Source organism: Medicago sativa, chromosome 6 (genome assembly GCF_051527215.1).
Source record: "Medicago sativa cultivar Bolivia chromosome 6, Bolivia_mono, whole genome shotgun sequence".
NCBI classification, from domain to species: Eukaryota; Viridiplantae; Streptophyta; class Magnoliopsida; order Fabales; family Fabaceae; genus Medicago; species Medicago sativa.
In genome coordinates, this window is record NC_140754.1 from 19,848,739 (window position 1) to 19,992,917 (window position 144,179).

Consider the following 144,179-nt stretch of genomic DNA (forward strand, 5'->3'; position numbering starts at 1 on the left):
TGATATTCATTAATAATATTAGGGAGAATCTGCTTTATTCTATTAGCCAGTGTCTTAGTGACAGTTTTTAAAATAACATTGCACAAGCTAATAGGCCTAAAGTCAGAAGGTAAGTTGGGGGAATTAAGCTTAGGGATAAGGCTTATGTAAGTGTGATTAATCTGAGATATATCCCCTACATTGTTAAGAATATTCAGGGTAAAATCTATAATATCAGGGCCAAGAATGTCCCAATATTGGTGGTAAAAAAGGGTAGTGAGACCATCTGGTCCAGGGGCAGAATTTCCTTTAAGAGATTTGATGGCTTCTGCCACTTCTTGAGCTGTAAATTCATTATTTAAAAAGTCAAAATCAAGAGGTGCAATTCTGTCCTTAACCACCTGATAGACATCAGAACTGATATTATGTGCTTTACTAGTGAATATGTCCTCGAAATAGTCTAAGAAAATAGAATGGATATGGTTACTATCCTTCCAAACATTCCCCAAAGTATCATGGATGCTATGAATGTAGTTTTTCCTTCTCCTTTGACTTGCCCTGTAGTGGAAATACTTAGTATTGCTGTCCCCCTGTTGTAGCCAATGCACTTTGGCTCTCTGGGCCCACCAAACCTCTTCTTTCTTAAGGAGATCCTCAAGAGACTGCTCTGTGGCTTTGATTTTTAGGATATCAAGCTGACTTGGAACAATATTCTTAAGTCTCTCTAAGTCATCTTGTAAATTTTTAATGTTAGTGGAAAGTTCACCATATTTAGTCTTCCCCCACCTAGCTAGTTGATCAAAAACTGTTTGAAGTTTCAGATGGCTAGACCCTCTGCAGCTACCCCACACCTTTTCCACTAAAAGAAAACTCTCCTGGTCCTGAATCCATATGTGCTCTATTCTCTGAATTCTGGGTCTGATCAGATAATTCCCAGTAAAATTTTCCTCATCGAACTCCAGGAGAATAGGATTGTGGTCAGATGTGAATCTGAGGAGGTGTTTGTTAACATGTCTGGGGAAAGAATTAAGCCAGTTAGAAGAAGCAAAAAATCTATCTAATCTTTCTTTGATATGAGTATTATCCGGCTGATTATTAACCCAAGTATATTTATTGCCTACATAGCCTAGGTCATTAAGGTCACAAGCATTGATAGTGTCATTGAAAAGCTTAGTAAGATTGAAATCAAGCATAGTACCACCCAATTTCTCTGAGTTATTGAGAATGAGATTAAAATCCCCAAAGAGGAGCCATTTTTCAGAAATTCTATTTTGATATAACTTGCTAATAGCTTCACAAGTTAAATGTTTTTTAGGAGTATAAGGATAACCATACATCCCTGTAGCAAACCAAGACATATTCAAATTACAGGAGGTAATGTACATGTCAATGAAATTTTTATTAGTATCAAGAAAATCAATGTTTACAGAGTCATTCCAAAGAATGGCAAGACCTCCTGACCTATGACCTTTGATTATGTTACAATCAATTATTAACACATTTGAAAGAGGGCCACACACTAAATTGCACTTAGCTTTTTTATCAAGATTTTGGAGCCTAGTTTCCATCAGGAAAACAACATCTGGACACTGCTTGTTTAGGAGCTTCCTAAGAGCCCTGACTGCAGATGGGTTCCCAAGCCCTCTGCAGTTCCAGGATAGAATCTTCATGCTTGTTGGCTGGCCTTGTTAACAAGGCCTGCCATATCTTCTGCCTGATTGCCAACTGGGGAATCCTTGATTTCTGAAAACTCCTGCTTTCTTTTCATAGTTTTTGGGATCTGGTCTTGAATCATCTCTAGAGAATTATGTGCAGAACCAGAATCTGATCCTTTATGAACCACCACTTGAGTTGTTTGTTGAGTAAAGCCATAGACCCTTGTTGAGGTTTGCTGAGGACTATGTTTACAGCTGTTCTGTCCTGCATTATTAGCTCCTTGCTTGTGAAGTTTCATAGCTGCCATTTTCTCTATTAGTCCCTTTGGGATAGGGCTAAATTGCCCTCCACTCAAGGACCTGATAGGGTTGCTGCAGAATGTTTTATCAGGTCTTTCGATAATCCTTCTTCCATAGTTTTTAGATCTAAGCCAGGCCCCTCCTGGGTTAGTTCCTCCTTCAAAAGGTAGATGGTGATTCTTGCAATTATCTATATTGTGTCCCACTAAGCCACACCCAAAACAAAACATTGGCAGATTTTCAAAATGAAAGTCAACCCAAGTAATACCATCATTGTCATTTCCAATGAACATTCAAGCCCTGATAGGATTATTAATGTTAAACCAAATTTTGATCTTGACAGTTTTGGCTTTCTCTGGAAAATCATATAAGCCCACATCTAAGACTTCACCCAGCTGCATCCCCATTTCTCTTCCCATGCCAATAGACTTGCAGTGAAGAGGGAGTCCCCAAAATTGGATCCATAAGGGAACATGTGCAAAATCCAAACACTGAATCTCTACATTACGGTCCCATTTGTGCACAATCAACCAACAATTTCTAATAGTCCAAGGGTTACCTTTAAGGATTCTTTGCATGTCATCTTCCTTTTCCAGTTGGATCTGATATAATTTTCCTTCCAATTCATTGATCTTGAGGCCCAAAGGGTTACAACATATGCCATTGAGGGTGTTGTAGAGGATTTGTGTAGAAATAGGTTTCTCAGACAAAATTTTTCCAATAAGACTGTTGTTACATTGCTGAATGCTATCTTGAACATGAGAATCTTGATAGTAAAAGAAAGGATCACTAGTAGAATCATCTATACCATTTTCTGATTGATGGAATTCTTGATTTTGCACAGGTTCTTGATTTTCTTGAGGAGATTGGTGTCTGCTGTGGCTGGGTCCAGGTTCATCATATTGATGAAAATCTGGGTGAAATTCTGAGGAGGCAGAACCAATTTGCAGTTTTTGGATCTTGAAGGGACGCGCAATGGAAGGGGAAGGAGAGGATTGAGAATCCATGTGATTGGTGTTGGAGAGAACACCTTTGTCTCTGGATTGTGTCATGGTTGAAGAAGAAATATGGAATGAAAAGCACAGAAACCGAAAGGTTGCAGAAAGGATAAAAGAGAAATAGGGTAGGATTAACCCAGAGGAATAAGATTCAACCACAAAGGTGAAAGAAAACACAACCAGGAGGGTGACAACAAGGGTACAACTACCTTCTATCTGATATAGAATTGAAGGAGGAAAACAAATTGGAGGAGATGATGGGAAAGAAAGAAAAACCAAAACCTCATACTTCTATTTATCTTTATTATATATATATATATATATATATATAATGAGAATATGGTATTTTTCGGGGATTTTGGGCTGATTTTTTTTGTTATTTCAATAATACCCGTGCGCAGACCCACCGGTCACGCATTGCGCTTCAGTTTTGGATAAGACATAATCATATTAAAATGAACAAATCAAGAATACTATAATTAAAGATGAATATAAAGATAAACTTTAGATCCTTTAAAAAAAAGACAAATTAAAGATGAATATAAAGATAAACTTTAGATCCTTTAAAAAAAATACAAACTTTTGATAATATCTACTCTCTTCATTGCTTTTCAAGTGTCGTTTAAGTGCGGATTTAGCGTTTCTATTTAACTGTCGTTTTGATATTTTAAAGGTACGATTTGTCAATTATACCCTTTGTCAATTACTCTTATTTTTTTTTCAATAAAACTAATTAATGTTATATATTGGAAAAACTAAAGTTTGTTTTTTTTAAACAAAATTTGTTTGTTTCTTTTAAAACAAAGTTTGTTTCTTGTTATCTTACAATTTAAACAAATTTTTGTTACATATAAATTCTACAAATAAGATGAGTAGTAATTGTTAAAAATTTCAAGTGCAAAGTAAAAGAACATATCTGAGAGGAAAAAATATGAATTTGTTGGAGAAAAAATAGTAACGTCCCCTCGGGTGGGATTCAGGGCACAGTTTGGTTCTTTGTGTTACCTCAGACTTTGCACACTGACTCCTTTATGTACCGTAGTGGGATACCTCATTCTAGGTTCCCATAGTCGGCTGATTTGATATTTCTATTTCTTTCTTGCTTTTTTGCTTTTCTTTTGAGGGTTTTGGCCTAGTCCCCCCCTCTTGTGCATCTTTTCCCTTTTTTTAATAAAATTTTATCTGAGATTGGCGGTATAGGATGTGGGTTCTTTGGGGTGCCAACCTAGTTGGGATGTCGTCGCTTCCCCTTGATGCCTTACCAATCTCCTGGCTTAGCAAAAATAAAATTAAAAAATAGTAACTAACAATTGTTTGTTACAAGAGAAAAATAATATATTAAATTTATTAGAAAGAGAAAGTGTGTGAAAAAAATAGGAATATATTGCTGGATTAAAATTAGGGTATAATGGAAAGAAGAGGTGCAAAAATTAACTTTGCTAATTTGGTGTTAATATTCCAAAACGACACTTTAAAAGCAACGGAGAGAGTAATAAAGGATTGAAAATATACATTTTTTTCCAAAGGGAGATTGGATATAAATATGTGTGTAATAAGAAAGGAGAATATACATTAACCCATATCCCAGAGAGTTGTCAATTAAAGATGGCCAAATACCAAATTTGGTCCATTTAGTTTGACAGAATTCCCAAGTTAGTCCTTTAAGTTTCGAAAGTTTCAATTAGGTCCTTTTAATTAGTTTGACAAAATTTTCAAGTTAGTCCTTTAAGTTTCAAAAGTTTCAAATAGGCCATATTAGTTGATAAACTATTTCACCGTTACCCTTGTTGTCAGTTACTTCCTCTGTTCCTTTTTAAGTGTCTTTTTAGGGTGAATTTTTTGTTCCTATTAACTGTCTTTTTGGTATTTTAACGGTACGATTTGTCAATTATGCTCTTTGTCAATTACTTTTATCTTTTTCAGTAAAACTAATTAATGCTATCTATTTGGAAAATTAAAGTTTGTTTTTTTAAAACAGTTTATTTTTTTTTTAAAACAAAATTTGTTTCTCGTTATCTTCAAATCTAAACAAAATTTTGTTCCATACAATGGTATTTTTTGGTGGTGGCCGAGTTTGAACTCCAGACCTTGCATATATTATGTATTCTCCATTCCAACTGAGCTAAGCTCACGATGACAACTAAACAATTGTTTCAAAAAGAGTTACAATTCTATAAATAAGGTGAGTAACACATGTTAAAAATTTCAAGTGTGACTCTAGCATTAGTTGAAGCCTTAACTTTGATTAAAGAAGTTGGAAAAAAGTTAATTTTTTCCTAACTTTTATTAAATGTGAAGTTGAAATAATTTTTATATTGACTTACAATAATTAAAAAGATGTGCACAATATTTAGAAAATTGACAATTGTTCGTTATGAGAGAGTGTGCGCAAAAAAATAGGAATTTGTTTGAGAAAAAGATAATAATTGTTTGTTACGGGAGAAACATAACAGATTAAATTTTTTGGAAAGATAAAGTGAGTGAAATAGAAATTTATTGGTGAATTAAAATAAGGGTATAATAGGAAGAAAATGTGCAAAAATACACATTGCTATTTTGGTGTTAATTTTCTATAAAGACACTTAAAAAGGAACAGAGAGAGTAATAATTAACTGATGCTGATGTAGCCGTTAAGTTGTTGACTTGGATCAAAACGTTGCCTTTTAAAAGATCAGGGTGTCAAAACATGTTACGTTTAATTGTCACAAATGATCATTTTAGCACTATAAATGTCGTTTAATAGTGCGAGAAAGGCATTTGTTGTTGTAAATAGTTGTCTTTCTAGCACTATAAATAATCATGTGTGACCATTAAACGTAGCATTTTGACACCCTCAATCTTTTAAAAGGCAACATTTTGATCGAAGTTAACAACTTAACGGCTATATCAGCATAAGTTAAATGGAAACTGACAGCTGGGGTAACGATGAAATAGTTTATCAAATAATATCTTTTATAAGTTGGTTGACATTAAAGCTTTGAAATACTTTTTGGTTTTTGTTATTAATAAATTGGATTCATGTGGTACTAATTGTTCTTTCTATGTTAAATATGTTTGGTCACATTTGGGTTGATCAAACATGCTTTGATCACAAATAAGATTTAAAAAATTGTTACTCTCCTTTCACTCTTTTTATTTCGCCATTGCTTTGTAAATTATGAACGGGTTTTCTATGAAATATTGACGTTGATGAGAAGTATATAAACTATATGTTGGTAAATTGCAAATATCATAATTCCAATAGAATATATCAAATAGAATATAAATTCTTATCTTTATTAATGACACCAATAATATATGAGTAATGATATCTGTACCACTATTTTGTGACAACTTTTGTGACAACCTTCTTTCTCTCTCTTCTTATTGGTCAAAAAGTTTTTGGTAAAATTCTTTTGAGAAGTTATTGACTATGGAATTTTGTGCCATCAAATAATAGTGTTAAAAGCAATCAAATATTATTTCATTCAATAATCCACAAATCTAAACACCGTCTCGGTGAGAGTGAGAGAGAAATTTGTTTGTTGAATCAATGTCAGGCTCCAAAACTCCAACTTCTTCTAGCAAGGTATTGTTACTCACTATTATTTTCAACATTCGGTTCCTCTTTATTTTTTTTTTAGGGTCTATAGTTACTTGTTAATTGAATCGCAGGGATTTAGATCCTCTAATTATAGGTGCTTTTGAATTTAATTTCGAACCCTAGGGGCATAAGAAAAATAAGTTTTTTTTTCTTGTGTGTGCAGTTTTGTCTTTCAACTGGATCTTGTGAGAAACTAGAAAGATTATGTGTTAATTTTCAGTTTTGAATGGGTTGAATTGTTTTGTTAAACCAAGATAGAGTGGAATTTGCTCTATCAATCAACCCTTGTTTGTGTTTAAATTGTTATGTTGTTGTTAAGTGTGAGTGGTTAATATCAGATATGCAATAAATGTTGAATTGAATGAAAGTTTTCATATTTGTTGTGAAATTGTTTCTCTTTGCACATTTGATTTGTCTAGATTTCAAAATTATACGCGTAAAAAAGGTTTTTTTTGCACGTCCGGATTATCCGGACAAATCAGAGGGCTTTTAAAGGGCAGGAGTTGGAAGAGGAATTACCATATTTAAGTCTTGCACGGATAATTTGGTAGGTGACCTAACTGGATAGACTCTGATATCATATTAGGTTTTTATATTGAGTCTAACTCATCCCAAAACCAGCTTATAAGGTGTATTGTGTCATTCTTAATAAACCTTATTCAAAGCTTATCACTTTTTAACACGGGACTTGGTTTTTTATCAATAGTATGGATTATTAAGTCTTTATTGGGTTTAATCAAAGAATTGAACTTCTGCTGCTTTATAAATTGATGGTGAATTATTGTGACAGCGACTGATGATGACCCAGGATGATATATATGCGGCACAATGTAAACTTTGCATGAAATGGAGAGTGATTGATACACAGGAGGAGTTTGAGGAGATCCGTCACAAAATTAGTCGCGAGCCTTTTGATTGTAGCAAAAAGGCTAATTGTAGTTGTGATGATCCTGCTGATATCGAATATGATTCTTCTCGGACATAGGCCATTTACAAGCCTAACATTCCAAAGACTCCAAAAGGTTTCAAGAGAACCTTGGTGCTTATAAAGGATTACTCTAAATTGGACTCTTACTACATCACACATACCGGTAAAAAAATGAGTACCCGCAATGAGATAGCAGCATATCTTAAAGATCATCCACAACCAAGTGGTGTATCTGCTTCAGATTTTGAATTTGTATCCCCAATGGTTATGCAAGACACCGTCCCACAATATATTGTGCAACAGAAGGATTCTGCGAACAAAAAAGATAAGATAGCTAAAGATGAAGTTTTAGAAATATCATCACAGGTTGTTGCATGTTGTTGTTGTTGTAATTTATTATTTCTAGATATTGTGCTAGGGAACACCAATTCAGTGTTATTGAAACAAATTAAACTTTAGTTCTGGTGGTCCATTGTAATTGTAACCTAAACATATATTTGCAGGCTCTTTATGTTGTATCCGAAATACATGTTGTACTCTATCTTTACATGTTGTATCCGAAATACATGTTGTACTCTATCTTTTTTTTTCATTGTTCCAAATACATGTGCTTACTAGTTGACCTAGTATGGTGATAATGTAACACCCCGTTTTCCCAACATGTAAAATAATACTTAAAAATCAGAGTAAAATTACTATTTATTTAAACATCTCTTATTAATAATTCAAATTACATCGCAACAGAAAAACATTTCATTATTCAACAAAATGACACTACGACTTCAACATAAACAACTTAAAAATTCCATTTCAAATGGTTCATCAACATAATTCATAGTAATACGTAACAAATGGAAAACAATGCGAATATCCCCATCCCATTACGTATCAGAGCGACCCGAAGACGACGCGTGAGAGAGTCAACTCACATCAGAAGCTAATCCTGGCTATCTGCACGTTACCCACGTAGAGGCAACATTCAAACAGAGGGGTGAGATTCACATTTAATAATAATAAGCATATAATTCATCAACAGAATTTAACAACATAAACAACAACAATTAAACAATGTTAATGCTTCTCATAATTTCTCAATAACAACTCATTAATTATTTCAACAACTTGACGACACAACGACAACACTGATAACTCGACATCAACGACAATGTAACGACAACAAAATCAATTTGACAATGTACTATGCATGTGGTACCAATCAGGGCATCAAACCCCCAACTTATAGAGCATAGGCTCTCAACTTATAGAGCATAAGCTCTCAACATGGTATGCATGGACTCAGCAACAAATGCAACAACAAACAACAACTTCAATGACATCGACAACAACTTACAACTTTAACGACATTGACAACAACAGCGGCAACGACAACAACAACGACTTCGCATCATAATATCATAATTCATCAATCAAAGATATTCACGTCAAACCAAATTAGATTCATCACAACATAGGTTAAATACTCTTAAACACCTTAATTGAACTTATAGTACACAAGCCTTGAAGTTTGGAGACAATCCATAAGTTTTGTTTTAACTTAGAAATAGTTATGCTGAATTTTCATAAAGTTGTAGTAAGACCCACTTGGAGTATTTTCATCATAACTCAAAATCAAAAAATCAATTTTGAGAGCCAAACCAAAGCCATTGGAAAGCTAACAAAATTATCTAAAACTTTCATGTTTACATCAAAGGCCAATTCAAAACAGAAATGAGTGAAAAAGCACGAAAACGCCGCGAAAACTGAAGTCCTGACAGCACGCAGACGAAGGCACAACAAAGAAGTCACCCATGAGGGGCTGTCTTGCTGCGCCCAGGCGCTGGCAATCTGCACCCAGGCGTGGGCAAGCAGTAGCCAGTGACCTGCGCTGCAGTTCTGTGCATGCCCTTTTTTTTTTTTACCGTTTCGTCCGTAAAAATCCAACTGTTAACCCGATGCCAATTCCGTTTTCGCCTACGCGCTCTATTCAATAAATCCTATCATATTTTACTGAAAAATCATATTTTCAAATCTCCAAAACAGCTTATCCCAGAATCACTTATTTTCCAAAAACACTTAAAATCACTTTTACTCAAAATCCCAATTTTGAATCCCCTAAGCCCAAATTTGGTCCCAAAGTTTGTTTAAACGTTTCTAAACATGAAAAGACACTCAATCCATATGAAACTTGAACCAAAACATCCTTTCAACAAAAATCACCATTTGACCCATTTTTCATGAAAACCTTCAAGAACAACACAAATTCATAGCAAGCTCTATGATTATGATTACCGATGGCATCAATCATCAACAACAACATCTCATAACAGCAACAGCATCAGTTAATCACGACTTCGTTGAATTATCTACTTTTTCAACAATCAATTCCAAATCAAAACCTAATTCCCAAATTCACAAATTCACAAACAACAACATGCTAAACTCAATTTCAGAATTATACAACCTAAAATTAGAGAAAGTTAATCTCACTCTTACCTTAAATTGGTTGATTACAAGGTTCTATAAGCTTTCTCTTCTCTGACTCTTCTCTTCTCTTTGTTCCTCCCTTTTCTCCCAAAAACTTGTTTTACGTGAAAAACTCTCTGACTCTTAGTTTTTCCTATTCTTATTTCCTTAACCAATTCTCTTAATACTACTTAATTCCACTAAACTCCTCTAAATTCTAATTCAGTCCTATTCTTATTTCCTTAACCAATTCTCTTAATACTACTTAATTCCACTAAACTCCTCTAAATTCTAATTCAGCCCTTCAAGTCTAATTATTCTATTTTTAATCATATTCTACTAAATAATAAAATAAAGCCATTTAACAAAATAACAACATACCACATAATCAATTAAATCATATAATTAGACTCTAAACCCAATAAAATAATTAAATAGATAAATAGGGCGTTACAGCTAACAATGTTGATTTCTTAAAGATATGGATGTCTCATCCTTATCAATTAATTATCACTCTGCTTGTGGATATCTTTGATGTATTTAGACAACATATATTTTTTTTTTTTGTGGTGGCCGAGTTTGAACCCCGGAACTTGTAAATATTATGCATTGTCCCTACCAACTGAGCTAAGTTCACGAGGACTTTTAGACAATGTATTGCTTAGTTCTTTTATTTTCCCCTTGATAAAAAAAAAAGAATTCGATTGTGACAATGAAAATAACATAAACTGCTAGATAGCTGTGTAAATATTAGTATAGTAAAAAAAAGTGTAAACATTGACATCAATTAATTTTCTAATAGATATCCATGGATAAAATAAACGGATTTTTTAACTACCCGCTAATTAATGGATACAGATGCGGATTTAATGGTATCCACACCCGCGAATATCCATACCCGCTATTAAACCGAGTAAATTACATAGATAACATCAATATCATTCAACTTCCTAAGAAAACACCCTAGGTATTGTGAGTTTTATCAATTATTACGCTCCTTTAAAAGGAAGTGAAAGAGGTTGGGATTGTTGAAGCAAAAAGTTTGTGTTATGTTGAATATGATGAGCTTAATTATGTTTTTGTTAAATCAAAGAACTTTATTTTTAATAAATGGAAGGGACTTTATTTATGTTTTTGTCGAGTCAATGATCTTTGTTGTTATTGTAATGTATGAATATTATGTTTTGCTTAAAAGAAAAGAAAATGCATGTGAAGAACCTTTGTTTCTAAATTTTAGCTAAAAAAAAATTAAACAAATTTTTTATTTTATTTTTACAAATGTTATCCATGGATATCTGTATAAACCCGCGGATACGTAAAAATTCGCGGATTACCTGCTAAATGGATATATGCACGAATATGGATATGGTCCGGATTTCATATTTATCTAATGAAGCAGACATGGATATCACACTATCCACATCCAGATATCCAATTACATCCCTAGGCTGGCCTACAGGGGCATACAGACTGCCCTGTTTAAGCCTGGCCTCCCCTGGCCTGTTTATAAAAAAGGCTAGGCTTAGGCTTTTGAAAAAGACTATTTAAGTAAATAGATCAGGCTTAGGCTATCAAAAAAAAGCCTACAAACCCTGATAGGTCGGCCTATTTATACATATTATTAAAATTTATTTTTTATTTATATTAAAATATAATTTATATTAGAATATAAATCAAGAAAAGAAACTCATATTGTTGTGAATTCGATGAAAAATCACACCAAAAATAAACTTGATGTGTGGAGCAAGTAATAATCAAGCAACCAAAACAAAGTGTATGGAAGTTATAATCAGAAACCAAAAGTAGAAAACAACAAGAGAAAGAATGAGAGAACACATGAAAATTTGTTTACCCAGTTCGGTCCAAATTGACCTAGTCTGTGGGAGAGAGCAGCCATCCGTTTCACTATAATGATGAGTAACTTTACAAAAGAGATATCAATGAGTTACAAGAATAAATCTCCCGCCTAATTCTACCTAAAGCCCCAATCTCTTCCCGTGACCAAAAGACTCAATCCTAATAGTGTTTCCCAAGGTGAATCAATCCAACCCAAGTGTTTGTTGCCAAGAGAAAACACTATACAAACCCTAGTTTGATTTCTAAACCCTTGTTTCAGCCCTCTCTATCTCAAAGTTTACTCTGATACAAGGTCTATATTTATAGAGAAATATAACTCATAAATTTGGAACGAATATCACACTGAAGGTCTATGAATTTTATGTAGCTCCACAAGTGCACTCCTTAACCCCTTCAGCCATCGGAATATCTTTCGCCTTCTCGAAGGTCCTTGCAGTCCAACTACACTAGGAATTTTAGTTAGTTCCTAGAGCTGTCAAAACGGGCCGGGCCTTACGGGCCGGCCCGAAAGCCCGAATTAAATGCAGGGTCTGGGCCGAAAATTTGGAGCCCGAATCGATTCAGGGCTTTTTGGCCCGGCACGATAAAGCCCGGAGCCCGGTAGGGCTAGCCCGGTTGGGCCGCGGGCGGCCCGCAAGCCCTTCAAAAAATACAATTTTTTTTTTGTCTTTGTGTGTATATGAAATTCAGTTCTTAGTTCTCACACAGGCGCCAGACAATACCATCTTCGCAAGCTCACTCACGTCTTAGAATTAATATAAAATAATATCCAGTCAATTGAGAACCCTTTTTTTTCGTATTAATGTTAGTTTTTGTTTTGGTGACATTAGATGTGCAAAAGTGCAACACTTATAAACTTCAACTGTTCAACATCACACCCATGTTAACTACATCCAAGTGATTGCCTCGATATTTCATTTTCAACTTATTTTAATAAAATTATTTTTTGATTTTTGAAAGGAAATAAAAAAGATACGGGCCAGGGCCGGCCCGTTAGCCCGGGAGCCCGTGCAGGGCCGGGCTTGGGCCCCAATTTTCCAGCCCATATTCGAACCGGGCTTTTTAGCCCGGCACTAAAAAGCCTGTTGCCCGACCGGGCCGGGCCTAAACGGGCCGGGCCGCCCGTTTTGACAGCTCTATTAGTTCCACAAGTATCCACCATAACCTCTTTAATACACGACATCTCCCGCTTCCTTGAAGATCTACTTGCATCCAATCACCTTTGGATTTTTACGGTAATCCAGAAGTACACACCTTAACCCCTTCAACCATCGGAATGTCTTCCGCCTTCTCGAAGGTCCTTGCCATCCAACTACGATAGGAATTTTAGGTAGTTCCACAAGTATCCCCATAACATATTCAACACAGGACATCTCTCGCTTCCTTGAAGATCTCCTTGCATCCAATCACCCTTGGCTTTTTATGGTAATCTAGTAAGCCGTGCTATACATTCTTCAACCTCCAAAATGCCTTCCGTCTTCATGAAGAAATCCTTTGCTCACCACTAGAGCATAGCACACAAGGTCATCCATAGTCGTACCATTTCCGGTGTGTTCAACTCCACCTAAAGTTGAGCTTCCAGCCTCTCAACTAGCAAATGCGTACATCCCACTATGTCTTCCACCTTGAAACTCCACCTCAACAGGTAGATCATGAGTATTGTTACCTCCGTCTCTCAAGACTGACCATGAGTATAATTACCAAGCAACCTAACAAAGTGTATGGAAGTTATAATCACAAACCAAAAGTAGAAGACAGCGAGAGAAAGAAAGAGAGAACACACGAAAATTTGCTTACCCAGTTCGGTCCAAATTGACCTAGCCTTGGGGAGAGAGCAGCCCTCCGTTTCACTATAACGATGAGTAACTTTACAAAAGAGATATCAATGGGATACAAGAATAATTCTCCCGCCTAATTCTACACAAAGCCCCAATCTCTTCCCGTGACCAAGAGACTCAATCATAATAGTGTTTCCCAAGGTGAATCAACCCAACCCTAGTGTTTGTTGCCAAGAGCAAACTCTATACAAACCCTAGTTTGATTTCTAAACCGTTGTTTCAACCCCCTCTATCTCAAAGTTTACTCTGATACAAGTTCTATTTATAGAGAAATATAACTCATAAATTTGGAACAAATATCACATTGAAGATACGTTTCTTTCTTCTTTTTTTTTCAGTGAAAGAATATTTGCATCAAAAATATAATATTCGCTTTCAAAATATATTTGCATGAAATCTTCCTTCATACAGTACAAAAATATATTTATTGTCCATAAATATATTTTCAGCACAAAATATATTTGAAACAAATCTTTTATATTTTTTGCAACAATATTCTCCATCCATCAAATTTCGAGTCATACTACAACACAAATAATGGACTTTTTAAAAAGGCTTTTAGGCCTTATTGTGAAATAGGCTTTTAAGACCTAGTAGCAATAGATGGGTCTTACGACGAAATAGACTTTAAGGCCAATTTGGCCTATTTAGAAGTAGACAAAATTATACCAAAAAAAAAAAAAGAAGTAGACAAAATTGAATAGGCCTATGAAAGACCATATGCCAAGCTCAGGCTTAAAAAAATCGTAGGTCAGGCTCAGGCCTATCAAAGCCTGGCCTGGTCTGGCCTATTCCCATCCCTATATGCATTAAATAATGAAGTCGTGAAAATTCATCACGTCAGAGAACAACATGTATTTCATAAACATGTCAAAGAATATTTTCATATCATAACTATAATTCTAACAACTCTATTTAGAAGAAAAATAAGATTGTTGTGGTGTGAGGCAAATTGATTCTATGATGTGTCACAATCGAATTATATTCTAAGTACGCAAATCCATCTTAAAAAAAATAAACGTAGATCTAATAGTTATGAACTGGTCATACCTGCTATTAACCTTTAACGATAAAAAGTATAAAATTTACCCACAAACCAACTTATTTAACTTCTTTTTAATAAATATAGAGTACAACATGTATTTAGGTTACAACATAAAGAGCCTGCAAATATATGTTAAGGTTACAATTTCAATGGGCCACCAAAACAAAAGTTAAATTTGTTTCAATACCATTGAATTGGTGTTCCCTAACACAATATCTAGAAATAACATATTACAACAACAACAACATCAACAACAACATCATGCAAAGAGTAAGACCCCGCACGCGTAATGATCACCGTGCGAAAATACATATGTTTTCAATCACTTGGTACCACATTAATTAATGAGTTAAAAGTACATATGTTTTTATCATCGTCATGTTTTACGTACGAAAGTTTTATCAGGGTTAACAACGATTAATTTTCATCAAAGAACCTACACAGTAAATTCTCCACGCTCAATAAAAAACCTTCTATACACAAAAAGTCAAGCAACGAACCTTTGACCTGTAACACCCACGTCGTGGCTTTCGATATCCCGCCAGTTGGATACGAAAGGTTCCCGCCAGTTGGAACGGGCACTATCCGTAAGGATGACCCCACGATAATAGGAGGAACCGGATCACATCAGAATGAGAGGGATCCGGAGGCCGTGTAGGTATGGGACTACATGGTTGAAGGAAGGCTTATAAGAATTGTTAGGTACTACTCATATCAACAAGATGCATCTTCTCTTCGGTAGCTCAATCCATAGGAACTCCACAGTTAAGCGTGCTTGGCTTGGAGTAGTACTAGGATGGGTGACCTACCGGGAAGTTTCCCGGTAAGCATGTGAGTGAGGACAAAGCATGCTGAAAAGACTCGTGTTGGTTTGTGGGGTTAGTCGGCAATCCTGAAAGCAGTCTGGGATGTTACAAATGGTATCAGAGCAGACCTCTCCCAGTACGGTGCGGTTCGGGGACGAACCAGGAGGAAGCTGGTGGGCATGTAACACCCACGTCGTGGCTTTCGATATCCCGCCATTTGGATACGAAAGGTTCCCGCCAGTTGGAACAGGCACTATCCGTAAGGATGACCCCACGATAATAGGAGGAACCGAATCACATCAGAATGAGAGGGATCCGGAGGCCGTGTAGGTATGGGACTACATGGTTGAAGGAAGGCTTATAAGAATTGTTAGGTACTACCCATATCAAATAGATGCATCTTCTTTTCGGTAGCTCAATCCATAGGAACTCCACAGTTAAGCGTGCTTGGCTTGGAGTAGTACTAGGATGGGTGACCTACCGGGAAGTTTCCCGGTAAGCATGTGAGTGAGGACAAAGCATGCTGAAAAGACTCGTGTTGGTTTGTGGGGTTAGTCGGCAATCCTGAAAGCAGTCTATGATGTTACATGACCAATTTACCATACATATATAAAACCATACATATATAAAACTTTGTAAAATTACCATGTATATAATCTAAACTTTTGATATCTAAACTTTATTTCATCAAAAATAAAACTTTCATTAAAAAATATATAAACTTTCAAAAAATAAGAATTTTTTTTAAAAAAAAGAAAAACAAAATGCGATAGAGCGGAAATAGGAGTGTAAATGCAAAATGCAAACGTGTCTATTCAAAAAAAAATTATAGAAAGATGCAACCTTAGGTAATAAACCAATCAAAGGAAATAATTCAACAGCCAAAAGAATTAGAAGGAAAGACCATTAGAATTGTCAAACTTATAAAGAAAAAAATAGAATCCAAAATAATTTATTAATTTTACAATCATAGTAAATTCTTCAAAATTATTACAAAAAACAAAAAGACCAATTAAAATAATAACTAATAATTTTTAATTTCCTTCAAAATAACTAATAATTTTTAATTTAAAATTTCAGAACATGCCAGCCATGTTACCGTTGTTAAGACAAAAACAGAAAAAAAAAAAAAAAAATCCTTTGTTTCACACATGCCAGCCATGTTACCGTTGTTAAGACAAAAACAGAAAGAAAAAAAAAAGTTATTTTATTTCTAACAAGAGTCAATGATCCAACGGTCATAAAATACTTCTTCTTCATATTTTGCTAGATTTGCAATTTCAAAGGGAAATCTTCATCGGGGAAAATTTATGGCATAATGTTTCTCCCATCCCCTTAAATAATAATATTTTCCCACCTCTTTTGGAAGAAAAAAAAATCAACTAAAATTAAATTATAATGTATGCATTAAATAATGAAGTCATGAAAATTCATCACGTCAGAGAACAACATGTATTTCATAAACACGTTAGAGAATATTCTCATATCATCACTATAATTCTATCAATTCAGTTTAGAAGAAAAAGAAGACTGTTGTGGTGTGAGGTAAATTGATTCAATGATGTGTCACAATTGAATTCTATTAACTGGTCATACCTGCTATTAACCTTATTTTGTTTTGAGAAAATACCTGCTATTAACCTATAACAACAAAAAGTATAAAATTGACCCAAAAAACAATTTATTTAACTTTTTTTTTTATAAAGATAGAGTACAACATGTATTTAGGTTACTTGCTCAAAAAAACATGTATTTAGGTTACAACATAAAGTGCTTGCAAATATCTGTTTAGGTTACAATTACAATGAACCACCAGAACAAAAGTTAAATTTGTTTCGATATCACTGAATTGACATTCCCAAACACAATATCTAGAAATAATATATTACAACAACAACAACAACAACAACAACAACAACAACATCAACAACAACATCATGCAGCAACCTTATGATGACATTTCTCAAACTTCATCTTTAGCTATCTTAGCTTTTTTGTTTGCATAATCCTTCTGTTGCTCAATAAATTCCAGGATGGTCTCTTTCATAACCTTTGGGGATGAAAAATCAAAGTCCGAAGCCGATACACCACTTGGTTGTGGATGATCTTCAAGATATGTTGCTATCTCATTGCGGGATCTCAGTTTTTCACCTGTAGGTGTGATGTAGTAAGTGTCCAATTTAGAGTAGTCATTTCTGAGCACCATTATTCTCTTGAAATCTTCTGGTGTCTTTGGATTGTTAGGCTTGTATTTGACCCATGTCTGAGAAGAATCATATTCAATATCAGAAGGATCATCACAGCTAAGATTAGCCTTTTTGCTACAATCAAAAGGCTCTTGTTTGATTTTATGAGTGATCTCCTCAAACTCCTTCTGTGTATCAATCACTCTAAATTTCAAACAAAGTTTGCATTGTGCCGTATATATATCATTCTGGGTGATCACCGGTCGCTGTCACAATAATTCACCATCAGTTTATAAAGCAGCAGAAGTTCAGCTCTTAGATTAAACCTAATAAAGACTTAATAATCCATAAAATTGATAAACCGGACGTGCAAAAAAAACCCTTTTTTACTCGTAAAATTTTAAAATCTAGACAAATCAAAGGTTGGACGAGAAACAATTTCAATTCAACATTGATTCTATAAGCTTGCATGTTTCTTCTTGTTATGAAAGACAAATCTATGGTGAAAGACAAATCTATAAGCTTTCATTCAATTCGACATCTATAAACTTTCATTCAATTCAACATTGATTATAAAAATTAAGACATAATCTTTTCTAGTTTCTCACAAGATCCTGTGAAAGAAAAATTTGCACACAAAAAAAAAACTTTTTTTTTCCTAATACCCCCAGGGTTCGGAATTAAATTTAAAAGCACCTATAATTAGAGGATCTAAACCCTCCGATTCAATTAACAAGTAACTATAAACCTTAAAACTAAAAAAGAACATCATCCCAAGAGAGTTAACAAGTATGGATCAAGAAAAATAGTTGAAAAATTAAGGGATGACAAAACCCTAAAAAAAAATAAAAATAAAGAGGAATCGATTGTTGAAAATAATAGTTAGTAATAGTACCTTGCTTGAAGAAGTTGTAGCTTTGGAGCCCGACATTGATTCAGCAAACAAATCACTCTATTCTCTCACTAGCCACCTTTTAAAAGTTTGTGAAATGAATTGAACCCTAATTTCTTACAAATGCTATCCATATATAGCCTGACTAAATGGGCTTTGTTTCCCTCATCTTGATGGGCCTAAAAACATTCTCATATGATTACAATGTTGCTACAAAATTACTTCATTAAACCCTCAATATTACTCATACACGGATATTCTATTAATTATCCCAAGTTACTACCAATTGTCATAAATTAACTCTCCATACCCAAAAGTACCAAAATACCCTTAATATCTCCAATATCCAAATAATCAACAAATATAACACACCAAATAATTAAATAAATAAAATCCTAAAATCGGATCATTACATTTTGCAATGCTCAAGATATAACTAATGGATGAAGGAGGGGGATGCTAACACCAAATTTTGTTATCATTGTATTAAAGGAAGAGCAAAAAGGAATAACATAAAGGCCCTTAAAGTGGGAGGAGTTTGGGTCCAAAAGCCTTTTGAGGTGAGGGAGGCGGTGGTGGATTATTTTTGAAGGCATTTAGCGTCGTAGGATAGGGACCGCCCAAGGTTGGTTGGGATCCCATTTAAAAGACTATTCGGGGGAAGAGAAGAATGGATTGGTGTTGCCTTTCTCTTTAATCAAAATTGAGAAGGTACTGAAAGAAAGTGATGGGAATAAAAGTCCGGAGCCGAATGGTTTTAATTTTGCTTTCATTAAGGAGTTTTGGTATCTTATGAAGGATGAGGTGAGGATTATGTTTCATCAATTTTATGGGAACTCGGTGTTACCTAGGAGTTTTTTGTCCTGTTTTGTAGTTTTGATTCCCAAAGTAGATGAACCTTTTGCTTTGAAGGACCATCGCCCTATATCTCTTTTGGGATGCCTTTACAAGCTTATCTCAAAGGTGTTGGCGGCACATCTTGCTATAGTGTTGAATTCGGTCATATCCACGTCTCAATCGACTTTCTTGTGGATGGGGTGATGGTAATAAATGAGGTGGTGGACTGAGTTAAGAAATTGAGGAAAGAATGTTTGATCTTCAAAGTGGATTTTGAAAAGGCGTATGATTCCGTGGATTGGGTTTTTTTGGAGTGTATGTTGGTTAAAGTTGGTGTTTGTTCAAAGTGGATTGGTTGGATGAAGGCTTGTGTGTGTGTGTGTGTGTGTGTGTGGGGGGGGGGGGGGGGGGGGGGGGGCCTGCCAATTTTATTCAGTGGGAGCCCTACAGAGGAGGTGAGTATCCAAAGAGGTTTAAAACAAGGTGGTCCCTTATCACCGTTCTTATTCCTCTTGGTTGTCGAAGGTTTTAGTGGGATAATCCGGCGGTGGCGTTAAACCTATTTAGAGGTTTTAAAGTGGGTAGAGATGAGATGGAGATTTTACATTTATAATATACGGATGAAACGTTTTTGTGTCGGAGAGGCAACAGTGGAGAACTTATGGACCTTGAAGGCTTTGCTTAGAGGCTTTGAGATGGCATCCGGTTTGAAGGTAAACTTTTTTAAAAGTTTTTTGATAGGTGTTAATATAGATGGTGAGTTTATGTACATTGCGTGTAATTTCGTCAATTGTATGAAAGGAGAGATACCCTTTATTTATTTGTGTAACACCCTATTTCTAATAAGCGGTAAAACGCGCGAATATATAAACATATTCTAGAAATAGATGCTACGTCTTCATTCATCCATAAAACATGCATGTATAAATTGTCAAGTCTCATAAACATAGCAGCGGAAAATATATAATCATGTGAATAACATCTCCAAATCTCATGACAATAAATACATCTCTCAGATACAACAAAATCTCAACTCCAAATTACATAATCAAAACTAAATCCAACATGCAAATCCTAGATCAGAGCCCTAATCTAGACACTTGCACATAAAAAATAAGAACTCCGCTCCTCGGCAACATCAAGCACACAATCTAAGCATCCTGCACTCCATCTACCCGTCCATACAGAAAGGTAGGTGGTAAACCACTGAGGGTTAGCATTACATCATCATAATCCATATGAAAACATAGCATTCAAGGATTCATACATATCACATATACATAACCATCCCTCCTAGAATACTAGCATCACATGATTATCCCCCATCACTTGCACTTCAAGCTATCACATTATTATCATAGCATAACATACATATTTAATCAAGTCATCAACAAAAGCTCATCATTTATCAAGATCAATCAATGAAAACATTACTCACCTCATTACTCATCTAGCATGCTTGATTCAACAAGTACAATTCATCATTTCAAGTTATAAGCAAGCAATCATCATTATCAAAGGAATCACCACATCATATATATATATATATATATATATATATATATATATATATATATATATATATATATATATATATACACACACACATATACAATTCTCATCTCATTAGTATTACCAAAGTAATTATCATCAAATAGATTCACCAAGTGTAAGCAAGTAAAACATGCAATTAGAGCATAGTTCGATTATTCACAATCATCAATAAAATTCACAAATGTACATATACACTAATCCACACAATCACAACATTCATCTAAATCCACCAATGCACAAATTCACCAAGTCACATATTCAATTATGACACAACTCATCAATTATTCAAATGCATGCAATGTTCTAGACTCTTCTAGATGCATGCGGTACCAGATCACCTCAAGGTCGTCACCATCGATGAAACAAAAACATCGTACGTAAGAGTACATCTCCTTTCTTACAATTCACCTCAATTGGATATAAAATCCGCCACCATCAGTCATGAATGCATGAACATATGACTCGACTCAATGCATATGTTCACACAAACAATAATCACCTCACCATCACCATCATTTTGCATACATGCATTCACCAACAAGATCACCATCAATATTAGCATGTATGAATTCACCACCAACAATCAACATTTAACATGTTCAACGAACAACATAACATAAACATGTTCGTCACCATTCAATTAGTATATATGCATCGACAACAATTCACCACCACTTGACATATATACAATCACCAATAACATGCACAATTCAATCAACATATAGTTGTCACATATATACATCAACAATCATCTCCACATAAATCAACATATAGTTGCCACATTTCCACATAATTCCTTACAATCCAAATAAAGGAACAAATACAACATATGATCACAAACATCATATTCATCACTCAACAACCATTCATACATCATCTCATAATCATATTAATCTTTTCATAAAGGGTTCTTAAGCAATTGACTTCCAAAAATCATTTTCCATCAAGTTCGTCTCACATTTCACAACTTTGAAAATATTAGAAGTTATGAACCAAAACCAATTTAACAAGTTCAATTGCCTATGCCATGTATTCTCACAAGTCACATATGTGTGCAGTAGAGGTTACAAAAGCATTTCATCGGCCACACATGAAGAATTCCCAAAAATCACGAAGTTCGTCTCTTGGTATCATTTTGCAAAACCAATTCGTTTCCAAAACAAAACCAAGTTAGACCCAAGCTATGATACTCTTAGAAGCTTAATTATAAATTGATTGAATAAGGTTAGGTGTTTGGAATCCATTGGTATGCTTAAAAGTACACAAAAATACAAAAAAATAAGGTTTTGGGATTCTGCAGAACTGACACGGTCGCGTCATCAGGACACACGGTCGTGTCATTCCACCAGTACAGCAAAATGCATTTTTTACGTTTTCGTGCATAAAATCTTGTTTTTGAATCCGATTTCAGTTCCGTTTTCGCCAATGCATTCCTAACACTTAGACCATACAAACCACACTTGAAAACTTGACATTTCAACATTAAAACAACTTAATCAAACTCATCCAAAAATGACTTATTTTGCAAAAGCTCTTAAAATGACTTTTACTCAGAAACCCATTTTCTTCCCAAAATGATTTCTCTCCAAAACCAAGTGATTAAAACAGAAAATCATACCATTCTAACCATTCTAACAATCTTCTTAATTCATTCAACATCATCAAAATTAAACTTCTTCATTATCATGAAAACCTCAAGAAACAACACAAATTCATAACAACATCAAAGATTATGATTACCCAAGGTTTCTAACATCAAGAACAACACCTCACAACTTCAACAACAACAACCAATCATGAATTCATCACAATTCATCAACAACAACATCTCATATCATCAATTTTGATACCCAAAGCATCAATCCAACAACCACATTTTCCAAATCAATAACAACAACTAATGAACATGCATTCATGCACAATTTAACACCACAACTTCATTTTTCAACAAATTTGCTCAAGAACACAATATACCCATATTTTTACATTTCAACATGTTAATCCACATACTAACACACAATTATCCCACAAATCATGTTCTCAAACATAACAACAACAATTATGCACGAATTTACAACAATTAGATTCAATTCATCAATTTAACAAAATGGGTAAAAAGGAAAAATTATGAATTATGGTTGAATTCTAACCCTCTTACCTCTAGCACCAAGAATCTCTAACCCAAGCCTCAATTTAGCTCCTAGATGATGGATTCCTCTTCTAGCTCTAACGTCCAACCCTTTTCTCTTGTTCTTTCTCTTCAAACCCTTTTCTCCTCCCTATCTCTATCTCTATCAATTGCAAATGTTGGTGAAAACCTATTTTTCTCCACTAACAAGAGTATATATAGGTCCTATGTAGTTGGGCTTAACCCACAACACCTTAATGGGCCTAACCCATTTCTATCCCAACCCCAAAATGTTACTACTCATTTAACGGTAAAATATAACACTAACGGTCACTTAACGGTAAACTAAATAATTACTCCACTCTCCAACACTTAGTAAAAATAATAACTCTCACTAAGCACTAAAAATAATCCTCGACCAATTACAAAATTACCCCTACTCTTAAAATGACCAAAATGCCCCTAAGTCCAAAATGACTAAAATACCCTTCTAACACCGAATTCCACAATTCCCGACCAAAAATACACACAGAGGCAAATAATCAAATAGGAGCACGTATAACACACATAAATAAATAATAAAATAAATCTAGCGAAAATCGGGTTGTTACAATTTGGGGTTACCGGTGGATGCTAATGTGAGGAAATTCTCAACGTAGGATCCTTTGGTGCAAAAAGTGGATATAAGGTTCATAAATTGGGGTAACAAATATGTTAGTTTTGGTGTGAGGGTCGTCCTTATGAATTTAGAAAGTGTAAAGGAGGTTAGTGAAGATCCAATGAAACTTCCTATCAGGGGGGGGGGGGTACTTTAGGGGAGCGAAAGGTGTGTTGGGTGAAGTGGAAGAAGGCTTTGAGAATGACACACTACACCTTATAAGCCGGTTTTGGGATGAGTTAGACTTAATATAAAAAAACCTAATATGGTATCACAGTCTATCCTGTCAGGTCACTTAAATATGGTAGTTCCTCTTCCAACTCCTGCGCTTTTCAAAGCCCTCTGATTTGTCCCGATGTCCGAATAATTCGGACGTGCAAAAAAACCCTTTTTCACTCGTACAATTTTGAAATCCAGACAAATCAAAGGGTTGGAATAGAAACAATTTCACAACAAATATGAAAACATTCCATTCAATTACACATTGATTCTATAATCTTGCATTTTTTCTTCTTGTTATGAAAGACAAATCTATGGTGAAAGACAAATCTATAAGCTTTCATTCACTTCAATATTGATTCTATAAAATTTAATTCCATTCAACATTGATTATGAAAATTAACACAGAATCTTTTCTAGTTTCTCACAAGATCCAGGTAAAAGACAAATTTGCACACAAAAAAAATCTTACACCCCTAGGGTTCGGAATTAAATTCAAAAGGACCTATAATTAGAGGATTTAAATCCATCCAATTCAATAAACAAGTAACTATAAACCCTAAAACGAAAAAAGAACATCATCCCAGATGAGTTAACAAGAATAGATCAAGAAAAATAGTTGAAAATTAAGGGATGACAAAACCCAAAAAAAAAATAAAAAAAGAGGAATCGAGTGTTGAAAATAATAGTTAGTAACAATAATAGTTAGCAACACTGTCTCTCGCTCTGACTAAGACAGTGTTTAGAGTTCTGAGAAGATACCACCGAACATAAAAGATGTTTATTTCTTTCGTTATCGGTAGTTTGGTGTTTTACATATAAAAGAGGAAAATGTAACTCTTTAGGATTAAATATCTTTGTCCCTGGCAAATTTTTATCCAATCTTTGAGAGAAATTAAATATAAACACTTTCATATGGTCTTTCGGTAATCTGAATCTTGGTTATTGAATCGTATCAATGTTCTTTTAAATTGATTCATTGTTCATCTGAAATTGCTTTGAATCGATTCAAAGTTCTTGACATTCATCTCAATCTTAGTAGCATTCAGGTGTTATCATGGAAGAGACGTTTTCTTCTACGAATCTACAAATAGAGGATATACCTTAGCAAGAACGAAAAAAGGGAATCTATGTTGATATATGATTAGTATAATTACCTTGCGATTGTGATTTTTCTAAAACCTAATTTTCGTCGGTCTTTGTTAAGATCAATTCATTTTTAAGTCAGTCACCTTGCACCTAAGAAATTAATTTGTAATAATCATATATCAAATTTGTTAGTTTCTTGTGGTAGTGATTTCTTGCTAAATATTAGGTTTGGTTTGAAATAGTTTGTGGATTTGTGGATTATTGAGTGTAATAATATTTGATTGCTTTAACGCTATTCAAGTGAATTTATGGTTCGATTTAAATTGTTTGTACACATTGTTTAGCTTGTTTTCAATGACATTCGTTGCAAAGAATTTCATAGTCGATAACTTTTCAAAAGAATTTTAAAACCACACTTTGAATAAGAAGAGAGAAAAAGAAAGTTGTCACAAAAGTTGTCACCAAATATTGTTACAAATATCATTACTCTTATATTATTGGTGTCACTAACAAAGATATAAATTTATATTTTATTTGATTTATTTTGTTGGATTTATTATATTTGCAATTCACAAACATCTAAATATATATTTTTCATCCACACCAACATTTCATAGAAACACGTTCATAATTTACGAGTATTAGCGAAATAAAAATAGTGAAAAGGAGAGTACTATTTTTTTTTTATCAATGAAAGGTATTTGTATAAGAGAATTTTAACTTAAATCTAATAAATATAAGAAAAAGAATATTTATAGATATCACGCAGCAACATTCATTTAGATTGGGAGAATTTTCATTTAGCTTGTCATTTAGTAGAACACACAATAAAACCTAAAAGGAGAATGTCTATTCTTGTTGAATCTTGATCCTTGATTGCAACATTCATTGATTTAGCATCACTTGGAGCATATATAATATATGATCCAACAGTTGATGTGAAACTTTCTTGAAGAATCGCAGTATTCTTCTCACTGCCAGGGATGAGTGGCTGGATCACATGAAAATGAGATCAATTTATTCGAGTTTAATTTGGTTATGTCTCGTAATTTCAGCATAAATGATAAAATGTTGAAGAAATATTTGATACGTTAGTATTTAGGTTATGTTTGGATTGATGGAACATAACGGAGCGGGAGGAATCGAACGGAATGGAATGGAGTGGAATGGCATAGAGATTCCTTTCCACTGTTTGGTATTTTATGACTGAGCGGAACACATTTTTGCTTCCATTGTTTAAAAAATAAATAGAATAGATTGAATTATACTTTTAAATTCCAATTTCACCCTTATTAGAAAACACTTATTATAGCTATTTTTATAAGTTGCAACAGATTTCAAAAGTATTTTGTTAAGTTTTCGTTAAAAATGTTAAAGTATGTTTCAGAAGAGTGATTCAATCATACCTGAGTTATGGCCACTTATCTATTGTAATAGCAAGACATTAAAAAGAAAAGAGTTGGAAAAAGCTAGTGCCACGGGCCTTCGATGAGACATAAATAATTAGAGTTTTGTAAAAAGTTGATGCAAGATTAAAGTTTATCTACCAAAGGTAGGTCAACCTATTTGTGCCATCTTTTGGTCATAAATGTTACTGGCATGAATGCCAACATATGAAGTTTATACGAGCTTTACAACATGTTTGGTGCGGTGTTCAATATGGATTATGATGAATCATTTCTCTGGCAAGGGTAGTATCGTGATTCATCATTGTGTAATTATACATGCACGACGGAAAGTTTGTAGTAATTGCTATTTTTTGGGAAGATCATGTATACAATGTAAAATGTAGTCAGTGACCTAGTTTTTTTTTTTTTTTTTTAACGATAAAACTTATTGATGACCAAGTCTTTGTACAAGATGAACAGAGACCGGTAAGATAAAACAAGTAAAGAGCATCGTATATAGGCGGAATACGCAAAAGGTGCTCCTTGAATCTTCGAATCCTTGATTACCCGTGCACCCCTTCAAACTCTTCACTCAAGCCTTCAATGCTACGTCCGGTAAACGAATCCCCTTCGACTTCAAGAACGGTTAGAAAGACCCCCAAGACCTTTGGAGGTGGAATGAGATTATTCACTTCACTTTGGAGCCTTGATTAAGCCCAATAAATCTTCTTGAGAGAACCAACTTACAATCTCTACTAACACCCTAACAAATCAATGTGACTCAATGTACAAAGTGATTCTAAGGAAAAGTGTTTAATCTTGAAGAATTTATGAACAATGAGTTTTTGAGACCTAGAGAAAATAGTTGCAAATGATTCAATCATCACAAAGAAGGATACTGACACACAAAGATGAAGTTTCCTATACAAGACACCACACAAGACATTAAGGGATCGCATGACACAATGAGACAAGGTTTGCTAGGTGCTTTAACAAATTTCTAAGCTAGAACTAATCAACATAATGAACAACAATAAACAACCAAGCAATCTAAACAAAGTGTATGGAAGTTATAATCACAAACCAAAAGTAGAAAACAGTGAGAGAAAGAAAGAGAGAACACACGAAAATTTGTTTACCTAGTTTGGTCCAAATTGACCTAGTCTTGGGGAGAGAGCAGCCATCCGTTTCACTATAATGATGAGTAACTTTACAAAAGAGATATCAATGGGATACAAGAATAAGTCTCCCGCCTAATTCTACCTAAAGCCCCAATCTCTTCCCATGACCAAGAGACTCAATCCTAATAGTGTTTCCCAAGGTGAATCAACCCAACCCTACTGTTTGTTGCCAAGAGAAAACTCTATACAAACCCTAGTTTGATTTCTAAACCCTTGTTTCAGCCCCCTCTATCTAAAAGTTTACTCTGATACAAGGTCTATATTTATAGATAAATATAACTCATAAATTTGGAACGAATATCACACTGAAGAAATGTTTCTTTTTTTTTTTCTCCTTCAATGAAAGAATATTTGCATCAAAAATATAATATTTCTATTCAAAATATATTTGCATGAGATCTTCCTTCATACGATACAAAAATATATTTATTGTCCATAAATATATTTTCAGCACAAAATATATTTGGAACAAATCTTTTATATTTTTAGCAACAATATTCTCCATCCATCAAATATTGAGTCATACTACAACATTCTCCACGTTGACCCTAAATTAGTGATGATGTCAATTTAACATCAACCACCATGCTGCTCTTTCCCTTGCTTCCCATTACATCATTGATAGACGTTTGGCAAGTGCACCAAATACTATCGAAGTAGTAAAAATATCGATCCCACGAGGACTGTTTTTAACTTCAATAATTCAATTGCGTTATAAAAATAGGATGTATAAAATTTATTTTGTTTTGCCACTAGGCAGTAGATTTGGTTTGATTTTAATTAAATCAAGAAACAGAAAATAAAGATTTGTTAAGAAAATATGGAGAGAGATGAGATCAGATCCGTCGAATCCTCTAAGTTCCCCTAATTGGTCTACTGCACCTATTTGTTATGAATCCTCTTCTAATTTACGATGATTAACAAAATAGCCCTAATCAATCCCTTGAGTTAGGACCCTCTTCTTAAACTACAGCCCCTAATTCCTTAGGTGGTCTAATAATTCTTGAAGGTTTTACCGAACGTTAACCTATTATCACTAACAAACGATTATCTATTCCTAGACTAACCCTGTTTATTAGAACAATTCAATTAGGTCTAAGTTGAAAGCCATGGGCAGTGGTCATTCATTCTCATGAAATCAAGTTATATGTGATCAAGATATAAAAAGCATTAAGAACGATTGAATTGAATAAACTAGAATTGAATTCATAAACAAAATAGAGTTTCACAACAACATGTGTCAATTAGGGTTACAAAGATTCATCTCGGATCTAATCTCTAAGAGATTTAGCTACTCATAATCGAGTTTACAAATAGCATAATCAATGAAATAATTAAAACATACATGAATTGGTAAAAGGTTGAAGAAATCGCCCTTCTAGCCGTCTCCGATGTCTCAAAATCGCACTTTGCTCTCCAAAATCGTAACCCTTGTTCTTCAGGATTAGTGCAGTATTTATAGAAGTCATGGGCCTGACCCATCAAAATCGCGCCGCGCCATGTATATAGGCGTGCCGCGATTTCCCTCAAACAGGGAGGTTGTAATTTCGCTTCAAAAATCGCATCACGGCTTGAAATTGGCGTGGCGCGATTTGCTTCAAACAGACTTCAATATTTCAGCTTTTTGCACTCCAGAACAGTATAAATTGCATGAGAACTCTATCAAAATGTCACAATAAGTCCTAAAAATTACGTAATGACAGCATGTCATCACAACCCCAAACTTAAACCATTCCTTGTCCTCAAGGAATTTGCTTGCAACAGTGACAAACGATAGTAAAATGACAGTTACCTGACAAAACGATAGTACCCAAAAGTTCATTCTCCTTCTAGCTAAAGATGAGCTAGTTTGACTTGTTCGCATCCACCAATTCACAACTCCACGCATTCAAATTGAAATAGGGTTCTACCAGTCGACATGCAGGTCTACATATTACCATACGCTTGAAACGTTTCTAAACATCAATCAAAGTCAATATCATTACACACTTTTGAGGTCTTTAGGGTTATAACGGGGCTTAGGTGAAAGATGGGATATATTTGGATAAGTAGGCTACACAAAATTTGAGTTAGGCATTCCTACGGAAGTTAAAGCACAAAATTCAATCCTTCAATCATTCACCTTGTGGAATAACAATCAATGCAAAGGTACTAGAGAATATTTTAACATTTAGGGACAATCGAGTTTGAAGTTACTCAGATTTTCAATGTTTTGTCCCTTTTTCAGCATTCAATTTCATTTTTTTTGATACACCATTTTTGTGTATATTTTGCATGACTTTAATACACCATTTTTGTTCTCTTATTCTCTAGTACCCCCACCCCAAACTTAGTTGGTTGCAAATTCCAATAGCAACCCCAAACTTAATCTTTAGCAACATTCTACAATGCCTTAACTCAGAAAATACATTAAGGGACAAGTCCTAAAAGTCTCTAGGCTTGTAATGTAGTTTGTCACCGAACAAAAAGTTCTAATCCTACCGGCTCACAATTGGTTAAGAAAGGATAATTTCAACAAATTAAAACAGGGTAGGCTTCAAAAAGGCTCACAGGACCAAACACTTTTGCCTCAGTGTGTAATTAACAAAGACCAATCAATAATAGAGAAACAATGCAAGTTCTAGAAATGTAGTTGCATGGAAAACTAATCTAAATATAAGTAAATTGAAAAACAAAATTTGGCAATGAACCTTATGGCTGAGATTTCTGGGAGTATGTGACTACCTAGCAACGCCGTACACTTCGGCTTTGAATCAAGTCACCCCTCCTTTAGAACTTTTGGAATACCGTTTCATCAAACAACTGTTACTAAACTGTAAAGAGTCAACTAACAAACAAATTCGTCAATAATAAACAAGTGCAGATTCATCACAATACGGGGAATAACAAGTTCAACGGACTTTGACAATACAAGAATATAAAAATAGTACGAAACAGAAACAAAGTACCAAAAAGAAAAGTACAACGAAAACACTAAAACAAGCAAAGCTGAACCCTCAGTGGTCCAGTCCCATGTCCCCATCCTCATCACCACCAGTCTCAGGTAACCCATCAAAGAAGGCTGGCGGGATTTGTCAAATCTCTCGAAAGAGCCAGTGATCGGCCTCCTATGCATCTGTGCCTCTGCAGCAAACTCAGTGGAAAACCTTCTCCTCTCTCCATTTGAGGTGGCTGCTGCTGTGGGGGTGCTTCAGGTGCACCACCTCTCTTCCTCATAAACTCCTCATACTTCTTCATAAAGACATCCATGGTCTTGTCGGTGATAGGCTGAACAGTAGGAGTATGCAAATCACCCTCAAACTCTTGCAATAATCGAACCATTCTCTTGCGTCATCAGAAATAAACCGGTTAACATTTGATGGTGGGACAACATTTCTTTTGCGTTTGTTTTGGCTAGATGAAGGTTGGGTGGTAGTTGTCTTAGGCTTGGTTTGTTGTCTAGTTTTTGGTTTTGAAACATTTTGTGGTTTGGGTGCCACTTGTGTGAAAGTTTGAGAGTGTGTGAAAAAGGGTAGGTTGTTTTGGTTAATTGAAATGGATGAAGATGAAGAATGTTGGATGAATTGGTGTTGGGATATGCTAAGGAGATGAAAAATTGATGAAAAGGGTTGTTTTTCGTGGGTTAGGGTTCCAGGAGAAAATTGGGCAGAGTAACTAGGAAAATGGAAAGAGGTTTATGATGAAACTGCTGGTTCTTTAATAGGCTCTTGCAAAATCGCGTTACGATTGGGAAATCGTGGTGCGATGGCAGTTTGTAACGGTTACCTTTTTCAAATTATCACAAGGATCGTATCACGATTGTCACCACCATGATGCAATTTGGCTGAGGCAGAAAGGGGTGCAAAATTTTTCTGAAATCGTACCACGATCCCCCAATCGTAATACAATTTAAGCGGTCAAGTCCAGGCAGTTTTACTTCAAAATCGTATTATGATTTAACAATCGTAACGCGACTTTGAAGACATAATAAAAAAAATTTAAAGTTTGCAATTTTTTCCTGGACTTCCACTTTTAAGAAACAAGAGTTTTTGAAGAGGAGATTGTGATACAACATCAGTATTGTATCACAATCTTCTTGGCAGGGCTTGCACACTAAAACTTTGAAAGAAAAATTCCTGCCTGTTTTGTGTTTCGTTGTTGAAAATTTTTTTTTATATTGAAAACAATAAAAATAAATACTACCTGAAATTAAATCTAGTGGGTTGCCTCCCACCAAGTGCTTTCTTTTACGTCATTGAGCTTGACGCTTCAACCACTGTTAGGGTGGCAAATATGTCAGAAAGAACACATCACCCTTCTTCTTCCTCTTGTTAGGCAGGAAATCCATGAACTTGGCATAAAGAAGTAGATGCTCCCATGTGCTCACAGTTAAACCTTTGGAATTTAAGCTCTCCCACCTTAGAGAAGGACATGCATCCATTTGCACACGAGTGATTTCCTTAACCCCTGTTTGTTCAGACTTCGGGAAAATGTCAGCACTCCTCACTTTTGGATTTTCTTCCACCACAACCTTGTGACACTCAATCTCCATCTGAACCAGCTTCCTTTGAGCCTCATGTGCTTTCTCAACAAGATCACCACACTGAACATCAAACTTTTCAAATAAAACTTGATTTGACACCAAGAAATCATCTAAAATATTCTGAAGTTGAGTATTGTAATCGATGTTGATCACCTCTTTCTTCCCTTCACCATCACTACCTGGTTGATTCGCCTCATGATGACCACAGCTCGAGATTTTGTTGTCCAAAATTTTGATCTTAAAAGATAGCATATATTTTTCATACTGCAACTTAGCAATCTCTTCTGTGTCATAGAGGAGTACCCTGTCTATCATAGCTGCAAAACTTGGATAAACTTTTCAGTAGTACAGTACAATGAGAAGAAAACAAAGAGCATAATATATTTTTTTTAATATATATACAAAAATATAAAAGACAGAAATCCTAAATTATAACGTAATTGCCTTGTTGAAATAATTCAACAGTCCCCGACAACGGCGCCAAAAACTTGATAGACGTTTGGCAAGTGCACCAAATACTATCGAAGTAGTAAAAATATCGATCCCACGAGGACTGTTTTTAACTTCAATAATTCAATTGCGTTATAAAAATAGGATGTATAAAATTTATTTTGTTTTGCCACTAGGCAGTAGATTTGGTTTGATTTTAATTAAATCAAGAAACAGAAAATAAAGATTTGTTAAGAAAATATGGAGAGAGATGAGATCAGATCCGTCGAATCCTCTAAGTTCCCCTAATTGGTCTACTGCACCTATTTGTTATGAATCCTCTTCTAATTTACGATGATTAACAAAATATCCCTAATCAATCCCTTGAGTTAGGACCCTCTTCTTAAACTACAGCCCCTAATTCCTTAGGTGGTCTAATAATTCTTGAAGGTTTTACCGAACGTTAACCTATTATCACTAACAAACGATTATCTATTCCTAGACTAACCCTGTTTATTAGAACAATTCAATTAGGTCTAAGTTGAAAGCCATGTTCAGTGGTCATTCATTCTCACGAAATCAAGTTATATGTGATCAAGATATAAAAAGCATTAAGAACGATTGAATTGAATAAACTAGAATTGAATTCATAAACAAAATAGAGTTTCACAGCAACATGTGTCAATTAGGGTTACAAAGATTCATCTCGGATCTAATCTCTAAGAGATTTAGCTACTCATAATCTAGTTTACAAATAGCATAATCAATGAAATAATTAAAACATACATGAATTGGTAAAAGGTTGAAGAAATCGCCCTTCTAGCCGTCTCCGATGTCTCAAAATCGCACTTTGCTCTCCAAAATCGTAACCCTTGTTCTTCAGGATTAGTGCAGTATTTATAGAAGTCATGGGCCTGACCCATCAAAATTGCACCGCGCCATGTATATAGGCGTGCCGCGATTTCCCTCAAATAGGGAGGTTGTAATTTCGCTTCAAAAATCGCAGCACGGCTTGAAATTGGCGTGGCGCGATTTGCTTCAAACAGACTTCAATATTTCAGCTTTTTGCACTCCAGAACAGTATAAATTGCATGAGAACTCTATCAAAATGTCACAATAAGTCCTAAAAATTACGTAATGACAGCATGTCATCAATCATGTAGCTCCATAAGTTTACACCTTACCTCTTCAACCGTCGGAATGCTTTCCGCCGCTTGAAGGCTCTTGCTTCCCACTACGCTAGGAATTTTATGTAGCTCCACAATTGCACACCTTAACCCCTTCAGCCATCAGAATGTCTTCCGCCTTCTCGAAGGTCCTTGCAGTCCAACTACGCTAGGAATTTTAGGTAGTTCCACAAGTATCCACCATATCATCTTTAACACAGGACATCTCTCGCTTCCTTGAAGATCTCCTTGCATCCAATCATCCTTGGCTTTTTAGGGTAATCTAGCAAGCCGTGCTACACATTCTTCAACCTCTGAAATGCCTTCCGTCTTCATGAAGAAATCCGTTGCTCACCACTAGAGCATAGCACCCAAGGTCATCCATAGTCGTACCGTTTCCGGTGTGTTCAACTCCACCTAAAGTTGAGCTTCCAGCCTCTCAACTAGCAAATGCGTACATCCCACTATGTCTTCCACCTTGAAACTCCACCTCAACAGGTAGATCATGAGTATTGTTACCTCAGCCTCTCAAGACTAACCATGAGTATTCTTACCAAGCAACCTAAACAAAGTGTATGGAAGTTATAATCACAAACCAAAAGTAGAAAACAGAGAGAGAAAGAAAGAGAGAACACACGAAAATTTGTTTACTTAGTTCGGTCCAAATTGACCTAGTCTTAGGGAGAGAGCAGCCCTCCGTTTCACTATAATGATGAGTAACTTTACAAAAGAGATATCAATGGGATACAAGAATAAGTCTCCTGCCTAATTCTACCTAAATCCCCAATCTCTTCCCATGACCAAGAGACTCAATTCCTAATAGTGTTTCCCAAGGTGAATCAACCCAACCCTAGTGTTTGTTGCCAAGAGAAAACTCTATACAAACCCTAGTTTGATTTCTAAACCCTTGTTTCAGTCCCCTCTATCTCAAAGTTTACTTTGATACAAGGTCTATATTTATAGAGAAATATAACTTATAAATTTGGAACGAATATCACACTGAAGAAACGTTTCTTTTTTTTTTCTCCTTCAATGAAAGAATATTTGCATCAAAAATATAATATTTCTATTCAAAATATATTTGCATGAGATCTTCCTTCATACAGTACAAAAATATATTGATTGTCCATAAATATATTTTCAGCATAAAATATATATTGGAACAAATCTTTTATATTTTTAGCAACCATATTCTCCATCCATCAAATATTGAGTCATACTACAACATTCTCCACCTTGACTCTAAATTAGTGATGATGTCAATTTAACATCAACCACCATGCTGCTCTTTCCCTTGCTTCCCATTACACCATGTAGCTCCATAAGTTTACACCTAACCTCTTCAACCGTCGGAGTGCTTTCCGCCTCTTGAAGGTTCTTGCTTCCCACTACGCTAGTAATTTTATGTAGCTCCACAATTGCACACCTTAACCCCTTCAGCCATCAGAATGTCTTTCGCCTTCTCGAAGGTCCTTGCAGTCCAACTACGCTAGGAAATTCAGGTAATTCCACAAGTATCCACCATAACATCTTCAACACAGGACATCTCTTGCTTCCTTGAAGATCTCCTTGCATTCAATCATCCTTGGCTTTTTAGGGTAATCTAGCAAGCAGTGCTACACATTCTTCAACCTCTGAAATGCCTTCTGTCTTCATGAAGAAATCCCTTGCTCACCACTAGAGCATAGCACCCAAGGTCATCCATAGTCGTACCATTTCCGGTGTGTTCAACTCCACCTAAAGTTGAGCTTTCAGCCTCTCAACTAGCAAATGCGTACATCCCACTATGTCTTCCACCTTGAAACTCCACGTCAACAGGTAGATTATGAGTATTGTTACCTCCGCCTCTCAAGACTGACCATGGGTGTTCTTACCAAGCAACCTAAATAAAGTGTATGGATGTTATAATCACAAACCAAAAGTAGAAAACAGAGAGAGAAGGAAAGAAAGAACACACGAAAATTTGTTTACTTAGTTCGGTCCAAATTGACCTAGTCTAGGGGAGAGAGCAGCCCTCCGTTTCACTATAATGATGAGTAACTTTACAAAAGAGATATCAATGGGATACAAGAATAAGTCTCCTGCCTAATTCTACCTAAATCCCCAATCTCTTCCCATGACCAAGAGACTCAATCCTAATAGTGTTTCCCAAGGTGAATCAACCCAACCCTAGTGTTTGTTGCCAAGAGAAAACTTTATACAAACCCTAGTTTGATTTCTAAACCCTAGTTTGATTTTTAAAGTCGTTTATCCAATTATTTTCTGTTCGTTATTTAGTTTTATTGTAGTGCGTAAAATTTGTCTCCATTGAAGCATAACCCTGGTTTAGGCACTTAGGTATTAACTAGTGAAACAAACCGAAAGCGAGCGTAACCCTAATAGTAAGTACTAAAGGAGGTGACATACCTAATATTGATAAACTTCTACAGAAATCAGGTAGTAACTAGTTGGTAATTAAGGAAACAAGTGACTTCATGACTTAAATCATCCCATTAACTCCATTTTCCTCACACCTTAGCAAGAAAGACGCTGGTAGGGATGCCTGTTTATAGAACTACCGAGAGGGAGAGTGTGCATTCATAGATGAGAGAACCTTCAGGAACACTGGCCACCATACCTTTGGATATCAAGGAACTCTAATTTAAGTTTATGTTTCAATTACCCCTGAGGGAGTAAGACCCCATACGTACAGATCACCGTGTGACCAGCAGGTGCAACTCAGCAGGCAGAGTGATATACCGAAATCAACCAAGAGAGTAAGACCCCGCACGTAAGGATCACCGTTCGACCAGCATGTACAACTTGACAAAGTGATTAGGTGATCACGTCCTGACGAATTCATCACTTTGATAGTCTACATAGAATAATTGAACGCAACTTGACTGTTAATTAATTAAACAAATAAATAGAGGGGATTCAAAGAATCCTAATCGCCGCTAACATTCCACGATCCTAACCGTGCATCAGACACCATACACGTGTCCTTTATTCGTCTCCTAATCACGCGCCCCATCTCACATAAGCAATTATTCTCTCACGTGCCTATCACTACAAGAAAATCAGCATTTTGCGACATTTCATCTGCGACCCTTACCTTGTAACTGCCTCAAAGTGCATTTTTGAAACAGATGTTGCGACTGTTTGGTCAACCGCCGCAGGTTTTCTTTGTAAAATTTATTACTCGGTGCTTTGTACTTATTCAATTACAGCTTTCTCACTCTTACTTTCCCAAAGTTTTCATTTCACATCTCTCATCTCCCCCGATTTCTCCATGTCACTTTCCCCAAATCTCCAATCAGTCTAAACCTAATCCCCAAATTTTTCATCTCACACTCAATCCTCTCAATTGTTATGACTAACCTAACCTAACCTAATTTCATCTCAATCGCTTCCGTCACTGCCGGATTCAGTTTCCGCCACCTCCAAATTCAATTTCCGCCGCTTCGACACCACTTTACTCCTCCGACGTCTCCTCCATCACAGATCTAAAGGTTTGATAATTCCTCATCATCGCTCGCTGTTGTTGATAATTCCTTTACGAAGTTTGTATATCAATTTTATACGAAATCGATGGTAACAGTTCTAGAGGTTGTTATAACACGTAAGTCTTATCTAGGGTTTCTGATAGTAGTTACTCTTTATTGAATTTCTATAACCTTTCAATTCTTCATCACAACCATAGTGATTCTAATGATTGTTTCTCTGTGCTTTTTTCTATTGAAAATTTATTTTATTTTATTCTATCATGTACCCTATGAATCACTAATACCGAACACGACATTCAGGGGATTTTTGGATCATTTAGATGTTGAAGGTCTTGGGCTGTATGACTATTATGAGGTATTTTATTTATATTTTTAAGAATTTTTGTTGAATTGGACTATGATTATCTTATTTACATTACATAAATGACGTTAGAAGCTAGTGTCATCAAATAGTGGCTATATTAGTTTGAAACTTGTACACTTTTGAGAAATGGTTTAGATATTTGCCTGGTTAGCGTTTCTAGTACTGAATTTATTTGTGGTTATTGATCATTGCTTAGCTTTATCAATGATTCTGGAATTGGTTTCGATTGGATTTATTCTATGATTTGTTTGTAGGTTAATTGGGGATCATAAGGCTGGTTGTGACAGTTTCTCAATTGTTTCACACCTTCTGCATAGTTCTATCTTCTTCCTTGAAAAGTTCTAAGGATTTGGTGAAAAATATGAAGCTAATGCTTATTAAAGGTTTGATAACACTCTATCTTCTATGTGTCACTGTCGTGTCTGTGTCAATGGTACATAGCGTATGAATTCCTCCATAATGAATTAACGATAGTAGTGTCATACACATACTCAGAAATGTACAGCTTATGTATAGGCATTTTAGACTCAGTGTCACATTTGCATATTTGTTGGAACAGATTCTAAGACACTGAAAGAAGAGAAGAGGGAAGAATTGTTTGAAACTTTGTAAGCCAATGATTCTATTGGATGAGTTGTTGATGTCATTGACCCAAAGGAACTCCCCGCCAAAATGCTCAAGAAATAAACAAACAAACCTTAGTCCTTTTTTTTTTGCTGTTTTTTTCGTGTGTTTCTTTTCAATTTAATGATGGTTTTTCCTTGCTGTAATCACTGTTCTCTATGCTTTCTCACTTGCATTTAATCACTGTTCCCTGAACCCTTCTTACTCTCAATCGTGTTTTTTCTCCATCCTCAATTGTGTTCGCTAATTTCCACCCTCTCTTAATCGTGTTTTTGCCACTCTCAATCGTTCCCTCTCACTCTCAATCATTCACTGAATCCTTCTCACCGTGACTCTAGCCCTCAATCTAACCCTTTCATTGCGACACAGCTGCAACCTAATAACAACCCAGGTGTTCGACCCAATCTTTGCAGATTAATTTCTTGTTTTTTTGGTTTTTCAAGAATTCTGAGTATTTTTTTGTTGATTCAGTGATTTTTTTGTTAATCTCTTGATTTTTTTTAATTTTTCAGTTTAGTGCAATTTGGTTTCGCAACTGTGTTTCGCCATGGTTCACACTTCGCTGCTACTTCACTTTCTCAAGGTAATGACTTTGTTTTTCTCTAACCTTTATTCATGTCAAATTTGATTGATCTCTGCCATGAAATTAAGCTTAATTTTAGTCTATGGACAGCCGCAAAAACAATAGATATTTAAGTGTAATGTTGCCTCCCTAAAGGAATTGTTTGTTGTTGTGCTTTATGTTGTTAATGATTGCTAATTGAAATAGATACTCGCTTAATAAGGTTGATAGAAGTTGAGGGATTTTTGGTAAGTTTCTGAGAGTTTTGTCACCGTAAAAGGAATGTAAGGGCGAGTGATTTTTATAAGTTTTATGAGATTTGTCACCGTAGAAGGAATATAAGGGGGAGGGATTTTGTTAAGTTTTCTTTGATTTGTCAACCTTTTAATACAAAGGTTATAATAATGTTATGGATTGAAAGCCATAATCAACAATTTGGACTATTCACAATGACTTCTAGTAAAGAATACGAAAATATAATCCAATAATCTCATGCTGGTTGGGATTCACAAAAATAAAGAAAAAATATAGGTTCTTACCATGTACTCTTTCTTGACATCGGAGGTAGTATAAGTGATTAGTCTGAACAAAACATAGTTTAGTACTCATAATCAATGGTAATGAACAAAGTTATAAATTCCAACTATATCCTCAAGATTTGTGGGATTGAAAAGACTGAAGATAACCAAATTGTGATTGTCGTGTATTTTCTATTGATGTTGTTGGTATATATTATCTATTTGGTGTGACTTCATCATTATTATCTGTTTGTTGATGTCATTGAGACCTAAAGTTTTTGCATCAAGGATCATGTTTGTCCATCAAATATGTTCTCTTGTTGGATACAAGTAGAGTTTATGCCTTGTAGAGTTTATGTCCATCAACTTTTAACACTACTAACATAATGCTTACAACAGATTCACAACAGTTTTGATCTGTTATGTGCATATTGTGACGCTTTGCCATCTGCTCTGTTTGTTCATACTTCCTTTTGTGTCTCCCTCTGTTCTGTGCGCTTAGGTTCCTATTCCATTTTGTGCCTATTTCCTTTTTTGTCTCCCTCTGTTCTGTGCGCTTAGGTTCCTATTCCATTGACATCAACAAGTTTGAATAAAGGTAAAAGTTGTGTTCTGCATTCAACACTTGTTGTGTTATGCGTTTTGCGTTATGCGGTTTGCAATATAGGTTTTACATTTGTTAATGAAGATTCTGAGATGTTGTTGTTGTTGTTTGATACTTTTACTTTGTTAATGATTTTTTTGGTGGATTTAGTTTTGGTACTAAGCTGTTTCAATTTAGTTTTGGTTCTAAGTTGCTTCAAGGTTAGAACAATGATTCATATTTTTTCTATTTGATTGCATAATTTGAATATACTTACATTTATGCAGTACTGTGTTCTTTGTATCACTGTTGTTGTTGTTACTTGTCACGTTTAGAATTCCAACTTAAATTTATCTATTTTGTGAATCGAAACTTATGATTGTATCCCTCATGGTAGTTGGCTGACCTATTATTCAGTACACTAAATTTAGCTTTTAAATTTAAACTTTTAGTTGAGCTATATTTATGCAACTCAGTACTGCTTTTTCAGAAACCTTATAGAATTGCAATTAACACCTTTTCTTTGTTTTACGCAGCATCTTTACCTATTTGAAGTTTGCTATCTTTGGTTGATTTAATAGCATTCATTTTCATCAAGTACACTTGTCTCTGAAAAGGTGAGATAATACGTTATACGTGTGATGCATTCGTCATTACTTAAAACTACTAATCTTTATTTCGGTAGTCCAGCAAATAGAGTCACTCATGATTCCCTTACCCTCAAGCAAATTATAAGCTATTATTTGGCTAAGTAGAAATAACTGTGTCTTCAATTGCACAAAGTTTGATCCGGCTGAGGTTGCTTATTCTGCCGCGCTGTTCGTAGAGGAGTTTAATAGAGCAAATGATATGCATGCGGTCCCAATAGTTGCATCAGCAACCTCTGTTAAATGGCAGACCCCTCCTATCGGATTTTTGAAGCTCAATGTGGATGCTGGTTGTTTTCCAAATGATAAGACAGGCTGGGGTATGGTGGTGAGAGACCACACTGGTTCAGTTTCATTTTCTGCTACAAAGTGTGAGGATATTCTTGTCTCTCCTCTAGTGGCTGAAGCCATGGGACTGAGATGGAGCCTTATTTGGGCTGATGTGCATTGCTGCAAGAACCTCATCATTGAGACAGATGCAGAAACTGTTGTTAAGAGTTTGTATGGTGATGTGCGGCCTGTCGTAATTGATAATTTAATCATTGACTGTTTAGAAATTTTAGCTAGATTAGATAATGCTAGTGTTGTCTTTGCTAGTAGGAATTGTAACAATGTTGCCCATAGCCTAGCTTGCCTAGCTAAAGATATTGGTTGTAATTCTTGGTTAGGTTCTGTTCCTGATCAGATTTTAACCTCTCTGTGTAAGGATTCATCTTTCATTTAATGGAAATCCTTTTTATGTCAAAAAAAAAAAGTATTTATTAATATATTTATTTAAATTGTCAACAAAAATTGCCCCATTCAATTTTTTTTTTAAAAAAACTAAACATTTGCGACTGTTGTGAAGGGTCGCAATTGCACCATTCAATTTTTTTAAAAAAAAACTAAACATTTGCGACTGTTGTGAAGGGTCGCAATTGCACCATTCAATTTTTTTTTATAAAAAAACTAAACATCTGCGACTGTTAGGAACTGTCGCAATAACATTTGCGACGGTTGGAGCTGCTGTTCTACGAAGGGTCGCAAATGACTGTTGCGACCCCAACATTAGCGCCTGTTGGGGAACAGTCGCAAATGTACATTTGCGACCCTTCTAACAGTCGCAATCGTCAATTTTAAAGGTCGCAAAACGCGTTTTTTCTTGTAGTGTATCTAAGGGTGAGTTAGTTTCACCCACAAGGTATGATTCACTTTTCCCACACTTTTTACACACTCTTTCTCAGTTCCAATACTGACTTGAGCGTTAGAGTGCTAACGTACCTGCAGGCACCTTTCGTTCAACCGCAAAGACTCCTCGCCACCGTACCAGAGCACTTTCTGTCACCGTTTCCTACATCAGTTCCTCACTAGACATATCAGAGAACACTTGATTATGATCGACATACAACAAAAAATTCATATATAAAACTTTCCTAGTTATTCAAAATCACAAGCACATTTGATTATGATCGACATACAACAAAAAAATTTCTAGACAATGCATTAAAATCAAATTTATTTACAATGTCAATGTCAAAAAGTTTTTACATGTTTTCAATCACGTGATATCACATCAATTGATGAGTTAAAAATACAAGTTTTTATCGTCGTCATGTTTTATGTACGAATGTTTTACCAGAGTTAACAACGATTAATTTTCATCAAAGAACCTTCACAGTAAATTCTCCACGCTCAATAAAAAACCTTCTATACACAAAAAGTCAAGCAACGAACCTTGACCGATTTGCCATACATATATCAAATTTTGTAAAATTACCGTGTACATAAATTAAACTTTTTTTTTTGAAGGAATGTACATAAATTAAACTTTATTTCACCAAAAATAGAACTTTCATTAAAAAATATATAAACTTTCAAAAAATTAGAATTTTTTTTTAAAAAAAAAAAACAAACTGCGGTAGGGCGGAAATAGGAGCGTAATGCAAGGTGCAAACGTGTCTATTCACAAAAAAAATTATAGAAAGATGCATCCTTAGGTAATAAACCAATAATAGGAAATAATTCAACAGCCAAAAGAATTAGAAGGAAAGACCATAGGAATCGTCAAACTTAGAAAAAAATAGAATCCAAAATAATTATTAATTTTTACAATCATAGTAAACTCTTCAAAACTATTACAAAAAACAAAAAGACCAATTAAAATAATAACTAATAATTTTTGATATAAAATTTCAGATTTATTTTTTCTTTTTCTTTTTCTTTTTTTCCTATGTTTCACACATGCCAGCCATGTTACCGTTGTTAAGACAAAAACAGAAAAAAGAAAGAAAAAAAAAGTTATGATATGAGTGTTAGTATGACTGCCTAGATTTGCAATTACAAAGGGAAATCTTCATCGGGGAAAATTTATGGTTTAGTGCTTAATAAAATAATAATATTTTCCCTTCTCTTTTGGATAAAAAATAGAAAATCCGCCAAAAGTAAATTATAATGTATGCATTAAATAATAAAATCATGAAAATTCATCACGTCAGAGAACAACATATATTTCATAAACACCTCAGAGAATATTCTCATATCATTACTATAATTACAGCAATTCAGTTTAGAAGAAAAAGAAGACTGTTGTGCTGTGAGGCAAATTGATTCAATAATGTGTCATAATCGAATTCTATTAACCGGTCATACCTGCTATTTACCTATAACAATAAAAAGTATAAAATTGACCCACAAACCAACTTATTTAACTTTTTTTTATTTTATAAAGATACAATACACCATGTATTTTAGGTTACAACATAAAGAGCCTGCAAATATCTGTTTAGGTTACAATTACAATGAACCACCAAAACAAAGGTTAAATTTGTTTCAATACCACTGAATTGGCGTTCCCAAACACAATATCTAGAAATAATATATTACAACAAGAACAACAACAACAACTTCGACAACAACAACATGCAACAACCTTATGATGACATTTCTCAAACTTCATCTTTAGCTATCTTAGCTTTTTTGTTTGCAGAATCCTTTTGTTGCTCAATAAATTCTGGGATGGTCTCTTGTATAACCTTTGGGGATGAAAAATCAAAATCCGAAGCAGATACACCACTTGGTTGTGGATGATCTTCAAGATATGATGCTATCTCATTGCGGGATCTCAGTACTTCACCTGTAGGTGTGATGTAGTAAGAGTCCAATTTAGAATAATCATTTCTAAGCAACAAGGTTCTCTTGAAACCTTTTGGTGTCTTTGGATTGTTAGGCTTGTATTTGACCCATATCCGAGAAGAATCGTATTCGATATCAGCAGGAACATCACAGCTAAGATTAGCCTTTTTGCTACAATCAAAAGGCTCTTGTTTGAATTTATGAGTGATCTCCTCAAACTCCTCCTGTGTATCAATCACTCTAAATTTCTTGCAAAGTTCGCATTGTGCCGTATATATATCCTTCAGGTTGATCACATGTCGCTGTCACAATAATTCACCATTAGTTTATAAAGCAGCATAAGTTTAGCTCTTAGATTAAACCCAATAAAGACTTAATAATCCATACTATTGATAATCCAGACAAATCAAAGGTTGGAGGATAAACAATTTCCTAACAAATATAAAAACTTTCATTCAATTCAACATTAATTCTATAAGCTTGCATTTTTTCTTCTTGTTATGAAAGACAAATCTATGGTGAAAGACAAATCTATAAGCTTTCATTCAATTCAACATTGATTCTATAAACTTTCATTCAATTCAACATTGATTCAACATTTATTATGAAAATTAACAGATAATCTTTTCTAATTTCTCACAAGATCTAGTGAAAGACAAATCAGCACACAAAAAAAAAAGTTTTTTTTTTCTTATGCCCTAGGTTTGGAATTAAATTCAAAATCACTTATAATTAAAGGATCTAAATCCCTCCAATTCAATTAACAAGTAACTATAAACAATAAAACGAAAAAAGAACATCTTCCCTGAAGAGTTAACAAGTAAGGGTCAAGAAAATTAAAGAAAAATAGTTGAAAATTAAGGGATGACAAAACCCTAAAAAAAAAAAGATGAATCGAGTGTTGAAAATAATAGTTGGTAATAGTACCTTGCTAGAAGAAGTTGGAGTTTTGGAGCCCGACATTGATTCAGCAAACAAATCTCTCTATTTTCTCACCAGCCACCTTTTGTGAAGTTTTTGTGAAATGAATGTTGAACCCTAATTTTCACTAGTGTTATCCATATATAGTCTGACTAAATGGGCTAGGTTTCTCTCATCTTAATGGGCCTAGTAACTTTCCCATCTCATTAAAATGTTACTACAAAATTACTTCATTAAAACCCTCAATATTACTCATACACGACCATTCTATTAATTATCCCAAGTTACTACCAATTTTCATAAATTAATTTTCCATACTCCAAAGTACCAAAATACCCTTAATGTCTCTAACATCCAAATAATCAACAAATATAACACACCAAACATTTAAATAAATAAAATCCTAAAATTGGGTCGTTACGTTTTGCAACGCTCTCAAGATATAAATGGATGAAGGAGGGGGATACTAACACCAAATTGTTTTATCATTGTATTACAGGAAGAGCAAAGATGAAATAATAAAGGCCCTTAAAGTGGGAGGAGTTTGGGTCCAAAAGCCTTTTGAGGTGAGGCATGTAACATCCCAGACTGCTTTCAGGATTGCCGACTAACCCCACAAACCAACACGAGTCTTTTCAGCATGCTTTGTCCTCACTCACATGCTTACCGGGAAACTTCCCGGTAGGTCACCCATCCTAGTACTACTCCAAGTCAAGCACGCTTAACTATGGAGTTCTTATGGAATGGGCTACCGAAAAGAAGATGCATCTTGTTGATATGGGTAGTACCTAACAATTCTTATAAGCCTTCCTTCAACCATGTAGTCCCATACCTACACGGCCTCCGGATCCCTCTCATTCCAATGCGATTCGGTTCCTCTTATTAACGTGGGGTCATCCTTACGGATAGTGCCCGTTCCAACTGGCGGGAACCTTTCGTATCCAACTGGCGGGATATCGAAAGCCACGTCGTGGGTGTTACATGCCCACCAGCTTCCGCCTGGTTCGTCCCCGAACCACACCGTACTGGGAGAGGTCTGCTCTGATACCAACTTGTAACACCCTATTTCTAATAAGCGGTAAAACGCGCGAATATACTAACATATTCTAGAAATAGATGCTACGTCTTCGAATAAACCACAAATCATACATGCATAAATATCATGCTACACAACATAGCAGCGGAACGACATATAATTCATAAACATATCTGGATCTTCAAACTAAATACAACTGTATCCTTCAAATCTCAAATAACAGAATATCTCAACAACTCCAAAATACAAAGTCAAATAAACAACATGCAAAGACTATCCTAGATCAGAGCCCTAATCTAGACACTTGCATGAAAAAGAGGAACTCCACTCCTCGGCATCAACAAGCACAACTAAGCATCCTGCACTCCATCTACCCGTCCATACAGAAAGGTAGGTGGTAAACCACTGAGGGTTAGCATTACATCATCATAATCCACTTAAAATTAATCAAGAAACTTTGAGAATGAAAGATACATTTAAGAACGATGGATAACAAACCATACACGTATTCACAAGTATTCTTAACATTCACATCATTCAATATCAACATCTCAAGTTCATACCCACAAGTGTAACATACACACATCACAAAATCAACCATCTTAATCAACAATTAACAAATTCAATCATCAACTCAAATGCATTTCAATTCACCAACAAGTATGCAATGGCTCTAGACTCATCTAGATGCATGTGGTACCAATTCTCCTCAAGGTCGTCACCCATGATGCAACAAAAACATCATTATCAACGGCTATAGTCAACGGCAATATGGATATAACATCCGACACGACATATGATGCATGAACATATGACTCAATTCACTATGCATATGTTCACAACAATTCAACGGCTATAATCAACGGCTATAAGTCAACGGCTATAATCATCATTCAACTATATCATATAGTTCATATCTCCACATAGTTCCTTACATTCCAAATAAAAGAACAATTACAACATATGATCACAAACATCATATTAATCACCTAACAACAATTCATACATCATCTCATAATCATATCAATCTAATCATAGAGGGTTCATAAGCAATTGGCCTTCAATGATCATTTTCAATCAAGTTCGTCCCAAAAATCACAATATTGAAAATAATTGAGCACCTAATTCAAAACCAAGTAAACGAGTTCAATTGCCTATGCCATGTATCCTCTCAAGTCACACATGTGTGCCGTAGAGATTACATAAGCATTTCATCGGCCAAATACAATGAATTCATAAAAATCACAAAGTTCGTCTCACCGAAACACTTTTCAAGAAATTTTCCATTTTCTAAGTAAAACAAGTTAAATCCCTCACATCATAGTTTAAATACTACTAAACACCTTAATTGAACTCATAAGATATAAGTTTGAAAGTTTGGAAACAATCCATAAGGTTTGGGTCGACTTAGAAATAGTTATGCGGATTTTTCGTAAAATTTCACCAAGACCACCTTGGAGTATTTGCCTCATAACTCAAAAACCAAGAATCATTTTCAAGTCAAACCAAAGCCATTAGAAAGCTAACAAAATTATCTACAACTTTCATGTTTACACCGAAAACCAATTCAAAACAAAAACGAGGGAAAAAGACACCAGAATGCGAAACAGGGGATGCTGCCACTGTGCAGCTCGCCGTGGCGAGTAAATCAACTCGCGAGGCGAGTAAGCATCACCGAAAGCACCTCCTGCTCGCCTCCAACTCGCCTCCCACTCGCTGTGGCGAGTTGGGACAGTCCTGTTACGAGAAAAACTCACTTTTTCACCCCAAAACCCCAATTTTGACTTCCCAAAGCTCAAATTTGATCCCAAAGTTTGTTTAAACATTTCTAAACATGAAAAGACACCCAATTCCATATAAAATTTACCCCAAAACATTCTCCTAACAAAAATCACCATTTGACCCATTTTCATCAAACTTCAAACAAAACAACACAAAGTCATATCAAACTCTCCAATTATGATTACCCAATGTTTTAATCATCAACAACAACATCTATCAACAACAACAGCAGCTAAACATCATGAATTCACCAACAATTCATCGCAACAACATCTCATATCACCATTTTTGGGCAAAAATGCAAAGTATACATATAACCACAACTTAAGCATGTAATTTCATCATCAACAACTCAATTAACATTCAAATTACATACTCAAACATTGCATCAAAACATGAACACGAATTTGAAAGCAATTAGGTTCAATTCAACAATTTCACAAAAATGGGTAAAGAGAAAAAGATGTGAATTATGGTTGAAATCTAACCCTCTTACCTCTAGCACCAAGATTCTCTAACCCAAGCTTCAATTTAGCTCCTAGATGATGAATCCCTCTTGCCTCTAACCCTTGCACTTGTTCTTCTCTCTAGCCTCTATCTCTTATCTTCTCAAATGAAAAATGAAATGAAAATGTTGTAACCCTATCTCTTCTCACTAACATTAGTTTATAAAGGCTCACTTAATGGGCTTATCTCACAAACCTTAATGGGCCTAACCCATTTCTAATTCAACCTTAAAAATGTTACTACTCACCTACCGGTAAAATATAACACTAACGGTCACTTAACGGTAATTAAAATAATTACTACACCCTCTCTAGTAACTTGGTAAAATAATAACTTCCACTAAACACTAAAAAAAATAACTTTCTGCAAAATTACAAAATTGCCACTGCCCTCAAAATGACCAAAATGCCCCTAAGTCCAAAATGACTAAAATACCCTTCTAACACCGAATTCTACGATTCCCAACCAAAAATACACACAGAGGCAAATAATCACATAAGAGCACATATAACACACATAAATAAATAATAAAATAAAACTAGCAAAAATCGGGCTGTTACAAGGCAGGCAGTGGTAGATTGTTTTTCAAGGCATGTAGAGTCGGAGGATAGGGACCACCCAATGTTGGATGGGGGCCCATTTAAAAGACTATCCGAGGAAGAGAATAATTGATTGGTGTTGCCTTTCTCTTCACTCGAAATTGAGAGTGAAAGAAAGTGATGGGAATAAAAGTCCAGGGCCGGATGCTTTTAATTTTGCTTTCATTAAGGAGTTTTGGTATCTTATGAAGGATGGGGTGAGGATTATGTTTGATCAATTTTATGGAAACTTGGTGTTGCCTAAGAATTTTTTGTCTTATTTTGTAGATGAACCTTTTGTCTTGTTGCCCAAAGTAGATGAACCTTTTGCTTTGAAGGACTACCACCCTATATCTCTTTTGGGATGCCTTTACAAGCTTATCTCAAAGGTGTTTGCGACACATCTTGCTATGGTGTTGAATTCAGTCATATCCACGTCTCAATTGACTTTCTTCAAAGGAAGGAATCTTGTGGATGAGGTGATGGTAATAAATGAGGTTGTGGACTTAGCTAAGAAATTGAGGAAAAAATGTTTAATCTTCAAAGTTGGTTTTGAAAAGACGTGTGATTCCGTGGATTGGGGTTTTTTGGAGTATATGTTGGTTAGAGTTGGTTTTTGTTCAAAGTGGATTGGTTGGATGAAGGCCTGTGTGTGGGGGGGAAGCATGTCAATTTTATTCAATGGGAGCCCTACGGTTGAGGTGAGTTTCCAAAGAGGTTTAAAACAAGGTGATCCCTTAGCACCATTCTTATTCCTCTTGGTTGTCGAAGGTTTTAGTGGGTTAATGGAGAACATGGTAGATATGAGATGGAGATTTTGCATTTATAGTATGCGGATGATACGCTTTTTGTTGGGGAGGCAACGGTAGAGAATTTATGGACCTTGAAGGCTTTGCTTAGAGTCTTTGAGATGGCATCCGGTTTGAAGGTAAACTTTTTTAAAAGTTATTTGATAGGTGTTAATATAGATGGTGAGTTTATGTACATTGCGTGTTATTTTCTCAATTTTAAGAGAGGAGGGATACCCTTTAATTATTTGGGGTTACGGGTGGGTGCTAATGGGAGGAAATTCTCAACGTGGGATCCTTTGGTGGAAAAAGTGGAGAGGAGGTTGATAAATTAGGGTAACCAATATGTTAGTTTTGGTGGGAGGATTTCCCTTATTAATGCCTTCGAAAGTGTATAGGAGGTCAGTGAAGATCCAACACTACTTCCTATGGGGGGGGGGGGGGGGGGGGTAATTTAGTGGAGTGAAAGGTGTGTTGGGTGAAGTGGAAGAAGGCTTTGAGAATGACACACTGCACCTTATAAGCCAGTTTTGGGTTGAGTTAGACTCAATATAAAAAAGTTAATATGGTATCACAGTCTATCCAGTCAGGACACCCACCAAATTATCCGTACAAGACTTAAACATGGTAGTTCCTCTTCCAACTCCTGCGATTTTCAAAGCCCTATGATTTGTCCTGATGACTGGATAATCCGGACGTGCAAATAAAACCCTTTTTTACTCGTACAATATTGAAATCCTGACAAATCAAAGGGTTGGAAGACAAACAATTTTACAACAAATATGAAAACTTTCATTCAATTCAAACATTGATTCTATAACTTGCATTTTTTCTTCTCGTTATGAAAGACAAATCTATGGTGAAAGACAAATCTATAAGCTTTCATTCAATTCAACATTGATTCTATAAACTTTCATTCAATTCAACATTGATTATGAAAATTAACACATAATCATTTCTAGTTTCTCACAAGATCCTGGTGAAAGACAAATTCGCACACAAAAAAAAAAAAATCTTACACCCCTAGGGTTTGGAATTAAATTCAAAAGCACTTATAATTAGAGGATCTGAATCCATCTGATGAGTCATAGATAGTCTTATTTATTGCCTTATTTAGTTTAGTTTTATTTTAGATTTGATTTTATTTTATTGCATTTTATTTTAGTTTAGAATATTTTACTTCAAATTGTGTTTTATTTTATTTTAGGAATAAATATATGGTGGAAGGTGCCTTGGAGCAAAAGAAAGAGGACTGGAACAAATACAGCGCAAGAATACGAAGATACGGGACAAAAATATGTTCCCCCAAACTCAGAAGCTTGGCACGGCCCGTGCCAACATGTGGCACGGCCCGTGCCAACATGTGGCACGGCCGTGCCCGTCCCCAGGATGCTCTTTTGTTGCTTTTCTTCGGGCCCAAGTTACCCTGTTGCAGCTTTACCGTTTTATCCCTTTAGTTGCTTAGTTTCTAAGTCGATTGTAAAGCTATAAATAGAGTAGCTCTCCACCATAAAACAATCATCCTTTACTTTGTTTATTTCAATTGCTATTTTAATAAAAGTCTTTATTTTCCCTTTTACTTTCTTTGCAATTTACTTTACTGTTATTTTCTCTCTTCTTCCCCCATGTCTACGATGAACATGAGTGAGTAGACTTCTTCGTCTTGGGATTGTTGGGGAGTCTAATGACTCAATCCTAAACAAAACATGTCTAAACCCTAATTTCTATGTAACCCTAATTTCTAATCTAGATTCACCGTCTTAACGTGGATTGACAATTATCAAACTGTGGAAGCGAAAGCGGAGGGTTTGATAATCGTTAATCCATCATCCCGAACATCAATTCATAAAGCAAGAGCGGAGTCTTGATGTTGGAACAAGTGAATCTAGACAATAATTGCAAAACAGTGAAATAGTCTTTGCAATTATTGAGACAAAGAGTAGTTTCAATCCTCTATGCATCTTCTAGTAATCATGTTAGTGAAATAGGCTTGGTTACTAGAAGTATACTCTCACTGGACTTTCATCGGAAAGGTGAGGGGCTAAGGGAAACCGGTCTTTAGAAATTAGTGTGTAAATCATGAAATTAGATGTTTAGGTTTTGTCTAGTGAGGGATTAGTCCTTATGATGAACCAATGATCCTAAGGCCCTTTATTATTATTGTTTTTACCTTCAGCAATCAAACTCTCTTTTATTAACTTTCTCTCCTCTAATCATTCACTAAAAGTTAATTAAGTTGAACAACTCCCTAGCGGAACGATAACTCTACTTACTACTATTACTTCGATAGGCCGTGCACTTGCGGTTTGGCCCTATCACCTTCCGATTCAATAACCAAGTAGCTATAAACCCTAAAACGAAAAAAAGAACATCATCCCAGAAGAGTTAACAAGAATGGATCAAGAAAAATAGTTGAAAATTATGGGATGACAATACACTAAACAAAAAAAAAAAGAGGAACCGAGTGTTGAAAATAATAGTTAGTAACAGTACCTTGCTATAAGAAGTTGGAGTTTTGGAGCCCAACATTGATTCAACAAACAAATTTATCTCTCGCTCTGATTGAGACAGTATTTAGAGTTCGGAGAAGATACCACCGGACAGAAAATATGTTTATTTCTTTCGTTCTTGGTCGGTGGCGTTTCACATATAAGAGAGGAGAGTATAACTCTTTAATTAGGATTAAATATCTTTGTCCCTGGCAAATTTTTATCCAATCTTTGAGAGAAATTAAATATAAATATTTTCATCCGGTCTTTCAGTAATCTTAATCCTGGTTATTGAATTGTATCAATGTCCTTTGAATTGTATCATTCATCTCTTGGAAACTTTGAATCGATTCAACTATATGCCTGTGAAATTTTAAATCGATTCATTGTTTATCTAAAACTGTTTTGAATCGATTCAAAGTTCTTGAAATTCGTCTCAATCTTCGTAGCATTCAGCTGTTATCGTGTAAGAGATGTTTTCTTCTACGAATAGAGGATATACCTTAGCAAGGACGAAAAAAGGGAATCTCTATTGACATATGATTAGTATAATTACCTTGTGATCGTGATTTTTCTAAAACCTAATTTTCATCGGTCATTGTTATGATCAATTCATTTTTAATTCAGTCACCTTGCACCTAAGAAATTAACTTGTGATAATCATATATCAAATTTGTTAGTTTCTTGTGGTAGTGATTTCTTCTTAAAGATTAGGTTTGGTTTCAAATAGTTTCTGGATTTGTGGATTATTGAGTGTAATAATATTTGATTGTTTTCACACTATTCAAGTGAATTTATCGTTCGAGTTAAATTGTTTGTACACATTGTTTAGCTTGTTATCATTGACATTCCTCGCAAAAAATTTCACAGTCAATGACTTTTCAAAAGAATTTTAAAACCACGCGCTTTGACAAAAACTTTTCAACAATAAGAAGAGAGAAAAAGAAAGTTGTCACCAAATAGTGGTATAAATATCACTACTCTTATTTTATTGGTGTCATTAATTAAGATAAAAATTTATATTTTATTTGATTTATTTTGTTTGATTTATTATATTTGCAATTCACAAACATCTAATTATATATTTTTCATGAGCATCAACATTTCACAGAAACACGTTCATAATTACGAGCATTGGCGAAATAAAAAGAGTGAAAAGGAGAGTACTAATTTTTTTTATCAATGACAGATATATTCTTTTTTTTTGTGGTGGATGGGGTTTGAACCCCAGACCTTGCATATATTATGCATTGTTGATACCAACCCAGCTAAGCTCACGAGGAACAATGAAAGATATTTGTAGAAGAGAATTTAACTAAAATCTAATAAATATAAGAAAAAGAATATTTATATATCAAACAGCTTGGGAAGGAAATATAAGTTTTTTTCCTGCAAGAATTGATTTTCAAAATGAAGTCAAATTAATGATCAAAAGTCAAACATAAATAATTTGTGACCAAACATATTTAACATAGAAAGAGAAATTAGTACCACAAGAATCCAATTTATTAAAAACAACAATAAAGTATTTTAAAGATTTAATGTCAAGCAACTTAAAATCATGCAAAATAAAACCAAACAACAAAAGGATCAACTACTTTGAATAGTTTGATTTCCTAAGTTAGTCCTTGACTTTCACAAGAATATTGTTCAAGAGGTTGTTTGGCAAGCTAGAATCAACAAAGAGCCAGCTCTTGAATTTTCATTTAGCTTGTCCTTTACTAGAACACACAACAAATCCTAAAGGGAGAATGTCTATTCTTGTTTAATCTTGACTCTTGATTGCAACACTCATTGATTTAACATCACTTGGAGCATATATAATATATGATACAACAGGTGATGTGAAACTTTCTTGAAGAATCACAACATTCTAAGGGGTGGCCCTGATGGTGGACTGGAGGTGCGGCAGCCCAGGGCACCACTATTTTAGAGGCACCAAAATAATTATCTTTACTTAGTAGTTTCTATTTTGGTAGTGATTTATACTTAGTGGTTAGTTATATATAGATATATTTATTTTTAATTCGGTTTAATTAATTATATTAAAAATCTATTTTTAGAGAATTTTGATTATAAATGAATCTTTTGCAATAAAAAATGTAAGAAAAAAATATTGGAATAATTATAAGGGTACAATTTTATTGTTTCGTTCATGGCACCAAAAATCTTAGGACCGGCCATGTTCTTCTCACTGCCAGGGATGAGTGGCATGATCACATGAAGAAACAAAAATGAGATCAATTTAATCGAGTTTAATTTGGTTATGTCTCGTAATTTCAGCACAAATGATGAAAGGTTGGTCCTCGTGAGCTTAACTCAGTTTGTATGGACAATGCATAAAAATATGCAAGGTCTGGGGTTCAAACCCCGGACACCACCAAAAAAAAAGGTTGAAGAAATATTTGATAGGTTAGTATTTAGGCTGTTTGGATTGATGGAACATAATGGAGCGGGACGAAATCGAACAAAATGGAATGGAGTGGAACAGAGTAGAGTGAAATAGATATTCCTTTCCACTGGTTGGTATTTTACGACCGAGTGGAACACATTTTGCTTCCATAGTTTAAAAAATAAAGAGTAAATTACACTCCCCTCCCTAATATTGATAAACTTCTACAGAAATCAGGTAGTAACTAGTTGGTAATTAAGGAAACAAGTGACTTCATGACTTAAATCATCCCATTAACTCCATTTTCCTCACACCTTAGCAAGAAAGACGCTGGTAGGGATGCCTGTTTATAGAACTACCGAGAGGGAGAGTGTGCATTCATAGATGAGAGAAACTTCAGGAACACTGGCCACCATACCTTTGGATATCAAGGAACTCTAATTTAAGTTTATGTTTCAATTACCCCTGAGGGAGTAAGACCCCATACGTACAGATCACCGTGTGACCAGCAGGTGCAACTCAGCAGGCAGAGTGATATACCGAAATCAACCAAGAGAGTAAGACCCCGCACGTAAGGATCACCGTGCGACCAGCATGTACAACTTGACAAAGTGATTAGGTGATCACGTCCTGACGAATTCATCACTTTGATAGTCTACATAGAATAATTGAACGCAACTTGACTGTTAATTAATTAAACAAATAAATAGAGGGGATTCAAAGAATCCTAATCGCCGCTAACATTCCACGATCCTAACCGTGCATCAGACACCATACACGTGTCCTTTATTCGTCTCCTAATCACGCGCCCCATCTCACATAAGCAATTATTCTCTCACGTGCCTATCTAAGGGTGAGTTAGTTTCACCCCCAAGGTATGATTCACTTTTCCCACACTTTTTACACACTCTTTCTCAGTTCCAATACTGACTTGAGCGTTAGAGTGCTAACGTACCTGCAGGCACCTTTCGTTCAACCGCAAAGACTCCTCGCCACCGTACCAGAGCACTTTCTGTCACCGTTTCCTACATCAGTTCCTCACCAGACATATCAGAGAACACTTGATTATGATTGACATACAACAAAAAATTCATATATAAAACTTTCCTAGTTATTCAAAATCACAAGCACATTTGATTATGATCGACATACAACAAAAAAATTTCTAGACAATGTATTAAAATCAAATTTATTTACAATGTCAATGTCAAAAAGTTTTTACATGTTTTCAATCACGTGGTATCACATTAATTGATGAGTTAAAAATACAAGTTTTTATCGTCGTCATGTTTTATGTACGAATGTTTTACCAGAGTTAACAACGATTAATTTTCATCAAAGAACCTTCACAGTAAATTCTCTACGCTCAATAAAAAATCTTCTATACACAAAAAGTCAAGCAACGAACCTTGACCAATTTGCCATACATATATAAAATTTTGTAAAATTACCATGTACGTAAATTAAACTTTTTTTTTTTGAAGGAATGTACATAAATTAAACTTTATTTCACCAAAAATAGAACTTTCATTAAAAAATATATAAACTTTCAAAAAATTAGAATTTTTTAAAAAAAAAAAACAAAGTGCGGTAGGGCGGAAATAGGAGCGTAATGCAAAGTGCAAACGTGTCTATTCACAAAAAAAATTATAGAAAGATGCATCCTTAGGTAATAAACCAATAATAGGAAATAATTCAACAACCAAAAGAATTAGAAGGGAAGACCATAGGAATCGTCAAACTTAGAAAAAAATAGAATCCAAAATAATTATTAATTTTTACAATCATAGTAAACTCTTCAAAAAATTATTACAAAAAACAAAAAGACCAATTAAAATAATAACTAATAATTTTTGATATAAAATTTCAGATTTATTTTTTCTTTTTCTTTTTCTTTTTTTCCTTTGTTTCACACATGCCAGCCATGTTACCGTTGTTAAGACAAAAACAGAAAAAAGAAAGAAAAAAAAAAGTTATGATATGAGTGTTAGAATGACTGCCTAGATTTGCAATTTCAAAGGGAAATCTTCATCGGGGAAAATTTATGGTTTAGTGCTTAATAAAATAATAATATTTTCCCTTCTCTTTTGGATAAAAAATAGAAAATCAGCCAAAAGTAAATTATAATGTATGCATTAAATAATAAAATCATGAAAATTCATCACGTCAGAGAACAACATATATTTCATAAACACCTCAGAGAATATTCTCATATGATTACTATAATTACAGCAATTCAGTTTAGAAGAAAAAGAAGACTGTTGTGCTGTGAGGCAAATTGATTCAATAATGTGTCATAATCGAATTCTATTAACCGGTCATACCTGCTATTTACCTACAACAATAAAAAGTATAAAATTGACCCACAAACCAACTTATTTAACTTTTTTTTATTTTATAAAGATACAGTACACCATGTATTTTAGGTTACAACATAAAGAGCCTGCAAATATCTGTTTAGGTTACAATTACAATGAACCACCAAAACAAAGGTTAAATTTGTTTCAATACCACTGAATTGGCGTTCCCAAACACAATATCTAGAAATAATATATTACAACAAGAACAACAACAACAACAACATGCAACAACCTTATGATGACATTTCTCAAACTTCATCTTTAGCTATCTTAGCTTTTTTGTTTGCATAATCCTTTTGTTGCTTAATAAATTCTGGGATGGTCTCTTGTATAACCTTTGGGGATGAAAAATCAAAATCCGAAGCAGATACACCATTTGGTTGTGGATGATCTTCAAGATATGATGCTATCTCATTGTGGGATCTCAGTACTTCACCCGTAGGTGTGATGTAGTAAGAGTCCAATTTAGAATAATCATTTCTAAGCAACAAGGTTCTCTTGAAACCTTTTGGTGTCTTTGGATTGTTAGGCTTGTATTTGACCCATATCCGAGAAGAATCGTATTCGATATCAGCAGGATCATCACAGCTAAGATTAGCCTTTTTGCTACAATCAAAAGGCTCTTGTTTGAATTTATGAGTGATCTCCTCAAACTCCTCCTGTGTATCAATCACTCTAAATTTCTTGCAAAGTTCGCATTGTGCCGTATATATATCCTTCAGGTTGATCACATGTCGCTGTCACAATAATTCACCATTAGTTTATAAAGCAGCATAAGTTTAGCTCTTAGATTAAACCCAATAAAGACTTAATAATCCATACTATTGATATTCCAGACAAATCAAAGGTTGGAGGATAAACAATTTCACAACAAATATAAAAACTTTCATTCAATTCAACATTAATTCTATAAGCTTGCATTTTTTCTTCTTGTTATGAAAGACAAATCTATGGTGAAAGACAAATCTATAAGCTTTCATTCAATTCAACATTGATTCTATAAACTTTCATTCAATTCAACATTGATTCAACATTTATTATGAAAATTAACAGATAATCTTTTCTAATTTCTCACAAGATCCAGTGAAAGACAAATCAGCACACACAAAAAAAACTTTTTTTTTTCTTATGCCCTAGGTTTGGAATTAAATTCAAAAGCACTTATAATTAAAGGATCTAAATCCCTCCAATTCAATTAACAAGTAACTATAAACAATAAAACGAAAAAAGAACATCTTCCCTGAAGAGTTAACAAGTAAGGGTCAAGAAAATTAAAGAAAAATAGTTGAAAATTAAGGGATGACAAAACCCTAAAAAAAAAAAAGAATCGAGTGTTGAAAATAATAGTTGGTAATAGTACCTTGCTAGAAGAAGTTGGAGTTTTGGAGCCCGACATTGATTCAGCAAACAAATCTCTCTATTTTCTCACCAGCCACCTTTTGTGAAGATTTTGTGAAATGAATGTTGAACCCTAATTTTCACTAGTGTTATCCATATATAGTCTGACTAAATGGGCTAGGTTTCTCTCATCTTAATGGGCCTAGTAACTTTCCCATCTCATTAAAATGTTACTACAAAATTACTTCATTAAAACCCTCAATATTACTCATACACGACCATTCTATTAATTATCCCAAGTTACTACCAATTTTCATAAATTAATTTTCCATACTCCAAAGTACCAAAATACCCTTAATGTCTCTAACATCCAAATAATCAACAAATATAACACACCAAACATTTAAATAAATAAAATCCTAAAATTGGGTCGTTACGTTTTGCAACGCTCTCAAGATATAAATGGATGAAGAAGGGGGATACTAACACCAAATTGTTTTATCATTGTATTACAGGAAGAGCAAAGAGGAAATTGTAACACCCATACCAGACGTATCTAGAAATTCTGGCACGTGCGTTAATATTAGTACCGGATACATTAAAATATACAACATAAAATTTTCCCGAATGAATAATATTTACATCAAGTCACGTTCGTATAGATCATAATACAATACATTCATCCATACATAAAAATACATCCTTAATGTCCATATCGTCCTGCAGCTTTCCGAACGTATCCTTGAAGTAATATCCATCCGGCTCCGAACATGCATAAACATCCTGCTTATCTGAAACAAATAAGGATTGGGATGAGACATAATGTCTCAGTGAGTTCCCCTAAATCCTAGGCTATAGGCAACCTCAAGGGAAAACCTACGGTCACCACGTGTCTACATTACAACCTGACGGTTGATTATACGTGTGTGGGGACTTGCAAACTTAGACGGTAGTGCATACTAGAGCCGTCATAGTCATATCTTACTTGTTATAGGCTTCTCACCTATACATGTCATGGCGGTTGAGGGAACCTAAACCGCATTGCCAAGTGTATGCTATACGTAACAAGGCCTAAACATAAATAACATAGCATATTCATGACATGATTCTAATCCGGACGATTAGGGAAACCTAAGGTCGTCACGGGCATAGCTTTCTTTACTTGTCCTATACATATCTTGCTTTCGTCTAATAGCATTTCATGCTCTTGTTCTTAAACTTAAACGTGCATGAATTCATTCTTACATAAACATAACATAAACATATCGTGCATAAACGTATCTAAGTTCATTCATTAGGTTAGCGTTGAACAAACAGTTATTATCTTGATTCATTTTACGGATAGTCCCGGGTGGAGTAACCCCGAGATCAATCGCATACATGACCGATGTACGTACATCGGACTCCCTCGGTGTCGTGCGGGTCCCTTGCAGCTTAAACCGTTCCCCTTAGGTCGAGAACCTCCCGTATCCCCCTGGCGTGGATAACAAGAGACACGAACAGCTACGTCTTGCTTACTCAGTGACATGCAGGTCCCTTACGGCTTGAATCGTTCTCATTACGAGAACCCCTTGTATCCCCCTGATGTGGATAGCAAGAGACATGTCACCTACACATATTAATCATAGTCTTGTCGTGCATAAGTTAAACATATACATACTTGCTTATTTACCTCGGAACCTTAATCGATCCGATTGGCGGTAACTTATACTTATTCATACTTAACATGGTGGAGAGAAATAACTTATCATTCCACAACTTACGTACTAGCTAAGTTATTCTAGCTCATGTGCGAAGAGATTACACTTCGCGTCTTATCATTCTAGGGATTCTTGCTATCTTTCTAGTTCTCGACTAGCTAAGCCGAGGCTCTACATAAATTCCCTTTCATAGTTCATTGCTACCCCATCATGCTTAAACTCTCTTGAGCCATCCTTGTGTTACATGCTAAGATTGCCACGATTAATGATGCAAGGATCAATTGACGATGTGTGCAAATTTCCAATAATTTCTAAAGACCGAAAATGTCATAAACCCAAGTTTCAAGCCATTTATAAATTCCATGATTTGATAAAGCCAAACTTGTTCCAGTAGAAAAATAAGTGAAAACAGCAAAAGAACACGTCAAAACGATCGCTACGGACCCCCACACGACTGCCCCCAAGCACCCGAACGCAGAACAACGCGAACGTTGTCCTGTCTGGGGCGCCTGGCGCCAGGAGTAGGGCGCCTAGCGCTAGCTCCCTGTGTGTGGGCGCCTAGCGCCCTTGTACAGGCGCAGCGCTGCGAATTTTGCGTTTTCGGTGTTTTCGGCCGCGGGTTTTCGCCATTTTCGACCCAAAACTCGTCCAATTCGACCCTGTAATGCACCAAATCCATCCAACAACATATATAGACTTATTTAAACATATCTCATGGCAATTTTAACATATAAATCACAAGAATTGATCAAGAGAACATTAGGGTTCTAAACCTCTCATAAACTTAATTCAATCCTTTCTAACATGAATTTACACAACCAAAGGTAGGTAAACTATCTATGGAACTCACCTAATCATGTTTTCTTGCTTTCCTTCAAGATCCAAGCTCAAACCCTAGCTTTTGCTTCAATCTTGATCCGTAGCTTTCAACCAAAAACCATGCTTTAATCTTTCCTCCACTAATTCCTTGCTTGCTAAGCCACCCATAACCATGCTTGATCACACTAGGAAGAAGTTTGGATGATTTAGAGTGGAGAGGGAGGGCGTGGGTTAGAGAGAAGGAGGAGAGAATTCTCTTCTCAAAACCTAGAGAGAGAAAGACAAGTGAAGAATGAATATTTTGAGCCAAAACCACTTAAATACCCCTTTGCGAGCAATTACCATTATGCCCCTGCCTCAAGCGTGTTTAATCTGACACTGATACTTTATCCGTAATATACTGACATGTCATAAAATATTACCCATGAACTTACTTTCCATGAATATCATTCCTCTGATACATTTAACAGGTAAAATTTCCATTAGCTGACGAGCGGGATGTTACACTCTACCCCCCTTAAAGGAATTTCGTCCTCGAAATTTAGAGATCGACTACCAATCATCTTGACAAAAAACTTACTATCTTTGGTCTGAACCATACATTTCAATTCATACACACTCAAGGGGTTCGTCATATCATGTCCTCATCTTGTTTCTTAACCCACATGCAACTGAGCATAGCCTTCTTGGTCTTAATATCACTCAAACTTAGAGTTTTCTTAGTATATCATGATTCAGAACTTACCTTGCTACACATAAACTTATTGCCTCAGACTCGGATCTTACCCGCTTAACATAAACCATTCCTAATGGTATCTTGTCATAAACATGAACACTCAGGATTTGCCTTTTTAACTGGAATCCTACCAGAAACCAGGTTTGCCCTGCAGTGCTTACTTGTAACTTTAAAACATTTTTTTTCATGCATACATAATCTTATCGGGTAAACATATAATTTATACATCAGTTACTTATTGTACCTTGAGACAGGTGCCGAACTCTGACATTACTTATTTTGAAGATTCTACGAATCACTTGTCTCTTTTCGGAGTCTTAAGAAATCTTTCGATCTCATTACCATTCTTATTGCACCCGAATTCATGGATGACTCATATAACTTGTCGTAGAGAGGTGAAATTAAGTACGCCTATACATATAACATTCATCAACCCATCTTGTAACTTAAATGCTCTTAAAACTTCCGACTTAGACCTCCATGCATTTGAATACTCTTAACATATACTTGCACATCTCATAAAACTTTTCGAAAATCTTTGTTGTTCACTTCAACACATTTGCTCTCTATAACATTCGCACCCTTCAAGTGTCGTTTCTTGTTAAATAATGACGATACTCATTCTAACATATTACTTTAAGAAGTTTTTTTTTTTAACATAAGTATTCAGATCCTTGAAACGATTAGAGACATAATCTTTTAAAAGAATTTTGTGAAAAGTGTCATGTAGGATAATAATTTCGTTTCAAGTCCCTAAATATCCATTTTAAATTCAAGAGTTTTTAAACCATAGTTCGAAATCTTCATAGCAAGTATCGTGATCATTTAACAAGTCTGGCATAAGAGGGTGTGCAACTCGCCGTGCATAACTCATGATTTATATCTCCATCCATAATGAAATTCTTGAACTTCAAAAGTAACTTCTTTCTTATTCTTTCTTGTCTTACATACATATCTTGGAGACTAACATAAATGCATAACATATATCTTATAGGATCCTTGATCCTCATATTATTATCTCATTCTAAGAACAATAAACTTGAAGTTTCAAAACATCAGATCCGGCTACGATCACATATTACTACCTTATTCTGCATAACATTTCTTCTTTAATACCGGTTCCACACTCTAATAATTCAATCTCTACTTCGAGTCACAAAAAGGAATCCTTCCGCTCTTACATGTATTTCTCTTGTCATGGCACATACTCTTACATGCATCTTCCTTATCATAGTACATATTCTTCATTTGTTGTGTCTCTAGCCTTCCTTATCATACTTAGATGAAGTCACATCCACATACCTTATCCTTTTTCATGAGTGATTACATAAGTCTCCTTTCTTACTTAATATTTTGAGAACTTCTCGCTTGTCCCTTAATGCTTCTAACGAAGGCTCTTACTATCACATTCCATATTCCATGATTACTGTCTGAACTTTATTTATTAACTTTCGTTGCGTCACTCTGATTCCCACCAGTTGACTTTAACCAATATTCTAATCCCTTGAGACGACTGAAACTTCACATTAATTTTCCCATATGAGCATCATCTTCTTGAACTTTTCATATGGCAACCATTGCCATAAACATGCACCTCACAATACCTTGCAAGATTGAATCTTATAGTAGACTTGTCACATTACCACAATACTTTACTTGGGAATAGACCTTATATTCTCACTGGTTGAGTTCACCTCATGACTTACACTTATCATACATAAACTTGTTTCTGAGAAATCTTGAATTCCCATAGTAGACTTATCATAATTCATACATATTTTCCTTGATCATACTTCACTGCATCCTTGTATTCTCGCATACTATGTTTCGCATAATCAAACTAATGCTTGCTCGTTAATTTCTTTCTTTAAGAAAACATCATAATTTAACACACGGGTCATTGGCGTTGTCGGTTTCTCTTTATATAAAAACGTAATAAGTTTGGCCCCAGTCGTTACTGTAAAATCACGGAATAAGTTGACAACACAACTGTGTCATCCAACCTTAGTTCCGGTGAGTTTAGCCCACTCTACGTGAGTCGTAACAACCGGTACCTACAAAAATTCCATTTTAAAATCTATAAACATCAACTCCAATCACCCATATGTGTCTACCTTTCTAAAATCTTGTAAACTTTTGAATTCAATATCTTAACGGGCTTTAGCAATTCAATTAAGCAAAACATAGATCCGGGGGTACTCATAACTTCCTTAAATCTGAAAATCTCGCGACTTTACATAATTCTTTACCACTTACCTTTCATCTCATGCATGCGCATCCACTTTATCCGTTCATATGCCGGAATCGTAAAACTTTTGACTCAAGCTCTTCGTCAGCTCTTATCACATTAACTTCTAATGTTGCCTTAAACCGGATTAATTCCGTTAATACTTGTCCATGCATTTTCTTCCTTAGAAATCATAGGGTGTGATGTGCATTCGATACTTGATATTATAGCGAGTGTTTGTTACATAAAAGATTGTGAAAACAATCCCCAATAGCTACTACTGACCCTAGAGACGAAATGACAGGTTTCAGAAAAACTGAAAATTTCGCCCCAGGTTCGCTATTAGCGAAATCCTCTGGAGTAATTTCGCTATTAGCGCAATTTTCGCTATTGGCATATTTCCTAAAAATTAGTTTTCCAGAAAATCATATTTTTCATAAAATCTTATTTCCTCAAGTATCCCAATGCATATCGTTCCTTTCGATCGTCTTAAAAACAATTCTATAACCTTTGCATGACAATCATTAACATCAATCGATTCAATTCACGGCACATTAGAAACTGATATCTTGTTATCCTAGCACTTAACATAAACTTCCACTTAAAACTTTAACCTCGTTCGCTAAGAACGACTTAACTTATTTCTCTGCCAACTTATTCATTGTTAGAACCATATTCTTACTGAACATATAAATCTTTATCTTCCGTTCTCATATCTCAATCCCTGAGAGCTTACTAACTCCATCAACACATATCGACTTATCCTTAACTTGTAGTCTTGTACTTACGTTCCAGAGTATATTTCCTTTGCATACAATAATCCCATTCCAACAACGACTCTTACCGAAGCTTCCGGTCATGCTTAGATATATATATATATATCCAACTTCTTCACTTACGGATACATGAAGTATCACTAACATCATACTCGAATTGTCGAAACATTTCTTCTTAACATATCTTATATTCCCGGAGGATTCACACTTCTACTTGATTAGTTCACCGGCCACCTTTTGGCACAATCAAACTACTTCATCACATACTTCGTTCCTCCTGGGTCCTATCCAGCTCTCAGGCATCCATCCAAATCGTCGAATGTTTAATTGAGTTGATCAGGCTCAACTAACAACAACAACTAGAACTTTTACCTTGGTCCCACTACCTTAGTTGTAATTTAATGACCCAAGGCACGGTCTAAATCGACCTGCTCTGATACCAATTGTAACACCCATACCAGACGTATCTAGAAAGTCTGGCACGTGCGTTAATATTAGTACCGGATACATTAAAATATACAACATAAAATTTTCCCGAATGAATAATATTTACATCAAGTCACGTTCGTATAGATCATAATACAATACATTCATCCATACATTAAAATACATCCTTAATGTCCATATCGTCCTGCAGCTTTACGAACGTATCCTTGAAGTAATATCCATCCGGCTCCGAACATGCATAAACATCCTGCTTATCTGAAACAAATAAGGATTGGGATGAGACATAATGTCTCAGTGAGTTCCCCTAAATCCTAGGCTATAGGCAACCTCAAGGGAAAACCTACGGTCACCACGTGTCTACATTACAACCTGACGGTTGATTATACGTGTGTGGGGACTTGCAAACTTAGACGGTAGTGCATACTAGAGTCGTCATAGTCATATCTTACTTGTTATAGGCTTCTCACCTATACATGTCATGGCGGTTGAGGGAACCTAAACCGCATTGCCAAGTGTATGCTATACGTAACAAGGCCTAAACATAAATAACATAGCATATTCATGACATGATTCTAATCCGGAAGATTAGGGAAACCTAAGGTCGTCACGGGCATAGCTTTCTTTACTTGTCCTATACATATCTTGCTTTCGTCTAATAGCATTTCATGCTCTTGTTCTTAAACTAAAACGTGCATGAATTCATTCTTACATAAACATAACATAAACATATCGTGCATAAACGTATCTAAGTTCATTCATTAGGTTAGCGTTGAACAAACAGTTATTATCTCGATTCATTTTACGGATAGTCCCGGGTGGAGTAACCCCGAGATCAATCCCATACATGACCGATGTACGTACATCGGACTCCCTCGGTGTCGTGCGGGTCCCTTGCGGCTTAAACCGTTCCCCTTAGGTCGAGAACCTCCCGTATCCCCCTGGCGTGGATAACAAGAGACACGAACACCTATGTCTTGCTTACTCGGTGACATGCAGGTCCCTTACGGCTTGAATCGTTCTCATTACGAGAACCCCTTGTATCCCCCTGATGTGGATAGCAAGAGACATGTCACCTACACATATTAATCATAGTCTTGTCGTGCATAAGTTAAACATATACATACTTGCTTATTTACCTCGGAACCTTAATCGATCCGATTGGCGGTAACTTATACTTATTCATACTTAACATGGTAGAGAGAAATAACTTATCATTCCATAACTTACGTACTAGCTAAGTTATTCTAGCTCATGTGCGAAGAGATTACACTTCGCGTCTTATCATTCTAGGGATTCTTGCTATCTTTCTAGTTCTCGACTAGCTAAGCCGAGGCTCTACATACATTCCCTTTCATAGTTCATTGCTACCCCATCATGCTTAAACTCTCTTGAGCCATCCTTGTGTTACATGCTAAGATTGCCACGATTAATGATGCAAGGATCAATTGACGATGTGTGCAAATTTCCAATAATTTCTAAAGACCGAAAATGCCATAAACCCAAGTTTCAAGCCATTTATAAATTCCATGATTTGATAAAGCCAAACTTGTTCCAGTAGAAAAATAAGTGAAAACAGCAAAAGAACACGTCGAAACGATCGCTACGGACCCCCACACGACTGCCCCCAAGCACCCGAACGCAGAACAACGCGAACGTTGTCCTGTCTGGGGCGCCTGGCGCCAGGAGTAGGGCGCCTAGCGCTAGCTCCCTGTGTGTGGGCGCCTAGCGCCCTTGTACAGGCGCAGCGCTGCGAATTTTGCGTTTTCGGTGTTTTCGGCCGCGGGTTTTCGCCATTTTCGACCCAAAACTCATCCAATTCGACCCTGTAATGCACCAAATCCATCCAACAACATATATAGACTTATTTAAACATATCTCATGGCAATTTTAACATATAAATCACAAGAATTGATCAAGAGAACATTAGGGTTCTAAACCTCTCATAAACTTAATTCAATCCTTTCTAACATGAATTTACACAACCAAAGGTAGGTAAACTATCTATGGAACTCACCTAATCATGTTTTCTTGCTTTCCTTCAAGATCCAAGCTCAAACCCTAGCTTTTGCTTCAATCTTGATCCGTAGCTTTCAACCAAAAACCATGCTTTAATCTTTCCTCCACTAATTCCTTGCTTGCTAAGCCACCCATAACCATGCTTGATCACACTAGGAAGAAGTTTGGATGATTTAGAGTGGAGAGGGAGGGCGTGGGTTAGAGAGAAGGAGGAGAGAATTCTCTTCTCAAAACCTAGAGAGAGAAAGACAAGTGAAGAATGAATATTTTGAGCCAAAACCACTTAAATACCCCTTTGCGAGCATTTACCATTATGCCCCTGCCTCAAGCGTGTTTAATCTGACACTGATACTTTATCCGTAATATACTGACATGTCATAAAATATTACCCATGAACTTACTTTCCATGAATATCATTCCTCTGATACATTTAACAGGTAAAATTTCCATTAGCTGACGAGCGGGATGTTACAGAAATAATAAAGGCCCTTAAAGTGGGAGGAGTTTGGTTCCAAAAGCCTTTTGAGGTGAGGCAGGCAGTGGTAGATTGTTTTTCAAGGCATGTAGAGTCGGAGGATAGGGACCGCCCAATGTTGGATGGGGGCCAATTTAAAAGACTATCCGAGGAAGAGAATAATTGATTGGTGTTGCCTTTCTCTTCACTCGAAATTGAGAAGGTAGTGAAAGAAAGTGATGGGAATAAAAGTCCAGGGCCGGATGCTTTTAATTTTGCTTTCATTATGGAGTTTTGGTATCTTATGAAGGATGGGGTGAGGATTATGTTTGATCAATTTTATGGAAACTTGGTGTTGCCTAAGAATTTTTTGTCTTATTTTGTAGTTTTGATTCCCAAAGTAGATGAACCTTTTGCTTTGAAGGACTACCGCCCTATATCTCTTTTGGGATGCCTTTACAAGCTTATCTCAAAGGTGTTGGCGACACATCTTGCTATGGTGTTGAATTCAGTCTTATCCACGTCTCAATTGACTTTCTTCAAAGGAAGGAATCTTGTGGATGAGGTGATGGTAATAAATGAGGTTGTGGACTTAGCTACGAAATTGAGGAAAAAATGTTTAATCTTCAAAGTTGGTTTTGAAAAGACGTGTGATTTCGTGGATTGGGGTTTTTTGGAGTATATGTTGGTTAGAATTGGTTTTTGTTCAAAGTGGATTGGTTGGATGAAGGCCTGTGTGTGGGGGGGAAGCATGTCAATTTTATCCAATGGGAGCCCTACGGATGAGGTGAGTTTCCAAAGAGGTTTAAAACAAGGTGATCCCTTAGCACCATTCTTATTCCTCTTGGTTGTCGAAGGTTTTAGTGGGTTAATGGAGAACACGGTAGATATGAGATGGAGATTTTGCATTTATAGTATGCAGATGATACGCTTTTTGTTGGGGAGGCAACGGTAGAGAATTTATGGAGCTTGAAGGCTTTGCTTAGAGGCTTTGAGATGACATCCAGTTTGAAGGTAAACTTTTTTAAAAGTTATTTGATAGGTGTTAATATAGATGGTGAGATTATGTACATTGCGTGTTATTTTCTCAATTTTAAGAGAGGAGGGATACCCTTTAATTATTTGGGGTTACGGGTGGGTGCTAATGTGAGGAAATTCTCAACGTGGGATCCTTTGGTGGAAAAAGTGGAGAGGAGGTTGATAAATTAGGGTAACTAATATGTTAGTTTTGGTGGGAGGATTTCCCTTATTAATGCCTTCGAAAGTGTATAGGAGGTCAGTGAAGATCCAACACTACTTCCTATAGGGGGGGTAATTTAGTGGAGCGAAAGGTGTGTTGGGTGAAGTGGAAGAAGGCTTTGAGAATGACACACTGCACCTTATAAGCCAGTTTTGGGTTGAGTTAGACTCAATATAAAAAGCTAATATGGTATCACAGTCTATCCAGTCAGGACACCCACCAAATTATCCGTACAAGACTTAAACATGGTAGTTCCTCTTCCAACTCCTGCGATTTTCAAAGCCCTCTGATTTGTCCTGATGACTGGATAATCCGGACGTGCAAATAAAACCCTTTTTTACTCGTACAATATTGAAATCCTGACAAATCAAAGGGTTGGAAGACAAACAATTTTACAACAAATATTAAAACTTTCATTCAATTCAAACATTGATTCTATAACTTGCATTTTTTCTTCTCGTTATGAAAGACAAATCTATGGTGAAAGAGAAATCTATAAGCTTTCATTCAATTCAACATTGATTCTATAAACTTTCATTCAATTCAACATTGATTATGAAAATTAACACATAATCATTTCTAGTTTCTCACAAGATCCTGGTGAAAGACAAATTTGCACACAAAAAAAAATTTCTTACACCCCTAGGGTTTGGAATTAAATTCAAAAGCACTTATAATTAGAGGATCTGAATCCCTCCGATTCAATAACCAAGTAGCTATAAACCCTAAAACAAAAAAAGAACATCATCCCAGAAGAGTTAACAAGAATGGATCAAGAAAAATAGTTGAAAATTATGGGATGACAAAACCCTAAACAAAAAAAAAAAGAGGAACCGAGTGTTGAAAATAATAGTTAGTAACAATACCTTGCTAAAAGAAGTTGGAGTTTTGGAGCCCAACGTTGATTCAACAAACAAATTTATCTCTCGCTCTGATTGAGACAGTATTTAGAGTTCAGAGAAGATACCATCGGACAGAAAATATGTTTATTTCTTTCGTTCTTGGTAGGTGGCGTTTCACATATAAGAGAGGAGAGTATAACTTTTTAGGATTAAATATCTTTGTCCCTGGCAAATTTTTATCCAATCTTTGAGAGAAATTAAATATAAAAATTTTCATCCGGTCTTTCAGTAATCTGAATCCTGGTTATTGAATTGTATCAATGTTCTTTGAATTGTATCATTCATCTCTTGGAAACTTTGAATCGATTCAACTCTATGCCTATGAAATTTTGAATCGATTCATTGTTTATCTAAAATTGTTTTGAATCGATTCAAAGTTCTTGACATTCGTCTCAATCTTCGTAGCATTCAGCTGTTATCGTGTAAGAAAGTTGTCACCAAATAGTGATACAAATATCACTACTCTTATTTTATTGGTGTCATTAATTAAGATAAAAATTTATATTTTATTTGATTTATTTTGTTTGATTTATTATATTTGCAATTCACAAACATCTAATTATATATTTTTCATGAGCATCAACATTTCACAGAAACACGTTCATAATTACGAGCATTGGCGAAATAAAAAGAGTGAAAAGGAGAGTACTAATTTTTTTTATCAATGAAAGATATATTCTTTTTTTTTTTTTGGTGGACTGGGTTTGAACCCCAAACCTTGCATATATTATGCATTGTTGATACCAACCCAGCTAAGCTCACGAGGAACAATGAAAGATATTTGTACAAGAGAATTTAACTTAAATCTAATAAATATAAGAAAAAGAATATTTATATATCGAACAGCTTGGGAAGGAAATATAAGTTTTTTTCCTGCAAGAATTGATTTTCAAAATGAAGTCAAATTAATGATCAAAAGTCAAACATAAATAATTTTTGACCAAACATATTTAACATAGAAAGAGAAATTAGTACCACAAGAATCCAATTTATTAAAAACAACAATAAAGTATTTTAAAGATTTAATGTCAAGCAACTTAAAATCATGCAAAATAAAACCAAACAACAAAAGGATCAAGTACTTTGAATAGTTTGATTTCCTAAGTTAGTCCTTGACTTTCACAAGAATATTGTTCAAGAGGTTGTTTGGCAAGCTAGAATCAACAAAGAGCCAGCTCTTGAATTTTCATTTAGCTTGTCCTTTACTAGAACACACAACAAAACCTAAAGGGAAAATGTCTATTCTTGTTTAATCTTGACCCTTGATTGCAACATTCATTGATTTAACATCACTTGGAGCATATATAATATATGATCCAACAGTGATGGTGGACAGGAGGTGCGGCAGCCCAGGGCACCACTATTTTAGAGGCACCAAAATAATTATCTTTACTTAGTAGTTTCTATTTTGGTAGTGATTTATACTTAGTGGTTAGTTATATATAGATATATTTATTTTTAATTCGGTTTAATTAATTATATTAAAAATCTATTTTTAGAGAATTTTGATTATAAATGAATCATTTGCAATAAAAAATGTAAGAAAAAAATATTGGAATAATTAAAAGGGTAAAATTTTATTGTTTCGTTCATGGCACCAAAAATCTTAGGACCGGCCATGTTCTTCTCACTGCCAGGGATGAGTGGCATGATCACATGAAGAAACAAAAATGAGATCAATTTAATCGAGTTTAATTTGGTTATGTCTCGTAATTTCAGCACAAATGATGAAAGGTTGGTCCTCGTGAGTTTAACTCAGTTTGTATGGACAATGCATAAAAATATGCAAGGTCTGGGGTTCAAACCCCGGACACCTTCAAAAAAAAAAAGGTTGAAGAAATATTTGATAGGTTAGTATTTAGGTTGTTTGGATTGATGGAACATAATGGAGCGGGACGAAATCGAACAAAATGGAATGGAGTGGAACAGAGTAGAGTGAAATAGATATTCCTTTCCACTGGTTGGTATTTTACGACCGAGTAGAACACATTTTGCTTCCGTAGTTTAAAAAATAAAGAGTAAATTACACTCCCCTCCCTAATATGGATAAACTTCTACAGAAATCAGGTAGTAACTAGTTGGTAATTAAGGAAACAAGTGACTTCATGACTTAAATCATCCCATTAACTCCATTTTGCTCACACCTTAGCAAGAAAGACGCTGGTAGGGATGCCTATTTATAGAACTACCGAGAGGGAGAGTGTGCATTCATAGATGAGAGAACCTTCAGGAACACTGGCCACCATACCTTTGGATATCAAGGAACTCTAATTTAAGTTTATGTTTCAATTACCCCTGAGGGAGTAAGACCCCATACGTACGGATCACCGTGTGATCAGCAGGTGCAACTCAGCAGGCAGAGTGATATACCGAAATCAACCAAGAGAGTAAGACCCCGCACGTAAGGATCGCCGTGCGACCAGCATGTACAAGTTGACAAAGTGATTAGGTGATCACGTCCTGACGAATTCATAACTTAGATAGTCTACATAGAATAATTGAACGCAACTTGACTGTTAATTAATTAAACAAATAAATAGAGGGGATTCAAAGAATCCTAATCGCCGCTAACATTCTACGATCATAACCGTGCATCAGACACCATACACGTGTCCTTTATTCGGCTCCTAATCACGCGTTCCATCTCACATAAGCAATTATTCTCTCACGTGCCTATCTAAGGGTGAGTTAGTTTCACCCACAAGGTATGATTCACTTTTCCCACACTTTTTACACACTCTTTCTCAGTTCCAATACTGACTTGAGCGTTAGAGTGCTAACGTACCTGCAGGCACCTTTCGTTTAACCGCAAAGACTCCTCGCCACCGTACCAGAGCACTTTCTGTCACCGTTTCCTACATCAGTTCCTCACCAGACATATCAGAGAACACTTGATTATGATTGACATACAACAAAAAATTCATATATAAAACTTTCCTAGTTATTCAAAATCACAAGCACATTTGATTATGATCGACATACAACAAAAAAATTTCTAGACAATGTATTAAAATCAAATTTATTTACAATGTCAATGTCAAAAAGTTTTTACATGTTTTCAATCACGTGGTATCACATTAATTGATGAGTTAAAAATACAAGTTTTTATCGTCGTCATGTTTTATGTACGAATGTTTTACCAGAGTTAACAACGATTAATTTTCATCAAAGAACCTTCACAGCAAATTCTCCACGCTCAATAAAAAACCTTCTATACACAAAAAGTCAAGCAACGAACCTTGACCAATTTGCCATACATATATAAAATTTTGTAAAATTACCATGTACATAAATTAAACTTTTTTTTTAAAGGAATGTACATAAATTAAACTTTATTTCACCAAAAATAGAACTTTCATTAAAAAATATATAAACTTTCAAAAAATTAGAATTTTTTAAAAAAAAAAAAAAAAACAAAGTGCGGTAGGGCGGAAATAGGAGCGTAATGCAAAGTGCAAACGTGTCTATTCACAAAAAAAATTATAGAAAGATGCATCCTTAGGTAATAAACCAATAATAGGAAATAATTCAACAGCCAAAAGAATTAGAAGGGAAGACCATAGGAATCGTCAAACTTAGAAAAAAATAGAATCCAAAACAATTATTAATTTTTACAATCATAGTAAACTCTTCAAAATTATTACAAAAAACAAAAAGACCAATTAAAATAATAACTAATAATTTTTGATATAAAATTTCAGATTTATTTTTTCTTTTTCTTTTTCTTTTTTTCCTTTGTTTCACACATGCCAGCCATGTTACCGTTGTTAAGACAAAATCAGAAAAAAGAAAGAAAAAAAAAGTTATGATATGAGTGTTAGTATGACTGCCTAGATTTGCAATTTCAAAGGGAAATCTTCATCGGGGAAAATTTATGGTTTAGTGCTTAATAAAATAATAATATTTTCCCTTCTCTTTTGGATAAAAAATAGAAAATCAGCCAAAAGTAAATTATAATGTATGCATTAAATAATAAAATCATGAAAATTCATCACGTCAGAGAACGACATATATTTCATAAACACCTCAGAGAATATTCTCATATCATTACTATAATTATAGCAATTCAGTTTAGAAGAAAAAGAAGACTGTTGTGCTGTGAGGCAAATTGATTCAATAATGTGTCATAATCGAGTTCTATTAACCGGTCATACCTGCTATTTACCTATAACAATAAAAAGTATAAAATTGACCCACAAACCAACTTATTTAACTTTTATTTTATTTTATAAAGATACAATACACCATGTATTTTAGGTTACAACATAAAGAGCCTGCAAATATCTGTTTAGGTTACAATTACAATGAACCACCAAAACAAAGGTTAAATTTGTTTCAATACCACTGAATTGGCGTTCCCAAACACAATATCTAGAAATAATATATTACAACAAGAACAACTTCAACAACTTCAACAACAACAACATGCAACAACCTTATGATGACATTTCTCAAACTTCATCTTTAGCTATCTTAGCTTTTTTGTTTGCAGAATCCTTTTGTTGCTCAATAAATTCTGGGATGGTCTCTTGTATAACCTTTGGGGATGAAAAATCAAAATCCGAAGCAGATACACCACTTGGTTGTGGATGATCTTCAAGATATGATGCTATCTCATTGCGGGATCTCAGTACTTCACCTGTAGGTGTGATGTAGTAAGAGTCCAATTTAGAATAATCATTTCTAAGCAACAAGGTTCTCTTGAAACCTTTTGGTGTCTTTGGATTGTTAGGCTTGTATTTGACCCATATCCGAGAAGAATCGTATTCGATATCAGCAGGATCATCACAGCTAAGATTAGCCTTTTTGCTACAATCAAAAGGCTCTTGTTTGAATTTATGAGTGATCTCCTCAAACTCCTCCTGTGTATCAATCACTCTAAATTTCTTGCAAAGTTCGCATTGTGCCGTATATATATCCTTCAGGTTGATCACATGTCGCTGTATCAATAATTCACCATTAGTTTATAAAGCAGCATAAGTTTAGCTCTTAGATTAAACCCAATAATGACTTAATAATCCATACTATTGATAATCCAGACAAATCAAAGGTTGGAGGAGAAACAATTTCACAACAAATATAAAAACTTTCATTCAATTCAACATTAATTCTATAAGCTTGCATTTTTTCTTCTTGTTATGAAAGACAAATCTATGGTGAAAGACAAATCTATAAGCTTTCATTCAATTCAACATTGATTCTATAAACTTCCATTCAATTCAACATTGATTCAACATTTATTATCAATATTAACACATAATCTTTTCTAATTTCTCACAAGATTAGGTGAAAGACAAATCAGCACACAAAAAAAAAACTTTTTTTTTCTTATGCCCTAGGTTTGGAATTAAATTCAAAAGCACTTATAATTAAAGGATCTAAATCCCTCCAATTCAATTAACAAGTAACTATAAACAATAAAACGAAAAAAGAACATCTTCCCTGAAGAGTTAACAAGTAAGGGTCAAGAAAATTAAAGAAAAATAGTTGAAAATTAAGGGATGACAAAACCCTAAAAAAAAAAAAGATGAATCGAGTGTTGAAAATAATAGTTAGTAATAGTACCTTGCTAGAGGAAGTTGGAGTTTTGGAGCCCGACATTGATTCAGCAAACAAATCTCTCTATTTTCTCACCAGCCACCTTTTGTGAAGTTTTTGTGAAATGAATGTTGAACCCTAATTTTCACTAGTGTTATCCATATATAGTCTGACTAAATGGGCTAGGTTTCTCTCATCTTAATGGGCCTAGTAACTTTCCCATCTCATTAAAATGTTACTACAAAATTACTTCATTAAAACCCTCAATATTACTCATACACGACCATTCTATTAATTATCCCAAGTTACTACCAATTCTCATAAATTAATTTTCCATACTCCAAAGTACCAAAATACCCTTAATATCTCTAACATCCAAATAATCAACAAATATAACACACCAAACATTTAAATAAATAAAATCCTAAAATTGGGTCGTTACGTTGTGGTATGAGGAAAATTCATTCAATGATGTGTCACAATCGAATTCTATTAACTGGTCATACCTGCTATTAACCTATAACAATAAAAAGTATAAAATTTACCCACAAACCAACTTGTTTAACTTTTTTTTATGAATATAGAGTACAACATGTATTTTAGGTTACAACATAAAGAGGCTGCAAATATCTATTTAGCTTACAATTACGATGAACCACCAGAACAAAAGTTAAATTTGTTTCAATACCACTGAATTGGCGTTCCCAAACACAATATCTAGAAATAATATATTACAACAACAACAACAAGAACATCAACAACAACAACATCAACAACAACATCATGCAACAACCTTATGATGACATTTCTCAAACTTCAGCTTTAGCTATCTTAGTTTTTTTGATTGCACAATCCTTCTGTTGCTCAAAAAATTCTAGGATATTTTCTTGCATAACCTTTGGGGATGAAAAATCAAAGTCCGAAGCAGATACACCATTTAGTTCTGGATGATCTTCAAGGTATGCTGCTATCTCATTGCGGGATCTCAGTTTTTCACCTGTAGGTGTGATGTAGTAAGTGTCCAATTTTGAGTAATCATTTCTAAGCACCAAGGTTCTCTTGAAACCTTCTGGTGTCTTTGGATTGTTAGGCTTGTATTTGACCCATGTCTGAGAAGAATCATATTCGATATCAGCAGGATCATCACAACTAAGATTAGCCTTTTTGCTACAATCAAAAGGCTCTTGTTTGATTTTATGAGTGATCTCCTCAAACTCCTTCTGTGTATCAATCACTCTAAATTTCAAGCAAAGTTTGCATTGTGCCGTATATATATCATTCTGGGTGATCACCTGTCGCTGTCACAATAATTCACCATCAGTTTATAAAGCAGCAAAAGTTCAGCTCTTAGATTAAACCCAATAAAGACTTAATAATCCATAAAATTGATAATCCGGACGTGCAAAAAAACCTTTTTTTACTCATAAAATTTTGAAATCCAGACAAATCAAAGGTTGGAGGAGAAACAATTTCAATTCAACATTTTTTCTATAAGCTTGCATTTTTCTTCTTGTTATGAAAGACAAATCTACAAGCTTTCATTCAATTCGACATCGATTCTATAAACTTTCATTCAATTCAACATTGATTATAAAAATTAAGACATAATCTTTTCTAATTTCTCACAAGATCCGGGTGAAAGACAAATTTGCACACAAAAAAAAAACTTTTTTTTTCCTTATAACCCTAGGGTTCGGAATTAAATTTAAAAGCACCTATAATTACAGGATCTAAATCCCTCCGATTCAATTAACAAGTAACTATAAACCTTAAAACTAAATAAGAACATCATCCTAGAAGACTTAAGAAGAATAGATCAAGAAAAATAGTTGAAAATTAAGGGATGACAAAACCCTTAAAAAAAAAAAAGGAATCGAGTGTTGAAAATAATAGTTAGTAACAGTACCTTGCTTGAAGAAGTTGAAGCTTTGGAGCCCGACATTGATTCAGCAAACAAATCACTCTATTCTCTCACTTGCCACCTTTTATAAAGTTTGTGAAATGAATTGAACCCTAATTTCTGACAAGTGCTATCCATATATATAGTCTGAATAAATGGGCTTGGTTTCCCTCATCTTGATGGGCCTACAAACTTTCTCATATCATTAAAATTTTACTACAAAATTACTTCATTAAATCCTCAATATTACTCATACACGACTATTCTATTAATTATCCTAAATTACTACCAATTCTCATAAATTAACTCTCCATGCCCAAAAGTACCAAAATAACCTTAATATCTCTAATATCCAAATAATCAACAAATATAACACACCAAACAATTAAATAAATAAAATCCTAAAATCGGGTCAATACACTTTGCAACGCTCAAGATATAATTGATGGATGAAGGAAGGGGATGCTAACACCCAATTTTTTTTTATCATTGTATTAAAGGAAGAGCAAAGAGGAATCACATAAAGGCCCTTAAAGTGGGAGGAGTTTGGGTCCAAAAGCCTTTTGAGGTGAGGGAGGCGGCGGTGGATTATTTTTGAAGGCATTATTTTTTTAAGGCGGTGGTAGGATCGGGACCGCCCAAGGTTGGATGGGATCCCATTTAAAAGACTATCCGGGGAAGAGAAGAATAGATTGGTGTTGCCATTCTCTTTAATCAAAATTGAGAAAGTAGTGAAAGAAAGTGATGGGAATAAAAGTCTGGAGCCGGATGGTTTTAATATTTCTTTCATTAAGGAGTTTTGTTATCTTATGAAGGATGAGGTAAGGATTATGTTTGATCAATTTCATGGGAACTCGGTGTTGCCTAGGAGTTTTTTTGTCCTGTTTTGTAGTTTTGATTCCCAAAGTAGATGAACCTTTTGCTTTGAAGAACAACCACCCTATATCTCTTTTGGGATGCGTTTACAAGCTTATCTCAAAGGTGTTGGAGGCACATCTTGCTATAGTGTTGAATTCGACCATATCCACGTCTCAATCGGCTTTTTTGTAAGGAAGGAATCTTGTGGATGGGGTGATGGTAATAAACGAGGTGGTGGACTTAGCTAAGAAATTGAGGAAAGAATGTTTGATCTTTAAAGTGGATTTTGAAAGGGCGTATGATTCCGTGGATTGGGGTTTTTTTGGAGTGTATGTTGGTTAAAGTTGGTTTTTGTTCAAAGTGGATTGGTTGGATGAAGGCGTGTGTGTGTGTGTCGGGGGTGGGGGGAGGGGGGAAGCCTGCCAAATTTATTCAATGGGAGCCCTACGGAGGATGTGAGTATCCAAAGAGGTTTAAAACAAGATGGTCCCTTATCACCGTTCTTATTCCTCTTGGTTGTCGAAGGTTTTAGTGGGTTAATGTGGCGGTGGCGTTAAACCTATTTAGAGGCTTTAAAGTTGGTAGAGATGAGATGGAGATTTTTCATTTATAATGTACGGATGATACCCTTTTGTGTCAGAGAGTCAACGATAGAGAACTTATAGACCTTGAAGGCTTTGCTTAGAGGCTTTGAGATGGCATCCGGTTTGCAGGTAAACTTTTTTAAAAGTTTTTTGATAGGTGTTAATATAGATTGTGAGTTTATGTACATTGTGTGTAATTTCATCAATTGTAAGAGAGGAGGGACACCCTTTAATTATTTGGGGTTACCGGTGGATGCTAATGCGAGGAAATTCTCAACGTAGGATCCTTTGGTGGAAAAAGTGGATACGAGGTTCATAAATTGGGGTAACAAATATGTTAGTTTTGGTGGGAGGGTTACCCTTATGAATTTCGGAAGTGTAGAGGAGGTTAGTGAAGATCCAACGGAACTTCCTACGGGGGAGGGGGGGTACTTTAGGGGAGCGAAAGGTGTGTGGGGTGAAGTGGAAGAAGGCTTTGAGAATGACACACTACACCTTATAAGCCGGTTTGGGATGAGTTAGACTTAATATAAAAATCCTAATATGGTATCACAGTCTATCTAGTCAGGTCACTTAAACATGGTAGTTCCTCTTCCAACTCCTGCGCTTTTCAAAGCCCTCTGATTTGTCCCGATGTACGAATAATTCGGACGTGCAAAAAAACCCTTTTTCACTTGTACAATTTTGAAATCCAGAAAAATCAAATGGTTGGAATAGAAACAATTTCACAACAAATATGAAAACTTTCCATTCAATTCAGCATTGATTCTATAATCTTGCATTTTTTCTTCTTGTTATGAAAGACAAATCTATGGTGAAAGACAAATCTATAAGCTTTCATTCAATTCAACATTGATTCTATAAACTTTCATCCAATTCAACATTGATTATGAAAATTAACACATAATCTTTTCTAGTTTCTCACAAGATCCAGGTGAAAGACAAATTTGCACAAAAAAAAAAATTCTTACGCGCCTAGGGTTCGGAATTAAATTCAAAAGGTCCTATAATTAGAGGATCTAAATCCCTCCGATTCAATAAACAAGTAACTATAAACCCTAAAACGAAAAAAGAACATCATCCTAGATGAGTTAGCAAGAATGGATCAAGAAAAATAGTTGAAAATTAAGGGATGACAAAACCCTAAAATAAAAAATATAAAAAAGAGGAATCGAGTGTTGAAAATAGTTAGTAACAATAATAGTTAGTAACATTGTCTCCCGCTCTAACCGAGACAGTGTTTATGTAACACCCACAACGTGGCCCAGTAACAGTGGCGGAGCCAGGCCGGCCCCGGACTTAAGCGGGATGAGTCGGACCACCGGGCTGTTACAGGATGACCCCACGTTGATAGGAGGAACCGAATCACATCGGAATGAGAGGGATCCGGAGGCCGTGTAGGTATGGGACTACATGGTTGAAGGAAGGCTTATAAGAATTGTTAGGTACTACCCATATCAACAAGATGCATCTTCTTTTCGGGAGCTCAATCCATAGGAACTCCATAGTTAAGCGTGCTTGGCTTGGAGTAGTACTAGGATGGGTGACCTACCGGGAAGTTTCCCGGTAAGCATGTGAGTGAGGACAAAGCATGTTGAAAAGACTCGTGTTGGTTTGTGGGGTTAGTCGGCAATCCTGTAAGCAGTCTGGGATGTTACAGTTTAGAGTTCGAAGAAGATACCACCGAACATAAAGAGTTCGAAGAAGATACCACCGAACATAAAAGATGTTTATTTCTATCGTTCTTGGTTGTTTGGCGTTTTACACATAAAAGAGGAGAGTGTAACTTGATGAGTCATAATTTAGTCTATTTTTATGCATTATTTAGTTTCGTTTTATTTAGATTTAGTTTTATTTTATTTAAATATTATTTCCTTTTTGAACTATTTTACTTCAATTGCATATTTTATATTTCAGGAACGAATATATGATGGAAGGTGTCTTGGAGCAAAAGAAAGGAGTCTGGAGCTGATTTGGAGCAAAAATACAAAAGATTCGGAACAAAAATATAAAGCCCCCAAGTCAGAAGCTTGGCACGGCCCGTGCTAAGGGTGGCACGGCCCGTGCTAAGGGTGGCACGGTCTCAGGACAACTTTTGCTGCTTTTGCTTGAAGCCCAAGTTACTCTGTTTTAGTTTTACCGGAATGCCCTTGTAGTTGCTTAGATTTTAAGTCAATTGTAAAGCTATAAATAGAGTATCTCTCCATCACAAATATTCATCTTTTGTTCTTGGAATAAAAGTTCACTTTATTTTACTTAATTTTATATTCTTCTTCTTCTTCCTCTCTTCTATGTCTATAATGAACGTTAGTGAGTAGACTCTTCTTGTCTTAGGATTGTTGGATAAGTCTAATGACGCAATCCTAATCAAACCAAACCATAAATCCTAATTTTATATAAATCTACTTTCTAATCTAAATTCACCGCTTTAACATGAATTAACCATTATCAAACTGTGGAAGCGAACGCGAAGGGTTTGATAATTGTTAATTCATTATCTCAAATATCAATTCATAAAGCGAACGCGGAGCTTTGATATTCGAACAAGTGAATTTAGACAAGGATTGCGAAACATGAGAATAGTCTAGCAAACCTTGATACACATAAAGTTTCAATCTTCAAGGGTTCCAAAGGCAATCACCTATGAGAATAGGTGTGGTTTTTGGAGGAATACACTCACTGACTTCGAGAGAAGCTTTGATATGCTAAATAGAAACTTGTCTTTAGAAAATAGATCGAATATAAAATTAGAAGTTTAGGGTTTGTTTGTGAAGGATTCGTTGTTATGATAAACCAATAATCCCAAGGCTCTTTTATTTTTATTATTTTCTTTTCATTAAAAATCCAAACTTTCTACCTTTTAAACTCTTCTCTAATCCTTATTGAAAGTTAATTGAATTCATAACTCCCTGTCGGAACGATATCTTTTATTACTACTTCGGTAAATCGTGCACTTGCAGTTTTACTCATCATAACTCTTTAGGATTAAATATCTTTGTCCCTAGCAAATTTTTATCCAATCTTTGAGAGAAATTAAATATAAAAACTTTCATCCGATCTTTCGATAATCTGAATCTTGGTTATTGAATCGTATCAATGTTCTTTTAAATCAATTCATTGTTCATCTGAAATTGCTTTGAATCTATTCAAAGTTCTTGACATTCGTCTCAATCTTCGTAGCATTCAGGTGTTATCATGGAAGAGACGTTTTCTTCTACAAATCTACGAATAGAGGATATACCTTAGCAAAAACGAAAAAAGGGAATCTATGTTGATATATGATTAGTATAATTACCTTGTGATTGTGATTTTTCTAAAACCTAATTTTCGTCGGTCTTTGTTAAGATCAATTCGTTTTTAATTCAGTGACCTTGCACCTAAGAAATTAATTTGTGATAATCATATCTCAAATTTGTTAGTTTCTTGTGGTAGTGATTTCTTGCTAAATATTAGGTTTGGTTTGAAATAGTTTGTGGATTTGTGGATTATTGAGTGCAATAATATTTGATTGCTTTAACACTATTCATGTGAATTTCTGGTTCGATTTAAATTGTTTGTACACATTGTTTAGCTTGTTATCAATGACATTCATTGCAAAAAAATTCATAGTCAATAACTTTTCAAAAGAATTATGACAAAAACTTTTCGACAATAAGAAGAGAGAAAAAGAAAGTTGTCACAAAAGTTGTCACCAAACAGTGGTACAAATATCATTACTCTTATATTATTGGTGTCATTAATAAAGATATAAATTTATATTTTATTTGATATATTTTGTAGGGTTTATTACATTTTCAATTCACAAACATCTAATTATATATTTTTCATCCACACCAACATTTCATAGAAACACGTTCATAATTTACGAGTATTGGCGAAATAAAAAGAGTGAAAAGGAGAGTACTAAATTTTTTTTATCAATGAAAGATATTTGTATAAGAGAATTTTAACTTAAATCTAATAAATATAAGAAAAAGAATATTTATAGATATCACGCAGCTTGGGAAGGAAATATAAGTTTTTTTCCTGCAAGAATTGATTTTCAAAATGAAGTCAAATTAATGATCAAAAGTAAAACATAAATAATTTGTGACCAAACATATTTAATCTAGATAGAGAAATTAGTACCACAAGAATCCAATTTATTAAAAACAACAACAATAAAGTATTTTAAAGCTTTAATGTCAAGCAACTTATAATCATGCAAAATAAAACCAAACAACAAAAGGATCAACTACTTTGAATAGTTTGATTTCCTAAGTTCATCCTTGACTTTCACAAGAATATTGGTCAAGAGGTTGCTGAGATTAGCCACAGCTTCCACAGTTGTTATCATAGTTCCATCTTCACTAGAAGCTAAAGTTTGGCAAGATCGAATCAACAAAGTGCCAGCTCTTGAATTTTCATTTAGCTTTTCAGTTGAATACACAACAAAACCTAAAGGGAGAATGTGTATTTTTGTTGAAACATTCATTGATTTAACATCACTTGGAGCATATATAATATATGATCCAACAGGTGATGTGAAATTTTCTTGAAGAATCACAACATTCTTCTCTCTTCCAGGGATGAGTGGCTGGATAAGATGGAAAAAAAAATGAGATCAATTTAATCGAGTTTAATTTGGTTATGTATCGTAATTTCAGCTCAAATGATAAAAGATTGAAGAAATATTTAATGTAGAGCGCATAAATTTGCAATACCCTTGTTCTTAATATTTAGTGTGTGAGTTTTACTGTTAGGTTAGTTGAAGAGTAAAAAATTAAATGAAATCAATTTAATCGAGTTTAACTTTGTTACTAGAACTATGACCCGTGCTGATGCACGGGTCTTATTTTCATGTAGAAATTCACAATTTCACCTAAGCCAATGTTATGCTATAGTAGAATAAGTCATAATTAATAAATATAACAATAAGTCGTAAAACATAGAGTACAAAATTTATGATACATTCCAAGCTCCATTGACCCTAAAAAAATTATAATCGAATTTTGCTCCATTGACCCTAAAACATAGAGAGTACAAAATTTATAATCGAATTTTGCTCCAATGACCCTAAAAAAATAAATTAAATAGTGCATTTCCTCCATTTACTTCATTTACAAAATAGTTATGATGTCATCATTTAAAAGGAGGGTCAAATGATCAATGGTTTAATGTGTAATATTCATTTAAATATTAAAAAAGATGTTGACTTATTAATATGATGGCATACAGATTTTTATTTCCACGACAGTAAATGTCAGACCTATAATTTCATAGACTAAAATTACAAATGAAAAAGTGTTATAGTGTCAATCAAAATATTTCTTATGATGGGAGAATTATTTCAAACGATAACCTAATGAAAAATTAATTGCTCCAATTAATAACACTCCAAAATTAAAATAGAAACAATTTGTTGGGAGTTGTATCTCGAAAATTTTGGATCAGTAAATCAATAAATTTATTTTTCAGCAGCTGAAAGGGGCAGTAAACCCACAATGGTTTAAGAATTGAAATTTTCATTCAAAATTTTTAGCAAATGATGACCTTATTAATATGATTAAATAGAGATGAAAAGGTGTTATAATGTCAATCAAAATATCTCTTACGGTTGGAGAATTATTGCACAATTATTACCGCCATCATTTGCTAATTATTATACTTTACAAAACATTAATAATGTCATCATTTGCTCCATTGACCCTAAAAAAATAAATTAAATAGTGCATTTCCTCCATTTACTCAATTTACAAAACAGTTATAATGTCATCATTTGCTCCATTGACCCTAAAACATTAATGAAATTGTGCCTTTACTGAATATGTTAAGAATATCTTTTATCTGTATTAATCAGTTACTACTGATGGGAAAAAGTTTTGTTCGTAATATTTATAATGACATTGAGAATGCATGGTAAAATCTGAAAAGGTCTGCTTAAATTAAAATAGTGTCCATAATAAGGCAAAATGATGCTTCATTACAATGATAGTCAAGAACTGAAGCATCATAGTTTTTGATCGACAAAACAAAAAGAAAGCATAAAATATGAAGCACACGACACTCCATAAAAAGGGTACGCAAAGGAAAAAAAAACAGCAAGGAAAAACATTAAAATAAACTGGCAAATTCCATCAATAAACCATCCGCAACCTCCAATCCTAACCAGCAATGACAGTTAAATAGATTGTATCATTCTCTCCAACCATTGGCACACCAAGTCTGATCTTAACCCCTTCACGAAGCCTGCGAGCATCCACAAAACGCTTCCACTGCCCACAATCATGGCGTGTTGATATGGAGTAGAGCCAAAAATCAACACGCAATCCAGCCATTTCCGCAATCATCCACCAACTTGATAGAAGTAGTTCTGATATCCATCATCTTCGCAACTTCTCCTTCATAAATCAACACGTAACACGGAACATGTCAACAACCTAACAAAAAAAGACAGACGCTGTTAAATATAATGAAAACAAACGTCGTCATTGTGAGAAAAAATAACTGTATCACCTGTCAAGCAGTGATAGGACAGCAGAGTTTCAATACCACGACCTTCCATTGCCAGAATCAATGATAGAATAATGGAAGAGATTGAATTTTTTTTAAGTCGTATATTTGTGAGAAAAAATAACCGTATCACCTGAATCAAGAGGCTGAATTTTTATTTACTTGCTAGGCCGCATATATATGGTCAGAAGATATTGAGCTTTATGCTTTGTGTTGATTTTGTTTGGAAAAAAGTCAAATGATTCTGATAACTAAGGGCGCAGGAATGAATCAATGGCGCGTGATTTATCGACAATAAAATGATTTTAAGCCTACGCCGCATATTTATGGTAGGAAGAGATATAGTTTTATGCTTTGTGAGGATTTTGTTTGGAAAAAAGTCAAATGATTCTGATAACTAATGGCGTAGGAGTGAATCAATTGCCCTTGAGCTTTAATCTGCATAGGGAGTTTTAATCATGCGCAAGAGTGAATCAATTGCGTGTTAAAAGGATGAGGAAGTCAAAGGTGTGAATTAAATGCAATAGAAGAAATTCAGATCGGCTGATTAAGAAATGCACTCAATATTTCTAAATCAAGCTTGTTTGTATTAACTTTGTTTGTTGGTGCTGAACTGCCATTCAAATTTGAAATGAATTGCCTTAAACCATTTAATGAATGACAAAAAATTTGAAATTAAATGAATTTATTGCGTGTTAAAGGGATGAGGAAGTCAAAGGTGTGAATTAATTGCGTTGGAATGGGAGGGAAAAAGCTAGGTTAAAATTAGGGTTAGGGATTTGTGTAACAGCCCGATTTTCGCTAGTTTTATTTTATTATTTATTTATGTGTGTTATATGTGCTCTTATGTGATTATTTGCCTCTGTGTGTATTTTTGGTTGGGAATCGTAGAATTCGGTGTTAGAAGGGTATTTTAGTCATTTTGGACTTAGGGGCATTTTGGTCATTTTGAGGGCAGTGGCAATTTTGTAATTTTGCAGAAAGTTATTTTTTTAGTGTTTAGTGGAAGTTATTATTTTACCAAGTTACTAGAGAGGGTGTAGTAATTATTTTAATTACCGTTAAGTGACTGTTAGTGTTATATTTTACCGGTAGGTGAGTAGTAACATTTTTAAGGTTGAATTAGAAATGGGTTAGGCCCATTAAGGTTTGTGAGATAAGCCCATTAAGTGAGCCTTTATAAACTAATGTTAGTGAGAAGAGATAGGGTTACAACATTTTCATTTCATTTTTCATTTGAGAAGATAAGAGATAGAGGCTAGAGAGAAGAACAAGTGCAAGGGTTAGAGGCAAGAGGGATTCATCATCTAGGAGCTAAATTGAAGCTTGGGTTAGATAATCTTGGTGCTAGAGGTAAGAGGGTTAGATTTCAACCATAATTCACATCTTTTTCTCTTTACCCGTTTTTGTGAAATTGTTGAATTGAACCTAATTGCTTTCAAATTCGTGTTCATGTTTTGATGCAATGTTTGAGTATGTAATTTGAATGTTAATTGAGTTGTTGATGATGAAATTACATGCTTAAGTTGTGGTTATATGTATACTTTGCATTTTTGCCCAAAAATGGTGATATGAGATGTTGTTGAGATGAATTGTTGGTGAATTCATGATGTTTAGCTGCTGTTGTTGTTGATAGATGTTGTTGTTGATGATTAAAACATTGGGTAATCATAATTGGAGAGTTTGACATGACTTTGTGTTGTTTTGTTTGAAGTTTGATGAAAATGGGTCAAATGGTGATTTTTGTTAGGAGAATGTTTTGGGGCAAATTTTATATGGAATTGGGTGTCTTTTCATGTTTAGAAATGTTTAAACAAACTTTGGGATCAAATTTGAGCTTTGGGAAGTCAAAATTGGGGTTTTGGGGTGAAAAAGTGAGTTTTTCTCGTAACAGGACTGTCCCAACTCGCCACAGCGAGTGGGAGGCGAGTTGGAGGCGAGCAGGAGGTGCTTTCGGTGATGCTTACTCGCCTCGCGAGTAGATTTACTCGCCACGGCGAGCTGCACAGTGGCAGCATCCCCTGTTTCGCATTCTTGCGTCTTTTTCCCTCGTTTCTGTTTTGAATTGGTTTTCGGTGTAAACATGAAAGTTGTAGATAATTTTGTTAGCTTTCCAATGGCTTTGGTTTGACTTGAAAATGATTCTTGGTTTTTGAGTTATGAGGCAAATACTCCAAGGTGGTCTTGGTGAAATTTTACGAAAAATCCGCATAACTATTTCTAAGTCGACCCAAACCTTATGGATTGTTTCCAAACTTTCAAACTTATATTTTATGAGTTCAATTAAGGTGTTTAGTAGTATTTAAACTATGATGTGAGGGATTTAACTTGTTATACTTAGAAAATGGAAAATTTCTTGAAAAGTGTTTCGGTGAGACGAACTTTGTGATTTTTATGAATTCATCGTATTTGGCCGATGAAATGCTTATGTAATCTCTACTGCACATATGTGTGACTTGAGAGGATACATGGCATAGGCAATTGAACTCGTTTACTTGGTTTTGGCTTAGGTGCTCAATTATTTTCAATATTGTGATTTTTGAGACGAACTTGATTGAAAATGATCATTGAAGGCCAATTGCTTATGAACCCTCTATGATTAGATTGATATGATTATGAGATGATGTATGAATGGTTGTTAGGTGATTAATATGATGTTTGTGATCATATGTTGTAATTATTCTTTTATTTGGAATGTAAGGAACTATGTGGAGATATGAACTATATGATATAGTTGAATGATGATTATAGCCGTTGACTTATAGCCGTTGATTATAGCCGTTGAATTGTTGTGAACATATGCATAGTGAATTGAGTCATATGTTCATGCATCATATGTCGTGTCGGATGTTATATCCATATTGCCGTTGACTATAGCCGTTGATAATGATGTTTTTGTTGCATCATGGGTGACGACCTTGAGGAGAATTGGTACCACATGCATCTAGATGAGTCTAGAGCCATTGCATACTTGTTGGTGAATTGAAATGCATTTGAGTTGATGATTGAATTTGTTAATTGTTGATTAAGATGGTTGATTTTGTGATGTGTGTATGTTACACTTGTGGGTATGAATTTGAGATGTTGATATTGAATGATGTGAATGTTAAGAATACTTGTGAATACGTGTATGGTTTGTTATCCATCGTTCTTAAATGTATCTTTCATTCTCAAAGTTTCTTGATTAATTTTAAGTGGATTATGATGATGTAATGCTAACCCTCAGTGGTTTACCACCTACCTTTCCGTATGGACGGGTAGGTGGAGTGCAGGATGCTTAGTTGTGCTTGTTGATGCCGAGGAGTGGAGTTCCTCTTTTTCATGCAAGTGTCTAGATTAGGGCTCTGATCTAGGATAGTCTTTGCATGTTGTTTATTTGACTTTGTATTTTGGAGTTGTTGAGATATTCTGTTATTTGAGATTTGAAGGATACAGTTGTATTTAGTTTGAAGATCCAGATATGTTTATGAATTATATGTCGTTCCGCTGCTATGTTGTGTAGCATGATATTTATGCATGTATGATTTGTGGTTTATTCGAAGACGTAGCATCTATTTCTAGAATATGTTAGTATATTCGCGCGTTTTACCGCTTATTAGAAATAGGGTGTTATACCAACTTGTAACACCCTATTTCTAATAAGTGGTAAAACGCGCGAATATACTAACATATTCTAGAAATAGATGCTACGTCTTCGAATAAACCACAAATCATACATGCATAAATATCATGTTACACAACATAGCAGCGGAACGACATATAATTCATAAACATATCTGGATCTTCAAACTAAATACAACTGTATCCTTCAAATCTCAAATAACAGAATATCTCAACAACTCCAAAATACAAAGTCAAATAAACAACATGCAAAGACTATCCTAGATCAGAGCCCTAATCTAGACACTTGCATGAAAAAGAGGAACTCCACTCCTCGGTATAACAAGCACAACTAAGCATCCTGCACTCCATCTACCCGTCCATACGGAAAGGTAGGTGGTAAACCACTGAGGGTTAGCATTACATCATCATAATCCACTTAAAATTAATCAAGAAACTTTGAGAATGAAAGATACATTTAAGAACGATGGATAACAAACCATACACGTATTCACAAGTATTCTTAACATTCACATCATTCAATATCAACATCTCAAATTCATACCCACAAGTGTAACATACACACATCACAAAATCAACCATCTTAATCAACAATTAACAAATTCAATCATCAACTCAAATGCATTTCAATTCACCAACAAGTATGCAATGGCTCTAGACTCATATAGATGCATGTGGTACCAATTCTCCTCAAGGTCGTCACCCATGATGCAACAAAAACATCATTATCAACGGCTATAGTCAACGGCAATATGGATATAACATCCGACACGACATATGATGCATGAACATATGACTCAATTCACTATGCATATGTTCACAACAATTCAACGGCTATAATCAACGGCTATAAGTCAACGGCTATAATCATCATTCAACTATATCATATAGTTCATATCTCCACATAGTTCCTTACATTCCAAATAAAAGAATAATTACAACATTTGATCACAAACATCATATTAATCACCTAACAACCATTCATACATCATCTCATAATCATATCAATCTAATCATAGAGGGTTCATAAGCAATTGGCCTTCAATGATCATTTTCAATCATGTTCGTCTCAAAAACCACAATATTGAAAATAATTGAGCACCTAAGCCAAAACCAAGTAAACGAGTTCAATTGCCTATGCCATGTATCCTCTCAAGTCACACATATGTGCAGTAGAGATTACATAAGCATTTCATCGGCCAAATACGATGAATTCATAAAAATCACAAAGTTCGTCTCACCGAAACACTTTTCAAGAAATTTTCCATTTTCTAAGTAAAACAAGTTAAATCCCTCACATCATAGTTTAAATACTACTAAACACCTTAATTGAACTCATAAAATATAAGTTTGAAAGTTTGGAAACAATCCATAAGGTTTGGGTCGACTTAGAAATAGTTATGCGGATTTTTCGTAAAATTTCACCAAGACCACCTTGGAGTATTTGCCTCATAACTCAAAAACCAAGAATCATTTTCAAGTCAAACCAAAGCCATTGGAAAGCTAACAAAATTATCTACAACTTTCATGTTTACACCGAAAACCAATTCAAAACAGAAACGAGGGAAAAAGACGCAAGAATGCGAAACAGGGGATGCTACCACTGTGCAGCTCGCCGTGGCGAGTAAATCTACTCGCGAGGCGAGTAAGCATCACCGAAAGCACCTCCTGCTCGCCTCCAACTCGCCTCCCACTCTCTGTGGCGAGTTGGGACAGTCCTGTTACGAGAAAAACTCACTTTTTCACCCCAAAACCCCAATTTTGACTTCCCAAAGCTCAAATTTGATCCCAAAGTTTGTTTAAACATTTCTAAACATGAAAAGACACCCAATTCCATATAAAATTTGCCCCAAAACATTCTCCTAACAAAAATCACCATTTGACCCATTTTCATCAAACTTCAAACAAAACAACACAAAGTCATGTCAAACTCTCCAATTATGATTACCCAATGTTTTAATCATCAACAACAACATCTATCAACAACAACAGCAGCTAAACATCATGAATTCACCAACAATTCATCACAACAACATCTCATATCACCATTTTTGGGCAAAAATGCAAAGTATACATATAACCACAACTTAAGCATGTAATTTCATCATCAACAACTCAATTAACATTCAAATTACATACTCAAACATTGCATCAAAACATGAAGACGAATTTGAAAGCAATTAGGTTCAATTCAACAATTTCACAAAAATGGGTAAAGAGAAAAAGATGTGAATTATGGTTGAAATCTAACCCTCTTACCTCTAGCACCAAGATTCTCTAACCCAAGCTTCAATTTAGCTCCTAGATGATGAATCCCTCTTGCCTCTAACCCTTGCACTTGTTCTTCTCTCTAGCCTCTATCTCTTATCTTCTCAAATGAAAAATGAAATGAAAATGTTGTAACCCTATCTCTTCTCACTAACATTAGCTTATAAAGGCTCACTTAATGGGCTTATCTCACAAACCTTAATGGGCCTAACCCATTTCTAATTCAACCTTAAAAATGTTACTACTCACCTACCGGTAAAATATAACACTAACAGTCACTTAACGGTAATTAAAATAATTACTACACCCTCTCTAGTAACTTGGTAAAATAATAACTTCCACTAAACACTAAAAAAATAACTTTCTGCAAAATTACAAAATTGCCACTGCCCTCAAAATGACCAAAATGCCCCTAAGTCCAAAATGACTAAAATACCCTTCTAACACCGAATTCTACGATTCCCAACCAAAAATACACACAGAGGCAAATAATCACATAAGAGCACATATAACACACATAAATAAATAATAAAATAAAACTAGCGAAAATCGGGCTGTTACAATTTGCTTGACCATACAAGCTTTAGAAAGAAAGATGTCTCGTAACTAGTGTAACGCCCCGTGCCAAGCACGGGATACATTTTATTTAAAATTATTTAACAGGTTTTGCATATTAACAGATTTTTTAAATATCATTGTTTTTGTTTCTTTTCATCCATAATTTCGGCGTTATGTGGTATTTTATCTTCATATTTAAAATTGAAACAACAAATCATCATTTATTAAAATAAAAAATGTTAAATTTTATAAAGAGATGATTATTTTTGTGAAAGTGATAAATAAAATATTTAACAAAAGTACAATTAAGCCTAAAAGTTAAAAACACTATAAATATTAATATATTCCTAAAAAATTAACCAATTGGTAAGAGTTCATTTTTTTTAAGGGAAATCAGTAAGAGTTCATATTAGATTTGGTTTATCAGCCATTCAATATATCCATTTATCAAATGGATATGATTACCTATGTTTTCATTTTCCACTCTTAATAAAATTATTATATTTTTACTTAATTTCAATACTCTCTCAGATCTTAATTATAAATAAAAATACCTAAATACAAAAATTTAGTTGTATCAATTATTATTATGGGTTTCATAAATAATATAACAATCTATAACATAGAAGACCTAGTCTATTCTTAACTAAATCTTCACTAATCTGAACATGTGTGAAAGACCACCAAATAAAATAATTATAGACAAGCCTAAAGTACCCAACTTATCTGCGCAACAGTTTCCCTATCTGAACATATAGGACATCATGAAATTCATTAATTGCAATAGAGTAAGACAGTTAAGCCAACTATTTTTGATATCCAAGGAACAATTTGAATTACTTGATGGCTAAGGTAACCATTTTTTAATCACTTTCAATCCAAATATTATGCCAACTTTTTTGGTAAGCACATTCCATTGCAAGAATGACTTCCATAATCTAAGCAAACAGAGCATTACAATTTGCAAGGTTTGAAACAAAACAACCAATACTCTCTCCATTATTGTTTTTGTAGATGCCTACAAAAGCTTTTGGTCTTGGATTGCCTTAAGTTATGCCATCAGTGTTGCACTTTATCCAATTATGGATAGGTGGTTGTCAAATAACCTCAATAATTTTGGTGTTTTTTGATGATGAGTATCCATTTTAAAAGCTTTCAAAATAACAAAATCAAAGATAGTTGGACCATTTGTTAGCTTTGTAAGGTTACCAGATAGAGAAGCTTGAGTTGTGATCATAGCAATAATTGCATTTCTTGCAAGTCTTGGGTTTTTTTTTTTTGTTACAAAAGTCTTGAATTATTGAATCTGATTATTTCTACAATACCACATAGGATAAACAACGTTAAATAGAGACAAAGTAAGTTATATTTGATTTGAGATTAAAAAAATTAATAATTTATTTATATTTAAGATTGGAAAGAGTCCCTAAAAAAATATTGGAGATAGAATTTTTCTCGGAAAAAAATTATCTATGAAGAGAGAAAAAATGAGAAAATAATTTTCTTTAATATCTTCCCTCAATTTTATTTTATTGGAGATCAAGGGTCACAAATTAAAACACTCTAAATTAATATCCTTTTACTTTACCGTAATTCTGATTTCCAAATCATTATTTTCCATTTTTCGAAAAGAACCATCCCTCATTCTCAAAGTTCCTAATTGAAACCAACAAACCCAAACGCGGGAATTAAAGAGGTATAAGATATGTGTCAACTCCCTCGATTGAATGTAGAATTGTTTTTCATTATAAAAACTGAACTCATCTAATATCATAATCTATATGGTACCTTTTGAAGTTAAAGTGTGACCAAAATATGGAGCATAAGAAAGACATAAAGTAAAGTGTGACCAAAAAAATTCTCTCTACCAAAATAATAATACATTTTCTTTAGTTCATTTGTCTCTATAATTTTAGGGTTGAACGTGATCCTAGTTGATGAAAAAAGATTTTGTAACATTGATTTTTCTATCCCTAAAGAATCAAATAAAATGATTTAAATAAATGAATAGATTTTTACTTTTCAATCATATTAAACAATCAAGTGGATAATTATAAACAAAGAGTTTAATTCTTCAACATAATATTTGAAGAGAGTACATTCAAACCGATATCTCTTCAAAATGAGTTGGCAAATAATCAAAATTATAATTAAATACCATAGTATATTCCATATCAAAACTAAAAAATAAAAACAAATAAAGGTAACTCATTTGAATTCAATTCAATGACAAATAAAGGTACATTCAAACTGATATCTCTTGTATTATATCTTTTGTATTCTCTTTCAATACCACCTCAGTTGGTTTAATTTATTCCCTTCTTTAAAGCTTCCACAAGTATAACTTCTTCCACTGAATCCTTAATTATTATTTTTGTTTTTGTGTGGAGGGATTAAGGAATCTAGAAAGGTTAATTGAGTTAAGAGAGATAAGGTGTATCTTGTTCAATATATAACTTTTTCTATAGAATCCTTAATTTAATTATTATATTTATTTTTGAATTTGTGTAAAGTTTAAGACATAAGTAAATCGTAAATTGATAATATGAAAACTGAAATATTTTTCATTGAAGTGTCAATATATGCAACAATAGTGATTTATTCAATTGAAAATCGTAATTCCATTGTCTATAACATGGACTTTATTCTACTACATTAAAAACAGACACATAACCAAGTCACTTGTAAATGTTATTTCTCTATCTTCACAATCTTTTTGACCGGTTGAACAATTGCGTCAGATGTTCTGCAATCTTCGTTTATTGACAACATTCACTTCTTAGGAGGTGCAAATGATTAAGAATCTGAGTCAATAACATCTTTCGCACTCACATCCTGTGGAGTTGTGGGACTTGTTTCAGAAAACTTATCCATTAAATCCTATCATAAAAATTGTCAAAAGAGTACATTTAAGCTTACCCATAATACATGTTTAAAAAAAAATACAAAAAATTAAGCTTAGCAATTTGAATCCAGTTAAATGACATTCATTTTAGTTTTTCCGCCATCTCTTTCATATTCTCTTTCAACACCCACTCAAGTCATGACTCCAATTACATCTGCATATATAACACAAATTAAAATATTGATTAAATTACAATTTAATATTATAAGAATATAATGTATACTTGAATCATATTAAACAAAACGTGTTTTATTAGCATTAAAAGATCTAAACGGTTACTTAATTATTAAACTTTTAATTCAACCTTTAAGAAAATTATACAATGTTTAAAAATAATGTGTAACATTGAAATACCATTAAAAAACAAAATATATATGAATGAGAAAAATCAAGGTTGAAAAAAATTTATATTGAAAAATAAAACTATTTTCACCAAAAAGTAATTAATTTATTATTGTATTATTGTAAATAAACAATATCAAATAATCCAATTGATACGAATAAAGTGATAGTCACTTACTAACCAAGTAGTTGTTGTAAAAATCATTGAAAACATCAGATGCATGTGTAAAATAATACACGTTTGTTGGGACCAAAGCAGTTTTAGATAGTTTGACTTTTGTGTTGATTGTGAAATTCAGTTTGTATTCGCCGCGTGATGGTCAATACGAACCACTGTTTCAAGCAACATCAAATGACGAAATCGTGAACACCATTCCCTCTTGGAGTTGCTGCTTAAATTTGTAGATCAATATTCTTTGTATAGACGCACCAATTCGATCACCCCAGATAACAAAGATTAAAACAATATACTTTAAACAAAAAAAAACAAAAAACAAAAAAAACGATATGAAAAAAGTACCTTTCGATCCATTAGAACCAACTCCATGGAAAATGGTAGATTTTTATTTTTGTAGTCTTGAACAAACCAAGCACGAACAACCCTCACAACCAATGTCCACAATTGTTTTCTTGGGGAAACATCAAAGATGAAGTCTGTAACACCCACACTAAACGTATCTAGAAAGTTTAGCATGTGCGTTAGTTTAGTACTGGATACATTAAAAATTTACAACATAAAAACTTCGAATAAATAACTTATACAACAAAGTGCGTTCGTACAATAAAATCACAACTCAACTTTCTATAAATAACAAATGTGTCCTTGCATATCCTTATCATCCTGCAGCGGTACGAACGAACTCTTGCTGCAACGACCATTCAGCTACTAGCTTGCTAAATCCATCCTGGTATCTGAAACAAATAAGGATTGGGATGAGACATAATGTCTCAGTGAGTTCCACCTAACCCTAGGCTATAGGTAACCTCGGGGAAAACCTACGGTCACCACGTGTCTACAATACAACCTGCAGTTGATTATACGTGTGTGGGGACTTGCTTTCCTAGACGGTCGTGCATTCTAGACCCGTCATAGGCTCTTCTTAACTTGTTATAGGCTTCACTTCTATACGTGTCATGGCGGTCAAGGGGAATCTAAAACCACAATGCCAAGAATACGCACTACGTATCAAGGCCTAAGAATACTATAATCTTGACATGGCTTTAAACCGGACGATTAGGAGAAACCTAAGATCGTCACCGGCATATCTTTCTTTACTTGCTTGAATGCGTTGTATCTAACAACATAACATAACTTATCACGAAAGTGATTCTTGCTATCTTACTAATTCTTGACGATCTACGTCAAGGCTCTATGACATATCATATACTCCTTCCGGTCACATTTATAAGCAAAAATGCACTTTTTAGATTCATTAAATACATAATGTATTTGACCTATATATTGACCAAATACATTAAGAATTGAATGAATCTAAAAAGTGCTTTTTTGCTTATAAATGTGATCGGAGGGAGTACATGATTAATAAATATGCATAGTTAGATTCATTGATTATGTTAGCGTTTAACAAACAAACATTATCTGAGTTCATTTTACGGATTAGTCCCGAGTGGAGTAACCCCGGAAGTTAATCCCTTACTACCGGTGAAAGGCCTAGCTAAGGCGTACCGGACTCCTTCAGTGACGTGCAGCTCCCTTACGGCTTAACCGTTTCCCTCGGAGAACCCCTTGAATCCAACCTTGGAAGGATTACAAGAGACACGGCACCTACTCTTACTTAATGGTCTTGACCATATATGATTCTTGTCTTAAACTTGTTAAAGCCTTCTTGTGAATAGATAATTAATCGCTTGACATCTTTAATAGTCTTAGTCTTATGCATGAATGTAGGTTAAACCTATCCATACTATCTCTTTTACCTCGGATCCTTAAACGATCCCGCTAGAGGTAAACTATATGCTTGTTTAACTTACTTCGTGAATAGATATCTAATCGATTCACATCTTGCCATACTCGTATGGCACTTAGCTCCTATGCGAAGATAATACTCTATATCACTCCGCGTCTTATCAAGCTAATACTAATGCATAACATTCTATTTCTTTACTAACTATTCTAGTTCTTGACAAGCTATGTCAAGGCTCTACTTTCATTCCCTTTCTTAGTGCTTACTACCCGAATTAATCGGCTTAAACTCTCTTGTGCCTTTCTTGATGTACATGTTAAGGTTACCATGATTCTTGATTCAAAGATCATTTGATGTTATGTGCATTGCCTAGATGTTGTTTTGGGGTTATAAAGTTGTAATACGTTGATAGAAAGGCTTCGGAATGCACCACCGGCTCTAAAATGGGCCAACCGGACCTTCGAAAAAGATGGAAAGTCAGAGGCTTTCGCTATTAGCAAAATCTTGCTGGGAAGGATCTGAAGAATTTCGCTATTAGCGAAATTTTCGCTAATAGCGAGTTTCTTCGGGTCTGTGGTGTAGATTTTGAAATTTTGACCCAAAACTCGTTCAAATCGATTCTGCAATGCACTATTAACATCCAGCAACTTAAATATCATTATAAAACATCTTTCATAGCAATTTTAACATGTACAAAGCAAAATCAAAGGCAAGGGTACAAAAATCTTTATTTTCTTAAACTTAACGCAATACTTGTTTTCCTTGCAAAACTAGCATATAATCCCAAGGGAGGGTTCTATCTAAGAACTCACCTAATGATTTGCACTTGATCTTCAAGCTTCAAGCATCAAACCCTAGCTTTCACTTCATCCTTGATTCCTAACCTTTCCACCAAACCATGCTTTATTCCTTTCCTTCATGTGTTTTCTTACTTGCTAAACTACCACTTGTTGATTTGGAAGAGTTTGAGTGGATTAGGAGAGGGAAAGGGGGCGGCCTCTAGAGAGAAGGAAGAGAGAATTATTTTCCCAAAACCTAGAGAGAGAAGGAAAATGGGAAATGAGATATTTTGGTGCCAAAACCATATAAATATCCGTTTCCGTGCAATTACCATTATGCCTTACCTCAAACGTGTTTAATACGACACTGATACTTAACTCGTATTAAACTGACATCACATACCACATATTTCCGTCAACTTACTTTTCATAAACTTTCTTCCTCTGGCACGCTTGACAGGTAATATACCGATACTGACAGGCGGGATATTACAAAGTTGTGTTTCGTAGACATTTTCCATTGCAATAGAAAAAAATTACAGAAATAACTTAGAATATAAATATCAGAGAACGGTAAAAGAAGAACTATATTTTGTGATTGTTGTGTACTCGAACCTAAAAGCGCTACTATTTATATAGAAAAATAGTACCATAACGGTTAATATCTATTAATTATTAATTTGACCGTTTTAAAATTAATATTATCAACGTCTTTAATATTATAAAATGTGCATTAAACGGTTAGATTATATTTCATGTAACCTACAAATAATTAACTTCATAACATTTGAAATTTAATAATATCTTATTAATATTAAGTAATATAATTTTGTAACGAATAAAAATTAATTATATAACCTTAAAAACTAATTACTACAATTAAATTTTTAATTAGTAGGTTATTGTCATAGTGTAACGAACCAAAATTTAAAATATAATTTATTCAATTTATTTATTATAATTTTGTAACCTACCAAATTTTTAATGTACCGTATAAATGTTAATCGAATACTAAATATATTAATAATTATTTGATTGTAACGTACAAATTTTTAATGTAACATATAAATTTTAATTGAAACAATAATTATATTAATAATTATTTGATTGTAACCAACTATTTATTTTATGTTCCTTCAAAAAAAAACTATCTATTTTATGTACAATTTAATTTTAAATAAAAAACGGTTTTCAATAATAATTGTAATTATTATTCCCTAAAAAAATTAATTATAATTATTAAGCTTGTATTAAAAATTAGGAGGAATTTTTGGAACAAATGCCAAGTAGGATTATGATGATGTGGCCATCTTTAGAGGAGAGGATTTTAGAATAGGCTATTTCTAAAAACTGTAAATTGTTAGTATAAAGATTTCAGCTCAAATGATAAAAGGTTGAAGAAATATTTGATGTAGGGTGCATAAATCTGCAATACCCTTGTTCTTAATATTTAGTGTGTGAGTTTTGCTGTTAGGTTAGTTGAAGAGTATAAAAAGTTAATATCAAAAACCATAAGCACTAGCGACTACAACCGTAACTTAAAACCATAATTCTAATAATACCAAAAAGACAGTTTAACTAGCTAGTGAACCTTAAATCTTTGTGTAGGATCAGTGAGGAACTTAAACACTTTCTAGGCTGGTAGAGGAATCCAAAGGGTGGCAACACCGGCGACAACCATGCCAGTTGGCTTGCCTTCACTAGTGTTTTTCTCAATGGAGATCTTGACGCCTCCAATACTATCTTGAATTAAATATGGAAAATGCAATTTACTTGACATGACTAAACATTGATAGAACATCTTAACCATTCGATGAGAAAGCTTCATCACACTCTTCCTCCCCTCAAGTGTTTGGATCACTAAAAAATAAATAACATATAATATTAATTAATATTTGTATGAGACAAAAAAGAAAAGTATATGAATATGAACTATTTAAGAAAAGATTTTGGACACTCTCAATCTACCATAATCGTTTGATCGTTAAAAATTTGTTCAACTTTAATTATACCTAAAAAACTACTATGCATCATAGAGTTGGACAAAAATACATAAAAAACTATATTTGAAGTCATACATATCATTTGTTGCAACCAAGGCTTAATCTCGAGCTCTTCTGAAAAATTCATCCTTAACTGAAACTCATTAACCACTTAAACTTTGATTAGTCGTAATTTGTTGACGGCATAATTTTTCTATACTAACAATGTATCGAAATTAAAGTCAATAAGAATAAAATCAGGGTTTATTTGGAGAGTAAAAGAGAAATTCTAACCTCCTCCGGATTCATGTTCAGGTATACTTTGAACATAGAAACTAATAGTTTTGGCTGACATCCTCTCAAGCTCCCTAATCCAACTATTTGCTCCATACAAGTTATAGGTGCCAATAAGATACCTATATAGGTAGTGTGTATGGTTCATATCATCAACTTTCACATGTTCAACCCAAGTAACCTAAATCATAAAACATGTAATTTTTTTTTGGTTACAAAGCTAAAAAAGGAAGAAAAAGAAGCAACAACAGAAAGAAAAAAAAACCTAAGCTCTAGGGAAAGCAGTTCCCATAGCGTCAATTCTGATTAAGGGGAGGAGGTCCGAAGGAGGAGCTGTAATTTAGTATTAATAATTCATGCAGTTGATAAATGCGATTTAGTCAAACAATTTGAACCGTCTAACCAAGATCAGACGACTTTAATTCACGAATGACTAAAAATCCGAATCTCTATTAAGAATTTATTTATGTGTCATGTTTCACAAATATGCAATTACTAACCTCGCAGACATTCTTAAACATTTCACGAATCATGCATCCGGAGGGATGTTTCCAAGAACGAGCAATAGGGGTAGTTTCTGGTCGAGAGGAATCATATGACACATTTGTTATCACCCATACCCCGACATCAACTTGTCTGCCAGAATGATGTTAAATTTGCGAGGTTGCACTAGAGGTGACAGAATGTGCATTTGTTCACATACCTGCTATAAGATCGACATTTAAAAAAAAAAAAAAAATCAAAAAAAGAGTTATAGCTAGCATATGCTTTTAACATAAAGCAAGGTTTGCACAAAAGTGAAAGGTAGTGCTTCATATTCAAACACTTTGATTGTTTCGGATTTTGATACAATTGTCGGAAACAACTTTGTCCTCTCCTGTAAAGTTGAGTTATATGTCAATAATATATCATACTCTAAATCATATACACACACACTCTTGCGTGTGTGTGTCAAAACTTTTTTTTTTTTTGAAAGGGTGTGTCAAATCATGTTTTTTTTTTTTGATAAAGCTAAACTGTCATTAAAAACCAGGGGTGAGTCAAATCATGTGCATTATATTTGTGAAATTTTATATAAATCTGAAATATAAATTTAAAAAAATCATAATATAAAGTGTTTAAAGCGTTAATCTTGAAGCATCTAAATAATATATTAAATTATTTTAAATTTGGTTAAAAATTTATAGTTAATGTTTTTTTTCTCGTAGACCCATCAGCTGAAAGTAATTCTATTTGAAGTACAGTCGGACACTAAACATGAATGTATTTTACAACAAAAATTCATACTTTACTATATTATAATAATTTAACCTCTTCTATTGGACTCAACACGAGATGGGCAGTACGATAATAATTTATCGTACCGGCAATGATGTATGGTACGGAGTGTTGGGTGGTTAAGAGCCAACACGAGAGTAAAGTAAGCGTAGCGGAGATGAGGATGTTGCGTTGGATGAGTGGTAAGACTAGACAGGATAGGATTAGGAATGACACCATTAGAGAGAGAGTGGGGGTAGCACCTATAGTAGAAAAGTTGGTAGAAAATAGGCTTAGATGGTTTGAACATGTAGAGAGAAGACCCGTAGATGCCGTTGTAAGAAGAGTAGATCAAATGGAGTAGAGTCAGGTTAAAAGAGGTAGAGGAAGACCTAAGAAAACCATTAGAGAAGCCATTAGAAAAGATTTAGAGGTCAATGAGTTGGATCCAAATATGGTTTTTGATAGAACATTAGGGCGTCATTTGATCCATGTAGCCGACCCCACTTAGTGGGATAAGACTTGGTTGTTGTTGTTGTTGTATTGGACTCAACCTTTATTGATTTATAAAAATGATTTATACGATATAAATATTAAATTCAACAATGAATTTTATAAAAATATTTATTTGCTTTCAACAAATAAAAGAGTCATAAGTGCATTCTTACCGAGTCCCTTAACATGTCAACCAATTTTTTGCCACTCATACTCTGGTTAAATATTTTGATTCTTCTCTAACCACATAAGCACCATTGAAGTATTTTTTTTTTCTTAGGAAAAGCTTATGACAAAGTGTTTGTCTCACTTCTCCTTCATTATAAGATTTTATCCACAAAGGTACATCCAAACGCACAAGCCTCACAAGTTCCTCCATTGCAGCAGCAGCAATTTGTGATATTTTAACCTTTTCCATATCATGATTTTGATATGACTTGAACTTCCACTAATTGCAAGGGTTAGTGAGATTTCAGCATCTGAAGGTTTTGAAAATGCATTCTCACCAACAAAAGTTTTGTCAATCTGAAAATGTGAAATTTGATTTACAAATAAATAATATTTAATTAAAAAATGACTAAACTACACTTTTTGCCCCCTAAGTTTTAAAATGTTGCGATTTTGGCCCCAATTAAAAAAATGGCAAAAGTGACCCCAGGTTTAAGGAAATATGCTCTTTTGACCCCCCTAACATAAGAAAAATATTATATTTTGACCCCTTATCTTCTCAAAAAGTTGCGATTATGTCCCCCGTTTTGAGACACGTGGCGTCTTCTCAGCAAATTTGGGACGAAAGGGGCCAAAATTGTCATTTTTTAATAGGGGCCAAAATCGCAACATTTTGAAACTTAGGGAGCGAAAAGTGCAGTTTAGCCTTAAAAAATTGATCTTGTGACCAACATTTTTATCCAATGTTTTAAAAACCAGCTGCATATTGACCGGTGAATCAGATGATAAATAACTAAATACATACATATGAACAAATTGAACTCACCATGGTTCAACCTTGATCCGATCCGATTCAACCAAACTGTAATACAACAAGGATCAATCTGATGATGACATTTTTATCCAATGTTTTAAAAACCAGCTGCATATTGACCGGTGAATCAGATGATAAATAACTAAATACATACATATGAACAAATTGAACTCACCATGGTTCAACCTTGATCCGATCCGATTCAACCAAACTGTAATACAACAAGGATCAATCTGATGATGACATTTTTATCCAATGTTTTAAAAACCAGCTGCATATTGACCGGTGAATCAGATGATAAATAACTAAATACATACATATGAACAAATTGAACTCACCATGGTTCAACCTTGATCCGATCCGATTCAACCAAACTGTAATACAACAAGGATCAATCTGATGATGAACCGATCCGTTCCTAGTTCAACCAAATTGAACTGAATGATCTAGTTCAGTTTTTAAAAGTATTTTTTTTTCTCTCTTGTTTATTCTTAATGTATCCCATATATAAAATAATTAGTAACAAGTATATGAAAATATGTGAAATAAATTTGGTGTGAATTAAGAGATTAGTGAAAAAAAATTGCCTTTAACTTTTTTTTTAAGAGGAAAATTACCTTTTACTTATACAAGTCCAACCTCCTTAGCTAGTTGAGGAAGTTATACCCCACACCCCTACATTTATACCTTCACCCCAACTTTTAACATAAAGTTCCAATTTTACCCTTTATATAAAATAAAACACAATCACTCTTTCACTTGTTCACCCCACCCTTTTTCTGGAAAACTCACAACAAGCGTTAACCCCCACCTTCTTCTAGAAAACGTTTGCACAATAAGCATTTCTGGAACCCTTTTTCGCCCGAAACATTCGATTTGATTTTTATTTTACAAGCATCAACCCAAATATTATTGTCAATAGTTTCTTCATATGGTTGTGTTTGTTCTCACAATTGTTTACCAGAATCTTTGATTGAGGTTTTATGGGTTACGGAATTGTTTAGCTCTATGGTTGTGTTGTATTCACGTCGTGTTTTGGGTCACCAGAATCAGAATCGTTCTCTGATAATACGGTGTACTATCGAATTCATAATTGTAGGTTTGAGAATTGTTTTCATAAATTAAAGAAGTTTTGGTAATTATTTTGTCTGCTATAGTCAACGTGTGAGAGAAGAGAAAGAACCTAATGAATAAGGTAACATCATGGATTGCTCTATCACTTTTTTTGTGATCACAATATTGGGAGTGCTCGTGTAAGCGTTCCACCAGACATGACTTGATGATTCCAAAACTGGAACATTATTATATATTTTATGATAATTTTTCGGAATGATGTGTGGAGTTTTTTGGTATACCTTTCGAAAAGCTAAAGATGAATGTTCTGGGAAAATTTTGGGTAGGTATTATAGGATGAATAAATCGGAAATACATACCCGGAAAAATAGCACGTTGGGGTGAACTTGAATGGAAAATGTTGAAATTGAGGATGAAAAATTATTTGTAAAAAGGTTAAACATCACAGAGGGTAAAATTGGAATTTTTAAAGATTTATAGGGGTGAAAGTACATGTGTTGGGGTAGGGTAAAATTTCCCTAGTTGATTTTGTTGGGCCTCGTCTGGATACCGGATCTTCTGCATGAATCTTCATTAAAAAAAAAAAACTTCTCTAATTAGTTTTTTGTTGTTGTTGAATAGTTGTATCTCTAACTACTTTTTTTTTTTTTGTGGTGGGTATCTCTAATTACTTGATTAGATGGTGCTGAGAGATGAGATATGTAACTAGATAATGCAACAACAAAGTATTCATAGAGAAATATAATTATCATTCATATCACTTTATTATAAGAGGATATGTGCGGTATCAACTTAGTGGTAAGAATTTGACCTTGTATTATTTAAAGAGGAGTTTAAATCCCCTTTTAAAACCATATTTTTGGAAAGGAAACAAAAGTGTTTTTCGCTATAATTCGTCCCCGTTCCGTTGGATAAATTTGATACATGGATCAGCACCGTATGTAGCACTCCGTTTTTTGCTAGGAATATTTATTTATTTATTGTTTGTTCATCATGCAAAGTGTTTATTCATCATGCAAGTGCTCAACATTTTGTGAAACGAAGAATTTTTATTTTTTTCCTTCTTTCTACAATAACAATTTTTTTAACAAGTTTGTCTTATATTTTTTTATAATATCTAACTGTTACTCCCTCCGTTCCTTTTTAAGTGTCGTTTTAGGGTGAATTTTTTGTTCCTATTTAACTGTCGTTTTGGTATTTTAATGGTACGATTTGTCAATTATATCCTTTGTCAATTACTCATATCTTTTTCTTTGTTTGGTTACTCTTATCTTTTTTAATAAAGTTTGTTTTTTTTAATAAAAAATTTGTTTCTTGTTATCTTCAGATTTAAACAAAATTTTGTCACGTATAATAATGATTTTATTAAAAGTTAAAATTCCATAAATAAAATGAATACTCATTGTTAAAAATTTCAAGTGCAAAGTAAAAGAACAATTTGAGAGAAAAACAAATAAAAACTCCATGAATGTTCAAAAAGAAGAAAGAGTGGAAGACTCATTGGAACTACTAATGGAAGGTGAAGAGGGAGAAGTAACAGACTCATTGTTACGATCTTAAAAAAAAAAACAAATGTTTGTTACGAGAAAAATATAACATATTAAATTTATTGGAAAGATAAAGTGTGTGCCAAAAAATAGAGATATATTGGTGGATTAAATTGAGGGTATAATAGGAAGAAAACGTGCAAAAATTCACTTTGCTATTTTCGTGGAAATTTTCTAAAACAGCACTTAAAAAGGAAGGGAGGGAGTATAAGTTTGTCAAATTAACAACAAGAAAAAACAGAATCCTCCTTCTTTTACTATAACCGTTTTTAAGCTGGTGGATCAGTTCTGAATTGGTGTTCATTTCATCTAAATATAACAACAATGGCAGAATCTTGCAAATCGGAAGAAGAAGTTGCAATTGAAGCAATCAATAATGCTTTGAAAGCTCTGAAGAAGCAGCGCTATTTGCTTGAAGAAGCTGTTCATGCTCTTGCTAGTCTCACAATTTCGACACCTATCGTTTCTCAGGTACCCTTTTAGCAACATTAGTTAGGGTTTTTATTTTTTCTCTTATTTATTTATCACAAATAAAAATCCAATTTTTATTGTTTCCTCTATTGTGGAAATATAAAAAAAAATAGGTCTACTATAGGTTAGTGCTTAATGGTTATGACTCTAAAAGTACCAACACCTCATATACACAATACACAACTAGAAAACATGGTTTTAGCGATGGAATTTTGTGAGGCGATATAATCCGTCGCAAATTGTGATGGATTTTGTGAGGTTCTTAATAATTATACCATTAGTGACGGATTTTGTGACGGTTAAGTCCGTCGCTAAATTTCTATCACAAATTCCGTCAGTAATTGAACTCATCAGATTTTGTGAGGGGATTAGCGATGGTATAAGTCCATCTCTAAATATTTCGAAGTTATGTACCAACACCTCATATCGAAGTTATGTTGTCGCTCACCGACAATTGTTATTTTCTAAAATTATTATTGGTGTCAACGTGGAAGCGTTCATGCTTTATAGATTACTAGCGTTCACATCGTCGTGTCTGCTTTTTTAACTTCCCTAATGCGAGTGATATTATAAGAAAAATTTTAATGAAAGTTTGATTTTCATTAAAATTATACTTATAAATGTTTGTTAAACTATGTGTGTGTGTTTTTTTTTTTTTGACAAATTATTTTTTAATAACATCAACAATATAGTATTCTTGGTTCAAAAAAATTATACAGTATTCTTGAAGGCAAATAATTTGTTTAAGGATACAACTAGAATAATGAAAAATTCAGCCAAAGAAATTATGTATTCTCTTTATATATTGTTACTTGATATCGGCATTAATTTGGTTGCTTGGATAGTTGTTTTTGTCGTTGAGTTAAATATTTTATTTATGTTATTGAAGGGTTTTGAGCTGAAAGAGAATTTGGAAATGGAACTTCAGCAATGCTATAAAGCTCAATCTTTGTTGTATGAGCAATTAGTTAAGGAACTATATGAGTCCAGAGTTTCAAAAGCTTTGCTTCAAGAGAAAGAAAATGCAATTGCTGACATGCAAAAGGAGTTGACAGAATTAAGGTTGCTTGATGTTTCTTTTGTGTTGGAACAATCACTAATACTATTTATTTACTTTGTGATAAACGATTGTGACTTTAAATTAATGTTGCAATTTGCAGGGAACAAAAGATTAAAGAAGTAGAATTAGTTGTGAGAGAGAATTCAGAACTAAAAGCACAACTGGAGCAGATGACTACTAAAGCCAATGAAGCTGAAGCTGGAATTAAGTTGGTGATTAACAGCTTCGTGTTAGAAAAAATGAAGGACGCTGACCGCATAAATGAGGTATAATACATTCTCCGTGTAAATTTGCAATGATCAGAGCTATTAGTCTTGTCAAAATAGTTGTTTGCCTGATGTAATAATCAGCTTATGTACCTTAATTTTTTCATAATGTTCCATGTTTAACTTATGCATGACACCTATAAACTTGTAATAGTTTGTGCATAAGTTAGTAATTAAATGTTATCTCATTTGAGAAGCTACAAGCTTGAAGCTTAGTTTGCCTTCCTCTTCACACGACCACCTTCCTCTCCATGACGAGTTATAAAAACTTTAAACCAAAGGCTCTTCTTCTCCACATGCATCCTCCAACACTAATTTCCTAACAGAGTCTTGTTAAACTCCATGATCCTCGAAACCTCTAGAGTCTAGTCTAGACCCCTTTTTCCTTGTCTAAACAAACAGAATCCCAATTAATCTATATCAGAGTACATCTAGCAAGTAGCTTGTAAAGAGAACTAAGCTTGTATTAGATAGGTCATAACTAACTCTTAGAGTTAAGTATGAAAGTTGTAGCCAGCTATTAGGCTCATTGGCATGTGTCAATCACCTTCCAAAAGGAACCTGCAGTAGCATATCACTACTGGCTTCTATAAATGCAGTGGAATGTAACAGAATTGTAATAGATTAGAAAACCCATGAAATTTAGTTTTACACTTTCTCTCACTTTCTAGTAGGATTGTGGAGCGTAAACACAGACACACTGTGGCGCTTGGTTTAACTCTACTTAGTCAAGCTTCTCTCCCACTTACCGACTGAGATTATGCTTTTCTCACAGCTGTTTATCTGATCAATACATTACCTACATCATCTCTGCACTTTCAAATACCTTACACTGTTTTATTCAAACAAAATCCTGACTACAAATTTCTAAAAGTATTTGGATGTGCCTGTTTCCCATTGTTGCGACCTTATCAAGCACATAAAATTGATTTTAGATCTCAATAGTGTCTCTTTTTAGGCTATTCCCCTTCACCTAAAAGGTACATGTGTTTAGCTCCTTCTAGCAGACTCTATATATCCAAGGATGTCTTATTCAATGAGGACAAATTCCCATATCTCACCCTTTTTTTTAAACAGTTTACTGCACATTCACCCTCAACTATCATTAGCCTACCACCTCTTCCCAGCTTTTATGTCCTCACCATTATCACCATCAGTTGTTCCTTCTAGTTGTGTTATATCACTACTTTCTCCCACTATGGTACCTTCAACGTCAAATCTTCCTTCTCCTACAAATTTACCTACTTTACCTCTGTCTGCATTTTCTTTTTCTTCTGCCAGCCTAGATAGTACTGGCTCATCCTCTTCAATATTGATTCATCCCCTTATATTCCTATCAATGCCAAACTTTTGCATCACAAACTCACCAATGATCATCTTATGAGGACTAGAGCCAAGTCTGGCTTTGTGCAGCCTAGACTGAATCCCACTTTGTTACTTACCCCCTATGAACCTAAAACTGCTAAACAAGCACTCTTTGACCCCCAATGGCATGCTGCTACGCAAGAAGAGTTTGATGCATTGCAAAGAAACAACACTTGGGATTTGGTCTCTCTCCCAGCTAATAGCACTGCTATAGGATGCAAATGGGTATTCAGAGTCAAATAAAATGTTGATGGCTCTGTCAATAGGCTCAAAGCACGTTTAGTGGCTAAAGGGTTTCAAGAACTGCATGGTTTTGATTTTAATGAGACATTCTCCCATGTTATCAAACCTCTCACCATCAGACTTATCCTCTCTCTTGATATTTCCTACATCTGAACTATTCAGCAACTTGATGTAAATAATGCCTTCTTAAATGGCAATTTGGATGAGGAAGTGTATATGCAACAACCCCAATGCTTTGAATCTTCAAACCCTTCACTTGTTTGTAAACCCAACAAGGCTCTATATGGCCTCAAGCAAGCTCTTAGACAATGGTTTGAAAGAATCAAAACCACCTTATTGACTTTGGGTTTTAAGGATAGCAAATGCGACCACTCCCTCTTCAGATATACTCTTAACAAACAGATAGTTTACCTTTAAGTGGATGTTGATGATATTATTAAACTGGGAGCTATACTTATTTTGATCTAAGCGTAGTCTCTAAGCTCAATGCTACCTTCTCACTTAAGCACCTTGGTTATCTTCACTATTTTCTTGGTGTTGAAGTTAAAAAGTAGTCTAATGGTACACTTTTTCTCACTCATGGCAAGTATCTCCGGGATTTATTGCCCAAAATTAATATGTTGGAATCAAACTCCATCTCTACACCTATGCAGTTAGGGCTTAAACTCTTAGAGTTGGATCTTATGCCTTCCCTGATCCCTCTTTATGCAGGTCTGTTATAGGTGCTTTGCAGTATGCCACCATCACTTGACCTAAAATTTCCATTGCAGTAAATAAAGTCTGTCAATTTATGTTTAATAGTTTGGACTCTCATTGGGTAGCAGTCTAACGTATCCTACATTATCATAAAGAAACCATGCATCTTGGCCTGTGTTTTCATCCTGCTAATATTCACAGGCCTCTATCTCTTACAACTTTTTGAGATGTTGACTAGGCAGCTGACCCATATGATAGGCACTCAACTTCTCCATCTATTTTGGCCTCAACCTCATTTCTTGGTGGTCACGCAAGCAGCCAGTGGTTGCAGATCAAGTACTGAGGCAGAGTGTTGTAGCTTAGCTTATGTCACTACAGAACTACTTTGGTTGCAGACATTACTAACTGAACTCAGTGTACCATTTACTGCAACTACTGCATTTTATGACAACCAGAGTGTTGTTCTCGTAGTACACAATCCTATTCTTCATGCTCGCACAAAAAATATGGAGATTGATCTATTTTTTGTAAGAGAAAAAGTGTTAGCTAAGAAACTTATTGTGAAGCACATTACATTCCCGGTGATGACCAATGGGCAGATATTCTTACCAAGTCGGTTTCCAGTGCCAAGTTTCTTTCCTTACCACCCAAGCTCAATGTGGAGGCAGCTCCTATCGGTCAACAACGCACATGAGCTTGCGGGGGAGTATATCAGAGTATATCTAGCAAGTAGCTTGTAAAGAGAACTAAGCTTGTATTATATAGGACAAAACTAACTCTGATAGTTGTAGCCAGCTTTTAGGCTCATTGGCATGTGCCAGTCACCTTCCAAAAGGAACCTGTAGTAGCATGCCACCACTGGCTTCTATAAATGCAGTGGAATACAACATAATTGTAATAGAATAGAAAATCAATGAAATTCAGTTTTACACTTTCTCTTAAATTCTAACAATCAATGTGTCCTAATTAATCCATGAAATTTTCCTAACATCCGTGCAACCTCTTAGAAAAAAAACATTTAAAAATAGATTTAATGAAGATTTTACATTAGGGATATTTTAAGAAGGAAAGAAAGTAGACTGGTAACAAGGACATGGCATAATTAAAACCAAGCTACCACCCAAAGACAATTTTTTTCAAATAAATCATTAGCAATGGAAATTTTTCGTATTAGCATTGCCTTCCTAAAGCCATTTGATACTAGATTTCTGCCACTACATACTATTATTAATATTTGACTAAGAAAACAAATTTGATGAAAGAGAATGTAACTCCCCTGCCTCCTCTTCCAATAAATCATCCTCTTCCCCCCTTTCATATCCAAAGATTGAATGCGATCTTTCACCTTTTTTTCCATCCACATTATGAGCAAGAGTTAAATTAAGGCCAAGTTTTTAGAATGCCTTTAACTAATTTGAACATCTCTTTTAGCACATAAATAAAATTCTATTTATCAACAAGGAATTCATTATAATAAGGGAAATCAATACAACATTTAAACAAATGTTGCACTTTCAGCCCCCAATTATACTCATCAACAGTCAACAACGCAATACAATGATCAAAAAATACTTGTACCAGTGTGAACTGAATATAATGTGGCCACTCAAGGCACAAATCTTCTGACAAAAACAATGTATGAAGACGACTCCTGGTTTACCCATCACCATGATACCAAGTGAAACTTCGACCACACAACGGAAGATCAACCGGTGTTTGTATTGTATGATATTGTATGGGATCTTTCACAATTTTGAGGGAATGATTTTTAATTATTGTGCAATTTGTGTATCATTACCACTAAAGGACTGTTTTTTTCAGTTATAAAATCTATTTTTGGGAATATGAAAATGGGAATGCACTTTCCCATGTTTGGTAGAAGGTAAAAGAAAAATATACCAAGGAACAAGTTATACCTGGAAAATTTTTAACCCATGATCTTCCCATTTTTATTGCCATGAAAGAGGGGATGGAATATTTTATTTCTGGGAATGACATTTGTCTTGCTACGTGAAAACCCCAATATGTCCACTACCACCATGTTTTTTCAACAGCCAGTTACTTTCTCTATTTGCTGAACGTGTTAAATTTTCCACTACTTTATCCCCAGGTAAGTTATTCCTGAGATTAATTTATGAATCCTTGAAATAAACTTCCCCTTAGGTTTAAATATTTGCATTGTTGGAATCATGTCAACAAGATGTTACTTGATATTGCTATTAATTTGGTTGCTTGGATAGTTGTTTTTGTCGTTGAATCAAATATTGTATTTATGTTATTGAAGGGTTTTGAGTGGAAAGAGAAAGCGGAGAATTTGGAAGTGGAACTTCAGCAATGCTATAAAGCTCAATCTCAGTTGTCTGAGCAATTTGCTATGAAACTTCAGCAATGCTATAAAGCTCAATCTCAGTTCTCTGACCACTTAGTTAATGAACTATCTGAGTCCAGAGTTTCGAAAGCTTTGCTTCCAGAGAAAGAAAATGCAATTGCTGATATGCAGAAGGAGTTGACAAAATTGAGGTTGCTTGATGTTTCTTCTATGTTGGAACAGTCACTAATATTTACTTAAGTTTGTGATAAAAAAAATTGTTGCTTTAAATTAGTGTTACACATTGCAGGGAACAAGATATTAAAGAAGTAGAGTTAGTTGTGAGAGAGAATTCAGAACTAAAAGCACAACTGGAGCAGATGACTACTAAAGCCAATGAAGCTGAAGTTGCAAATAAGTTGTTGAATAAGTTAGTAATTAAATGTTACATATTTATCTTATTTGAGAAGATCCTACAGGCTTAAAGCTTAGTTTTCTATTCAAAACTCATAATGCATTATATATTTGAATCACTGTGGTAGTTAAATTAGTAGTTTATATTTCTTAAATTAGTTGCATATAATTTTAAATATCAACTTATGTTGCCTATTTCACTAATAATACATTTCCTATTTATTTAGGCAAATGCACTGTATGCAGACATGGTTGAAATCAGAAGCTAAGGAAAGAAAATGATTGTGGGATAGTTATTGAACGATCAAGACTCTCAAATTCTTTGGAAAGGAACTGCCTTGCAAGAGTAGACTATCTCTTTTCTTAGTTTGTGTGATTTTTTAATTTGTTGCAACTATATGAGTTTGGAGTCCACCTCTCTAGTGAGGCTGCCGTTGTTTAACACGCCGAAAAAGCGGGCCTTGGCGCGGTGGTGTGGGCTGACCTGCGGTCTCATTAAAATTTATTTCTTTATTTTTATTGTTCTAGTAGTCTATAACAAGCGACTAAATTTTAGTAATTCATAATTAAATATCAATGTGTTTCTTTGATATAAATTCTAAAGTAATTTAGTACGAAAGAACGTCAACTATAATTGATTTATTTAAAAAAAATATTGATGACATGAAATACCTTTCATAATTGCAAAATTGTTTCTTTTTAGATGTTCTTTTGGAAGAGACTCAATTATCAATATATTTGAAGGAGACTTATTTGTATTGGGTGGAATATGTGATTTTGCTTACTATACAATATATTTTTTTGTCATTCCCTAAAAAAAAGTATATATATTTTTTTGTCACAATAACAATAAAAGAATTTTCATTATAATTAGAATAAAATGATTTTGTTGTGTTTGTCATAAACTGAATTTTGTTGGTGGATTTTTTTTTTTAGAGACTTGTTGGTGAATTATTGAGATTTGTTTATTATCGTTGAATATACAATGGTTGATTTGCCGTTGGATTTTTTTATAATAGTACCATATTATTTAAGTAACAATTATAAAAAAAAAATAAAAAATTGATTTTGATTATTTTTTGTTAGACTGCCAACCCTCCATTTCGGTCAACCCCTCTTGGAGCAGCATGTGTGTTTGAATCCACACCATCAAGTTGGCGCGCCCCGCCCCGTATGATTTTTGGAAGGCTAATAGTGGGTTGGGTCTAAATGAGACGTGAAAGCATATGCATTACCATCCTTTTAGATACTTAATCGTTGTTTCATTGGACGACGGTTAACTAGAGGTTGGAAATCTAAAAGGTAATTAGGATAGACATCCTCTCATACTCTTTTTCTCTTAAACAATCTCATGGATTGTTCACATGTACTGCGCTTGTTGCAGATTTTACGTGCTTATATCTCCAAAAGCAAATTTTTATGTAGTGATATGAGAAATTTGATGTGATAAAATTCGAAAAATGGTGAATATTTGTTTCTGATTAGAACAATTGCTCCACTTTTTGTAAAACAAGAAAAATTGCTTATTTTTCTACTATAACTGTTATTTTTTAAGTTTATCGTCAATTTTGTTTTAATAATATCCAACAGCTCAACTGGAGCTGTTAAAGTTGGCTAGCCCGTATGGACCAGCCCGCCAAGACCGGCTAATTGTAGGGTTTGGGACTTAAATACTTAGTTTAAGTTTTGTAGGGCTTTTTGGCCCAACCTTAAAAAGTTTGATACCCATTTGGGCTAGCACGTACCGTCCCTAAAAAATCCTAACAATTTTATACATTATTTTTAATGATTCCTTACTTGGTTAATTATTAAATTAAAAAATAAAAGTAAAAAATCCAATGAATCAACACACATACAAAAGTAATAAAAAAAATTGTATTTACTCGTATCGTTATTTATAGTTTTAAAGTTCGAACATAAAAATGTCTATAACCATAAGATATGTAATTTATCTAAAATTGGTTTCTTCGTCGTTTTAGTTTACGAAAATGTTTACAATCTTTTTTTGCTAGGCAGTATTTAAATTTATAAGAAATTTCGTTGGAGTATTAAAGAGTAATTTTTTTATAAAAAAGAATATATTTTTTTAATAAATGCCGGTTCATTTATGGCCAACTTTGACTTTTGATATTGGGGTGGTTAGACATCTCAACTACCTATCAAGGTTCCTTATTTGATCATTTTCTTCAGTTTGGTGGTCTTGAGAGTTTTTCCAACAAGTCTCGTTTGACATTTAATACCATTTGGATTTCAGTTCTTTTTACTATTTGGAAGGATCGCAATAGGAGAGATTTCCATAATAAAATGGAACAACTTCTCTCTTTATTGGAAAAAGAGAAACTCCAAGCTTATTGGTGGCTCATATCGTATTATGTTCTTTTTTATTTCAAGTATTCAGTTTGGGGGTTAAATCCTTCGTTATGTTTTCAGGTTGTAACGTAATTTTGTTTTTCTTGGCTACATTGTGGTAGCTTGTGTTTTCCTCTTGTAATATTTTGTAACACCCATACTAGACGTATCTAGAAAGTCTAGCAAGTGCGTTAATTTAGTACTGGATACATTAAAAATTTACAACAAATAATACTTCGAATGAATACATTATACAACTAACTGTGTTCGTACCTAAAATACAACTCAACTTGTCCAAAACATAAAAGGTGCATCCTTGAACGTCCATATCATTCTCCAGCGGTACGAACGAACACTTGTTGATACATCCATTCGGCAACTAGCTTTACGTCCGACCTATTTATCTGAAACAAAATAAGGATTGGGATGAGACATAATGTCTCAGTGAGTTCCACCTAATCCTAGGCTATAGGCAACCACGGGGGAAAACCTACGGTCACCACGTGTCTATTATACAACCTGACGGTTGATTATACGTGTGTGGGGACTTGCATGCTTAGACGGTGGTGTATACTAGGGCCGTCATAATTCATCTTACTTGTTATAGGCTTACTATCATTCATGTCATGGCGGTCAAGGGAACCTAAGACCACTATGCGAAGATACGGTAAACGCATCGAGGTCTTCATGTAACATATTCATGACACAATCCTAAGCCGGACGATTAGGGAAACCTAAGAACGTCATCGGCATCATATTCTTTAATTGTCCTAATCATAACTTGTACTTAACATAAACATACATAATCATAAACATATCATACATAATCGCGTCTAAGTTCATTATTCATTATGTTAGCGTTGAACAAACATTATTATCTTGGTTCATTTTACGGATAGTCCCGGGTGGAGTAACCCCGAGAACAATCCCATACATGACCGATGTACGTACATCGGACTCCCTCGGTGTCGTGCGGGTCCCTTGCGGCTTGAACCGTTCCCCTTAGGTCGAGAACCTCCTGTATCCCCCTAGCGTGGATAACAAGAGACACGAGCACCTACGTCTTGTTAATTTCAGTGACATGCGGGTCCCGTACGGCTTGAATCGTTCCCCTTAGATCGAGAACCTCTTGTATCCCCCTGATGTGGATAACAAGAGACATGCCACCTACTTATACTTGTCATGGTCTTGTCGTATACATAAGTTAAACATGTACATACTTGATTGTTTACCTCGGAACCTTAATCGAACCGATTAGTGGTAAACTCTTACTTGTTCTAGCTTATACATTCTTATTCTTAGTGGAGAGATTAACCAATCAATCCATGGCTTAATGTGCTAACTAATCATATATGATCATATGTGAAGAAATTACACTTCGCGTCTTAACATCCTAGGGATTCTTGCTTAACTTGCTAGTTCTCGACTACTATGTCGAGGCTCTAGTTCTTTCCTTTCCTTAAAGGTTATCTTGCTACCCGAATGAAACATCATACTCTTGCTTACCATGATTTACCATACTTGTCAAATACTTGTTTCATTCATATGGAAGTCTCCTTCTAAAACTTTAACAATTGGGATCTAGGTTTGAGGGGTTTATTTCTCTTAAAAATGAATGCACAAGAAAAACCGCTCGCGAAACGCCAAAACGACCTGAGGCGAACAAAACAATGGATTTCCCCACTTTGTTGCTCGCCTAGGCGAGTAAAATTACTGGGGAGGCGAGCTCTTACTCGCCATGGCGAGTTGGGGGCGAGCAGGACCCCCTGTTCGACCTTCTAGCTCGCCTTGCGAGCAGTTTACTCGCCGTGGCGAGCTGTGACAGTCCAGCAACTTCAAAATTGATATTTTTGACTTAAAAACCTCAAACCAAGCATCTCCAAGTGCTATATGACCCTTAGGATCATTAGAAACCTGTAAAAACAGTCCTGGAACAAGTATGCACAAGTATAGCAAGCATGATAAGAAAAGGGGCAACTAAACATATACTTAAAACCCTAGAAATTATCATATGATTCATATTAATCAACAAGGCTTAAACATAATCCCAAAGGGAGGGAAACTAACTAAGGAACTCACCTAAACAAAGTTAACATAGCAGCCCCAAGTCCTAAGCTCAGGCATGCCAAAACCCTAGCTCTAGGTCTCTTGCTTCCCTTTTGCCCAAACCACACAAACTTGTTGCTCTTTCTTGCAACCTAAGCTTCTTGATCCATAACCAAGCTTCCATGCTCAAGCCACCAAAACTTTAGTTCCTTAATCAAGAACCAAACCCTAATTTAATGGAGGTAAGAAGAAGTTGAGAAATCAAACAAAAACTAAGCTTCCTTAAGATTATGAGACCATAAAGAAACATAGTCTAGAAGCTTACCAAGAGAAGATGAAATTTTAAGAAGGATTGGTGGAGGAGAAGAGAGATGGGGCGTGAGCTTCCTAGAGAGAGGGAGGAGAAAACTTTGCCAACCAATCTAGAGAGAGAAAGGACAAGGAATAATGAAAATATCTTGGCCCAAAACATATAAATATTCATTTCCATGAAATTACCATTTTACCCCTTCCTTAAGCGTACTATATCCGACTCTGATATTTATTACGTAACGAGCTGACATCACATAATAAATATTTTCCATTATACTTATTGAGCATAAACTTTAATCCTCAGACACGATCGACTGGTAATATTCCGATACTGACAGGCGGGATATTACATTCTACCCCCCTTAAAAAAATTTCGTCCTCGAAATTTAGAGATCACTTAACATGTAACGAGTTCCAATAGAACATCTTGAAATAATTCTTGCAGAGTCGGAATCATCCTTTTTATAATCTTAGCTTAACTTAAAACATCATGGTCATAACTTATCTTTACGGCATACTGGACTATATCTCGAATCCATATCTTATCTACTTGGCATAAAACATTTACATAAATAACTTATCATTAACTGAAACACTCAGGATTTGCCTTTTTAACTGGAGTCTTACTAGAATCCAGGTTTGCCCTGCAGTGCTCAATTGCATCATAAACATCTTATTGTGTAAACACTTAGTTCATACATACTTTTCCTTATGTAACTTGAGGCACTTATCTCTTACCTACATTACTTACTAGACGATTCTACGAATCCTCTTTCATAGTGTTGTGAAAGTGACTCAAAATTGGAGTTTGGAGGCCAAAATTGATGTTTGCTGAAAGTACAAATCGGTGGCCGATTTGGAAAATCGGTGGCCGACTTTGGCTGCCTTTTGGGAGGTTTTTTGTTCGGGAAAAATCGGTGGCCGATTTGGAAAATCGGTGGCCGATTTCGCGTGCTGTTATTTTTCAGAAACGTATTTTTGGGCCAGATTTGTTACAATTTTATGGGAGTTTCTTTTACTATAAATATAGGCCTTGTATCAGACTATTTTGAGAGAGATAGAGGGGGCTGAAACAAGGGTTTAGAAATCAAACTAGGGTTTGTATAGAGTTTGTCTCTTGGTAACAAACTAGGGTTTGAAGGTTGATTCACCTTGGGAAACACTATTAGGATTGAGTCTCTTGGTTACGGGAAGAGGCTGGGATTTGGGTAGAATTAGGCGGGAGACTTATTCTTGTAACCCATTGAAATCTCTTTTGTAACGTTACTCATCATATAGTGGAACGGAGGGCTGCTCTCTCCCCCAGACTAGGTCAATTTGGACCGAACTGGGTCAACAAATTCTTTGTGTTCTCTCTTCCTTTTCTTTCGCTGTTGTTTTCTACTTTTGGCTTGTGATTATAATTGTTCCATACACTTTGATATTGGTTGCTTAATTATCCCTTGCTCCACACATCAAGTTGTTATTGGTGTGAGTTTTTCATCGAATCCGCAACAATTGGCGCCCACCGTGGGGCAAAGGTCAAAGGATAATCAAGTACCATGGGTTCGAAGTGGGATATTGAGAAGTTTACCGGAGATAACGATTTTGGGTTATGGAAGGTAAAGATGGAAGCGGTGTTGATACAGCAAAAGTGTGAGAAAGCTTTGAAGGGTGAAGGTTCGTTACCGGTCACCATGACACGAGCGGAGAAGACCGAGATGGTGGACAAGGCCAGGAGTGCCATTGTCTTGTGCCTCGGAGATAAAGTTTTAAGAGAAGTAGCAAAGGAAGCAACCGCGGCATCGATGTGGTCAAAGTTCGAATATTTGTATATGACAAAGTCTTTGGCTCGTCGGCAATTCCTAAAGCAACAACTTTACTTATTCAGGATGGTAAAGTTAAAGGCCGTCATGGAGCTACTTGTGGAGTTCAACAAAATCATTGGTGATTTGGAGAACATTAAGGTGTGTCTTGAGGATGCGGGTGCTCTGATGGTGTGGTGTTGTTTGGAGGATGAAGGTGATGTTGGTCACCTTGGTATTGATGCTTAGTGGAGCGGTGATCGTCTGGAGAGACGTTAAACACTCAACATCAGCCTGGAGAGGCGGTGGTAAGAATACTCATGATCTACCGGTTGAGGTGGAGGTTCAAGGAAGACATAGTGGGATGTACTCATTTGCTAGTTGAGAGGTTGGAAGCTCAGCTTTAGGTGGAGTTGAACACACCGGGAGTGGTACGACTATGGAGGACCTTGGGTGCTATGCTCTAGTGGTGAGCAAGGGATTTCTTCATGAAGACGGAAGGCATTCCGGAGGTTGAAGAATGTATAGCAGGACTTGTGGAATTACCCTAAAAGTCCAAGGGTGATTGGATGCAAGGTGATCTTCAAGGAAGCGGGAGATGTCTCGTATTGAAGAGGTATGGTGAATGCTTGTGGAACTACCTAAAACTCCTAGTGTAGTTGGACTGCAAGGACCTTTCGAGAAGACGGAAGACATTCCAAGGGCTGAAAGGGTTGAGGTGTATACTTGTGGATTACTCTAAAAGCCAAGGGTGATTGGTAACAAGTAGATCTTCAAGGAAGCGGGAAATGTCTCGTATTGAAGAGGTATGGTGTAGTCTTGTAGAACTACCTGAAATTCCTAGTGTAGTTTGGATACAAGGATCTTCGAGAAGGCGGAAGACATTCCGATGGCTGAAGAGGTTAAGGTGTGTACTTGTGGAACTACCTAAAATTCCTTGAGTAGTTTGGACACAAGGATCTTCAAAGGGGCGGAAGGCATTCCGATGATTGAAGAGATTAAGGTGTAAACTTGTGGAGCTACTTGGTGTAGTGGGAAGCAAGGGAAAGAGCAGCAAGGTGTTGATGTTAAATGGGCATCATCACTAATTTGGAGTCAAGGTGGAGATTGTTGTGAAAGTGACTCAAAATTGGAGTTTGGAGGCCAAAATTGATGTTTGCTGAAAGTACAAATCGGTGGCCGATTTGGAAAATCGGTGGCCGACTTTGGCTGCCTTTTGGGAGGTTTTTTGTTCGGGAAAAATCGGTGGCCGATTTGGAAAATCGGTGGCCGATTTCGCGTGCTGTTATTTTTCAGAAACGTATTTTTGGGCCAGATTTGTTACAATTTTATGGGAGTTTCTTTTACTATAAATATAGGCCTTGTATCAGACTATTTTGAGAGAGATAGAGGGGGCTGAAACAAGGGTTTAGAAATCAAACTAGGGTTTGTATAGAGTTTGTCTCTTGGTAACAAACTAGGGTTTGAAGGTTGATTCACCTTGGGAAACACTATTAGGATTGAGTCTCTTGGTTACGGGAAGAGGCTGGGATTTGGGTAGAATTAGGCGGGAGACTTATTCTTGTAACCCATTGAAATCTCTTTTGTAACGTTACTCATCATATAGTGGAACGGAGGGCTGCTCTCTCCCCCAGACTAGGTCAATTTGGACCGAACTGGGTCAACAAATTCTTTGTGTTCTCTCTTCCTTTTCTTTCGCTGTTGTTTTCTACTTTTGGCTTGTGATTATAATTGTTCCATACACTTTGATATTGGTTGCTTAATTATCCCTTGCTCCACACATCAAGTTGTTATTGGTGTGAGTTTTTCATCGAATCCGCAACACATAGCCTTAAGAAAAATCTCCCGATCTTATTATGATTTCATGCACTAGGAACCATCGGTAACTCATATATCTTGACATGGAGAAGCAAAATTTAAATTTTTACCATTAAACTTGTCGTCTATAAACCAATCTTTGGTTCACATACTCTTAAATTTTTCGACTTAATATGCTTGCACTTGAGCATTCTTATCATAAACTTGTATGCCTCATAAAATCTTTTGAAGAACATGGTCGTCCGCTTCGTCAAACTTTACCTTTCATTGCATCTTACATACTTTCAAGTGCCACATATTGTTAGATAATAACGATACTTGTTCTATCCCTTTTTTTTTAATATAAAAATATCATGTTATTAAAATAATTCATTTCCAAGTCCATTAATACCCATTTTTACTTTAAAAAATTGTAAAAATCATAATTTGACATCATTGTAGCAAGTATCGTCATTACTTAACCATTATGGCATAGGAGAGTATGAATCTCGTCTTGCTAGCTCATATATCATTTCTCTTTTCTTGATAATATTCTTAAACTTTAAAAGTGGACTCTTTATATTCCTTCTTAACTTATGTGTATGCCTTAGACACACATTTATGCACACTTAGACCATGTAGAATTCTTGATTCACATAACAATATCTAGCTCCCTTATTTCCAGAATACTGAACTCTTCACTCGTTTCATAAGGCTTCTCATGAGGTTCCTTTATTATTAACAACTTAACCGATTTACATCCGTTGCGCTACTCTGATTCCCATCAGTTGGTTGTAGCCATCACTCCATTCTATTGATACGAGTGAAACTTCTCATTCCTTTTCTTATACTTTATCATCTTCTTGAACTCTTCTCAAAATCATTCATGTGGCATCCCATGCCGCAACTTGTTCTTCATAAGGCCTTGTTTGACAGACTTACCGTATTCTCATATTACCTTCTTGTAGTTGAACTTTACATACTTACTAGTAGACTTACCTTCTGTTGTATCATTACCATTCTTAAGTTTATTCCTGAGCAAATCTCAAATTCCCATAGCATGCTCATATTGCACACCGTGCATACCTTTCTTGAACATCCTACTTTGCATCTTCGATTCTCGCATGCTATGCTTTGCTTAATCTTACCGATGCTAGCTCGTAAATTTTCCTCTTGAAGAAAACTTCATAATTTTGCACACGGATCATTGGTGTTGATGTTTCTTTATTATATATATCTATATAGAATATTGAATTCTGGGTCTCGGTCGCTACCGTAAAACTCATGGAACGAGTTGATAACACAACAGTGTCATCAAATCTTGCTCCAAATGTTCAAATTATTTTTCATAAGTAGTAACCGACCGGTACCTACAGAATTCCATTTAAAAATTAAGAACACCAATTCCAATCACCCATATGCGTATATCTTTTCTCAAATCTTATAAACTTTGCAAATATTTAAATTTGTCATGGTAACGAGCCTTAGTAAATTAATTAAGCAAATCATAGATTCGAGGGCTAATTGATGTTCCACAAAACCTGAGAATCTTGTGATCTAACGTAGCTCCTCACCACCTTAACTTCTTACTTCATGTCTTCATGTCCGTTTCGTATACCGGGACCTTTAATCTCTTGGTTTAAACTCCTTTCTAACTCTTGACACATTAATCTCCGAGATTACCTTAAACTGAATCAATTCCATTAATGATTGTCCATGCCTTTTTCCTTTGGAAACTTTAGGATGTAATGTGCATTCATTACTTGTTGTTATAAAAAGTGTTATTGCAAAAAGGTTGTGAAGACAACTCTCCAATAGTCACTGCGGACACTAGAGACGAACTGACAGTTTTTGGAAAACTGAAAATTTTGCCCCATATTCGCTATCAGCGAAATCATCTAAAGTAATTTCGCTATTAGCGAAAATTTCGCTATTGGCGAGTTTCTTCATTTCAGTTCTCCAAAAATATATATATATTGTACAAAATCTTATTCCTCAAGCAACCTAATGCACATTATCCATTCTTAACATCATTAAAACATTTATATCGTATGCATGACAAACATCAACATCATTCGATTCAATTCTTGGCTCATCCGAAATTAATGCCTTAATCCTGATATCATTAACATAAAGCGTTCACATAAAACCTTGACTTCGTTTGCTCTGAACGGTTTGACTTGTTCTCGGTCGACTCGATCAACATTCCAACATTAGAACCATATCCTCTCTAGACATTCCAATCTTTAGCTTCATTCACAAACCTCTATCTCTGAGAACATACAAATTCTATCAACATGTGTCGGCTTCTCCTTATCTTGTAACCTCATACTTACATTCCAGAAATATTCATTTCCTTTCCATAACACAGTCTTGCTCCAACAACGACTTTTACCGAAGCTCCCGGTCACTCTTAAACATTCCCAAAATATTCACTTACGGATATACAAAATATCTTTCACAACTTCCCAAACGTTGTTGGATCAACCCATCTTAACTTTACCTTGCATTCCCGGAGAAATCAAACTTAAACGGATTAGCTCACCGACCACCATTTGGCACGATTAGACTCTTACTATTCTTACTCCGAGTTTCTACCTTCTCGAAACATCTTCATCACATACTTCGTTCCTCCTGGTCCTATTCAGCTCTCAGGTATCCGTTCTAACCGTCGAATGTTAAATTGAGTTGATCAGGCTCGACTAACATCAACAATTAAAACATTTACCTGGAACCCAATGGTCCCACTTCCTTAGTTGTAACTTAATGACCCAAGGCACGGTCTGAATCGACCTGCTCTGATACCAAATGTAACACCCATACTAGACGTATCTAGAAAGTCTAGCAAGTGTGTTAATTTAGTACTGGATACATTAAAAATTTACAACAAATAATACTTCGAATGAAAACATTATACAACTAAATGTGTTCGTACCTAAAATACAACTCAACTTGTCCAAAACATAAAAGGTGCATCCTTGAACGTCCATATCATTCTCCAACGGTACGAACGAACACTTGTTGATACATCCATTCGGCAACTAGCTTTACGTCCGACCTGTTTATCTGAAACAAAATAAGGATTGGGATGAGACATAATGTCTCAGTGAGTTCCACCTAATCCTAGGCTATAGGCAACCACGGGGGAAAACCTATGGTCACCACGTGTCTATTATACAACCTGACGGTTGATTATACGTGTGTGGGGACTTGCATGCTTAGACGGTGGTGTATACTAGGGCCGTCATAATTCATCTTACTTGTTATAGGCTTACTATCATTCGTGTCATGGCGGTCAAGGGAACCTAAGACCACTATGGCAAGATACGGTAAACGCATCGAGGTCTTCATGTAACATATTCATGACACAATCCTAAGTCGGACGATTAGGGAAACCTAAGAACGTCATCGGCATCATATTCTTTACTTGTCCTAATCATAACTTGTACTTAACATAAACATACATAATCATAAACATATCATACATAATCGCGTCCAAGTTCATTATTCATTATGTCAACGTTGAACAAACATTATTATCTTGGTTCATTTTACGGATAGTCCCGGGTGGAGTAACCCCGAGAACAATCCCATACATGACCGATGTACGTACATCGGACTCCCTCGGTGTCGTGCGGGTCCCTTGCGGCTTGAACCGTTCCCCTTAGGTAGAGAACCTCCCGTATCCCCCTAGCGTGGATAACAAGAGACACGAGCACCTACGTCTTGTTAATTTCAGTGACATGCGGGTCCCTTACGGCTTGAATCGTTCCCCTTAGATCGAGAACCTCTTGTATCCCCCTGATGTGGATAACAAGAGACATGCCACCTACTTATACTTGTCATGGTCTTGTCGTATACATAAGTTAAACATGTACATACTTGATTGTTTACCTCGGAACCTTAATCGAACCGATTAGTGGTAAACTCTTACTTGTTCTAGCTTATACATTCTTATTCTTAGTGGAGAGATTAACCAATCAATCCATGGCTTAATGTGCTAACTAATCATATATGATCATATGCGAAGAAATTACACTTCGCGTCTTAACATCCTAGGGATTCTTGCTTAACTTGCTAGTTCTCGACTACTATGTCGAGGCTCTAGTTCTTTCCTTTCCTTAAAGGTTATCTTGCTACCCGAATGAAACATCATACTCTTGCTTACCATGCTTTACCATACTTGTCAAATACTTGTTTCATTCATATGGAAGTCTCCTTCTAAAACTTTAACAATTGGGATCTTGGTTTGAGGGGTTTATTTCTCTTAAAAATGACTGCACAAGAAAAACCGCTCGCGGAACGCCGAAACGACCTGAGGCGAACAAAACAATGGATTTCCCCACTGTGTTGCTCGCCTAGGCGAGTAAAATTACTGGGGAGGCGAGCTCTTACTCGCCATGGCGAGTTGGGGGCGAGCAGGACCCCCTGTTCGACCTTCTAGCTCGCCTTGCGAGCAGTTTACTCGCCGTGGCGAGCTGTGACAGTCCAGCAACTTCAAAATTGATATTTTTGACTTAAAAACCTCAAACCAAGCATCTCCAAGTGCTATATGACCCTTAGGATCATTAGAAACCTGTAAAAACAGTCCTGGAACAAGTATGCACAAGTATAGCAAGCATGATAAGAAAAGGGGCAACTAAACATATACTTAAAACCCTAGAAATTATCATATGATTCATATTAATCAACAAGGCTTAAACATAATCCCAAAGGGAGGGAAACTAACTAAGGAACTCACCTAAACAAAGTTAACATAGCAGCCCCAAGTCCTAAGCTCAAGCATGCCAAAACCCTAGCTCTTGGTCTCTTGCTTCCCTTTTGCCCAAACCACACAAACTTGTTGCTCTTTCTTGCAACCTAATCTTCTTGATCCATAACCAAGCTTCCATGCTCAAGCCACCAAAGCTTTAGTTCCTTAATCAAGAATCAAACCCTAATTTAATGGAGGGAAGAAGAAGTTGAGAAATCAAACAAAAACTAAGCTTCCTTAAGATTATGAGACCATAAAGAAACATAGTCTAGAAGCTTACCAAGAGAAGATGAAATTTTAAGAAGGATTGGTGGAGGAGAAGAGAGATGGGGCGTGAGCTTCCTAGAGAGAGGGAGGAGAAAACTTTGCCAACCAATCTAGAGAGAGAAAGGACAAGAAATAATGAAAATATCTTGGCCTAAAACATATAAATATTCATTTCCATGAAATTACCATTTTACCCCTTCCTTAAGCGTACTATATCCGACTCTGATATTTATTACGTAACGAGCTGACATCACATAATAAATATTTTCCATTATACTTATTGAGCATAAACTTTAATCCTCAGACACGATCGACTTGTAATATTCCGATACTAACAGGCGGGATATTACATTCTACCCCCCTTAAAAAAATTTCGTCCTCGAAATTTAGAGATCACTTAACATGTAACGAGTTCCAATAGAACATCTTGAAATAATTCTTGCAGAGTCGGAATCATCCTTTTTATAATCTTAGCTTAACTTAAAACATCATGGTCATAACTTATCTTTACGGCATACTGGACTATATCTCGAATCCATATCTTTTCTACTTAGCATAAAACATTTACATAAATAACTTATCATTAACTAGAACACTCAGGATTTGCCTTTTTAACTGGAGTCTTACTAGAATCCAGGTTTGCCCTGCAGTGCTCAATTGCATCATAAACATCTTATTGTGTAAACACTTAATTCATACATACTTTTCCTTATGTAACTTGAGGCACTTATCTCTTACCTACATTACTTACTAGACGATTCTACGAATCCTCTTTCATGGCCTTAAGAAAAATCTCCCGATCTTATTATGATTTCATGCACTTGGAACCATTGGTAACTCATATATCTTGACATGGAGAAGCAAAATTTAAATTTTTACCATTAAACTTGTCGTCTATAAACCAATCTTTGGTTCACATGCTCTTAAATTTTTCGACTTAATATGCTTGCACTTGAGCATTCTTATCATAAACTTGTATGCCTCATAAAATCTTTTGAAGAACATGGTCGTCCGCTTCGTCAAACTTTACCTTTCATTGCATCTTACATACTTTCAAGTGCCACATATTGTTAGATAATAACGATACTTGTTCTATCCCTTTTTTTTTAATATAAAAATATCATGTTATTCAAATAATTCATTTCCAAGTCCATTAATACCCATTTTTACTTTAAAAAATTGTAAAAATCATAATTTGACATCATTGTAGCAAGTATCGTCATTACTTAACCATTATGGCATAGGAGAGTATGAATCTCGTCTTGCTAGCTCATATATCATTTCTCTTTTCTTGATAATATTCTTAAACTTTAAAAGTGGACTCTTTATATTCCTTCTTAACTTATGTGTATGCCTTAGACACACATTTATGCACACTTAGACCATGTAGAATTCTTGATTCACATAACAATATCTAGCTCCCTTATTTCCAGAATACTGAACTCTTCACTCGTTTCATAAGGCTTCTCATGAGGTTCCTTTATTATTAATAACTTAACCGATTTACATCCGTTGCGCTACTCTAATTCCCATCAGTTGGTTGTAGCCAACACTCCATTCTATTGATACGAGTGAAACTTCTCATTCCTTTTCTTATACTTTATCATCTTCTTGAACTCTTCTCAAAATCATTCATGTGGCATCCCATGCCGCAACTTGTTCTTCATAAGGCCTTGTTTGACAGAACCTCATGATAGACTTACCGTATTCTCATATTACCTTCTTGTAGTTGAACTTTACATACTTACTAGTAGACTTACCTTCTGTTGTATCATTACCATTCTTAAGTTTATTCATGAGCAAATCTCAAATTCCCATAGCATGCTCATATTGCACACCGTGCATACCTTTCTTGAACATCCTACTTTGCATCTTCGATTCTCGCATGCTATGCTTTGCTTAATCTTACCAATGCTAGCTCGTAAATTTTCCTCTTGAAGAAAACTTCATAATTTTGCACACGGATCATTGGTGTTGATGTTTCTTTATTATATATATCTATATAGAATATTGAATTCTGGGTCTCGGTCGCTACCGTAAAATTCATGGAACGAGTTGATAACACAACAGTGTCATCAAATCTTGCTCCAAATGTTCAAATTATTTTTCATAAGTAGTAACCGACCGGTACCTACAGAATTCCATTTAAAAATTAAGAACACCAATTCCAATCACCCATATGCGTATATCTTTTCTCAAATCTTATAAACTTTGCAAATATTTAAATTTGTCATGGTAACGAGCATTAGTAAATTAATTAAACAAATCATAGATTCGAGGGGTAATTGATGTTCCACAAAACCTGAGAATCTTGTGATCTAACGTAGCTCCTCACCACCTTAACTTCTTACTTCATGTCTTCATGTCCGTTTCGTATACCGGAACCTTTAATCTCTTGGTTTAAACTCCTTTCTAACTCTTGACACATTAATCTCCGAGATTACCTTAAACTGAATCAATTCCATTAATGATTGTCCATGCCTTTTTCCTTTGGAAACTTTAGGATGTAATGTGCATTCATTACTTGTTGTTATAAAAAGTGTTATTGCAAAAAGGTTGTGAAGACAACTCTCCAATAGTCACTGCGGACACTAGAGACGAACTGACAGTTTTTGAAAAACTGAAAATTTTGCCCCATATTCGCTATCAGCGAAATCATCTAAAGTAATTTCGCTATTAGCAAAAATTTCGCTATTGGCGAGTTTCTTCATTTCAGTTCTCCAAAAATATATATATATATATTGTACAAAATCTTATTCCTCAAGCAACCTAATGCACATTATCCATTCTTAACATCATTAAAACATTTATATCGTATGCATGACAAACATCAACATCATTCGATTCAATTCTTGGCTCATCCGAAATTAATGCCTTAATCCTGATATCATTAACATAAAGCGTTCACATAAAACCTTGACTTCGTTTACTGTGAACGGTTTCACTTGTTCTCTGTCGACTCGATCAACATTCCAACATTAGAACCATATCCTCTCTAGACATTCCAATCTTTAGCTTCATTCACAAACCTCTATCTCTGAGAACATACAAATTCTATCAACATGTGTCGGCTTCTCCTTATCTTGTAACCTCATACTTACATTCCAGAAATATTCATTTCCTTTCCATAACACAGTCTTGCTCCAACAACGACTTTTACCGAAGCTCCCGGTCACTCTTAAACATTCCCAAAATATTCACTTACGGATATACAAAATATCTTTCACAACTTCCCAAACGTTGTTGGATCAACCCATCTTAACTTTACCTTGCATTCCCGGAGAAATCAAACTTAAACGGATTAGCTCACCGACCACCATTTGGCACGATTAGACTCTTACTATTCTTACTCCGAGTTTCTACCTTCTCGAAACATCTTCATCACATACTTCGTTCCTCCTGGTCCTATTCAGCTCTCAGGCATCCGTTCTAACCGTCGAATGTTAAATTGAGTTGATCAGGCTCGACTAACATCAACAATTAAAACATTTACCTGGAACCCAATGGTCCCACTTCCTTAGTTGTAACTTAATGACCCAAGGCACGGTCTGAATCGACCTGCTCTGATACCAAATGTAACACCCATACTAGACGTATCTAGAAAGTCTAGCAAGTGTGTTAATTTAGTACTGGATACATTAAAAATTTACAACAAATAATACTTTGAATGAAAACATTATACAACTAAATGTGTTCGTACCTAAAATACAACTCAACTTGTCCAAAACATAAAAGGTGCATCCTTGAACGTCCATATCATTCTCCAACGGTACGAACGAACACTTGTTGATACATCCATTCGGCAACTAGCTTTACGTCCGACCTGTTTATCTGAAACAAAATAAGGATTGGGATGAGACATAATGTCTCAGTGAGTTCCACCTAATCCTAGGCTATAGGCAACCACGGGGGAAAACCTACGGTCACCACGTGTCTATTATACAACCTGACGGTTGATTATACGTGTGTGGGGACTTGCATGCTTAGATGGTGGTGTATACTAGGGCCGTCATAATTCATCTTACTTGTTATAGGCTTACTATCATTCGTGTCATGGCGGTCAAGGGAACCTAAGACCACTATGGCAAGATACGGTAAACGCATCGAGGTCTTCATGTAACATATTCATGACACAATCCTAAGCCGGACGATTAGGGAAACCTAAGAACGTCATCGGCATCATATTCTTTACTTGTCCTAATCATAACTTGTACTTAACATAAACATACATAATCATAAACATATCATACATAATCGCGTCCAAGTTCATTATTCATTATGTCAACGTTGAACAAACATTATTATCTTGGTTCATTTTACGGATAGTCCCGGGTGGAGTAACCCCGAGAACAATCCCATACATGACCGATGTACGTACATCGGACTCCCTCGGTGTCGTGCGGGTCCCTTGCGGCTTGAACTGTTCCCCTTAGGTCGAGAACCTCCTGTATCCCCCTAGCGTGGATAACAAGAGACACGAGCACCTACGTCTTGTTAATTTCAGTGACATGCGGGTCCCTTACGGCTTGAATCGTTCCCCTTAGATCGAGAACCTCTTGTATCCCCCTGATGTGGATAACAAGAGACATGCCACCTACTTATACTTGTCATGGTCTTGTCGTATACATAAGTTAAACATGTACATACTTGATTGTTTACCTCGGAACCTTAATCAAACCGATTAGTGGTAAACTCTTACTTGTTCTAGCTTATACATTCTTATTCTTAGTGGAGAGATTAACCAATCAATCCATGGCTTAATGTGCTAACTAATCATATATGATCATATGCGAAGAAATTACACTTCGCGTCTTAACATCCTAGGGATTCTTGCTTAACTTGCTAGTTCTCGACTACTATGTCGAGGCTCTAGTTCTTTCCTTTCCTTAAAGGTTATCTTGCTACCCGAATGAAACATCATACTCTTGCTTACCATGCTTTACCATACTTGTCAAATACTTGTTTCATTCATATGAAAGTCTCCTTCTAAAACTTTAACAATTGGGATCTTGGTTTGAGGGGTTTATTTCTCTTAAAAATGACTGCACAAGAAAAACCGCTCGCGGAACGCCGAAACGACCTGAGGCGAACAAAACAATGGATTTCCCCACTGTGTTGCTCGCCTAGGCGAGTAAAATTACTGGCGAGGCGAGCTCTTACTCGCCATGGCGAGTTGGGGGCGAACAGGACCCCCTGTTCGACCTTCTAGCTCGCCTTGCGAGCAGTTTACTCGCCGTGGCGAGCTGTGACAGTCCAGCAACTTCAAAATTGATATTTTTGACTTAAAAACCTCAAACCAAGCATCTCCAAGTGCTATATGACCCTTAGGATCATTAGAAACCTGTAAAAACAGTCCTGGAACAAGTATGCACAAGTATAGCAAGCATGATAAGAAAAGGGGCAACTAAACATATACTTGAAACCCTAGAAATTATCATATGATTTATATTAATCAACAAGGCTTAAACATAATCCCAAAGGGAGGGAAACTAACTAAGGAACTCACCTAAACAAAGTTAACATAGCAGCCCCAAGTCCTAAGCTCAAGCATGCCAAAACCCTAGCTCTTGGTCTCTTGCTTCCCTTTTGCCCAAACCACACAAACTTGTTGCTCTTTCTTGCAACCTAAGCTTCTTGATCCATAACCAAGCTTCCATGCTCAAGCCACCAAAACTTTAGTTCCTTAATCAAGAACCAAACCCTAATTTAATGGAGGGAAGAAGAAGTTGAGAAATCAAACAAAAACTAAACTTCCTTAAGATTATGAGACCATAAAGAAACATAGTCTAGAAGCTTACCAAGAGAAGATGAAATTTTAAGAAGGATTGGTGGAGGAGAAGAGAGATGGGGCGTGAGCTTCCTAGAGAGAGGGAGGAGAAAACTTTGCCAACCAATCTAGAGAGAGAAAGGACAAGAAATAATGAAAATATCTTGGCCCAAAACATATAAATATTCATTTCCATGAAATTACCATTTTACCCCTTCATTAAGCGTACTATATCCGACTCTGATATTTATTACGTAACGAGCTGACATCACATAATAAATATTTTCCATTATACTTATTGAGCATAAACTTTAATCCTCAGACACGATCGACTGGTAATATTCCGATACTGACAGGCGGGATATTACATATTTGAATTTTTTTAGCTTCCTTTGGTACACCTTATACTAGAGGAGCTTGTGTTGGTTTTTTAATATATTTTCTTAGCCTTTTCAAAAAAAGAAAGGAAGAAGAGAAGACTGAGAAAAATAAATAAGCTTCCTTTGGGTTTATTACTGCTTTTGTTTTAGGGTTATTTTGTTGTTTGATTAATTAATTCATAGCTTAAGTTGGTTTAGTTGTTGAGAAGCAAGGGCGAGAAGGTTTGAAACTACTTAAGAAATTTGATTTGATGACAAAAAATTTATTGCACCCTTAAACAAGAAATCACAAAACTCTATTGTAATAAAGATCGGTAAATTTAACTCTCAAAATCATAAAAATAAAACCATACAACAAATATTATTCTCGACAAAAAAAATCCTAAAACGATAGGAGAAACCACTCTGAATTGAACTTCCACCAATTGTCTGACTTAGTGGAATTTAAATTCTGAGTCTTCAAAATGCATTTAAACGAGCAAAAGTGTATTCAAATTCAAACTGCGAGATTTCCTTCTGTTCGTACTTTGCTAGCAGAGTGGACACCTTCTCGATCTGAAAAAATAAAATTTGATTCATAAATAAATAATACTTAATTATTTTTTAGGGAATATTTAATTAAAAAATTATAATCGATATTTGATAAAATTAAAATATTCACTAACCTTCTCCTTCAGCATGTCATTCTCCATTCTCATCTTTTGCATGAAACGTTCATGCTCATGCATTGGGAAAGGAGGACCCCCACAACTTTCGCAAAATGTCATCTTGAATATCTTTTTCACAACGATATTTTCAGTAATGAGCTCTTTTCTTGCAGCATGAAGAGCTTTGTTATCTTCTCTCATGTGTTTTTTCTTAATAACAATGTAAAAAATATATATAAATAATTAGTACTAATTATATGAAAGCAAGTGATACGAGTTAGTGAAAAGAAAATTACCTTCAGTGTAGTCCTCTTGTTATCGAACCAAGATTTGATTTGTTTGGGCTCAAGCCCAACCTCCTTAGCTAATTGATTTCGTTGGGCTTCATTTGGGTTAGAGTTCCATGCCATGAATCTTTATTCAAAATAAATTAATTATTAAGTAATCAAATGATTGAGCTTAAGCAACGACAAATCATGTCTTCAAATGCCCTCAAAAAAAAATCATGTCTTCAAATGGATGGTCAAAACAAACAAAAACTAAGATACTTCATTCATAATTAATGAAAAGATATGCGTATAACTTAATTAAACATAACATCTAAAAAAACTTAATTAAACACATAAAGTTTTATAGTCAATGAGTCTGTTATCGAGACCATTTTGATGGTTTAAAATATAAACATTTTTTATGCTTTACTACAAAATTGATGTATGGTCCCATAAAACCAATAAATCAAGTAATAAAAGAACCAATAAATTGAAACAACACATACAAGTGGTTACAAATAATAAAAATGAAAAGAAAATATTCTTAACAAAAAAAAAAAGTTCATCTTACTTTTGAAGTATACTTCTCTGGTAACCACTAAAACCTTTGTATTGTTGTCTGCTTTGATTATCTGAGACTGAGTTATCAATGGCTTTATCTCCAGACCCACCGACGCCTCCCATCGAATAAACCATTTTTCAACCTCAAAAGTAAAACACACTCGTAAAATACTTATGGCCGTCTATTAAACCCAATTTGGTGTCGAAAATTTGTGAATTTTAGGGTGTTTTTATACACGGCTTAATCGTTGATGCCATCTGTAAAATAACCTCCACAAAAAGAAAAAATGGACAAAAATGAAATATTAAAATAGAAAAGGTAATTTAATTACTAGTCGTACATGGAATTTTCTCTAAATTCGTAAATATCGCAAAATGAAATGTTTTTGGATATAAGATTAAATGTATTTTTTGTCTCTCTATTTTATTAAATTCACAAAAATAGTCATCCCATTGTAAAATAGAACTTTTTGGTCTCTTCCCAAAGTCACTGAAACTTAAAGTCACCCAAGTATTTTTTTCTTAAAAGTCACCAAAACTTAACTTAGTATTAAAATATTGATTCACCATGCTCTAGGACACTAGTTTTCTCTACTCGTATGTACCCCATTCTATAATAAGACGAAGGTCTTGAATTTAAACTCAGACGAAGTAGTAAAAAATTAATATAACCACTAATGTTTGTCATTAAAAACATTGAATTCTGATTTTAAATTGTTGCTATGCTAAAGAAATTTTAAAAAGGTATATTTTCATTTTTACAAAAAGTTTTATTTTTTGAGGAAAAAAGTTTTATATAGTAATCGGTTATTTGTAGAATTTTATAATGTTCTAGAAGATTAATTAATTAATTATTGATTGATATAACAAATTATTTATGAATTATCATTAGCATAAATTAGTAAATTGTTATTAAGCATTAATCATCGATGAAGAATAACCGTGATGGGTTAACTAATTACCGTAAGTCTAATGAGATTGTTAAAGAGTCCCACATCGGACAAAAGATGACATGGACATGTGTTTATAAGTGGAGGCAATCCTCACCTCACAAGCCCAACCACGATTTATAAGATGACTATAACTTTTCCCACTCTATGTCATTCACACGTGCCCTGCAAAAATGACCAACAGGCCCTTCGGATTACGTAATCCGGAAAAATACGAAATACATTAAGAATTATGTAATCCGGACAACTTCGATATATAAAAGGGAGTTCACCCCTCCCATTTTACAGTTTCACAATTTTACTTTTAACTATCTCTCTCTCTCTCTCTCTCTCTCTCTCTCTCTCTCTCTCTCTCTCACTCCCTTATTCCAAAATCCGAAATGCACAAATCGGTCCAAAATTGAAGTTTTTTTGCTCAAAATCACCGCATTTGAAGCTTTATCAAACATCAAATAGAAGGTTAGTTCGAATTCCTTATGCAAGCAAGTTATTTTTGCCGTTTTTTTTCTTGTTCACTAAAGCTGTTCGAATTTCTTTTTCCGAACTAGATTGTTGCAGTTCGGAAAATGAAATCTAAAATACACCTGTGTATTATTCCCCCCTTTGACGTGTTGTGTTGTGCCCTAATATGCATGTTACAGGTATGGATCATGTTGATTGCAGAAGGAGTGATAATGAGGCTATGCTCGCATCCATTAGGAGAGACCGTCGAGAGGCTCGAGAGGCGTCGGCGAAGGAGGCGGAGGGTGTAGTTTAGGCTCCCAGACGGAGGGCTGGCAGGCCACACCGTGCTGTTGCTGACGACGAGCCTCAGCCTCAGGTTGACCCAAAGTACGAGCAGATGGACGTGGATCATCAGGTGGAGGATGATGCAAAGGCAATGGAGGAGGATATGGATGATGGCCAACAACAGTGGCGGTGGAGGGGGAAGCGTGTGGTGGAGCCAGACCTTGAGCCTCTTGATGACTATCTCGGTGGCCCACACGACACTACCCTGCTGACGAGGTACCATGTGCATGTGGCCAGGAAGGCGTCTGGGGAGAGGTACCTATTAATGTGATACTGTAATGATTGTAAACTGTTGTTAATCTTTTTGAAATTTCTGTTAATCTTTTTGAAACTGATGTTAATATTTTGTTTTTATTTTTTTTGCAGTAGCGAGTCAATTTAAAATGCATCAACAACGGGAAGAAGATTGATTTGATGCTACCAGGTATATTTGATGTACTTGGTGGAGATCATACTCTTCACTGACAAGAGTGTCACCTATGTGGATGTTGTCTATCTAAGGTACTTTAGAGACCTGGAGGTTGTTGCTGGTTTTTCATGGGGAGTTGCGGCACTATCTCACTTGTATATGGATCTTAACCATGCTGCCCATTAGAGTTGCAATCAGATGTCAGGATACTTGACTTTTTTGTAGGTATAAATAAATAATTATGTTTGTTTATTCATCTGTAAGTTTTGATTGTTTGTATATTTTTATGTAATTATCTTTGTTGGAGGCTTGGGTGTATCAACACTTTAGGGGTATAGGTAGCAAGGATGTGTGGGGTGGATATCGGGATGATCAACATCCATGTGCCATGCTTTTTGCACCACGGGTGTGTTTGTCTACACCAGACTCATACAGAGGGCATCTTGATGCGCTGGACCTATAGGGTGTTGCATGTCCCCATATGGAGAGCACCGTGTTTCATGTTTGTGTGAGCGGGTCAGTCTTTACTCTGGATGGCTCAGATACGGTAACCGCATAGTGAGATATCTGTCGAAGTGGGTGCTTAATCAGTTTGGGTACATTCAGACTGTCCCGAGACATCAATGTGAGAGTGCACCTCCATAGGAGACCTTATGTGATATCACCCTCCACTTTCAGCGTGCTCTTGATTATGCGCTGACACCTTAGCAGTTGGGTAACCTTGCACTGCATGGTGTAGAGGCAGCAGAGGGATACATCCAATGGTTTTATGACGTCTCTCATCCACGTATGATTCTTCCAAACTAGGAGGTTCCGGTGCCAAGGCCACCAGAGCGGGAGGTCATTGATGAAATTGCTGCTCAGGAGGATGGACATCATGGGTTCTTAGAGCTGGGCGGAAGATTTGGTAGTATCAAGGACCATGTGTATGATGTTATGATCAGTGGTGAGGTGCAGGAAAGGTCTGAGGCATGAAATCATTTGGAGGAAATCTTGAGAGATGTTTATGGTTGGAAGGTTTATCGTTGTAGGCTTAATGTTGAGGGTGGCAAAGGTGGCAGGGGTGCTAAGAGCGTAGTGATATTGGGGTGATTGTACTTTTTAATTATGTTAATGTTTGAATATTTTGCATGATTTTTAGTTATGTAACATTTGGATAATTTTAATTTTTATATTTGATTAATGTTTGAATGTTTGAAAAAATATGTTCTGTTGTTAATTGTTATGTTCTGAATTCAATTTTCTGTTTGAACATATGGTCAAAGGCCAAAACAGATGGCTAAATGCGCCAAAACAGAGTATCAGCCAAAACATATGGCTTCAGCCTCTGTACTGATATAGTTCGGATTATATAATCAGGACAACATTGACACTTTTCAGATTATATAATTCGGAAACATATTTTTTCACCCAAATGTTGACTTTCTATAGGGTGATTGACACTTTTCAGATTACATAATTCGGAAAGTGTAAAACCAATCCAAATTGTATAATCTGAATCCATCCAACGCACATTGACATCAACATCCATCAGGGTACTTCAAGTTCCAAAATCCACAAATTTGTCTAGATCTCATAATCCGAAAGCAGTTCGGATTATGAAATACGGACTAGGGGTATTTTTGGTAAAAAAATAGGGCGTGCTAGAATCCAATAGGGTGGGTAAAGTAATAGTCTTATAAGATGGTATCAGAGCCTCCGTTAAGATCCATTTGGCTACCAGGTTTCTGCTATCTAGCCACCCACCATTTATGTTCATGAACCAAGCCCAATAGTGTTTGTCGAGAGGGAGTGTGTTAAAGAGTCTCACATTGGACAAAAGATGACACAAACTTGTGTTTAAAAGTGGGGACAATCCTCACCTCATAAACCAGTTTTGTGAGGCTGTGTTACGCCCAACCAAGATTTCTAAGCGAGATGTTTCTACATATAGTCATTTGGCAATTTAATTATTTCTCTATTAAACAACAATAGGGTAGTCATTCTCCTATACTAATTTCCTCTCAACTATCTCATGGACTATAAAGTCACCTTGTTCTTGATCGGTCACCTGTGAAAATATGTTATAACTTGTATCTAAAATTATTCTTTTTTTAGAAAAATAAACAATATTTATTCATTTAGATCGATAGAGTACATTGATACAATACAAGTTCGCTAAAAACAAAAAGGATCAATGTGCAAACAAACTCATAACATCCATGTTAATAGAATAAAACGGCAAAGTACATAGGACTACAAATATGACTATATTTAAGTATATGGAATACTCACGCCTTCGGATTTCCAACGTTTACGACACCAAAGTCATTGATTAGATCTGCACTGGATGGAAGTTGATCTAACAATCTGAATTGAACAAACAGATAAACAAAACGACAAGACAAACAATGTCACATAAAATGATGAACAAAACAACTTTGCATTAAGACAACGAAATCACAAAAGCAAAAAAAAAACTAAATAGATGTGAAAAGTCTTATTTAAATAAAAGGGAACCAGAAAAATGATTTAGAAGGGTGATTTGGGGTCAAAAATTAACTCTCAAACATCTCTCTTTGGTGGATGAATTGGAGAAGAAACTAGTGTTTTTGGTGACGTCTTACAAGAGAGATTATGTTATCATGTCAAAATTTCAACAATTGGCATCAAAGCTATATTTTATGGCTATTGTAGTATTTGACCTAACTATTGCAATAATCAAAATTCTTAAGATTGAACATTGCTTGTAAAATTTATCTCCAATTTTTTGCTGGTGGGCGAAGTTTGAACCCCGGACCTTGCATATATTATGCATTGTCTATACCAACTGAGCTAAGCTCACGAGAACAAAATTTATCTCCAATATTTCGATAAACAGCGTGACTACTTTTTTTATCCTTTAATTAAAAAATATTTAAATATGTTTTTGCCTCTAAAATTACTAACTTTTATTTTCCGTCACAATAAAAAAAAATGATACTTTGTCGTTCCTATAAATTTTTCCTATATACATTTTTAATATATGCTAAAATCAAAATAGTTTTTTTTAGGGAAAAACAATGGTGTTTTTATACCTAAACTTTTGAATTTTGGAATGATATTTTGAAGGTATGTTTAGAACATTATAAAATGTGTTTGTAAATTCCACTTATTGTGTTTGTCATATTGTATATGATATTTTCACATTTCTAATGAGTCATGAATTGAACCCTAGACCACTTGCTTAAGGGGCTTAAATTTCTTACCACTTTGGTCAATTCATTGTAGCGGGTGTGATTGTATATTCTATTTTTTTAAGAGGTGATTCTATATTCTATTAAATTTTTTTTGTTTTTGAATAAGTTAAAATGAAATATATTACCACAACACAAAGGCCTTCCTAGCAAAAGGAGTGCAAAGGAAGAAAAACCTGAGTTCAAACAAGAGAGTGAATAATATTTACAAGGCTAACGCCTAACCACCAAAAGCCAACATACAAGGAAAAAGAAACAATTAGCCAATGCCTAAAATAGAGAAAGAACTAAGCCACCAACCATGGTAATTAAGGGGAAGGCTGGCATGTTTCCCCTTCAACCACGTGAAAGTCAGAGACTTGATCTTGTCCACCACCTGCGTAATAGAGCAAATTTTGTTGTTGAAAATTCTATTGTTTCTTTCTTTCCATATTTCCCAAACTGTTGCAAACCAAATAACTTGTAACATAGACCGCCTTGTTTTGGCCACACCACCCATAAACCCAAACTGATAAAAGTGACTAGTAGCATCACCTGGCAAAACCGCAGCTAGTCCAAGCCACCTAAGAATATAATACCAAACAGAACCAAAAATAGTACAATGTAATAATAAGTGTGAAGATGTTTCCAACTCCCCACACCCTCCGACACACAGCTGAGCATCAACACCAATTACATGACGACGGTATAGATTATTTTTAGTAGGTAACCAATCGCGAAACAATCGCCAAGCAAATAAAATCACCTTCAATGGAACATCCCTATGCCACAGAGAAGAGACAGACACCTCAGGAGCATCAGGAACATTAGCAGTTAAATAGTTGTAAGCACTACGAGCAGTGTACACGGAAGAAGATTCCAACCGCCACACCCTCCTGTCAACCCTGTCAATCTGCAAATTAACCGTAAAAAGTAAAATCCTAAGTTCCCCTAGCATTTCCTCTTCCCACGCGAACAATCTACGCCTCCAACTCCAAGCCCCCCCCTCCAGTCCCCCACCCTAACAAGTGCAGACTAAAAACAGATCGCTCTTCAACACTGACAGCTCATATAATCTAGTGAAACGATCTCTAATAGACATTCCTCCCACCCACACATCCGTCCAAAATAAAGTATTACTACCATCTCCCACTATCTGACTAACGTTACCAAGAAACCACTCCTCGGAACGCAAAGCCGAAATTTCCCTCCACCAAACAGAGGCTTCACGACCCCCCTCCTTCACTCTGCCATCCTCTACACCGTATCTAGCAGACAACACCCTAAACCACAAACTATCTCTATCCACCAACAATCTCCAACACCACTTCCCTAGAAGGGCTAAATTAAAATCCCTAATTCTCCTTACCCCCAAACCTCCAACCTCCCAACTCCCACATATAATTTGCCAATCTATCCAAGATATTTTCCTGTGGTCTACACCCCCCCCCCCCCCCCCAATTTTTTTTTAAAAAGTAGATTCTATAGAGGAAAAGATACCTGACGGAGCTTTGAAAAAAGAAAGAGCATAAACAGGCAACGATGACAGGACAGACTTCAACAGAACCAGCCGGCCACCCAATGACAAATATCTCGAACTCCACCCCGACAGTATAGAGTTAATGCGCTTAATAAGACGTTCCCAAAAAGTCAATCTACGCGCATTACCACCAATTTGCAATCCAAGATACATAAAAGGAATAGCACCAACCTTGCAGTTCAAAACCATCGCTGCTTCAACTAACCAAGAACCCGACACATTCACTCCAACTAGGAGATTCTTAGAAAACCTTGTAGTTCTATTAAAAAATATTAATTGTTTGGCAAAACAATTACTACTAATCATTCAAATTATTTTAGTATGATTTGTGAATTTGTTTTATACCAAGCATATTTTATATTAACTTATTTTGATATGGGAGTGATTGGTTGGAGTTCAACTATTTTTAACCAATATATTTTTACTTGTATAATCAAATTAAACAAAATAATTAGTTAAATGATCTGGAGTATTTTTTTAGCTCAAGATATAGATATTTTAAGTTGAACGATTTGGAATAAGTTATAAAACCAAACAGTTCATTTCATAATATCACAAAAAGTTGTACAAGTTACATAAAATATAAAACTTTACAATAACCTAATAACGTAAGTTAGCTTTCAAATCCAACTTGTTTCACGCAAAAACGATTTATGTAGCAAAAATATGAGTAATTTACTAACAGGGTAATACAAGTTATTATTTGGAGAATTTTACCCTCTTCTCTCACGGTTCCTACACAAAATTTATTCATTTAGGGGTCTTGTATGACCCCCAAAGCTTGTCCTAAAAATCATCAAACAAGGAAAACAATTTTTAATATGGATCATACATACTAAATCAAGTAATTAACATACAAGGAAGTCATGCACAACATCAATATCTTAAATTCTATGCTTGTTTCGTGATTCAATACATTCATAAGCTAAAACCCAAAGTCCAAGATCATAACCCTAACCAATGCATGTGAGATGAGGGGAATAATAGAACTCACCTCTTATATTCTATGAAGATGTTGATGCTTCAAGCTCCTAACGTCCTTTGAATTTTTGCTTCCATAATTTCTTTTCATCTTCATGAAACCTTAATTCTTCTTATCTTATTATTCCTCTTTGTTTTCTCCAACCGTCTCTCATTCTCTATGGTTAAACACTTAATTTATGCAATCAGTTGTATGATTGAAGGTGTGATTTTGGTCTACTTTATGATTTCTCAAGAATAGGGAAGAATGGGTTTTCTTTGGGTTGTTGTTGAGCGTATAAGAGGAGCAAAGAAGGAAGTGATGAGCGAAGTTTGTTGGGTAGTGGCTTATATAGGGAGGTCACAAATAGCAAGTTACCAAACTGCCCTTATTATTGTGTTTAATCCCAAGACACCCTCAAAATCTGAATTCTTATCTTATGTCTAAGAAAATTGTTGTTAACACATTGCATAAGGTTGTGTCACACATGTAAAATACGTTTTTGCTCCTTCGGTAGTTAACTGCCGAATTATGAAACCGGCTACAGTTAACTACCTAGGAAAATTGAAAACTTCGGCAGTTAACTGCAGAGGAATCCTCACCCCCCCCCCCCCCCGTTTTTTTTTTTACAAAAACCATTGATTTTTTTTATTCTTTAAACCTAAATTTTCCTTAATTAAATTTAATTCTTTAATCCTTTTAAGGAATTAAACACAATTTTTTTTATGATTTCATTCATGTGATTTTGTTGCCATAAATGAAGAAATATGAGAGATGAATAATATCTGCAATCGGTAGTTAATGGACCTAAAATGATAATTCAATAAAAAAAATGCAAAAACAAAAAACGTTACAAATGATAGAATAATTATATTTGTAATTATTAGTAATTAATTATAATATTTAAGATACTTTTTTGTTGTTCACAAATTATAATATTTCATCTCTCTTTCAAATAATTATATTTGTAATTATTCTATCAATAATATCTTTTTTTTGTACAAATAAAACCACTTTTCTATTCTTAAAAGAAACATTTTTTTAATTAATAAACGTGATTGAATATGTAGTAATTCTAGGATCTCATATTTTTTTATTTATGGCAACAAAATCATATGAATGAAATCAACAACTTTATAAAAAGAATCGTGTATTTAATGGCAACAAAATCCATATTTCTTCATTTATGGCAACAAAATCACGTGAATGAAATCATGAAAAGAATTATGTTTAATTCCTTAAAAGGATTAAAGAATTAAATTTAATTAAGGAAAATTTTGGTTTAAAGAATAAAAAGAATTAATGGTTTTTGTAAAAAAAAAAAAAGGGTTTGAGGATTCCTCGGCAGTTAACTGCCGAAGTTTTCAATTTTCCTCGGTAGTTAATTGCCGAAGTTTTCCTCGGTAGTTAACTGCAGCCGGTTTCATAATTCGGTAGTTAACTGCCGAGGGGGCAAAAACGTATTTTACATGTGTGACACAGCCTTATGCAATGTGTCAACAACAATTTTCTATGTCTAAAGCACTAATAACTCTTGATACCCTCAAGAATACTCATACTTAGGTATTATTTGGCATCCTAAGTTTTGAGATATTACAATTGATTACTTCTTAACCTATGATAAATGTGGATATGAAGAGATCATCCATTGTATACTACACAATATGATGTGTGTGTGGGTAAAAAAACTGAAAAACCAAAGTGAACTGCTGAACTAAACTGAACAAAAAAAACTGAACTATTACTAACAGTTATGAAACTGAACTGAAATAGTTCAGTTTGGTTCAAAACAATTCAGTTCCATTCGAAACAGTTCGGTTCAGTTCGGAATAGTTCAATTCAGTCCAGTAAATAAAATTCGATTTTGTTTGTTATGCTTGAGACCATTACATATGATCAAGAAAAAATGTTCACTTGAATAAGGTGGCTACCTTTACGCAAAGGGTTGAAATAAATTTCATACATTCTCCTCCTTATCATGCTTAAGTCAATAGATAGACCAAGAGGACCAGTCAAATGATTATTGATTTGATTAAGAGAAACATCGAAGACCAATCGATAAGAAGTCATTTGGGTCATACGAAATTATAAAATGACCACTACCGGTTTGACCTCTATCAGCTTAGCTATGGTCAAGACAAAATACTACCTTAAGGAATTAATGTAGGTTCATTAAGGGTTGCCAAACAAAATTAACTCAATATTCATGAATACCAACACATTATGTTTATGTAGTTAGACTTTCTAGATGAAGATCGACTAATGGACTTAACCATACTTGGGAGTTTCAAGTAAAAAAATGGACAAATCCTACAATAAACGAATCAAGGTTAAGTGATTTGATGAAGGTGATCTAGTTTGAAAAACCATTTACTAATAAAAATTAAGAATCCTAAGTATGAAAAATGGTCACCAAATTGAGAAAGACTATTTTATTAGTAAAACTAATGACAGAGGATTCTATCGGCTAGTGAACACAGAAGGCGAAGAGTTTGGACAACATGAATAAATTTTCCTATAAATACTCATCTTCTACGATCTTTAAAGGCACATAAGCTATCAAGCCCACTTTATTTACGTAATTTTATTCCTTTACCTTTCCATCTTTATCTTTATTTACATTTTTTTCTTTATCCAGTAGCTAAAAATTCCAAAAAAAACCGTACTTAACGCTCTACTGGAGGAGCAGTTAAGAAACATATAACTTGGACATACAATTCCTTCCACAAAAGAATTGCTTGAAGAAAGAAAATCACAATTAAAGACTATTAACCAATAACTCAACTAAATCACTAATTCAACAACAATAATAATATGAAATGAGATCTCTCACATTAGTGAGAAGCTTACCATGACAAATTTGCCAAAAGAAGATATAAATATTTTCATGGTGAGACCATGCCAATTCCATAGCCTAACTTTAAATTATGATGTCATATTTTCCTTGAGAATTAGAAGAGACAAAATAGAGGTAGTGTTAGCGTGATTATATAAAGAACGAAGCATAAAAAAAGAGGAGAAAAAACAAAGAAAGAAAAAAAAAAATGTAAAGAAAAGATAGAAAATGATATTAACGTTGACACTTATATTCTCTCGATGACCCTACACACACTTCAAAAACCAGAACAATATAGTTGGAGCTGAGTTGGAAAATAAATCATATTATAGTGGAACTAGCAAAGACAAAAATAATATTAATTAATTGCGACTATCTTGTAACGGTAATCTTTTATGGAATAATGTTTAATACCTGTTTGATCACACAATTCTGTATAAAAAAACTTTTTGGACACACAAAGTGAAAAAGGTAAAAGTATAATAGATTAAATAATGCATGCTTTTAAACTAAGTACTAATAATATACCTTTTAACGTGTGTCTATATCTTTTTTATTTGTTCAAAAACATTTAAATAAGATGATATTGAATTTTTTTTCTTCTGTATAACAGAGTCCTAAGTTCGAATTCAACAATGTAAAAAATTACAATAGTTCAATGTTAGAGAATGTTAATATTGTTTTGCAGGACCATATTGTTGACAGGTGGAGGTGACTTATCGATCCTATTAACGATTATTATGTTAGGGGAACACATCACTTTCTTACGATGGCCAAGCCTTCAGTTGACAGGGGGTTGTCTGCTGATGTTTGGCATAAGCAAGCCCTGTTAAAGGTTAATTTGTTTGCATGGCGACTTATCCGTAACAGTCTTTCTACCAAAGACAATCTTGTGCGGCGGCGTGTTCTTCTAAATGACGACAATGTATGTGTCAGAGGATGTGATTCATTGGAGATTGCAGAACACCTTTTCCTAGGCTGCGATATCTTTGTAAGCGTGTGGTCCTTGGTCTTGCAGTGGATGCACTTATCCTTCGTTGCGCCAGCTATAGTTTGCGATCATCTTCTTCAGTTCAGTCACCGGGCGGGGTTCCCGAAATCATCACATTCTTTCTTCAAAATAATCTGGCTAGCATGTGTCTGGGTTATTTGGAAGGAAATGAACAACCAGGTGTTTAATCAGAAGACACTTGATTCCCAGGCTATTTTAGACAAGGTTAAGCTGTTCTCTTTACTATGGT

At 34.9% G+C, this 144,179-nt stretch overlaps 7 protein-coding genes, 7 long non-coding RNA genes and 2 pseudogenes across 16 annotated transcripts; 4 read left to right on the forward strand and 12 right to left on the reverse strand.

Moving 5' to 3' along the window:
* The first annotated feature begins 6,464 nt into the window (after window positions 1-6,464).
* LOC146913528 (methyl-CpG-binding domain-containing protein 4 pseudogene) lies at window positions 6,465-7,902 on the forward strand (annotated as a pseudogene).
* Window positions 7,903-8,124: 222 nt separating this feature from the next.
* LOC146913529 (uncharacterized) lies at window positions 8,125-10,033 on the reverse strand. The gene is made up of 2 exons (XR_015016157.1): window positions 9,937-10,033; window positions 8,125-8,394 (listed from the first exon to the last, which is right to left on the reverse strand). It is a non-coding gene; the product is annotated as an uncharacterized LOC146913529 (long non-coding RNA).
* A 7,276-nt stretch (window positions 10,034-17,309) lies between these two features.
* LOC146913530 (methyl-CpG-binding domain-containing protein 4 pseudogene) lies at window positions 17,310-18,569 on the reverse strand (annotated as a pseudogene).
* An 18,354-nt stretch (window positions 18,570-36,923) lies between these two features.
* LOC146913531 (uncharacterized) lies at window positions 36,924-41,127 on the forward strand. Of its 3 annotated transcripts, XR_015013630.1 has the most exons (7): window positions 36,924-37,302; window positions 37,487-37,541; window positions 37,805-37,933; window positions 38,110-38,565; window positions 38,687-38,757; window positions 40,374-40,454; window positions 40,528-41,127. It is a non-coding gene; the product is annotated as an uncharacterized LOC146913531 (long non-coding RNA). The 3 variants fall into 3 exon arrangements; XR_015013628.1 differs by lacking the exon at window positions 38,110-38,565; XR_015013629.1 differs by lacking the exon at window positions 38,110-38,565 and having other exon boundaries at window positions 36,924-37,192.
* A 1,543-nt stretch (window positions 41,128-42,670) lies between these two features.
* On the reverse strand, window positions 42,671-44,615 carry LOC146913532 (methyl-CpG-binding domain-containing protein 4-like). Its single transcript, XM_085720011.1, has 2 exons — window positions 44,523-44,615; window positions 42,671-43,897 (listed from the first exon to the last, which is right to left on the reverse strand). Exons 1-2 carry the CDS (start codon window positions 44,556-44,558, stop codon window positions 43,409-43,411), a joined length of 525 nt encoding a protein of 174 aa, XP_085576137.1. The 5' UTR covers window positions 44,559-44,615; the 3' UTR covers window positions 42,671-43,408.
* A 1,027-nt stretch (window positions 44,616-45,642) lies between these two features.
* Window positions 45,643-48,374, reverse strand: LOC146913533 (uncharacterized). The gene is made up of 2 exons (XR_015013631.1): window positions 47,831-48,374; window positions 45,643-45,922 (listed from the first exon to the last, which is right to left on the reverse strand). It is a non-coding gene; the product is annotated as an uncharacterized LOC146913533 (long non-coding RNA).
* An 8,211-nt stretch (window positions 48,375-56,585) lies between these two features.
* On the reverse strand, window positions 56,586-58,008 carry LOC146913534 (methyl-CpG-binding domain-containing protein 4-like). Its single transcript, XM_085720015.1, has 2 exons — window positions 57,809-58,008; window positions 56,586-57,185 (listed from the first exon to the last, which is right to left on the reverse strand). Exons 1-2 carry the CDS (start codon window positions 57,842-57,844, stop codon window positions 56,697-56,699), a joined length of 525 nt encoding a protein of 174 aa, XP_085576141.1. The 5' UTR covers window positions 57,845-58,008; the 3' UTR covers window positions 56,586-56,696.
* A 351-nt stretch (window positions 58,009-58,359) lies between these two features.
* Window positions 58,360-61,974, reverse strand: LOC146913535 (uncharacterized). The gene is made up of 2 exons (XR_015013627.1): window positions 60,337-61,974; window positions 58,360-58,577 (listed from the first exon to the last, which is right to left on the reverse strand). It is a non-coding gene; the product is annotated as an uncharacterized LOC146913535 (long non-coding RNA).
* Window positions 61,975-64,553: 2,579 nt separating this feature from the next.
* LOC146913536 (uncharacterized) lies at window positions 64,554-66,794 on the reverse strand. The gene is made up of 2 exons (XR_015016163.1): window positions 66,506-66,794; window positions 64,554-64,746 (listed from the first exon to the last, which is right to left on the reverse strand). It is a non-coding gene; the product is annotated as an uncharacterized LOC146913536 (long non-coding RNA).
* Window positions 66,795-73,354: 6,560 nt separating this feature from the next.
* LOC146913537 (methyl-CpG-binding domain-containing protein 4-like) lies at window positions 73,355-74,789 on the reverse strand. The gene is made up of 2 exons (XM_085720025.1): window positions 74,669-74,789; window positions 73,355-74,043 (listed from the first exon to the last, which is right to left on the reverse strand). The coding sequence occupies exons 1-2, from the start codon at window positions 74,702-74,704 to the stop codon at window positions 73,555-73,557; spliced, it is 525 nt and encodes a 174-aa protein (XP_085576151.1). The 5' UTR covers window positions 74,705-74,789; the 3' UTR covers window positions 73,355-73,554.
* A 423-nt stretch (window positions 74,790-75,212) lies between these two features.
* On the reverse strand, window positions 75,213-76,653 carry LOC146913538 (methyl-CpG-binding domain-containing protein 4-like). The gene is made up of 2 exons (XM_085720026.1): window positions 76,548-76,653; window positions 75,213-75,939 (listed from the first exon to the last, which is right to left on the reverse strand). Exons 1-2 carry the CDS (start codon window positions 76,581-76,583, stop codon window positions 75,451-75,453), a joined length of 525 nt encoding a protein of 174 aa, XP_085576152.1. The 5' UTR covers window positions 76,584-76,653; the 3' UTR covers window positions 75,213-75,450.
* A 5,564-nt stretch (window positions 76,654-82,217) lies between these two features.
* LOC146913539 (homeobox-leucine zipper protein ROC4-like) lies at window positions 82,218-84,300 on the reverse strand. Its single transcript, XM_085720947.1, has 2 exons — window positions 84,172-84,300; window positions 82,218-82,559 (listed from the first exon to the last, which is right to left on the reverse strand). The coding sequence occupies exons 1-2, from the start codon at window positions 84,298-84,300 to the stop codon at window positions 82,218-82,220; spliced, it is 471 nt and encodes a 156-aa protein (XP_085577073.1).
* Window positions 84,301-104,786: 20,486 nt separating this feature from the next.
* Window positions 104,787-111,996, forward strand: LOC146913540 (autophagy-related protein 16-like). Its single transcript, XM_085716725.1, has 6 exons — window positions 104,787-104,975; window positions 105,865-106,037; window positions 106,136-106,301; window positions 110,890-111,125; window positions 111,224-111,343; window positions 111,555-111,996. Exons 1-6 carry the CDS (start codon window positions 104,829-104,831, stop codon window positions 111,607-111,609), a joined length of 897 nt encoding a protein of 298 aa, XP_085572851.1. The 5' UTR covers window positions 104,787-104,828; the 3' UTR covers window positions 111,610-111,996.
* A 4,840-nt stretch (window positions 111,997-116,836) lies between these two features.
* On the forward strand, window positions 116,837-119,486 carry LOC146913541 (uncharacterized). Its single transcript, XR_015013632.1, has 2 exons — window positions 116,837-118,434; window positions 118,625-119,486. It is a non-coding gene; the product is annotated as an uncharacterized LOC146913541 (long non-coding RNA).
* An 11,570-nt stretch (window positions 119,487-131,056) lies between these two features.
* Window positions 131,057-133,130, reverse strand: LOC146913542 (homeobox-leucine zipper protein HDG11-like). Its single transcript, XM_085716726.1, has 4 exons — window positions 132,270-133,130; window positions 131,726-131,843; window positions 131,448-131,639; window positions 131,057-131,337 (listed from the first exon to the last, which is right to left on the reverse strand). Exons 1-4 carry the CDS (start codon window positions 132,392-132,394, stop codon window positions 131,242-131,244), a joined length of 531 nt encoding a protein of 176 aa, XP_085572852.1. The 5' UTR covers window positions 132,395-133,130; the 3' UTR covers window positions 131,057-131,241.
* Window positions 133,131-136,509: 3,379 nt separating this feature from the next.
* Window positions 136,510-143,314, reverse strand: LOC146913543 (uncharacterized). The gene is made up of 2 exons (XR_015013633.1): window positions 142,953-143,314; window positions 136,510-136,756 (listed from the first exon to the last, which is right to left on the reverse strand). It is a non-coding gene; the product is annotated as an uncharacterized LOC146913543 (long non-coding RNA).
* Between the last annotated feature and the right edge of the window lie 865 nt (window positions 143,315-144,179).

Excerpts from the sequence above, each read along its gene's own strand:
- LOC146913532 (XM_085720011.1), bottom strand. The coding sequence starts at position 44,558 with ATGTCGGGCTCCAAAACTCCAACTTCTTCTAGCAAG. Across the intron at positions 43,898-44,522 it reads CTCCAACTTCTTCTAGCAAG|CGACATGTGATCAACCTGAA; the intron begins GTACTATTACCA and ends TTATTGTGACAG.
- LOC146913534 (XM_085720015.1), bottom strand. The coding sequence starts at position 57,844 with ATGTCGGGCTCCAAAACTCCAACTTCTTCTAGCAAG. Across the intron at positions 57,186-57,808 it reads CTCCAACTTCTTCTAGCAAG|CGACATGTGATCAACCTGAA; the intron begins GTACTATTACCA and ends TTATTGTGACAG.
- LOC146913537 (XM_085720025.1), bottom strand. The coding sequence starts at position 74,704 with ATGTCGGGCTCCAAAACTCCAACTTCCTCTAGCAAG. Across the intron at positions 74,044-74,668 it reads CTCCAACTTCCTCTAGCAAG|CGACATGTGATCAACCTGAA; the intron begins GTACTATTACTA and ends TTATTGATACAG.
- LOC146913538 (XM_085720026.1), bottom strand. The coding sequence starts at position 76,583 with ATGTCGGGCTCCAAAGCTTCAACTTCTTCAAGCAAG. Across the intron at positions 75,940-76,547 it reads CTTCAACTTCTTCAAGCAAG|CGACAGGTGATCACCCAGAA; the intron begins GTACTGTTACTA and ends TTATTGTGACAG.
- LOC146913539 (XM_085720947.1), bottom strand. The coding sequence starts at position 84,300 with ATGGCTGGATTGCGTGTTGATTTTTGGCTCTACTCCATATCAACACGC. Across the intron at positions 82,560-84,171 it reads TCAGACTTGGTGTGCCAATG|CCACTCATCCCTGGAAGAGA; the intron begins GTTGGAGAGAAT and ends CATCTTATCCAG.
- LOC146913540 (XM_085716725.1), top strand. The coding sequence starts at position 104,829 with ATGGCAGAATCTTGCAAATCGGAAGAAGAAGTTGCAATTGAAGCAATC. Across the intron at positions 111,126-111,223 it reads AAGGAGTTGACAAAATTGAG|GGAACAAGATATTAAAGAAG; the intron begins GTTGCTTGATGT and ends TACACATTGCAG. Across the intron at positions 111,344-111,554 it reads GCAAATAAGTTGTTGAATAA|GCAAATGCACTGTATGCAGA; the intron begins GTTAGTAATTAA and ends CTATTTATTTAG.
- LOC146913542 (XM_085716726.1), bottom strand. The coding sequence starts at position 132,394 with ATGGTTTATTCGATGGGAGGCGTCGGTGGGTCTGGAGATAAAGCCATT. Across the intron at positions 131,640-131,725 it reads ACAAGAGGACTACACTGAAG|AAAAAACACATGAGAGAAGA; the intron begins GTAATTTTCTTT and ends ATTGTTATTAAG. Across the intron at positions 131,338-131,447 it reads ATGACATGCTGAAGGAGAAG|ATCGAGAAGGTGTCCACTCT; the intron begins GTTAGTGAATAT and ends TTATTTTTTCAG.